This window comes from Gopherus evgoodei, chromosome 1 (genome assembly GCF_007399415.2).
Source record: "Gopherus evgoodei ecotype Sinaloan lineage chromosome 1, rGopEvg1_v1.p, whole genome shotgun sequence".
Lineage (NCBI taxonomy): Eukaryota > Metazoa > Chordata > Testudines > Testudinidae > Gopherus > Gopherus evgoodei.
This window is the reverse complement of record NC_044322.1, coordinates 335,851,558-335,995,736: the sequence shown is the minus strand read 5'-3', so window position 1 is coordinate 335,995,736 and position 144,179 is coordinate 335,851,558. Positions and strand designations below refer to the sequence as shown.

At 42.3% G+C, this 144,179-nt stretch overlaps 1 protein-coding gene across 1 annotated transcript; it reads right to left on the bottom strand.

The window, feature by feature from the left end:
• Positions 1-67,877: 67,877 nt before the first annotated feature.
• On the bottom strand, positions 67,878-143,820 carry CERK (ceramide kinase). The gene is given in 15 exon segments (XM_030549256.1): positions 67,878-71,252; positions 73,975-74,183; positions 76,527-76,738; positions 81,266-81,336; positions 83,056-83,161; positions 88,463-88,615; positions 89,602-89,676; positions 102,033-102,178; positions 116,895-116,910; positions 116,913-116,957; positions 117,746-117,790; positions 117,793-117,870; positions 121,823-121,945; positions 123,167-123,280; positions 143,586-143,820. Coding segments are annotated over 15 exon segments (1,629 nt in total). The 5' UTR covers positions 143,722-143,820; the 3' UTR covers positions 67,878-71,152.
• Between the last annotated feature and the right edge of the window lie 359 nt (positions 143,821-144,179).

Sequence of the window (144,179 nt, the reverse complement as noted above, 5' to 3'; positions counted from 1 at the left end):
TTTTTTCACCAGACAAAAAACTATTTATATATATGTATATATGCACACACACAATTTAATACTGTACACAGCAATGATGATTGTGAAGCTTGGTTGAGGTGGTGGAGTCAGAGGGTGGGATATTTCCCAGGGAATGCCTTACAGATAAATGGTGAACTAGCATTTGGCTGAGCCCTCAAGGGTTAACACATTATTATTAATATAGCCTCACACTCCACAAGGCAGCACAAATGGAGGGAGGGGAGATAGCATGGCAGACAGAGACAGAGACATACACCCTGTGTGTGGGGGAGAGAGAGAGAGAGATGTGCATTGCCCCTTTAAGTACGCTGACATCACTCTAAGTACATTGCCTTTAAAAAAATCTGGAAGTTGAGACAGCAGCTGTGGCCAGCAAGCTCTCTCCATCCTGAGCCCTGTCTTGTCCCCACCCTGCTCTATATGGAGAAGGTGTAAGTGGGGGGCAGGAGTAGAGGGGAAGGGGATGCCCTGACATTAGTGCCTGTCTTTGCCCCTCCCCTGCACAGCAAGCAGGAGGCTCCCAAGGCAGAGGGCAGGAGCAGCACATGGCAGTGGGGGGGAGGCACAGCTGAACTGCTGGCAATTGGTAGCCTGCTGGGTGCATGCAGCACAGGGAACTTAGGGGAGCAGGGAGCTGATAGGGGGGCTGCCGGTCCACCCTGGTTCCAAGCTCCCACCAGCTAGCTGCTTTTCCTGCAAGCAGTGGACAAAGCCGGTGGCTGCCAAGCAACATTAGAAGGGAGCATTGCACAACTTTAAATGAGCATGTTCCCTAACTGATCAGCAACAAAACAACGTTAACCGGGATGACTTTAAGTGAGGAGTTACTGTAATACAACCTGACAAGATTATAAAAATACATATTTAACAGACAATGGATATTGAAGGAAAAATAATATTTGATAATGGGAAGATACAGAATTGCAGGACTCAAGAGGTCATCTAGTTCAGTTCCCTGCACTCAAGGCAGGACTAAGTATTATCTAGACCGTCACCGATGGGTTATTGTCTAACCTGCACTTAAAAACCTTCAATGTTGGAGATTTCACAACCGCCCTCGGCAATTTATTCCAGTGTTTAATCACCCCAACAGGAAGTTATTCTACTTAGTATGAGTCCCAGTAGTGTCATTAAGATATCACATGATGATATAAAAAGATAGGTCATTTAAGGTAAAATTTCGGATACTTACCTGAATGTCTTTGATCTTGTTTTCTTCTGATGTTTCATGTTTCAGAAATAATTCCATAGTAGCCTTTTTTAATCTCTGCATTTTGATACTTGTGCCTCTAGACATGGCCATAGGGTGACCAGACAGCAAATGTGAAAAATTGGGACAGCGGGTGGGGGGCAATAGGTGCCTATATAAGAAAAAGATCAAAAAATTGGGACATCTGGTCACCCTACATGGCCAGGAAATACACAGACTTTTGAAATGCAAGTAGTGAATCCTCTGAAAGCTTGTGCATTTTTGTATCTCCTGGGTCACTTAGCTTTGACCATATCTATAATTGTTCTTAGCAGCTCTTCCCTGACATTGTTTGAGGAGGGAGATGGCAGTCTACTCTATGCCCAACATCTCGTTTCCAAGCATAGCATATTTGGCCAGGTGTCCTCAGAGGTTAAAGTACTTTCTCTGCTTGGGCCAACCAACAACTGTTTTCTGTTAACAGTTCAAATACCAAGTTCAAGTTGCCTTAATATAAATACATTTTCTTTAGCATTTTAGAGAAATAGAGAGAAAATAATAAAATATTTGTAGATTCCAAGGCTTGAAGGTACCATTGTGATCATCTGGTCTGAGCTCCTGTATAACACAGGCCCTGGAACTTCCCCAGAATAATTCCTAGATCATATCTTTTTTAGGAAAAAAATCCAATCCTGATTTTAAAATTGTCGGCGATGGAGAATCCACCAGGACCCTTGGGAACTTGTTCTAATGGTTAATTACCCTCACCGTTAAAGGCATACTTTTTTTTTCTTTAGTTTCACTCTGAATTTGTCTAGCTTCAACTTCCAGACATTGGATCATGTTATTACTTTCTCTATTGAAGAGCCCATTATCAAATATTTGTTCCCCACGTAGAAACCTATATACTGTAATAAAGTCACCCCTTAACCTTTTCTTTGTTAAACTAAACAGATTGATCCCCTTGAATTTGTCAATATAAAGCATATTTTCTAATCCTTTAACCATTATTTTGGCTCATCTCAGAACCATCTCTAATGTATCAACATCCTTCTTGAATTGTGGGCACCAGAACTGGACGCTGTATTCCAGCAGCAGTTGCACCAATGCCATCCCAGCATCACATTAGTTCTTTTGTCCAGAGAGCCACATTGGGCATTCATGTTCAGCTTATTATCCACCACAAGCCCCAAATCTTTTTCAGTCATTGCTTCCCAGACTAGAGTCCCACATCCTGTAAGTATAACCTACATTTTTTGTTCTTAGATGTATACATTTACATTTAGCTATATTAAAATGGATATTGTATACTTGCACCAGTTTACCAAGTGATTCCCATTGCTCTGAATCAGTGACCTCCTCTTCATTATTTGCCACTCCCTCAATATTTGTATTGTCTGGAAACTATCAGTAGTGATTTGATGTTTTCTTCCATGTTATTAATAAAAATGTTAAATAGTGTAGGGCCAAGAACCAGTCCCTGCGGGACCCTCTCAATGACAATTGCCCATTTACTATTGCATTTTTAAACCTATTGGTTGGCCAGTTTTTAATCCATTTATTGTGGCCATGTTAATTTTTTTAATCAAAATGCTGTGCAGTACTAAGTCAAACACCTTACAGAACTGTTCATATATTACATTAACATTATTAGCTTTATGAACCAAACTTGGAATCTCATGGGAAAAAAAAAAGAGATCAGGTTAGTTAGGTTTATAGAAAACAGATCTTGCCAATGTTGATTTGCATACATTTCATTACTTTCCTTTAATTCTTTATTCATCAAGCCCCATATCAGTTGTCCATTATCTCACCAAGGATTATCGGGTTATCCCATTTAAAAAATTGGCACAACATTGGCTTTCTTTCAGCCTTCTGGAACTTCTGCCGTGCTGCAAGACTTATTGAATTTCAACCTTAACAGTCCAGCGAGCTCCTCAGCCAGCTCTTTTAAAGCTCTTTGATGCAAGTTATCTGGACCGGCTGATTTAAAAATGTCTGACTTTTGTAGCTTCTCTTTAACGTCCTCCAGAGATACTAGTGGAATGAAAAGAGTGAGGATAGTTGTGCACACAAAAAATTGGAATGACTGCCCAGGATGGAGTACTGCAGAAAAGGATCTGGGGGTTATAGTGGATCACAAGCTAAATATGAGTGAACAGTGTAACACTATTGCAAAAAAGCAAACATCATTCTAGGATGTTTTACCAGGAGTGTTGTAAGCCAGACATGAGAAATAATTCTTCTGCTCTACTCTTCTCTGATTAGGCCTTAAGTAGAATGTTGTGTCCAGTTCTGAGCACTACATTTCAGGAAAGATATGGACAAATTAGAGAAAATCCAGAGAAGGGAAACAAATATGATTAAAGGCTTAGAAAACATGACCTATGAGGGAAGACTGAAAAATTGCATTTGTTTAGTTTGGAGATGAGCAGCTCAACGTCTGTGCTATGAAACTGACCTAAGGACTTTGTTCATATCTGTGTGTATAATGACCTTTTAACCATAAGAACTCTTTCTTTTCTTTTTAATAAAACTGAAATTAGTTAATAAGAATTGGCTGTAAGCGTGTATTTGAGTAAAACCTGAAACCCAGAGGGTAATGTGTCCAATCTCTTGGGGCTGGTAAAACTTTATATATGATGAATAAGATTTTCAGTAATCCTCATCATATTTGACTTGGCTGTCTGGGTGGGAGCCCAGGGCTGAGTTGTTTTAAGGGAACTGAATTTTTTGGTTTCTGGGTAATCAGAAAAGTGTTGCAGAAGCTGTTTTGTTGCTGGCTTGGTGAATCTAATTATTAGAATAAACTACCAATTTTGAGGATTGTCTGCCCCATTCTTTGTAGTTTGCTCTTACTGAGCGCTCTCAGTGAGGCCCCTCCAGCAACCACAATCATAGCAGCCTTCTCATATTAGGGTGATTTTATGTGATTCAGAAACTGATAAATTATCTTCAACCTTTGCAGAACCAGTCTCCTTTTACTGCAGAGTGAATATGGAAATGTCCGAACTTAAGTTAAAAGGGAGCGAAAATAGGGCTTTAAAATGAAAGCTGGTGGCAACTTTAATTTTTGGAAACCTACTACCTCTCCATAATACTGGAACTATCAAAAGCTGGCAGAGGACAAACTAGATGATCGTGTTGGTCTCTGCTTCCAATTACTAAAATTCTATATCAGGGGTTGGCAACCTTTCAGAAGTGGTGTGCAAAGTCTTCATTTATTCACTCCAATTTAAGGTTTCATGTGCCAGTAATACATTTTAAAGCTTTTAGAAGGTCTCTTTCTATAAGTCTATAATATATAACCAAACTACTGTTGTATGTAAAATAAATAAGGTTTTAAAAATGTTTTAGAAGCTTCATTTAAAATTAAATTAAAATGCAGAGCCCCCTGGACCAGTGACTAGGGCCCAGGCAGTGTGAGTGCCACTGAAAATCAGCTTGCGTGCCGCCTTTTGCATGCATGCCATAGGTTGCCTATCCTGTTCTATATATTCCCTAGTTTAGATATACAATGAATTCTTTTCTCCTTTAATTTGCAGTGTTCATGGCTCTGGCCAAGATTTTGCTGTGAGTAGTAACTAACCATCCATAATTAATTAAATGTAATTAGGTGACTACTTGCAGTTTTGGGGGGACAATGTAGTGGTTTCTGGATGCAAATCTCTGGTTTTAGCCAAAAAGATTAAAACACAAGAGCTGAAATACTGTTAGAGATGTGTATGACCTATAAGACTAATGCTGCATAATGACATTGTTCCTTTGTTTACTTTGATCTTTTGCAGTTCTTTCAAATTAAGACTGTTCTACTAAGTCTTAAAAGTATTTAAACTCTAATAGAAAAGAACCCCTGTGGAGAAATTATCACTCTCAAGGTATCTTTTAACTCACTATTATCTCTTCCCTGGAGAATGACTTAATTACAGCTACATTGTATGCATTCTATGTTGTCTAAGACTGTTGAAAGTGAAACCGCTAGTGTTGAGGAACAGGCATCATTTGAAACTGATAATGAGTTAGGCATGTAAAGTCTCACCTAAACTGACACTAGAAATCAGCTTGAATGGTGATGATTAACTGATGTTTATTGCACATCTATAAATAATGCTCCCCCCTGCATAATTGCTATCATTTTGCAGAATGTCTTTTCACCTTGCCTTTTGAAGTTGGAATAATCAGTGTCTTTTTTTTTTTTAAACAGGAAAGCAATTTGCAAAGTTGTTAGATCAGAAGCAGTACACGATACCTTGGTGGGCAATTTAAGCACAGATGTTTTTGGAAGATAAATTTGCCACACAATTCTCAAACTTACCCCAACAATGGTTTGTAGACTATCAAAATTGAAGTTTGCATATTTTGGTGGGTAAAGAATCTGAAGTTCCTTTGCAAAAAGAATATTTTACTGCATGCCACAAGGATTAACACTCAAGACAACAAAGATATGAGATGGAGGCACTTGCTGCCTGTTGAACTTTAGGAAATGAAAGATCTGAGTGAGGGCCCTAGGCATGGGAGACCTGGTATGTTAATCCAGTTGACATTTGATATTAGAAAACAAAAGTCATCGCTTGTCATGACTCTTCCTCTTTATTTTTGAGTAGGTTTTATTTAGAACTTCTTTCACCAGCACTGCAGATGCTTTTATTCCTGTATCTTGCAAAGTCAAAACATTTTTATTTTCTCTTATTCTGATGAAAAACAAAAGCACTCAAATCGCAGTTCCTCATGGACAGACACGCACGCTGTATGCAAGCCCCCAAGTCTCTAATAAAATAAGGAGATGAATACTTAGCCAGTCTAATTCATAATGTCAGTGAGGCAGATTCGCAGCTGGGCGATCTATCGCAACATGCTTTACAAAGGTGGGTATAGCAGAAAGTGACCATAGATCTGTATTGTATGATATTCCCAGGAGCGTCTTTTAGGGCACCTGAGATGATTTATTATTTTATTTATTAAATTAATCAGAATCTTTAGGGTTTTTTAATAATTACAGAATATTCATGGTGAGCACAGAACAAATTCTACCCAGCATAATAAAATAGCTTGAACAAAACAATCAGGTGAAATGAATGTTCACTTTGATGAATGGGGTGGGTGTGAAAAGTTGAATGAGTGTAACAACAGCTGAGGTGTTCTTTTGCTCAGTATGAGTTTTAAACAATGCTTGTTCAGGGTTTCATGACAAGTTATTCAAAACACAAAGTTACTGGAACAAATCCTCCATTATGAGAAATAGCCATGTGCACTACTGAGTCAGACTTTGGCACTCATGACATCTTGCACACCTTTTAAGAAGCATTGTGCTTTTTATATGGCTTTTTCATCATCCTAAGAATTGCCTCCACAAAAATGTCCCAATTCTTGATGTTGAAAATATGGTCATCTTAAGTCAGCATTATGATTCTATTTTAGAGGCAGACAGAAATTGAGGCACAGATGTGTTAAGTGGTTTGGCTAAAGTCAGACGTAGAGGTTTGCAGAGGCAGGAGCAGAACTTGGGTGTCCTATCACACAGGGTAGCTCTATGCTGCAATTGAATATCCGTGACTCGCCCATGTCAGCTGACTTGGGCTTGCTTTTCAGGGCTGTAAAATTGCAGTGTAGACATTTGGGCCCAGGGTGGAGCTGGGGTTCTTGGACCCTCTCCCCACGCAGGATCCCACCGCTTAGGTTCCACATTGCAATTTTACAGCCCTGTAGCCTGAGCCACACAAACCTGAATCAGCTGACTTGGGCCAGTCACAGGCGTTTAATTGCAGTGTCAACATACACACAGTTTGATCGCCTATCCAGAAGACCATACCACTTGTGTCTTCTTTTAACACGAAAAGTATCAATCCTTCTCTCTGCTCCTGAACTCACAGCTAGTGCCAATGTCCAGAACTAACCTTAGATTTTCATCTGGTAAAAATACCATAATCACGGGTGCTATAAACATCCAAGATAGTTAGAAGTAGGACTGTGAATTAATCACAGTTAACTCAAGCGATTAACTCAAAACAAATTAACTAGATTCAAAAAGTCACAATTAATCGCAGTTTTAAATCCCACTACTAAGCAACAATAGAATACCAATTTAAATTTATTATACATTTTTGCAAGCTTTTCTACATTTTCAAATATATTGATTTCAATTACAACACAGAATACAAAGTGTACAGTACACTCTTGATATTATTCTTTTGTTTAAAAATATTTGCACTGTAAAAAAAGAAAAAGAAAAGAAATAGTATTTTTCAATTCACCTCATAAAAGTTCATTCAGTCCTACTTCTTGTTCAGCTAATCGCTAAGACAAACAAGTTTGTTTACATTTATGGGAGATAATACTACCTGCTTCTTATTTACAATGTCACCTAAAAGTGAGAACAGGTGTTCGCACAGCACTGTTGTATCCAGTGTTGCAAGGTATTTATGTGCCTGATATGCTATACATTCATATACCCCTTCATGCATCAACTTGTAGGCTCTAAAGTTTTACTAGTTTTGTTTTTGAGTGCAGTTATGTAAAAAAAAAAAATTCTACAGCTGTAGGTTGCACTTTCATGATAAAGAGATTTCACTACCATACTTGTATGAGGTGAATTGAAACGTACCATTCCTTTGTTTGTCTTTTTACAGTGCAAATACTTTTAAGAAAAAATAATGTTTACCCACCTTTTGAGTAGGGCAGACTGCTGAGAACATATACATGGGTACTCTTTATCATTGAATGGCTGCCTATACACTTCTCAAGGTGCTGGTTAAGGTCCCAGTTACCTCAAAGACTGCCTCTTTGCCTATGCCCGGCCATGTCATGTGTTTATGACAGGAATGCTTTGGGTGTCTGTCCTGAGGTAAAAGTTAAGTCCCAGTAACAGGCTGTGACCTCTCATTAATTCCTGTCAGACATATATCAGAGCCTGAGCACTCTTAGTCCCCAATCCTGCAAGCTTCTCTGTGCAGGGGTCCCCTTCAGTCACACTAGTCAGGATAGCTCTCTGTGGGCAGATGAGTCAGTTCAGATGATTCATACTTTAGGGTCATGGCCTTAGAATGCACTCTAAGATGCCTCTCTTTTTCTAGGCCTTAGAACAGCGGTGGGCAACCTGTGGGCCACGTGCAGTCCATCAGGATAATTCACTGGTGGGCTGTGAGACAGTTTGTTTACATTGACCATTCACTGGCACAGCCTCCCGCAGCTCCCAGTGGCCGCGGTTCACTGTTCCTGGCCAATGGGAGCTGCGGGAAGCGGCACGGGTTTCCCACCACTGCCTTAGAACCTCCTGGAACTGAATCTACTGGCGACTCTTTCTCAAGTTTCTGTTAAGGTGACCTAATTTGGTGCTGTGTTTAGAGCCGAAATTATAGATCTGCATTCCATAAAACAACAACAGCCATGATTCTGCTCAGATCCCAAAGCAGTAAAAAATGAAGGCACAAACAAGCACTGTCTGACCACAACCAGGTCCACTCCAGCTGTGTCGTGCACCCAGCCGTCCTCTATTCTTGACATTGACAGTTGCTCTCCTTGGTCACCTTCCAGCGGATAGGAACAAGTTACAGTATTTAAAGAAAAATAAAATAATCAAAAGATATGTTTGTTTTATGAGGAACTATAATGCTAATATGGATGTAATTAAAGGAATAAAACTAAGAAAATGCCATAAGGAAAGAGAAAAATATTTAAAGGTAGAGGCTTTTTTTCCTAATTAAGAAAATTAGCATTCAGGTGGTGAGTTCTTGGCTGCTACCTCAGTGAGTTGTGCCAGGAGTGAACATTTGAGAATTTCTAATAAAATTATTCATTTGGGGTCGTTAACTGCTCATATTTTAAACTCTATTGTGAAGGTTACTTTTTATCATAAATGGCTAGGTACTGTGTAGAATCATTATTAAAAAACGCAGAACGCAAAGCAGCGTAGAACATATTCTGCTCTTTATAGAGTCTCTCCTTACCTATAACACCAAATGAAACAGACCAAAAAAAAAAGGGGGGGAGGAGAGACACCAACCAACCATCTCAAAAAAATTGTATCCAAAGTCAAGATAATAATAAACCCAAAACCCGCCTAACTAAAACAGCCTTGCAGTATGATCTTGACAAACTCAAGCTACTTATAAATCCTTATAAACAAAAGTTTATTTTGAAGACAGTGGTCTTGGTTTATACTAGCATAGGTGAGAACAGAATCAAGTGCAAGTCCAATGACGTCAATAAGAGTTACATTGGTGTAAACTAGAGGTAGGCAGCCTATGACACACCTGCCAAAGGCAGAACACAAGCTGATTTTCAGTGGCACTCACACTGCTCAGGTCCTGGCCACGGGTCTGGAGGGCTTTGCATTTTAATTTAATTTTAAATGAAGCTTCTTAAACATTCTGAAACCTCATTTACCTTACAAACAACAATAGTTTAGTTATATATTATAGACTTATAGAAAGAGACCTTCTAAAAACTTTAAAATGTGTTACTGGCACTCGTAATGTATCCCTTAAATTAGAGTGAATTAATGAAGACTTGGCACACCACTTCTGAAAGGTTGCTGATCCCTGGTGTAAATCATTATGGAAGCAGCTCCTGTAATTTAATTATTGCTTGTGCTGGTACCCCATAAAAAGTAATGCCACTGATTTCAGTGGCAGCAAAAGGGATAGAGAAAGGCAACAGCACCATCGAAAGGTAGACGGCTGCTTTCCATAAAAAAGATGAGACTATTGTTTTTGATGTGTCAATGCACAAGACAACATTTTGGGGGAGACAAAAATCTAGTTGGCTTAGCAACATTCTTACAAGGCTCCTTCAGGGTAGTATCTCAATTTCTGTTTTCTGGAAAAGTAAGAGAACCAGATGAACATTATGCATATAGGTGAAGTTACATAGTGTTAATATAGGTCCCAGTCATGAAATTGTTACTCAGGCAAGACTCCCGCCTGTATGCAAACAGATGCAGTTGCCACTCACATAAGTTATGTGCTCAGGTATCGGGAACTCTTCATTTAAATATTTAGGGCTAAATGATGGCTGCTTAGAGCACTGAAAGAGGGGTGTGCCTGCACTCCAGAGCAGAGCAGAAGGAAGCATTAAGGTTTCTGCTATCATAGGGACCGATTTATAAAGGTATTTAGGTACTTAAAGATGCACATAAACACCTAGTGGGATTTTTCAGAAGTGCCCAAGTTCCGAACCCCCACCGGTTTCAATAGGAGTTAGGTACCAACGTGTTTTTTAAAATTGATCCAGGTGCTTAGCTGTATTTTTAGGCACCTAAATAACTTTTCAAATCTGGCTCAGAGTGCCTCCAGGGTGGCTGGTGTGTGCAGAGTACAGTGCTTTCTGCTATATCAGTCAGAAAGGGTGCATAACCTATGCTCAATCTCATGCTACAGTGCAGCTGTCTGCAGATGTGCTATTAAAGGGGGGGGAATTGTCTCCCTCACATGGCTTCTGCCCTATATGCATATGTGCAGAGGACTGGGCAGGGACTTTCAGCACCCTCTCCACTTCCTAGCACATCCATGCAGGGTTGAGGCATAACTTGGCCTTTAAACTCCCCAAAACCCCAATCAACATATGTTCCTATTGTCTTTACCCCCTTACTTTGGTATTTCCTAGTGAATGATGCACATTTAAGTGCATACAATTAATTGAGGCCCATATGCCATATATTGTTTTATCTATTTGTCCACAGTATATTAAAACAACCACATTTATTTGTATGTGCATGTCCTAACCATTTTAACAAACTGACAACCAATAAATAACAATACAGAAGCCTTACCATTTTCCTCCCCTCTTTCCTCCCCCCCCAAAAGAGCTACATCCAAATTAGCATTTTAACAAAAGAATAGCACGGTAAGCTCTTCAGGGCAGAGACTGTCTCCTCTTCTGTGTTTGCATAGCCCCTAGCACATTGGTACTCTGTTCTCTATGTACGGAAACGTTCTACAAAGCCTTCTAGAACAGCTTACTGCTGCTGATGCCAGTTAGACGAGCCTTTGGGAAATTTTAACATGTGAGTATGCAGCAGACTTTTTGCTTAGTTTTTCATTAAGAAATAAATAAACACCATTTGCACATTTGAATGAAGTTCATGTTTTGCTATCAGTTACCGGCATCTCCTTTTCATGTTATGTTCGCTACAGGTCTGGAAAGTTATCATGAAAAGAAAGAAGAGGAATATGAAATATTAAAAGCAGCTATTATACAAGTACCTGCTTTCTATCTCTCGCTTTCTCTCTGAGTAAACTCCATGAGCAAAGCATGAATAAAGATAGAAAATTTAAAAATGAGTTGATCTTAAAAGGACTATCTAACAGATTTTAATAATAATTATTTGGAGATCAGCTGGTACGTCCCGCACCACTTCCATCAGCTCCTGGAGCAGCGAACCGTAGCCACTGGGAGCCACGATCGGCCGAACCTGCAGATGCAGCAGGTAAACAAATGGGCCCGCCTCACCAGTGGCTTTCCTTGCACAAGTGGCAGAACAAGTTTGGGAACCACTGTGATAGAGGTATATAAAATCATGAGTGGTGTGGAGAAAGTGAATAAGGAAAAGTTATTTACCTGTTCCCATAATATAAGAACTAGGGGTCATCAAATAAAATTAATGGCAGCAGGTTTAAAATAAATAAAAGGAAGTTCTTCTTCACACAGCGCACAGTCAACCTGTAGAACTCCTTGCCTGAGGAGGTTGTGGTGGCTAGGACTATAACAGGGTTTAAAAGAGAACTGGATAAATTCATGGAGGTTAAGTCCATTAATGGCTATTAGCCAGGATGGGTAAGGAATGGTGTCCCTAGCCTCTATTTGTCAGAGGGTAGAGATGATCACTTGATCGTTACCTGTTAGGTTCACTCCCTCTGTTGCACCTGGCATTGGCCACTGTTGGCAGACAGGATACTGGGCTGAATAGACCTTTGGTCTGACCCAGTATGGTCATTCTTATGTTCTTATGACCCAAAAGGGAGTTGAGGGTGGGGGGAGGATTTGCAGTATTGTCACTCTTACATCTAGCTACCACCAGAGTTGGGTGGCCAGAGAGCAGCAGCTATTGACTGGGTACCCAGCTATGAAGTGAGTGCCCCACCAGCAGCAGCGCAGAAGTAAGTGTGGCAATATCATCCATGCCATCCTTACTTCTGTGCTGCTGGCGACAGTTCTGCCTTCAGAGCTGGGCTCCTGACCAACAGCCACAGCTCTCCAGCTGCCCATCTCTGAAGGTATTGCAGCTGCCAACCGCAGCACAGAAGTAAGGGTAGCAGCATTGCAAGCCCCCCTACAATAACCTTGCCACCTCCCCACAACTCATTATGGTCAGGTCACCTACAATTATAACACTGTGAAATTTCAGATTTAAATTGCTGAAATCATGACATTTACTGTTTTAAAAATCCCATGACAATGAAATTGACCAAAATGGACCATGAATTTGATAGGACCCTAATCGTTGTTCAACCCATTGTCAGCAACAGTTAATTTTCCTAACATAGACCAGTCATTCAAGAGATAACTAGAATGCTTAATCAGAAGGTTATACTAACTCATTCATTTTTCTGTTGTCCTTCACCTTTCTTTGTGTCTGTCTAGTGAAAGAATCAGTGTATTAATTTGTGCTCCTCTGTGTTCGTACAGTGACATCTCTTGATCACTCATCCAGCCTTGCCTCTGATCATCTCCATCTACCTGAGTCTTGTTTCAGCATCAGTGTGTATAGAGGTTTGCTTGGGCTCTAGGCAAATTAAAGTTGCTGGAGAACTGCTTTACAACTTACATCGGCCTCTTGTCTAGCCAGGCTATTCATTTGGTTTTCAGCTGGACAGTGTTGTTTCTAAGGTTTGTCCCCCAATCAGCGCTGAGACAAAACTAGACGTGATATTGGACGGGAGATGCCATTTTGAAGAGTGCACTGCTTCCCCGCCACTAGTGTGACACAGTGCATTAGAGGTCACACTGGTGGGGGCAGGGTGGCACGTTCTTCAAAAAGTTGTCCCCTGTGTGGAATCACTTCACATGCACTATGTATGCAAGGTCACACTGCTGGGGGTGGGGCCACACCATTTCTAGGAGTAGCAGACAGTCCAGTATTCTGGGGATGCATGAGTGGCTACCCTGTGTCTATTCAAGTTTTCATGCCATGCCTACCACCCTGGTATCTGAGCACCTTCCGGTAGCACAGTAAGCAATGAAACTAGCATCAGTCACATGCGTTTTTCCTTCTCAGACGGGTGCTGTCTCTCTCTCACACATACTTTTTACTTGTTCCAAGGTAGTTTATTGGGACTGCATGTGATTTCAGTGTTTTCCAGATGATCTCCTTCTCATTTATACAATTACCACGCCTCCTCCAGAACCCAAGATCTGCATCACTTTCTGTGATAGGATGATATATCTACATTTTGCCATAAGTTAGAGTCTGACATAATTCCCCCTGAACAGTTTTGGAGTGTAATTCTAAATTAGCCATCTTGACAGTTTATTTCTTTACATTACAGGTTGGATCAGGGCCAAATCAAGCCTATTTTTCTTGAGAAGCATCTTACACAAATCACTTTTAGCAGATTATGCAGTGAGGAGGACAGGAAAACTTGGTGGACTGGAAACTGAACAGACCATAGAGGTTTCTTTTGAGAACCCACATAAGTGAAAACCCTTATGGTGTTTGCTAACTGTATGGTGTTTAAATCTGCAACAGCAGGAGCTATACAAATTCTAAATGGAAGTTAACTGGGGTAATGTACTAATTCTGTGATTGCGTCCAGCCATTTCTCTCTAAAAATAGAATAAAACACTTCTTAGTGTACATGGCTGCTTTGAATCATTACAGTGATAGTGACATCAGAGGAATAGGGCAGATCTAAGACCTTACTACAAATGTAGGAGGCATAATTATTCATGCGACATGTAACACTCCCTTTACTTCCAACCATCCATTTGTACACCATAGCCTGAAATACACCACTGGGCAGAAGGACAAAGTCTATGCATCTGGAACTGAAGTGTGCAGTGACTCTGTCCTGGACACACCACACAGATGAATTTCACCCACAGCACATACATTCACAATACCCCACTTGTAAGGTAATGACATTTGGAATGTATTTTCAATCAAAATAAGTTTAGGAAAAAGACTCTAAAATATGGAAGAACAATTGATTAAACTTTTATCAGCTTGACATAGCTGACTGGCTAGTCAAAGTTCAGGGTCCTGGGCATGCTCCTGTTGGGGGTAGAAATTCATGATGGAGTATGGTATTTGATCTGACCATTCTTGTTTATTTACAAGGGATGAACAAAGTCAGCTTCTGCGAACACAGGAGGAACAAAAGCAAAGGGGCAATTTCTTAGCTTGCAGGCCCCTTTCAGCCAGTACCCCTGACCTTTCTCTAAGCTTCTCCCAGGTCATACCATGCTTACAGGCTGCTGCTTGGTTTTCTTTCTCTGCTCTTAGTCTCCCTCTTTCATGTCTCTGCCATGAAAATGCCCAGTTGAACACCCTGCCCACATGGTGTTTGTTTCTGGGCATAGTTGAATGGTACGTCTAGACTGCAAAAAAAGCCTCTGTTGTGCCAAGTCTCAGAGCCTGGGCCAGCTGACTCAGACTCATGGTGGAAGTACCTGCAGGGTTAGAACCTGGAACCCTGGGGGTTATGGGCTGCTGATATCATCACAGGAGGCTTAAATTAGGCTCCTGTGGGAAGTATCACCCAGCATGACCCGAGTGGCAACTCCTCACAGCCCACTGATATGTAAGCCAGGAAGCCATGACAGGGAGCAACAATAGACACTGCCCACCTGTCTTGCTTCAGACCCTGTGCATGAGAGATCCAAGACTCTGGCTTCTGACCCTGCCTAACTCCTGATGCCTTATCATTTATCCTCTGGCCTATCTTGGACTAGGACCTCCCAGTAACCGGACCCTGCCTGCCTCCTGACGCCTGGCTCCTGGTTTGCCTTCTGGCCTGCCCTGTACTCTGACTCTCTGGTACCTGAGTTGGCCCAACTTCCACTCTGATCACTAGGTCTGAGCACCCACAACTCAGTTGTGACACATGGGCTTAGGCTGGAGCCGGGGCTCTGAAATCCAGCAAGGGGAGAGGGGTCTCAAAACTCGGGCTGCAGTCTGAGTGGGAACATCTACACTGGTGTGTTTAACCCCATCACTCAAGCCTCAGGAGTCTGTTAGCTGACCCAGGCTCTGAGACTCAGTTCCAGGGGTTTTTCCTCGCAGTGTAGATATACCCTTCATGCCTTGTTTGAGGTGTGGCCCCTTAACTTCTCTTGCAGCAATCTGAAGTGAATGATGCATTCACATATCAATTTCATTGTGATTTAACTCACCTCATAAGAAAGTTTAACCCAGCTCATAATTATAGTTTAAACATAGTAAATAATAATGTAGACAGGTGGGACTTCCTCAAAGTAAGCAAGCTCATTCAAGCTGTCCTAAATGGGATCCAAGCCAAACTGTTAGGCCCCATATTCAACAAAACACTTACGGATGTGCTTAACTATAAGCATGTCTTAAAGTCCAGTTTATTCAACAAAGTACACTTCAAGGGTACGTTTAAGCCCCAATGACTTCAGTATGACTTAGGCACATGCTTAAGTGCTTTGTTGAATCAGGGCTGTAATATCCATATCCCTCTATGAACTTTTATAAACAAACAAACAAACAAAAAATCAGATCTTATAGCCTTTTTTTATAAAGATGATAACTTTATGGAGTTCTGTCTTTTTTTGGGTAAGAATTGGGTTTTTTTTTAATTGTCTGTGAAATGAAAATACAAACAATATAGGATGCATAACTTTTCTTTTTGCATGGGAGATCAGCTCTTCCTGAATATCAGGCTCTTTTAAAGTGTCTCAGATTGAACAGGGAAAAACTGACACTCTCTCAAAATTGCAAATCACTTTGGAAAAGTGTAGCTCTATTACAGTATCACTGGTGAACTTTGCTCTACCTGCATAGGCCTCCTTAAAAATAAATGGCCTAATTAAAGTGAGAGAAAACTTTATAATTTCTCTGCAGTTTAAGCCATTAGTAGCTACCCTGGATATCCCCCAAAACCAATCCTTCTGTGTACCAGTGGAGTTTCAAGCGAAGATGATTTTGAATAAGAATATTGTCTTATTGTCTATCTTGATACATTGGGCTCTAACCTTAGTGGGAGACCAAACTAGTAATTGCAGTTATTCCAAATAGCATGGGAGAATTTTTTCTGCTCCAACTCCTACTGCCACAATAATAGCCCAGAGATGATAATGTCAGAGAATTTTAGCTTTTGCTCAAATGTTATTAGACTGGTCTTGGGCCTCAGAAAATTGCACTTTTTATGTAATAGATGATGAAAATATCCAAAAAGCATGTGTTCTAAATAAAGTCTGTTGTTAACTGGCTGCCTGCAATTGCCTTTAAGTCTGAGGTAATTCTAGTTAAGTAACATCATGGCACATATAACAGAGATGTCATAGCAAAAAAGTACTGTGTGTCCTTGTCTAATCTTTTTCCAGTGCTTCTCATTTACTTGGATAAGAGATAAGTTGCTTGATTTTCATTTGTGGGTTATTTAGTTTGGCAATAATATACTTTAATTCTGAAAATGACTCTTAAGTTAAATTAGCAGGTAGTCCTGTACTATGCTATTATATCTACAAAGGCTGGGAGTTCTGTACTTTTTCTTTGTGAAAACAGAAATTTTTAGCTGAGCACTGATAGCTAAGTAAAGGTCATCTCTTCCCTTTTTGCTGTGTAATTGACTTAGCTATTTATGCTCTTTGGCAAACAGTACATTAATTAAATTCACAGATTATACTAAACTGTCAGGTGTTGCAAAACCTAGTGTAGATGGCAAAATAATGAAAAGGGACCTAAAAAGGTTAGAGAGGTGGGCAGGTAAGAGAACAAGGTTCATCCTGGAAAAAATGTAAACTAGGAAAAAGCAACCCAAAATGCAGCTATTCATTAGGAACAAGGTACATGGCAATCAGTAACGCTGATAAAAACCTAAGGAACACAGTATATTAGATATGAATTCATAAATTGTGGCAGCTACCCCAAAAAGTCCTCAGTATGATTCTGGGCCGTAGAAGCAGATAAATCATAGAGACCATGTCTACATAGCACAGCTCTGGGTTCAGTACAAATACATTCATAATTAGCTATTCCTTGGAACTTAACATCACATGTGAATGGCTATTGTTGTTATTTATAATATTATCATGCATTATTACAGTGCTTCACACAAAACAAAAATGCATGTTTGCCGCCCAGAAGAGATAGCTTTCAATCTAAATAAGAAAGACACAAGAAATGATGATAAGGAAGTGTAAAGGCCCCCAAAATAACAAACATGAGAGGTGAATAAGTGGGAATACATCGCAATGGAGCCAATATCAACAGGAGAAAGCTAGCTGGAGTTGTTGGCTTTAAAAAGCAGTCTGAAGAGGATGGGGAAGAGGATCCTTTTGTGAGTGTTTGGGAGTGAAATCTTCTCATGTGCCCTTATGTAATTATGAGTTTAAATTGGACTTAAGTGGTGGCATAGGCCCTGTGCTGGGTCTCTGCACAAGGTGAATTTCTCCCTGTAAAAGGCATAGAGGTTCCAGCCAGGGTTCAGCATGAGAAGAAGCCTGAAGGGGGAAGGAGACAAACAGCATCAAGGATAGAGAGTGGGCAACACATATGGGATGTGGAGGGGAGTTAGTAGAAACAAGGACTGAGATGCAGCTGGGGCAAAGTTGTGCAACATCCTGAAAGTGTGGATGAGACGTCTACATTTGATGTGGAAAGTGATGAGGAGCTAGCAAGGGTATTTGAGAATACATACATGGCAAAAGCAACACAAATAACAGCTGGCAAATCTAGAAACATAGCATTTGTTCATCTGGGAGATCAAAACGTGGTGGTCATTAAATCACTTAGGACTGTTCTGCTGGTACAATTTTAGTATCCAATCATAGCCATGCATGCAAAAGTAACTAACGGTGTCCCTTATTGATCTATGTCATGTTAAAATTTGCCATGAAAGATAATAGATTTTTTTACTCGTATTTGAATTTATATCTTTGAATCACCCCAAAGCATCAGAAATAGAATGATCTTCTCATCTAGTAGATAATAAACACAAGCCAATAGAGAAAAATTACTGTATCCATCCCAAACAAATCGACTAAGCAAATTGCAAGGATTACTGAGGATCTTATTCAACACGTGTGGGAAAGCACAGTCTACATAGATTATTGTCTTCTGGCAGCTTGTTGTTTCTTGTACATAGATAAATATCACCCCTGTAACTGTCTGAAAGGAATTTACTTTAAACCTGTACATATTCAATTTTTACTAAGGAGTTCAGTATTCTGATCAATTCATCTTTTGGGAAAAACTCATTTTCATTCGCTACATTCTCCAACATAACATATTAGTGGGTAAACTTCCTCTTCTGTTGCATAATCCATAGATCAGATTTATAGGTTCACAATATTTCCAATGGCCCCACTGTCTCTAGCGTGAATTCATTGTGTTTGGGACAGCAGGACCCAAGTGTGGCTGGCAAACCTTCTCGCTACCATGTTTGACTTGTTAATGTCAGTAGAGGATGCATTCTCTTATGTTGTTTTTCATCAGCTTTCTTCCACTTGGCCATGCCGGTCCGGTTCTGTTCAATATCTTCATCAGTGATTTAGGTGATGGCATATAGCACACATATAACATTTACGGATGATACCAGGCTGGGGGGGATTGCAAGTGCTCTGAAGGAGAGAATTAAAATTAAAAATGATCTGGACAAACTGGAGAAATGGTCTGAAGTAAATAGGATGAAATTCAATAAGGATAAATGTAAAGTACTCCATTTAGGAAGGAACAATCAGGTGCACGCATACAAAATGGGAAATTACTTCCTAGGAAAGAGTACTATGGAAAGGGATTGGGGGATCAACAGTCTAACGCTGTTGCAAAAAGCAAACATCATTCTGGGATGTATTATCAGGAGTGTTGTAAGCAAGACAGAAGAAGTAATGTTTCTGCTCTACTCTGTGCTGATTAGGCCTCAACTGGAGTAATGTGTCCAGTTCCGGGCATCACATTTCAGGAAGGATATGGACAAATTGGAGAAAGTCCAGAGAAGAGCAACAAAAATGATTAAAGGTCTAGAAAACATGACATATGGGGGAAGATTGAAAAAATTAGCTTTGTTTAGTCTGGAGAAGAGAAGACTGAGAGGGGACATGATAACAGTTTTCAAATATGTAAAAGGTGTCACAAGGAGCAGAGAGAAAAATTGGTTTCCTTAACCTCTTAGGATAGGGCGAGAAGCATTGAGCATAAATTGCAGCAAGGGAGGTTTAGGTTGAACATTAGGAAAAACTTTCTGACAGAGTGATTAAGGCACTGGAATAAATTGCCTAGGGAGGTTGTGGAATCTTCATCGTTAGGGATTTTAAGAGCAGGTTGGACAAAAACCTGTCAGGAATGATCTAGAGCAGTGGGGGCTGTGGGAAGGGCGGCCAGCACATCCCTCGGTCCGTGCCGCTTCCTGCAGCCCCCATTGGCCTGGAGCGGCAAACCGCAGCCAGTGGGAGCCGCGATCGGCCAGACCTGCAGATGCGGCAGGTAAACAAACTGGCCTAACCCACCAGAGGCTTTCCCTGAACAAGCGATGGACCAGCTTTGAGAACCACTGGTCTAGATAATACTTAGTCCTGCCATGAGAGCAGGGGACTGGACTAGATGACCTCTTGAGGTCCCTTCCAGTCCTATGATTCTATGCCTGCTTTTGGCCTACCTGTGCCCCAACTGTTACTTCTACTTATGAACTTGGACAGTACCCATAAAGTTTCTGAGCAGAAGCCACTACAGACACATCCTGATATATGTAGCCTCCTTGTCGTCTCTGCAGTCTTTCTTTGCTGCTCTGTTATGCGTTTGTTTGCTCTGTGCCACAGCAGCACCCAGGGAACACAAGAACCTCATTAATGCCAATTTTTACTTAAATTTTCTTACTTTTTTTTCTTATTTACTCCCTAATGATTTTAAAAACCTGGCAGGAGTGAGCAGAGCTGTTGAGTTTTACAGCATTAAGCAAACTGAAGGACAGATGGATTTACCGTTTAGTGTTTCCAAATCAGAATGGATTTCCCTCTTAGAAACTGTTTTAAGGTGTCAAAAGCTGAAGTAGTGTTGTAGATCCAATTTAGAAAATATAATTGTGCAATGACCAGTCCCTTTGCACTACCTGGTTTGTGTCATTAATTTATTTATTAATAATATATATATACATATACATAGAGAGAGAGACCTTATTCCCAAAGGTCCCTGCGTTCCTTGACAAAGGATAATAAAAATATGGATCAGAAACCAACAAGAATGTGATTAAGTAAATATATAACAAAATATCCATGCAGGTGCAGGAACCAAACTCCATCCTTCCTGACAACAGAGTCTCCTGATACGGGCAGGTTCAGACCCGATTTCATTTTGGTCAAAAATTTTCAGTTTTCAGTGGAACATTAATGTTTTCAGTTTTGAAATTAAAGAAGGCTTTGTTTCATTTTGACATGAAACAAAATGTTTTCTTTTTTCATTTAGTGAAACCAAATAATTTATTACAAATTTTTAAAGAAAGGAAAACTCTGTTATAAGGGAAATACTGGGGCAGAGCTGGGGTAGGATGGTGGGGGCTATTCTGCAGGGATGCTGGGCAGCTTTGCAGCCCAGAGGACTGCCCAAGAGAAGGTGTCGTAACATAAGGCAGTTTACCTCACTGTAATTATGTCACTATGCACACTACAGCCTTGCATCCACCGATGTAAGTGCCCTACTACACTGACATCATAAGGCCACTCTCCGGGAAGCATAGGGCTTATGTCAGTGTAGTTAGGGCAATGCAGTGTCTGTGTGGACACTGTGGGTTACTTACCTCAGCTGTGAGCTCTCATTCTTGTCAGTTTCATGGCTCCATTTCAGGCCTGCTGATGGGTGGGGAGGGGGCAATTGCACAGGGGCCTGGGCATAGGTGGAGGGTGAACCCCTCCACCCAGATCATCCCTTCTGCCCGAGGACCCACCTCTCACACCAGAGTTCCCCCTCCCAGCGCGGCAGCCAGCCACCGGCTTCCAGACCGCTCAGGTGCCGCCAGCCCCAGAGCGCTGGATGGGTGAGTGGGCTGGGCAGTGCGGTACAGCCTCCCTCCCCCAGCCCTGGAGTGCAGGCCGGCTCCCATTAGCTCCCCAGCCCCAGCCATGGGGGAAAAGCCCCCAGTAGCACAGCGTGGGAAGCAGGAAGGGGTGTGGGTGTGAAGCGTGGGCGAGGCCACGCAAGGCTGTTCGGGGAGGCACAGCCTCCCCCTGCCTTTGATACCCCTGGCCCCAGGCCTTTTTAAATTGCCCGGGCAGGCTGCAGGCCTCCTAGGCGTGCATGGGGTGGTACCGGCGTCGACAAAGGCAAATAGGCGGGCACGAGGAAATCCTGGCCGTACTGGAATCGTGCACCCACCAGCGCAGCCGGCAGCTCACTGGACACCAGCAGCACAGCCGGCAGCAGCTCGCTGGGCACCAGCCAGTGCAGACCCAGCACCACCCCAAAACCTCAGATATCTCTTTTTGGGGGCCCATTGACTGGTCTGCCCTGGGACCCGGATTGCTGTCGGTGGGCCTGCCCATGCTGGAGCCTAAAATTGACCAGAAAGATGAGTGGTAGGGTGCTCTAGCTAAGCCCAGCTCCCACTCCCAGCTGGGCTGCGCCTGCCCCACTCCCAGCCCCCAGGTCCCGGCTCCACACTCCCAGCCCAGTTACTGCCTGAGCGCCCCCTGGGCTGAGCTTACCTGACTTCCCACTCCCAGCCGCACTGATATCTGGGCTCCTGGCTCCCCTCGGGGAGCTTGGCTTCATAGAGGCTCCCCATGGGGAGCCTAGCTGCTGCACAGTGGCTCTGAGTTCCCCACAGGGAGTCTGGCTGCTGGGAGCATGGAGTCAGAGCCCAGGGCTGGCGGGGCTCTCAGCAGCAGAGAGCTGACAGCTTGGGGGACAGGGGGCAGCCAAGCTCTTGGCAGTAGGGAGCCGAGAGCCTGGGATTGGGGTGGGGAGGAGCTGGGCTTCCAGTGGCGGGGAGCTGAGAACTCAGAGGGGCAGCAGCCAGGCTTCCAGTGAGGAGTCGTGTGCCGAGCTGAGCGCCCGGTCTCTCAGCCCTCCACATCGTCCCTCTTAGATTGGTGGAAGCACTCCTGGTGGGTAGTGTGGACATGAAGACTTAAGTTTCTAGTGTACACATGCCCTTAGACAGCCCCTTCCCCTCAGTTATCTATACTTCACTGAGATCTGCTCTAGTCCCAAGGGCAGCCTAAGAGGGGAAGAACGCAAAGATAGCTTCTAGGCATCCTCGGCTATAGTTCACTGGGTTGTGCATTCTGGCTGTGCTTTGCAATACAGACTCTCATCCTTTGTGTCTTTGAAAATTTTGGTGGAAAATAGTTTTGTTTTTTAACCAGCCCTCATTCTGCTTAATAAAAAAGATGAATTTTAAATGTGCATTCCTAATATTGATAAATATTTTCATTCAAATATACTGAAAACCACTCTGACAAAAGGCTGTGTATTTTAAAACTGGTGACTAGGTGACGTTTGCAGAGTATAGAGTCTCATGTTTGCCATAGTAACTGGATTTAATAGGTGTGTATAAAAAGCATTATGTAGCAAAAACCAGGTGATCTACCAAAAGACATGTTTCACCTAAGGCCTGGTCTACACTGGGAGGGGGGGACAATCTAAGTTATGCAACTTCAGCTATGTGAATACATAGCTGAAGTCTACATACTTAGATCTACTTACCGCGATGTCTTCACTGTGGTAAGTCAACTGCTGATGCTCCCCTGTAGACTCTGCCTGCGCCTCTCACTCCGGTGAAGTACCAGAGTCAATGGGGGAGTGCTCTGCGGTTGATTTATCGCATCTTCACTAGACGCGATAAAACGCCCCCCGCAGGATCGATCGCATCCGGAGGTAAGAGTAGACATGCCCTCAAGAAGTTAAAATCATAACAGTTGCAAAACTGCACACCTCAAATTTGACTATGGAAGGCTGCCCTTTTAGGTTTGCCAGATTTAAGTCATCTAGGAAACCTGCTAGGCTTTGTTCATTTCCAGCCTCTATAAGCAAAATCCCATTGCAATCCAAGCTATGTAGGTTTTATATGTCTGACTTACCTATGCAGGCAAAATCGACACACAACATTTCCTTAAAAGCAGCAAAAAGTCCTGTGGCACCATATAGACTAACAGAAGTTTTGGAGCATGACTTTTCGTGGGTGAATACTCACTTCGTCGGATGCATGCTCCAAAGCTCATAGTCCAAAACTTCTGTTAGTCTATAAGGTGCCACAGGACTCATTGCTGCTTTTACAGATCCAGACTAACATGGCTACCCCTCTGATACTTGAAAATTTCCTTAAGTGCTCATGGAAATTATGTATGTACATCATCCATTTGTCAGTGGGAGAAAAGACACTACAATCTTAGTTGCTGCAGTTTGATTGTCAATGCCTCCGATGGCTGATTGTTCATTACAACTATCCTCTTATTAAAGCTTCCGTAACATGTGTGCGAAGTGGAAATGGGCTCCACCCTTCAAACAAGCCCAGGAGATCCAATACCTCCTGTGTACTCCAGGTAAGAGCACAGCTGCAGAATGTAGCTGGCATGGTCATCTAGGTAGTTACACTCAACAATGCAGAGCTCCTAGGTTTGCTCACCAAGCCAGACAATCAGGACAAGGAATTTCAATTTCAATCCATTATGCTACTAATTTTTCACCAATTTGAGCAGATATTTTTGTTGTTCTGAGCAGGATTCTACACTGGGAGATGGGGAGAGAAGAGAGGACCAGTGTGTCACGATCTGGGGTGCAGTCCAGAGCAGTGATAGCTTGTGTCACCACTTGGATTATAACTAAGTGCTCCATAAATACTTCTGCTACTTGTGGCTCCTTGCCTGAGGGATACACACACACAGCCAGCAGTCAACATACACTTTGTGTTGTGTATGCTGTACATCTCTGATCCAACCACTTCAATCCAATAGCAATTATCACAGATGCACTCTTGTCTTACCAGACTTGGTTAATATTGCAGGTGATTCCCAACACTCTCGTCCCCAGTCCTAAACCTTCCCAACCCCATGTGCGCTGCAATGTCCAGCCCTCTCCTGCAGCATTCAGAGAAATAATACAGTCCATTTGCTCCTTCAAAGTGACAAAACCCAACAGCTTGCCACATTAACTGGTAACATTCATTTTAATTCAAACACAGCACTCTGGGTTTAGATGAGTGAAAAAACAAGTTTATTAATACAAGAAGATAGGTTTTTAAGTTCAAGTATAAGAGATAAAGATAGAAATGGTTACAAGCAAATAAACATGAAAACACAGCTCTAAAAATCTAAAACTTAATCTAACCAGGTGCGGACTTTGCTCAAGATGGCTTTTCTCACCCACAATATTCCAGCAAGATAGTAGCTGACCTCTCCCCCTTGTCAGGATCTCAGCCCAAAGAGATAATTCCTTTGTTTTTTTAGGTGAAAGAGAGAATTTGGAGTTTTCTTTCTCTTTCTTTTATAGTCCTTTGCAGTGGATTCTTCTGATGTACCCCTCAAGTAAAGTTTATGCAAGCTGGGAGGAAGGTGACATGGAATCTTGTGGGGAAGGAAGCTCCATGCTCTTTCTCCCACCCAGGGCCGGCTTTAGGCCAATTCCACCAATTCCCCCGAATCAGGCCCTGTGCCTAAGAAGGCCCCGCGCCCAGTGAGAATCTCTTCCCTAGCTAGAGGCGCCTTTTTAATTTTACTCACCTGGCAGTGCTGCGGGTCCTCAGCAGCACTTTGGCGGCAGGTCCTTCAGTGCTGCTGAAGACCTGGAGCGAGTGAAGGACCTGCCGCCGAAGTGCCACTGAAGACTCGGAGCACCGCCCAGTGAGTACAAGCCCCATGTGTTTTTTTTATATTTTGTTTTTAATATAGTCATCCCTGCCGGGGCCCCTGTTGAAACTGTTCGAATTGGGCCCCGCACTTCCTAAAGCCAGCCCTGCTCCACCTCTGGTGTTTGCTGAAATGAAAATTGTTTTGTTTCCTGCAGTCTCCCTGTTGTTAGTTTACTGCTTATATGTAAATTGAGGTAAACCCACATTCCTTTGTTCAGGTTAGACCTGCTTAACAACCTCCCGACGTGCTTGGTTAAACATACTTTAGACATAATTCCAGCATATATCCAGAACTCTTAATACACACCACGTACATACATCCTGGGAGAGTATTAATGAGCAATGAGTTTTCAAAGGATACCTCCAAGGCATATTCTGTACAAAGATTATTACAATGGTGTGTTGGGTGTGAATACAGGGTGCCTAGGGGCACACAGTGAACAAGTGACCTATAGCGCAGTCATTTTGGAATGTGCCTGCTGACACTTCAGCATAGTTTTGAGGAAGAGCAGCCTTAGTTTAAAGAATCAGCAAGTTAAACTCCCCCTCAAGGCATGACTGGATGTGTTCATCTTTTAAACGGCAGAGCTTCTTTGACAAGCAAGTGTAATCTATGTACAAGATCAACTAATCAGATTTACAATGTTTCTACTGAGAAGTTTCAGGTTGAATTTAAAGCTATATTACAAGTGCACTGTCCTTGTACACGTAAAGACATATGATATATTGATATATGATATAATAGCATGAGACAGCATCATTTATGTCAATAATGAAAGCCAGTGTAGGAATCATTGTTTTGTAAGGCATATTAACTATGCTCCGGGGGAATGTGTGGCAGAAGTCCTGTTAATTCACAAAGGATTAATATTTAGGAGAGATAGCCTGGGCGCAAAAGCTGTGTAAAAGGGGAAATAAGCGCATATGTGATTAGGTTGGTTATATTTGTAGGAACGTAAGCAGCGTTACTCTTATGCAATGCACTGTCAACAGGTACAGCATAATTAGATCTTTACGTAAGCTCCTGAATTTTATGGAGGTGATCCCGTTGCCTTTGAAATTAATGGAAAAACTCCCAATGACTTCATAGGCCTTGGCTCAGCAAAGTTTAAGCATATGAGTAACTCAATTGTAGGATACCTGTGTGCTTGAAGTCAAGTTTGTTCTTAAGTGCTTTGCTGACAAGGGCCATATGGAGCAGGAGTTTGCCCATAGAGTTGTAGGGTTTTTGTTAGCTCTTAGCTTTACAACTCTGCTGACTTTAATGGGTGTCACAGAGGGTCAGCCTTGTTCAACACTGTGGTCAATTAATCTGTAGCCAGTTTTAAGGGTGACATTATGAGTTGTTTGTGCAGCCTTTTCTACAGTTTTATGATAGAGCTTTCATCTACAGCAGCTTCTTTTCTGGAGTAGAGAGGTTACATTTAGAAGATGGGAAGTTATTCATAAAGCATAGCCTGCAAATTCAGGCTTTATTTCAGGCGGACTTGATTTCCAGGAGGTTACTGGCTTCAGTGTCTTGCTATTTCAGTTCAGTGCATCCCTCCTTATTAGAGATGACCACATTATCTGTCAAGTACTTTTGTGCCCCTAATTGCTGTACTGAGAAGCTTGTGTTCTTCAATAAATGGTTTCTAAGGCTGATGGTCATTTTCCCTCTATAGGTAAATCTACTTCCAAAAGGACCAGTTGTTAAATTTGTCATAGATATTTAAAGTATGCAATGGCTGCTTAGAGGCTCAATCCAGTAGCAGGCTAGCTGTAGTCTGTCTACTCATTTCCCTTGAATCTATTGAAGAAATAAGTGAGTAATTGAAGTTTAAATAATTGGCATCTGCCCATATATGTTACCATTTGCCAAAAAATTTAGTGTGCTGTGTATTGTCTGTCTGATTTAAGGCTAGGTCTTTCATCCATTAATATTGTTAAACTCCCAATAACTACAATGTGTAAGCATGGTTGTTACTAGCATAGTTTGCTGTGTCAACAAGGCACAATGGAACTTTCTACATCAAGGGTAAAGTAAAGTGTCTTGTCTAAATAAAGTGAGAGCAACACATGTGTAAATAGAGATATTTTAAAAAACCCAAACAAAACACTCTCACTACACACACTTCTCCCTCTGTAGAGAGGAAAAGAGGAACAAACAGAGTTAGTCCCATAGCTTAATGCGCTACTGGAAGATATGCAGATATTACGGTGATGAGTAAGTACAAGAACCTGTACAGAATAGGATAGACATTGAAATGTGCTATCTGTAACATTCACGTCAGTCAGGGTTTGCTATGACACCCCTGCCCCCATTGCCATAAGGGGATGGGGCAGTAAAATTTTCCTTGGCCTACCTAGGGCTAAAGATTTGTTGGTGCTTTGTTGCCAGGCTACTGTTCCTTAAGCAGAGAGGAGGCTGGAGGGATGGAACTAGAGCAGCAGCCCCAGATGCCTCAAAAGAAGGACTCTCTGGTTGGTTCGGTATCCCAGAGACCAGATGCCCAAGCAGGAGGAGATAGCTCCTCCCTCTGGGGTGATAGTTGAAAGGGAAAAGAGTGGGAGGGCAGCAAACAGATCCAGAGAGGGGGGAGCTCCAGCTTCCCTCACAGAGTGCTTGTTTTACAATTTTCTCAAGTGCTGTCACGTTGGTTCCCACAGAGCCTACTACACCACTGTGAAGGCGGTGACTGTCCGATTGACAGTTCAGCTGACTCCTTCAGCTGCCTCAGCCTGCAGCCTGATCATTCAGTGACCTCAGCCAGGAGCAAAGGCAAAATCTTATATCTAAGCTTGTTACCCTACTGTGGGCAGCATTCAGAGCATCCTTGGAGCTGAAATCTGTCTAAAACCTTGACTGCTCTGGTGAATCATTCAACCCCTCAGACAGACTGACACTGTAACACAATGCCTGCAACATCTAAGTGCACCACCAACAGGGGCTGGACTTGGGACTAACATGTTAGAGGGTTGACTTAGGAAACTAAAGTCAGGGAGACTTTGACTGGGTGTGTTGTGACCAAAAGAAGAAGAAAGAAAGAAGAAAGAAAGAAGAAAGAAAGAAAGAAAGAAAGAAATATATGGTATCTGCTATAGTTGGCTAAATATATATATATTAAAAATCTAGAAATAGTGACATATTTTTATTTAGTATAACTTCTCTTTTTCATTTTTTGTTTTTATAATTTCTATTGTTTATATAAAGTTGATTAGGGTCATTCAGTAATTTGAGAATTGGTGTCCTTATTTCTGAAGGGACTACAGTAACTCCTCACTTTAAGTTGTCCCAGTTAACGTTGCTTCGCTGTTACGTTGCTGATCAATTAGGGAACATGCTCATTTAAAGTTGTGCAGTGCTCCAGTCTTATGTCGTTTGGCTGCCTGCTTTCTCCACAGCTGGCAGCCTCCTTACTCCCGCCCCTCCCCCAGCACCTCCTGCCCGGCTGCAGAGCCTGTGGATCAGTGCCGTCTCCTCCTCCCTCCCCATGGCAATCAGCTGGCTTGCAGCATTTTGGGGGCAGGAGGAAGGGGGAGGAGGGGCAGAGGAGTGAGGACTCGGCGCGCAGGATCCCCCTCCCTCCCCTGTTCTCCCCCAATGCCGCAAGCCAGCTGATTACCCTGCGCAGGGGGGGTGAGGGATGGGAAACTTGTGCGCTGAGTCCTCGCTCCTCCTCCTTCCCCCTAAACACCACAAGCCAGTGGATGCCCCATGCAGGAGGGAGGGGGGAGGAGTGAGGAATCGGCAGGCTCCCCCTCCCTCCCCTGCCTCCTGCCAGCAGCGATCAGCTGGCTTGCAGCATTTAGAAGGGAGGTGAGGGAGGGAGGAAGCGTGAAGATGCAGCATGGGAAGTAAAGGGGGAGGAGGGGAGGGGAGTAGAGACAGGTCAAGGATGGGGGTTTGGGGAGAGTGGGTGGGCTGAGGGTTGAGCCCCCACCCTCCTCACCCCGGTGCTTGCAGAGTAGGGGAAGCTGCTGCTGCTGCGCAGTGTGCTTCTCCTGGCCTACAGCACCTTCAACCTCCTTGCCTGCCTCATCTCCAGTGCCAGTGGGCTGTGCCTGTGTAGGGTAAGGCAGGGGCACTCCCAACTCTAGTAATGTACTGTATGTATAGTATGTTTGTAAACACACAGCACTTGCACACTACTCCCCCCCACCACAGTGTAGTATTAAATTGCTGTTTAAAATTGTTTAAAATGTATACAATGCCTTTATCTGGCAAAAAAAATTTCCCTGGAACCTACCCCCATATATTTTACATTATCTTATGGTGAAATTGGATTCACATTAACATCGTTTCACTTAAAGTACATTTTTCAGGAACATAACTACAATATAAGTGAGGAGTACTGTACAGTACACTGTAAGGTGAATAACCCATTATTTCCCTGGAGCACTTCCATCAGTTGTAGCAGTTGTCAAATAATTTAGTCAGCAGAGTCATGAGTTCATCCAGGGAGACCCAACCTGTGCGAATGACAAGACCTCAGGGGGTAAAGCATATCCTGCACGTCCTGAGTTTGTATCCTGAGGAGGCATCAGTGGGGAAAAGAGAGCTCTGAAAGGTTTGTGGAAAGCAAGCAAAGAGGGGCTGGAGTTTTGCAAAAGGAAATTCCTTCAAAAATCACAAAAAGTATTATGGGAAATGTTTTGCTGTGTATCCCATCTGTAGTCACTACTGGATCTTCTAGTTGCAAGTCATTGGTCTCAAACTGTAATGATCTCAAGGCTCCTGCATTAATCCTAGCTATGTGGACCTTTAGGAGGGAGAGGCCTATTGCTTCACATTATAGTCATCTAATTTTCTGTTGCTTCCATCATTACAGCAGGGAACACTTGTAATCTTTCCAGATAAGAAAATTTCAGTCAAGAACATTGCTGTCCAGTGAACTTCTTTAGGTTACCCAAAAATCAAAAGAAAGGCTAAAAGAGACATGTACCCCAGAAAATTCCATTCAAAAGAGACAATGATCTAGAATAATTCAGGAGGTTATTCTTTTCAGTTCTAACCATTAGGGTGACCATATTTCCTAAAGTAAAAACAGGACAGCCTAGGGCTGACCCTCCCGCCCCGAACTCCACAGCCTGACACCCCATATTGAGCTCCACAGCCACATGGGGCTAGGGCTAACCACCTCCCCAAGCTCCACACCCTGATTCACACACCCCTTGAGCTCCACAGCCACCTGGGGCTGGGACTGACTCTCCTACCCTGAGCTTTGTGCCCCATGCTGCCTGTGGCTGGGGCTGAGCCCCTGTGCCCAGTGCTGCCCAGGACTGGGGCTTATTTCCCCCACCGAGCCCTGCACCACCCTGGGCCGGGGCTGACCTGCCAACCAGCCCCACGCTGTCCAGGGATGGGGCTGACCCCCTCCCTTCAAGCCCCACTCTGCCTGGAGCTGGGACTAGGGTTGAGTTTCCAAGCTCCATGTCTCCTGTGGCTGTGGCTGAACCCTGGGCTCCACTCTCCCTGGGGCTGGGGCTGACTCCCTCAAACCCTGCTTCCCCACCCCGATGTTCCAACTCCCTCAAGCTCCGTTGCCTGGCACCTCGCATCACACTTTCCCCCCCCCCCCCCGACATTCCAACTCTTTGGTAAACTGGGCATTTGTCATTTGTTCTTTCCATCTCTGCAGCTGGGAAGAGCAAAATGGGACAAATGGCAGTTTTCGTCAAAAAAGTCGGAACAGGGACAACAGAGCTTAAAATGGGGAATGTCTCAACTGAAATGGGATGTATGGTTATCTATTAACCATTTGTATTCAGTGGTGCTAGCCTGTCAGAGATGAGATGGCTAATCTGGCCTTCCTGTTAACACAGAACGTGAAGCCTTGGACTTGATGAATCTCATCCTATGTTTACAAGATAGCTGATGAGTGATGTCAATATCCTGCTGTGACTGAATGCACCTCTGAATTCACAACCAATATACTTTAATAGGCAGTAGGTTTAAAAAAACAAAAGGAAGCATTTTTTTCACACAATGCAGTCAACCTGTTGAACTCCTTGAGTTGTGAACTCCAAGACTATAACAAGGTTCCAAAAAGAACTAGACAAATTCATGGAGGATAAGTCCCTCAATGGTTGTAGCCAGGATGGCAGGGATGGTGTTCCTAGCCTCTGTTTGCCAGAAGCTAAGAATGGGTGACAAGCGATGGATCCCTTGATGATTGCCTGTTCTGTTCATTTTCCTCTGGGCTACCTGGCATTGGCCACTGTTGGAAGACAGGATACTGGGCTAGATGGACCTTTGGTCTGATCCATATGGCCATTCTTATGTTCTTATTGTAATAATCTTTATACAAAATATCATTCGTGAGGTATCATTTGAAAAGTAAAAACTCACTGGTCAATAATATCATGATGAAATGTGCGTAGCAAGTTATGAATTTACTCTAAATGATGTTGGTAGCCCATGTTCAAGTCCACATAGCCCCGATTAGGCAGGACTGGTCAAGCAGGCCTTAAACAAAGGAATGTGTGTTTAATCTCAGTTTACATATATGTTGTGAATAGGATCCTCAGACATCAGGAAAAGGAAGACAGGAGACAGGGGAAATCTGCATTTCAGCAAACAGAGGTGAGAAGAAACAGTTGTGCACTTCTTCCACTACCAGACCCGCTGCTTCCATCCTCACAGCTGGAAGGAACTTTATCTAGGGGTAACTCTGAGGAAGATGCATTTCAAGGGGTAACCAAACAATAAAAGTGAGAGGCAAAAACACCCCACGTGTTCTCTCCCTATCCATCTCTCTCTGTTCACCTAAGAGACAAAAGAAACTTTCACTGGACTTTGGGAACAGATCCTGGCCTGAGTGTTTGGTCAGCAGTGCTACTGATAACATGTGGTAAAGGATTTCACCTTGAACCAAATCTAGTTTGTGAAGTTCAGAAAGCATTTTATCTTTATTACTCTTATAACTATTTCTGATGCTAATGCCTTGTACTTGTACACACTTAAAAATTCTTGTTGTTAAATAAACTTGTTTTTTTTAATTAAAACTAATCCAGTGTTGTGAATTGTCTGGATAACTACATTTAAGGCAGCAGACTGTTGAATGCTGATCCTCTTAGAGGGGCAACGGACCTACTCTATCTGGACCGTTCAGAAGAGGATCGGACAGTGCAGAACACATGTTTTGTGGGGGAAATTAGGGAATAGGAGTGCATTGGGGTCATCCTGCAGGTAGTAACCAAGGCTGCTAGAAGCCAGAGTGTGGCTGATGTTTGTTAACAGGCTGCTGAGGTCAGAGTTGCTGGACAAGGGAAGTAGCTATACACAGACACTGAGGGTGTACCTTGTTGGGAACTACAGTAGCAGAGCATTGAGAGGTAGTCCAGGTTGCAGAGCAGGGGTGACACTGCCCCTCATTGGTCTGGCTTGCATCCCAGAATGTCTTACCTGCCAAAAGAATAAGAAGGGAAAAGCTCCCATTTCAAAAACAAGCTTTTACTTTAAAAGTAATTCTCATCTCCCATCCTCAGGTACCCTGATGCCCAGATGCCTTCCTTGGCAGCACAGTGCACCATGTTCTAAGAGACGTCAGCAGAATGAAGACAAAAGGCTTGTCTGTGCTTTAATAGGATTGTCTCCTGAAATCACAGTCTTTATTCATCTTCTTATAGGAGCAGCTTTTACCTTCTACCCTTGACTAGACTGGTGATAAATCACAATGTGGACTGTAGTCAGCTCCCATTGTGTGACACATGGTTAATTCAAGAAGCAGCTGAAGAAATCTTCACTCTTGAGTCTGGCTGGTGCTGCTCTGTGACCTGCCTTATTTGGAAGAAAAAGGGCTTGGGTCAAAGGGGGAAGGTGCACTAAATTAAGACAGATCAGTAACTCTGAGTGGGCTGGAATTTTCAGAGAGGATTTTAGATTCTGGATGTCAATCATTAGCAGCACCTCAAGAAGACAGAATCCAGACAGCAGAAAATGAATATTGAGGAGACTGAAATTATGTTGGAAAGGTCAGCGGTTCAAACATTCAAGCTAAAGTACAGTAGAAAGAGGCAATAAAGAGATGTCTTTCAAAAGTTTGATTCTAGCACATTATTCATAAAAGATCTCATCTGGGGTTTTCATTTTTTTTCCTCACATGCTTGTTCATCTTTTTTTAACTCAAAGTACTGAATGGGGGGAGCAGATGGATATGATGTCTGCTGTGCTTAAAACAGTTCAAAAATACTGCTTGTTCAAAGAAAAAAATAGCTATGCTAGTTCTTGATAGAAATTTAATATGAGAATCACATCAGTAACAATGATCCTGTGAGATGTGTGTGACAATAATATGTGTTGGTACTGACCCATAGAGTGAGATGTTAGTATTATTTATTTATATTAGCATTATATTTATAGTAGTAGTAATGATTATTAATAAGGATGAAAGAGGAGCTCAATCTGCAAACTCTGCAACCGGAGCCTGATTTGGAACATTTGAGTTCAGGAATGTTTGGTCCTAGAGAGAGAATCCATTTGTAAAATTTGAATCTGGATCTACATGCGGATTTGGAACACATCTCCCATATTTCAAGGGTGTTTGCATTAAGAATTCTGGCCAAGGCCCATCTCAAATCTATATTAATAAGTGGTATCCATGCAGATATGTATATTTTCATAGAAACAGCACCATTTACAGTTTCTGCATCAGACAGACACTGCTACCAAAATGTCATAACCAATGACATCTATAAACCCCTCATGCAGTCCTGTTACAAGGAAATGCCTCCTATCATGCAGTGACACCTAATGTCATGGATATTAGCAGATAGCATTCTATTTATGACATCTGACTGACATGTTGTCACAAGGAATCTCTGATTGGCAATATGAATTTGTGGACGAGGTTTATTTTAGGAAGTGGGAAGACAATTTTATATTTCTGTCTGGTACTATAAAATGAACAGCACTATGCTCTTATTTTTTGTTTTAAATATCCATCTAAAATTTCTTTAGTTGTTTTAAGCAAAAGAAAAATATTGCCCGCGATATGCTGTAGACACCAGGAAAATCTTTTAACCTTGCAAATCTTACAGTGCTGTACATTAAAGTATCAGAAACTAAACTAATTAAACTGGAAAGCTGCTTACTTCTCTCTCTCTCTCTCTCTCTCCACACACGCATATATTATACAAGCAGGAAAAAGATTAATTACTAGGAGGGGGGAAATGGCACTGAACATAATTGAAATTTGTGCAACCTAGGAGCATTACAAACATGAAATCTTCGTTGTACAAATTACAGACTACATATAGTTCTGAACATCTACTTTTTAGAACAATGAAGACAAATTACAGGGAATTCAGAGAACAATGAAAAATAATTGAGGGATTGAAGAGATTAAAAAAGCTAAATATTTAAACTGCCCCAGACAGTGCTAAGGAATTATAACTGTCCACAAGTATTTGAAAGATGCAAATAGCAAGAAGGCAAAGGGGTTGTTTAGAGTGGTTCTGAGGGGTATAATTAAGAATAATAGGATGAAATTGAGCAGGGGAATAGAAAAAATGCCCAGTATGTCTTTTCTATCTCCAGTTTATATGATCACCCATTTTTTTTGATAGTGTGGAACACCTCCCCTTCCATCTGTGATTATGTGGATCATGTAATCTCCCATTGGCGATTGAATAACATCCCCGTGCAACTAACATGGACAGTTAGAATAAGGAAAGTATTTCATGCATTGTTAGCATGTGGAAACAAGGAGGAGGAGCCAGGAGTATGTGACAAACCAGCTACCACAGTTCAGAACTACTACTGAAGCTTATATTTAGTTTCTCCTTCTGAATCTTGCAACTGTGAAATGACTGCAAAAATTCAGAAGAAAAAAATTCTGAAGAAGAAAAAATAAAACTACCAACCCATCAATGTTCATTTGAAATGTCTAATGAATGCACTGTGTTTGCTCCCTTTTTGTGTTCTGCTTCTGCACACATTCTGATACATGGATTCACTGGCATGCGTGCTTGCCAAAGCAGCAAATTTTTAGTACATGTTGCAGAAAGCAAATTTGTAGCTTTCATTATTCCCAAGTCCTGGCACTTTCCACTGATATCAGTATGATGTCTTGCAGCAGTAAAGACTGCACATGGAGTCCTTCAGGAAGGAAGGTGCTCCAAACATTAAGGTGGTAGTAGTTATTAGCAGTAGTATGTATTGAAAGCAGTGGGAAATGATAATTTTGTGGCTAAGATACAAAACCAGGAGTCAGGAGACTAGCCTCCATTCCTGGCTTAGCCAGACTTTCCATTGTGGCCTTAAAGAAGTTGATAAATCTCTCGCTGGGCCTGAGTGCTTTCATCTGTAAAATGGGGATAATCATGTTTATTTACCACAGAGGCTCATTTCATTAGTGCTTATCCTGAATTTAGATCCAAGTAGTTAGTGTTTGATAGGATAACTGTTGTTACATTGCAAAGGTCTTTAAGAGCCTCAGGTGAGAAATGCTATGGAAGCGGAAAGGATTATTTAATGTCTCTTTTACTACCTGTTAGGCCAGCTGCTATGTGGAGAGATTCCTTTTGGTTTCTGTCAAGCCATGAATCACCTTTCTTGTTATTAGGAGTGCAATGTTAGACCTGACAAATCATGCTGGGAAGCAAATCTTGGTCCTTGGCAGCAGCAGGATGCTCTAGGCAAGTGATGTCCAGGACCATAGCAACAAGAGCTGGCTGAGAGTTAGATGGTGTACATCTGAAAGCAAAAAGAAAAAAAAGAAAACATGATTAGCCTTACGGCCTTAAACAATCTTTGCAAAAGAATAACAGTTCTCTCCCCTGACACTAACTGCTTGGATCTCAATACAGGAAAAGCAGGCTGTCCCGATTTAAAAAAATAAATCAGTCAAGTAAACTAAGGGCAGCCATTCTGAAAAGTCGGCAATATCATTACAAAACTGCAACGCCAGAGAATGATGAACTGTGTTGAAAAACAGAACAAAGCATCAGGCTTCAATACGCCAATAAACCTTCTGCAAGCCAAAAATGAGAATGACTGCTCAGGCAATACTTGGACTCTGTTTAATAAATATTCTATAACATTGGAAATACATGTCTAAGATGTAATGTGCTGGCAGCCACTTGAAAAATTAGCAATGGGAAATGTAGAGCAAATTAGGGAGGTTCTTGCAATTATATGAGTTAATTTTTTTTAAAGTAATGGCAGGAAAGGCTGACTGTGAATTATATGTGGGAAGAAAGTCAGACGAGACAAGATGCCCAAGAAAGGTTCTGATGATGGATTAATGTTATTCTGCTACCTTCATTCCATCATCACCACCATCAGGATGTAGTGGCAGATGATGGCTGCTGAAGTGCAAGTGTCTTAGAGAGCCTCTTTCTTCTCTAATATTTCCAACAGGCAGACTGCATTGCTTAGTGAACCACAAGGTGTGTTTCTGGTTGAGTTAGCATGTAAGCATCGTCTGCCACTGCCACTAGGCACTAGCCAGTACCTTGGAGGCTGTGCTGAGGAGAACACATGCTACATGTATTCAAAAGGTTAATAAGGGTATGGCTACACTTGCAGCTGTACAGGGCTGGGAGTTACAGCTGTCTTTGTACAGTGTGTAGAGAAAGCACTGCAGTGTGGCCACATTTGCAGCATTTGCAGCGCTGTTGGGAGTGGTGCATTATGGGCAGCTATCCCACAGAGCACCTAGTCCCATTTTGTCACTGTGGGTTGTGGGAAGGGGATGGAAGGGTGCGGGTCATTCCGCTTCCTGTCCCAATGCCCCGTGATGCATCGCTTCATCCCAGCAGTCACTTTTCTTCTGTCCAAGTTTGGCGTCATTGTGACTCTCTCAACGGTTTCTGTGCAGCACGTTTTCTGTGGGAAATGGAGCCCGAGCTGCTGAGGAGTATGCTGATGAGTCTCGCCAGCACATCACGTTTGGCAGTTGAGCTATTCCTTCAGCTCCAAAGTGACAGTGAGGAGTCCGATGATGACATCGAGTCGCCTGATGCGTATGACACTAAATTGTTTGTGGCATTCAAGGAAATGCTCAGCACCGTGGAACTCCGCTTTTGGGCTCGGGAAACAAGCACTGAGTGGTGGGATCACATCATCATGGAAGTCTGAGATGACGAGCAGTGGTTGCAGAACTTTCAGATGAGAAAAGCCACTTTCAGGGGACTGTGTGCTGAGCTCGTCCCTACCCTGCAGCACAAGGACACGAGATTGAGAGCTGCCCTGCCGGTGGAGAAGCAGGTGGCTATTGCAATCTGGAAGCTGGCAACTCCAGACACCTACCGATGGGTCGCGAACCAGTTTGGAGTGGGAAAGTCAACCGTTGGAATCGTGTTGATGCAAGTTTGAAGGGCCATTAATCTCACCCTGCTAAGAAGAACCGTGACTCTGGGGAATGTGCAGGACATTCTGGATGGCTTTGCACAAATGGGTTTCCCTAACTGTGAAGGGGCGATAGATGGGATGCATATTCCTATTCTAGCACCACACCACCTAGCATCCGAGTACGTTAATCGGAAGGGGTATTTCTCTATGGTTCTCCAGGTGCTTGTGGATCACCGTGGGTGTTTCATTGACATTAACACAGGCTGCCCTGGAAAGGTGCATGATGCACGCATCTTTCCGAACAGTGGCCTATTCAGGAAGATGCAGGCCGGGACTTTTTTCCCAGACTGCAAGATCACAGTAGGGGATGTCGAAATGCCCACTGTGATCCTTGGAGACCCTGCTTACCCCTTAATGCCTTGGCTCATGAAACCGTATACAGGGAAGCTTGACAGGAGCCAAGACCAGTTCAACTACAGGCTGAGCCGGTGCCGAATGACTGTGGAGTGTGCTTTTGGCCGTTTAAAAGGGTGCTGGCGATCTCTGTATGGGAAGCTAGACTTGGGGGAAAGCAGCACCCCTGCGGTTATATCCGCGTGCTGTATCCTCCATAATATTTGTGAAGGGAAGGGTGAAACATTCAGTCAGGAATGGACCTCCGAGGTTCAACACCTGGAGGCTGAATTTGCACAGCCAGAGAGCAGGGCTACAAGAGAGGCCCAGCACAGGGCTACAAGGATTAGGGATGCCTTGAGGGAGGAATTTGAGGCTGAAAACCAACACTAATATTTGATGCCTTGCATGGGAGTGAAGTGCAGTGGTTACAATGTTAGTAGGAATCTGTTTTTCCTAAAATGATTTGCAGCACCTGTTTCTTTCCTGGGCTATGGTATCTTTCACTGTCTGCAATAATAAAGACTGTTTTCAAAGCCAAGAATTCATTTATTGAAAAGAAAACAACTTTCTTGACAGACACACAACATTTTGGGAACCTAAAAGGGCTGGGGGGTGGGGTGGTGAACAGTACAGTCACAGGTTTGCATATGACCTGTCTGGAGTGCTGTGCAATGACTGTTGCACTTCAGGATGAAAAAATTGCATGGTGATGGGGGTTGAGTGCAGATGGTAAGGGTCGTAGTTCTCAGGGCTGGTTGGGAACGTACAGGTGTTGGGGGCAGCTGGTAGTGGTAAGAACCTGGATGCTGGGGAAGGGGGTTTGGAGCTGACATTGGGGCACAAGGGAAAGAGCTTTGGGACGGGGGTGGAGGCTGGCACGGTAGTGCTCTGCCTGCATGGCTACGAGTGACTGGATAGAGTCCGCTTGGCGCGCCAGGATGCTTATCAGCTGCTTTGTGCTTTTGTTCCTAGCTGCTGCATTTCTCTGGCAGATCCTGCTTTCCCTTTCCCTCCAGTCCTGCAGTTTTTTACTCTCTCTGGCAGAGTGATCCATAACTGCTTCCAGCATGTCTTCTTTGCTTTTTCGTGGCTTCTTCCTGAGGTTTTGTAGCCTCTTAGCAGTCGATAATACGGGCAGTCGAGTAGTCAAGGACACTTTTCGAAAGGCAAAAATGGCAACAATTAACAGAGGCAGCACCCAAACAGTTATTCCCACGCAGTGAAGGAGTTTACAGTTTTCACTTTAGCATACTTTTCCCATACTGAACAGAGCGCACATAACCCACAGGAGCCACGAAATGGTAAGGGGGACTGATTGCTTCAGGGATGTGCAGGGGTTTCTGTGCATTGGGGAAAGCAAACTGCTGTAGTGGGCATCTACACTGAACAGTCTCCCAACATTTTCCACAGGAGTTAATCCTGGAAGATATCTCGCTGCTGCGGGTCACCTGGGAAGAGCGGGAGGATCTTCTACAGCAATGCGGATTCCGCTCTGACCCCTATGCAGCTTGCCTGTGTGCAGCAATGGTTCCCCACCCCTCGTGGCAGAGTGGCGGGGACGCTTTAGCCTGACTGCGACAAGGACCACAGTGGCTTTCCCTATAAACTTGCGCAAGCACATTGCCCACGCTCTGGCTGAAACTTTTGAAGAGATTAGCGAGGCCAGTTACTGCAATGTGATAGACCACATCAATGGGCTATTCCACATCTAGGCAAGCATGCAGCCATAACCCCCCGTCCTCTCCCAAAACATTTCCATCCTGAAAATAAAAGCCACTTACCGATAACCCGCTCCTCTGCTTGTCCTTCACCAAGTACCAGCTGCTGCAACTGGCTACCTTCCTCCTGGCTTGAGAAGAGCTCCTGGCTGCATGCCTCCTGGGACTGTGGGGTGTCTCCCCCCACCCCAGTGCCCTCAGTCTCATTTTCCTCCCCTCCTCCCCCTCCCTCTCTCCCGCCCTCCCTCTCCTCCTCCACTCCCCTCCCCTTCTTCCCCCCCCCGCTCTGAAGTGTCCATCATGGTCGTCGGATTGGCAGTGGGGTAACCCCCAAGTATCGTGTCCAGCTCCTTGTACAAACGGCAGGTTGTGGGGGCAGCACCTGAGCAGCGGTTTCCCTTGCGGGCTTTGCAATAGGCACTCCGCAGCTCCTTCACTTTAACCCTGCACTGCACCGCGTCCCGGTCATGGCCCCTTTCCAGCATGGCCCTTGAGATCTGCCCATAGGTATCGTAATTCCTAAGGCTGGTGTGCAGCTGTGACTGCACAGCTTCCTCCCCCCAAACACTGATGAGGTCCAGCAACTCGCCATTGCTCCATGCTGGGGCTCGTTTGGCACTTGGAGGCATGGTCACCTGGAAAGAGTCATTGATTGATTGCACTCCACACCTGGCTGAGCAAACAGGAAGGGGAATTTTAAAATTCCCTGGGCATTTAAAGGGCAGGTCACCTGAGGCCAGGGCAATAGAGTGCGAACTGATGAGCAGAGTGGCTGAACAGGCATTCTGGGATACCTCCGAATACTTCTGGAGGCCAATTACAGCACTTTTGGTGGCCACACTGGCGGAGCAGTGCTGCATCACCAGTGCTGCAATCATTATACTCCAGGCAGAGCAGAAGTACAGTCAGCTCTGCAGCCAGGGAGATGCAGCACTGTATGTGCCTTGCAAGTGTGGACGGTGAGTAAGTTGCAGAGGTGTAAACCCACCACCAGCCCTGCAGCTCTCCAGTGTAGCCAAGCCCTGAGAGACCTTCTAAATCAAATACCCTCACATACCAGCCTGGTTCAAGCTCTAGGAAACACAGAGGCCGGTTTTCTGTTCTTTTAAACTCACTTTGCAGCCCTGAGATGCAGGGCGATTGCTGGGGCAGAGAGAAGGAACACAGTGGTTGGGGACTGTAGACAGCTGGCATAAGCTAGAGTAGTATCCAAGCTGTTTTAAACTGGGTCAGGGCCATGGCTGGGGAAAAGGCCCAGGAACCTGTGACTAGATCTCTGGGATTCCCCTTGCTGCTATCACCCTACTAGACTGCATTGTGCTGATATTGCTTCGAAGAACTGCTCTGTGTATTAGGGGTTACCTAGATGAACAGCTTAGTTTGCAGTAATGTGGGATGGAACTCTACTGTTCCTGTTTCAAAGAGGAATAAAGTTAAAATGCATTACAGAACTTGTAGTGTGTGGTACAGGGTCCATGTGGACATTTAGGGCTAGTCTACACTAAGGGGGAAAATCGATCTCAGATGCGCAACTTCCGCTACGTGAATAACATAGCTGAAGTCGAAGTATCTAAGATCGAATTACTCACCATCCTCACGGCACAGGATTGATGTCCGCGGCTCCCCATGTTGACTCCGCAACTCCGTTCGGGTTGGTGGAGTTCCAGAATCGATATAAGCGTGTTCGAGGATGGATATATCGTGTCTCGATGAGACACGATATATCAATTCCAGAGCAATCGATTGCTACCCACCGATACGGCGGGTAGTGAAGACGTAGCCTTAGTGCTCAGCAGGCTAGTGCATGGTAGATTTACCCTCCAGCTTGCCGTGTTTGTCTAGACCAAGCCTTAGCCTTCAATGTGTCTTATGGTGTAATGAACACCCTGGTATTAAGAAAATCTCTCCATCTCAGGCCTTCTGTATCCCCCTACTTCTGTGGTGGGCAGGGCCATTCTGACACCCCACTGGAGACTATACTGCAAGGGGAGTACATTTAAAAGGCAAAGGTGATTTACCAAGCCCTTGTCTAAGAGAACTCGCTCATCGGCCTCAGAATGCTCCACCTGAAGAGCCAAAAGCAAGAGCAGCCCTGATACTGTGGTGATGTGTGACACATCAGTATGTAGACTGAGGACTTGGCAGCCCTTCTGCCCTGCTAAAGGTCAGTCCTTTCTTGCCTCAGGGATCCAGGTGCTTCTGAGGCAATCATGTTTAGGTAATAGTCTGTCCTGGCATTTTCCTGAGGTCACCGCAGACAGACCCACTCAGAAAGGAGCTTGTAGAGTGTTTTTGTAAGGACTCATGGTGAGACCTCAATTTCCCTCCAGGTCTCCTGTCTTTGGCTACCTAACGCAGGGCTGCCGCTCCTTGACTTAACTCCAGGACTCTTTACTCTTTTCCCTCAGGGAAGAGTCCTTGGTTTTTTGATTAGTTCAAAAAGTGACCATTCCAATTCTTCAAAGCAAAGCTGGTGCTAAGTATAAGAAAGAGATATTGGGGAGATATTGTTTCAAGCTTCAGAATATTGTGTCTTCATAACTTTCTAGTTCTTTTCAGTAGAAACTCCATAGCAATATTTAGCTATGTCTTATCCTCAAGACACTATTTTCTGCACCAGGAAGGCACTTCCAGTAACAGCACAAAACTTTCTTTCCATGGTACTGAATGTGAAGTAGCCAAGAGAATACCTTTACCTTCCTTGGACATGACTGAGAGGAAAATATTAGCTCAGTTCCTTCGATACATTGAAGGTAAATTATTGCAAACTTTTAAAAAAACTTAAATCAAACAAACATAAAAATGTATACTTGCATTTTGACAGATTGTTATGTTGTGATTTATTGAAAACAGAAGACGTTGACCCAGTGTACCTTGAAGGATCATATCACAGCAGTCATCAGATCATTTTGTCTGCTTCAGCTACTTAATCAAGCATGAGTCCATGAAACCACCCGGATGGTTAAGAACCGTAAGTGACTATGTGAAGATTAAAGGAGCAAATCAACACTAAAATAGTTGGACAGTGATGCATCCTGATACTTTTTTGAATGTGACCCTCAACGACCACAGCTGCAGAACCTGTCATGTTGCCTTAGTGACAAGTATCTACCTAATGTAATTTTTCACTTTTGAAGATAAGGTGCAGTGACAGGCAGAGGCTGTTTATTGTGGCACTTCTGCTGCACATCGTTATACTTTACATGTCTTGCTGCATATTTGTGATGTCCCAACTGACAGATGCATGTCTTAATAAGTTCTACCAGGGGCAGGAATTAACAGACAAGAGAGCCAGAAGCAGTGGAAGCATCTGGTAGAAAGAAAAACTGTCTTGTATTCCATATTCTGTCAAGAGTAATTAGAGTTGCCAGTTGTCATTGCTGCCAGCACTTAGCTAAATAAGTTACTCGGATGTTCTCTAACTGACAAAAGTCAAAGCCAGTCTATAAACTCAAAAGGTAAGATAATCACAAAAATGTTAACTGTTAGTCTCATTATTTACTGCCTCACAAGCTAATGGGTGAATAGCTAAGAAGCTTAGTGAGTTGCAAAACAGTTTTAACAAGTGTGCTTTTAAAGACGTTACTGTCGGCCATAGATATGTTAGTGGCAAGAGGATGTGTTCTCTGGGCCAAATAAGAAGTATGTAATATATATTTCATTTCATTTCATTTCTCTTAGAATGTAATGCATGTGATATAGAGGAAAGTGTGTATCTCACAGCCCCAGAATTTAGTGCAGATCCCCCTTTACCACAGAACTGTGCTTCAGGCACTAAAGCTTTCATTTCAAACCATGTTATAGTTGGTTATGAAGAAAGCCCTCCATATGTTAACTAAGCACAAAGCCAATGCAGTTCTATGCAATGCAGTCTTTCAGACTCTGCAGGCAGTCTGATACAATAGCTCTGACAGGGGAAAGCTGCCTGTGCATCTTCATGGGACACTGAATATAAGAGTCAATACTGTTACTGCTGATCAGCTTGACATTCACGCCAAGTTTTCTGACACCTGAGGTGTGACGGAATGCAGCATGCTGGGGCACTCTCATGGTGGGGAGCTGGCTGGAATAACTTCATGTCACCCAAAAGGAATATATGTTGGAACAGTGATGTTTGCTAGACACACCTTACTTGACAAAGCTGGTTAGAGTCAGTAATTTCAATCAGTATAATGTATCAGAGGGGTAACTGTGTTAGTCTGGATCTGTAATAGCAGCAAAGAATCCTATGGCATCTTATAGACTAACATACGTTTTGGAGCATGAGCTTTCATGGGATGCATCCGACGAAGTGGGTATTCACCCACGAAAGCTCATGCTCCAAAACATCTGTTAGTCTATAAGGTGCCACAGGATACTCAGTGTAATGGAATCACCAGAAGTAACACACCCTAGATCAGGGTGGGCAAACTTTTTGGCCTGAGGGCTACATCAGGTTTTGGAAATTGTTTGGAGGTCCCGTTAGGGAAGCTGTGCCTCCCCAAACAGCCAGGCGTGACCCAGCCCTTCCCCTGTCCGATCCCCCCTGCTTCTTGGCCCTTGATGACCCCCCTGGGCTCCTGCTCCATTCAACCCCCCTGTTCCCTGATGGCCCCCCTGGGACCTCTGCGCATCCACCCCCTGGTCCCTGTCCCCTGACAGCCCCCAGAACCCCCACCCCTGACTGCCCCCCCCACTTCCCATCCAACCCCTCCTCACATTCCTGACTGCACCCTGGGACCCATGCCCCCATTCAACCCCCATCCCCCTGACCTCCCTGACCCCTATCCACACCCCCACCCCCTGACTACCCCCCCAAATTCCCCTGCCCTCTATTTAACCCCAGCCAAGCCACCGCACAGCACAGAGCACCAGGTCAGGCTGGGCTCTGCAGCTGCGCTGCCCCAGGAGCTCGCAGCCTCGCTGCCCAGAGCATTGTGCCAGTGGTGCAGTGAGCTGAGACTGCAGGGAAGGGGGAACAACGGGTGAGGGGCTGGGCAGGAGGGTCCTGTGGGCTGGATGTGACCTGCAGGCCATAGTTTGCCCACATCTGTCCTAGATGGTGCAAAAAAGGCTCACTCTGTAATATGGTGACATAGAGCTAATAGAATGATTATGATACTGCACAATGTTTCTCTCAATAAAAAGATTATAAACTGTTGTAATAAGTATTGTTTTTTTATGATATTTACATGGCAATGATCTGTAAGCTTGATAAAACTTTCTAAACAAATAAATAGTGAGAAAGAAAGAAAGAATAGTTAGTGGTGTGTACGCTAAGCCTCTGTTCTGAACACAAGGGCTTTCAGCACATACTGTTGCAGTAAAAAGGAATTTGTTTTTTGTTTTTTTCACCTTTAACACAATCATCACTTTGTCTTATGACCTGCTCTTTCGAAACATGGATGAGTTTTTTAGAATAATTCATGAGCAGAGATTTCACAAAAAAAGTTGAGCCAGGTGCAAGCAGGCACAGTTCCTCTTGAGGTCAATGGGCATTGCACCTGATTCTGCTAGGGTTGAATTAGGCCTCCATCCATCCTGTTGCACTGGGCTTGTTCTTGTCAGTAGTTTTTCCATCATTCCTAATTGGCTGTTAATGAGCTGTCAGTAATGGCTGCTCATTAGGTGGCAGCACATATTGCAAGGTTGTTGTGGCTAGTCTTGAAGTTTATCTGAAATATTACAGAATAAACATCAAGCTGATAACTGTCATTACCCTTTTGTCCTGATGTACAGTACACACATAATGTGATCTACCCCACAGATGAGGTGACTTTAAGTGGTTTTAAAAATATTTAATGAGGTGAACAGAGGATTTATAATTCATATAAATGCTGAGCTAAAGTTCTGTTTTGATATTACATTACAGTCCAGTTTAGTATAATCCTGCATTGACGATATAAAATATCTCTTGTGACCACTTGTTATTTAATAACAAGAAATTGACCAAATGATAGTGGGTTGGCTGCGAGGCAACAAAATGTGCATTTCTTAAAAAGGATTAGAGAGCGGGAGAGAGAGAGAGAGAGAATTCATATTTGGATACTCCACCTTTCATCCATTCCTTGTCTTCTTAGACTGTGAGTTCTTCAGAGTAGGGGCCAAGTATCCCTAAGATTTTGTACAGTGAGAGCCTGCTCCTGGTCGGTGCCTTTGAGGCTACTGCAATATATTAATGAACAATTAATAATTACCAAGCACCATAACTGTCAAAGGGAAGATGTGGAATCAGGATTAAAAGCTGGGAAGGGGATGGGCCCCAAGAGACTCTCAAGAAACTGCTCACACTATGAGCAAGTCTGATGTCAAACATGCAATAAGGCAAGACAGCAAACATTTACAATGGCCCATTTCCGCATGACACGGGAATAATGTGACAGTTTTCAGATGACATGAAAAAATCCTATTGGATGAGACCCAAAAGTGAGGTGCTGAACCTCTAGTGGTCATTAAAGGTTCCATGTCACTTTTGTTGTGGACATGCAGGAAGAAAGACAAGATATGAGGAACGGGGTTTAAGTAGACCTCATCTTTAACTTAATTCAGCTGGGAGGGCTCCATCTGGAGGGACAAGGTTTATATACTCTTCCTCAGAGGCACAAGGCCATTAGCTTACCTGAGCACCTTCAGCCAGCCCACTAGCTCAGATGATGCCTCCCCCCTTCATCCAACCACCCTCTCTCTGCCCACCCAAGGGCAGTAGGGAACTCTTAAAGGAGCTACAACTCACCTCACCCTGCTGATCGGAAAAAAAAACAACCCCTCCTCCACCAGCACACACACACATACTTTTGAGGTTGCAGGGAATCCATTTTTAAGAATAATGCTGTTGGGTCGGGTGGCAAGATTTCAGGTCAGATAACAATGTTCTGAGCTGCCTACATTTTCCCTGTGCATTCAGTTGGCTATTAGCATTCACTTTCTATCTTAGCCTGATGTTTAGTGTTGCTGGAGAGGCAGAGGAAAGGGTTTGTGGCAAAACTGATGCATGCTCAAAGGTTGTATGAGATGGAAATAAATAAAGTAAGGATAAAAGAGGCTTATGGGGATAAGTAAGGAGATTCATGGTATAATGTTTGAGGAACATAATTAGCACAAAGATCAAGGAAGGAACATAATGAAAAAGAACACAGAAAAAATATTAAAGAAGCATAAAAATGAATAAAGAAAGGTAAAATAGCAAATACAATGCAACTAGCAAAAAGAGAGGAAAGAGAAACAGTAGCTTCTTTAAATACACTTTAGCTGGCCCAGTGCCTGCACACAGGAGTTTTGGGCTCTGAAACAACTTCAGCTTTTTTGCTAGGGCTTGGAAAGTCTTTAGAGAGAGAGCAAGAGGAAAGACACAGTAATTAGCACTTTTCAGAAACTGCCAGCTACTGGATACCAGTGCCAGGTGGTGGACATTTCTTGCCTTCCCAGTTACAGAGTAAAAGTGAAGCCATCACAACTTAACATGGTAGATACTATTTAAAGATATGATTTAAAAATAATTATATGGGGGAAATTTTTAGCATAGCTAAAAAGCTGGGCTGACAGGCTTTGGTTTTATAATGCAACCAGCAAAAATGTAGCAGTGTCTAGCCACTCCTCTGGGAAAATGGTGTTTCCCTCTGCAGTTATCCCTTGCTGTGGTCAGTAGGAGTGGGATTTGCAGTACACTCAGATGTGAGCCTCGGGAACAGTTTAAAATAGTTATTTTAGCACATGCTTAAAGGCAGTAGGGCAAGAACTGAAAGTGAATGAGAGCTGAATGATATTGCTGCAGGTTGAAGAGGGGACAGGGGGTCAGTGAGTAGAATACAGGTTTGGGAACTGGGAGATCTGAGTTGTAAGTGGCTGTGGGGTTTGTTACAATACTTAAAGGCTTTATTATCATTTCACAAGATTCCACCCAAGAGATCATAGACTGTAGTAGAGAGAGAAAAAATTCAATATGTTTCCATATGAATATGTTTAAAACCCTGCCAGAGACATGCAAGGTACCTGATGTTTGTAAGAAAACATGCCCCTCTTAAGGAACTTCTGTGGTCCTACTGTTTGAGTTGAAACTGTCGGGGGTTAAACATTTGGAATAGGATATTATTCTTATTTATAAAGGGTATTTTTTAAATGTTGCACCCACACATTTTGAATACACAAACATAGCTTTAGTTAGACATGTAACTACCTTTGTGCTTTAACTTTAGGCTATTATGTACATTCATCTTTAACAAACGCTGCATGAAATTTAATAACTTACACTGGTTCACCACCCCAAGTGATCTGTTTGGTCTAGTTTTCTTTTTTATGAGGATGAAGCAATAAATCTGGCAAAATATCCATTTCCAGAACAAAAGCACAATGTGTGTAAAAAATCTCCCAAATGAATAAGCTTGGACTTAACATTTCTTGCAAAGAAAACCAATCTTTTTCTAAAAAAGTGTTGCTGAAAAGTAATTGAAGCGCTTAAAAAAAAAGAAGACAGCAAGCACTTGTGCAGTTGTGAAGATGAAGAAAGGCAGCTTGGGAAGAGTAGCCACTCAATCCCTCTGGATTTTTTTCTCCTGCAAGCGTACATGGTAACAAGCTAATGTAGGATTTTGACTGACCGCACTAAAGCTCTTGGCATTCAGTGACAAGATGGAATGAACTGATTAAACTGTCTAAAAGGTGGAGCAGCTGTGTGAAAACTTATTCAGAGAGACTAGAGCACCAAGGCTAATTGGCAGTTAAATTTATGTTGCTGTGTTGAATGAAAGTTTAAGAACTGAAATTTCCCAGCAGGTATTTCCCCCGATGGCCTTTTAATTAAAACTCTGGTCTGCACTGACTTGGATATAGAAAATAAAGGTAAGACCGATTATTGAAGGGTGCTATGGAGGACATGGGTTATTTTTGTTTCACAACAGCCAGGCTTTCACTTACATTGTGTAGCCATGGGAGATAATTTCTGGGAGAAATGAGGCAAGAACAGGGCTAGAAGACAGGAAACCTGGGCCTCATTCCTGGCCTTGGCAAAGAATTCTTTTGCGTCCTTGACCAAGTGACATAGGCCATTTTTTTTTCAGACTTAAGTAGCTAATGTTAGGTATCTAAATCCACATTAGACAATTACATTGAGTGGCCTAGTTTTCCAGCTCTGGACTTCACAGCTGCCACTGAAATCGAGTTTGAAAGAGTTGGCCTTAACTTCACAAAGAAATGTGGGCTTTACTAAAGAAGTCCCATGCACTCTAAGCACAGCGTAAGCCCCAAACGTGGGGTTTTGAATTCTGATCTCCATTTTCTTTTCATCAGTAAATGTAGATAACGATGCTTTACTAACATTTGTAAAAGATTCCTTGATGGAAGGTGGTGCAAAAAACCATAATCTGTCTGTGAGGGTCAATGCAAATCTGCAGGTAAAAGGAATGCCGGGGACAAACAGAAAATTCACTTTCTTGTAACGATAAACAAGAAACTCTACTAGTGACCATTATCCCTAAAATGCTTATGTCTCACCCTCCACCTCATAGTCAGGCTCTTGCTTAGAACTTTTCAAAGCCTTCCTCCTGCCTGGCTTCCGTCTGCTGATTTCAAGAAAGCATAGTCATATCCTCACACAGGTCGTACTAATTAACTACTGTTGCAGAAGCCTGGTCATGAAGTGTTGGGATTTAAACAACCACAACAAAGCACAGTAATTTAGGCCTAAATTCTCAAATGCTGTCCTCCAATGTTTCCACCCACCATGAATTGTATATAGTTTTGCAAAATTAGGCTCTGTCTACACTAGAGTTAAGTCAACGCAAGTTACGCCAACGATCATAAACTGCTATAATTACATCACTTGTGCATGTTCACACAATGCTCCTTGTGTTAGCGGAGTGCATCCACAGTTGGTGCTCTAGCATTGACAGTGAGGGCAGTGCACTGTGAGTAACTATCCCTCTGTGCAGCTCAGCACCTTCTGCAGCTAGGAGTTGTGGGAAGACGGCACAGTGCATGATGGGTGCAGGCTCAATGTTCTATGATGCAGTTTTTTCTGTCACACCATTCCATGGGCTTGTGACTACATTTTGTACCATTTTTCAATGGCTCCTGTTTACTGTGTGTCCACCATCTCTGCCTGAAAGGATTGATCCTGCACTGGCCTCTACTGTTGGGGTCAGTGTTATGATCATGCAGTATATCATGAGCTCCAACTCTGAACGGGAATCCATGGTGCCTGCCCTGCTGTGTGTCATGGAAAGAAACACCAGATTACTTTTGACAGCAGAACATGGTGGACCGTCACTCTTGGGCTCAGGAAAGAAGCACTGAGTGGTGGGATTGCATTATTATGCAGGTGTGGGATGACGAAGAGTGGCTACAGAACTTCCAGATGTGCAAAACCACCATCGTGTGCAGAGCATGCACCAACACAAGGACACTGGTGGAGAAGCACATGGCAATCACTGTGTGGCAACTCCAGACCGCTATTGGTCAGTCTCAAATCAGTTTGGAGTCAGAAACTCCACCGTTGGGGTTGCATTCATGCAAGTGTGCAGGGCCATTAATTGCACCCTGCTATGAAGGACTGTGATTCTGGGAAATGTGTGTGAAATAGTCGATGGCTTTGCAGCCATGGGATTCCCTAACTGTGGAGGGGGATAAATGGCACACGTATCCCAATTTTGGCCCCGGACCGTCTTGTGATGATTACATCAATAGAAAGTGGTACTTCTCTATATTACTGCAGGTGCTTGTGGATCACCGAGGTCGTCTCACTGATATCAACTCACACACACATCTTCAGCAACACTGGCCTGTACAGAAAGCTGCAAGCAGAGACTTTCTTTCCCAATGGAGACTTTCAGAGCTGTGTGTAAGTCCAGCTATCATTTTGGAAGCTTTTCAATGGGATGGAGTGAATGGGATACCAAGATGGGCCAGGAAGATGCAAAGAATGTATGGGAGGAGTTTGGGGGAAGGCATGGCAAGCTGTTCTGTATTGGCTGCCATGGAGAATGGGGTGTTGGGGGGGTAGGTGAGCAGGCATGTGTTCTGCCTTCAGAGTGATTGGGGACTTCAGCATTTCCATTTGCTCCTCCATCACTTTAATCATCCACTCCTGGGCCACTAAAATTTGCTCCTGGCTCTCCTTCCTATCTTGACTGTCTATTTTAAATTTTTCATTAACTGTCTCTCTCCATGCCCTGTGTGCTTGTTCTGCGGTGACAGAGTATTGGAGCACCTTCTGAAACAGGTCGTCCTTGCTCCTTCTTAGTCGCTTCCTTATCTGGTAGAGGCACTCTGCCAATGTGTAGGGGGTTTCCCTGAAAGCCACATCTGCAGAAGCACAAGAAACAATAAACAGAAGCATGATTGTTGGTGCACTCACAGCACAGAATCATACTAGTAAAGTACACCTCTTTCTCATTGTTCCTTGGCAAGCACACAACTCAGCAAGTGCCCTTAACATGGTGAATTGAGCTTAGGGGAGGAGGGGCATTCAACAGGGGGCAAGGGGTCTAGATGTTTTGTAAGGGGATCACTGCAAGCAACTAGGGACAATATTGTAAGTTCTGCCACCATTTTCCACAGGCAGGGGGGTCATTGAAGCCAATATCTCACTTCTGAGGGTAAGCAAGGACACAAGGGTGCATCTCCTGCATGTGTGTCACTTCAGACTGGGTACCTATGCTTCACTCATGTGCTGCTTTGGTCCTGGCACAAGTGCATGCTGATTGGTGCAGGAAAGTTTCCTGCAACAGGGGAAGGAACAAATCAGCTCTGCCGTGGAACCAATTGGTGCAGGAAAGTTTCCTAGCAATCTCGCTAGATGATTTCCAAGAAATCCTGGTGTGTATTAACACTGTATGTGTGTACAGTGAGACCCCGATCTCTCTTGGGGCCCCTAGGCACTACTAGAATACAAACAATAATAATATGTTCAAAAATCACAATTCAGGACCCAAAAATCATGAGATTAAAACTTATGAGATTTTAAAATAACAATAATAAATTTGGGCTGCTTTCTAGTTGATGTCTGGTTTTGAGACCTTTGAGGGTCACTCAGGTCACATTTTCAAGCTTTGCTCCACAACCATGAGGGCTAAAAATAACTTACACTTGTCTAAAGTGAAAGCTGAGATTCTAACCTAATCACATAAATAAAATAGCACATATGGTGAGAGTTGGCAACTGTACTGCAGCAAATTCCCCCTCCCAGCTCTTCACCTGATTGAGACTTCATGGCTTCTAATGATGTATCCATGTTACACAGGAGTGGTGCTCAAGGCTAGGAAGGCAAAGGGCAGTCTCTACCATGGGCCACTGCCTCTGAAGTCAGACCGGGAATTAAGACAGTGCACTGACTGTTGGAGTTTTGTGTGTGTGTGTGCACGCATGTGACTAAGCAGCTACACAGGCTTAAGAATGACCCTGACATTTTTTTCCTTTGCAATTTTCCCCCAGGTCTACCTTTATTTAATTGAGGGTTTGGGGCGTTGTGAATAATGTGGTATTGATGCATTTAATTCCATTTTTCTCTTGTAATACACATCACATACATTATTTGCCCCTTATCTATCACAAATTATTCAGTAAAGCAATCATTTGGATGTCAAAAAGTTCCCCTAAGTATGAACCATATAGATATATTTCAGAGTAGCAGCAGGGTTAGTCTGTATCCGCAAAAAGAACAGGAGTACTTGTGGCACCTTAGAGACTAACAAATTTATTTGAGCATAAGTTTTTGTGGGCTAAAACCTACTTCATCTGATACATAGAATGGAACATAGAAGGTATTTATACATACAGAGAACATGAAAAGGTGGGAGTAGCCATAGCAACTGTAAGAGGCCAATCAATTGAGATGAGCTATCATCAGCAGGAGAGAGAAAAAAACCTTTGAAGTGATAATCAAGATGACCCATAGAAGGTGTGCGGATACTTAAACATGGGGAAATAGATTCAATTAGTGTAATGACCCAGCTACTCCCAGTCTCTGTTCAAACCTAAATTAAGTGTATCTAATTTGCATATTAATTCAAGTTCAGGAGTCTCTCTTTGGAGTCTGTTTTTGAAGTTTTTTTTGTTGCAAAATTGCCACCTTCAAGTCTGTCACTGAGTGGTTAGAGAGGTTGAAGTGTTCTCCCACTGGTTTTGATTCCTGTTGTCAAATTTGTGTCCATTTATTCTTTTGCGTAGAGACTGTCCAGTTTGGCCAATGTACATGGCAGAGGGGCATTGCTGGCATATGATGGCATATATCACATTGGTAGGTGTGCAGGTGAACGAGCCCCTGATGGCGTGGCTGATGTGATTAGGTCCTATGATGGTGTCACTTGATATGTGGACAGAGTTGGCATTGGGCTTTGTTGCAAGGATAGATCATCAGCAACCACACATCATACAACATAAACACTACCCCAGGGACATGGAGAGCGGGTGTGGGGTAATTGGCGCCTATATAAGAAAAAGCCTCAAATATTGGGACTGTCCCTATAAAATCGGAACTTCCGGTCACCTTACCAGAATGACAAGTGGTACAAATGCTGCTGGCTAATCTACATATACAGAACCAGTGGTGTATGTGTGTGGTGGTGGGGGGGAGTTAGGGGACATATTCCCCATCTCCAACTTTTTTACTATTTCATTGATGGGGCTGTACTCAATGGGGCTGTACTTCCAAAAATATCAGGCCACTTAAATTTGAGTGCTGACTAGGGACTTAAGTGCATAACTTTAGGCACCCAAGTTTGAAAACATTGATTTCCCCTCTCAGTGCAGTTGCTGGTCTCCTGCTTTTTATCTCCCCTTCCTCCAAAATTAATAATGATATGGGGGTGCTTGCTCTCTCTATTTATAATTATCAGGAAAATGAATTTATATATATACCTGAACAGGATCTACATTTGAGTGTATGGCTTTCCCTACCATCCCATACTACCCCTTTGTATGTCACTTGTCTTCTTAGAGGCAAATGTCTTCAAAGCATGGACTGTATCTTGTTAAGTGTTTATACAAATCCTAGTACAATGGATCCCTGATTCTGATTAGGGTTGTGCCTCTGGCATTACAGTAGTGTCAGTATTACATAAGAACACTAGCACCACATCAGTTGCACCCTGCAACAGAACATTGCAAACGCAATAAGTATTGTAACAGACCAAGCCTACAAGGAGGGAGACCAGGATTTTGAAAATATAGCTCACAATAGCTATAAAAATTGCCATGCTGGTGAAGGGCCATCCTTATGCATGAGCACATTCAACGAGGCAAAAACAGGGCCAAATTCATCTCCCATACTAATTCTGAGCTCAGGTTGTTAGTACGCACATAAACTTGTTAGGGGTCTGTACAGTTAATTTATTTCTCATAAACAGTGAATGGGTAGTGGAACACTGGACACGTGCTGGATCATGAAATTCTTTAACTCTGAAATTGTGCCAGTCGGCTGGGGAAGTGCGGAAGAGCTAGGGAAGGAGTCCCTAGTAGAAAAACCGTTCTTGGACTCATGAAGCCATGGAGAATTTTAAACACCAGATGCTTGTTACACCTGTAAGTAATTGCTGTGCTGCTGAAAAACAAGATTGTTCTCTAGGGATGCAAGTGTTCTTTACTCTGAACCCTGGGAAAATAAATGGCTTTCTCTAAAAAAACAAAAATGTCATTTAGAGTCAGCAATCAGTCTCAAAAGGTGGTACTTGTCTGACACAGCTATAGAGGTGGCGTTCTCCTCAGGAAGGAGTTTGCATTATTATCATAATTCCTGCAGGTCCAGCTGGCTGGTTGGCAGAATGCAGAGCAGCTTTGATCACAGTTTTAAACAAAAGTGGCAGAAATTTATGATAGGAACAACAGTGGTGTCAGCTGTGTTGGATGCTGTTACAAACTAACAATCAGCTGTCAGAGATGCAGACAAAATAAAAAGAAGCCGGCTGCTCTTAAAATGGTGAGGTAATGTTATAAAAATATAAAGAACACAATTAAATTTAATCAAACGTTTGCACTTATAAACGGCTGCCATTGAGGCCTCCTGGGGCTTTGATAAACACATGAATATTGTCAAGTGTGTCTGCAGGAAGATTAGATGGAGAGGTATTGTAAAGATAAGGGAACTGAGAGAAAGGTACCTTCTCCTGCAGGTATACTCTCCAATTCTACAATATATAAATTATGTCCCTTGGCTGCTTGCTGCTACCTCTCTCCCTTGAACTTGTGCTGATGATAATCACGGCTGCTCATTACTGCAGAGAGGAGAAAACCAGACAGAAGCAGTGAGAAGTCCTCTAACATTTTGCTCTTATGAGTCAGGTCCTAAAAATAACAGACCTCTGTGTAATTATGCAACAATATCTGGTATTGAACAGCCTTCTTCAGTGTCACAAGCTGGTGGCAATGCGCTATTGCACCTTGTCCGCATTTTCTTATTGCTCCTGCTCTCACTCCATTGTCCTGATTCTGCTGGACTGGGACCAGCAGTAGCAGTTTCTTGTCAATCATTGACAGGAACAGCTGTCTCCTGAAGGGCAAGTTTCACACTGCAGAGTAGTTCAAGAGGTAACAGAGAAACTGATTGCAATTCCAATATAATATTTCTTCTTAAGTAAATAAGAATATGTATCACTAGCAGGTTGGACTTGAAGTTTCTTTTCCTAAGTAAATAAGCAGATTGGCTTATACTAGATTAGCAATAACCATGTAATGTAAAAACGCAGAAACTTTTGGAGGCCAGAAAACTAAAGGCAAATGCAGAAAGAATTTTTGATGCGCTGAAAGCATGCTACTGGTGGAATGGAATTTAATACCTTGGTGTTTGTTACAGTCATTTGAAGGACTCCTTGAATCATCCACACATGTTGTATTTTCAAAGTTTATGAATTGTCACAAACCCTTTTCCCCTCATGTTTTTCTTTTCACCTTGGTGTCCACATCTACTTCATGCTGATTAGGTCTCAAGTGGAGCATGTGTCCCGTTCTGGGCACAACATTGCAGGAAAGATGTGGACAAATTGGAGAAAGTCTAGAGAACAACAAAAATGATTAAAGATCTAGAAAACATGACCTATGAGGGAAGATTGAAAAAGTGGGTTTGTGTAGTCTGGAAAAGAGAAGACTGAGAGGGGACATGATAACAGTTTTCAAGTACATAAAAGGTTGTTACAAAGATGAGAGAGAAAAAATGTTCTGCTTAACCTCTGAGGATAGGACAAGAAACTATGGGTTTAATTTGCAGTTAAGGCAGTTTAGGTTGATGCCATAACTATAAAGTGAAGGTTAACAACTCTCCTGTGTACAATTCTATAAAATCCCTCCTGGCCAGAGGCACCAAAATCCTTTTACCTATAAAGGGTTAAGAAGCTCAGGTAACCTGGCTGACACCTGCCCCGAAGGACCAATAAGGGGACAAGATACTTTCAAATCTTGCGAGGTGGCGGGGGGAAGGTTTTTGTTTGTGCTCTTTGTTTTGGTAGTGTTTGCTCTTGGAACTAAGAGGGACAGGACATCAATCCGTGTTCTCCAAATATTTCTGCACAAGTCTCTCATATTTCAAACTTGTAAGTAACAGCCAGGCAAGGCGTGTTAGTTTTATCTTTGTTTTCTCAACTTGTAAATGTTCCTGTGTTTGCTATAACTTTAAACCTAAGGCTAGAGGGAGTTCCTCTAGGCTCTTTAAATCTGATTACCCTGTAAAGTTATTTTCCATCCTGATTTTACAAAGATGAACTTTACCTTTTCTTTTAATAAAATTTTTCTTTTAGGAACCTGATTGATTAATTTTTCATTGTTTTAAGATCCAAGGTTTTGGATCTGTGTTCACCAGGACTAACTGGTGAGGGTATACTCTCAAGCCTACCCAGGAAAAAGGGGTAAGGACTTGGTGGAGGGGAAAGGAATTAGTCTTAAATCTGCCCAGGAAAGGTGGGATTAGGGACTTGGGAAATATTTGGGGGAAGGCAGAGTTCCAAGTGGCTCTCCCTTAAGATTTGAAACACGCTTGGTGGTGGCAGCTTACTGTTAACCTAAGATGGTAAATAAGCTTAGGTGGTCTTTCATGCGGGTCCCCACATCTGTACCCTAAAGTTTAGAATGGGAAAGGAACCTTGACAGTTGGACATTAGAAAAAACTTCCTGTCAGGGTGGGTTAGCACTAGTATAAATTGCCCAGGGAGGTCGTGAAATCTCCATCATCGGAGATTTTTAAGAAGAGGTTAGACAAACACTTGTCAGGGATGGTCTAGATAATACTTAGTCCTGCTATGAGTGCAGGGGACTAGATGACCTCTTGAGGTCCCTTCCGGTTCTACAATCCAATACCCTCAGATCTCCCCTGACAAAGTGGCCCATAGTCTCACTTCCCAACCTAAGACCAATAAACAGGCTATTACTTCATTGCAGATGTACTCCTTTATTAGCAAATCTTGCTATGTGCCAAGGCCAGGTATAGAGGCTTGAGGCAAGGGAACAATCCTGGAGCTGGAGAGAAGGAATCCTCTCCCCCAGGCTCCACAGAGCAGGAAGAGAACTGTCTACTACTGAACTCTTAGGGCTTCACTGACTTCTACACTGCTTGCTCCATCCAACCAAGGTGGGAAATGGCGGGTGGATCTGCACTGTCATGAGTCCAGTGGTCCTACCCATACTTCTTCACCTCAATCCCATTCCCAGTTCAGCACTGCAGGAGAAGTCACAAGTTGAGTTCAATAGGCAGACTCCCAGAATCCTCTTACCCCTTTCCTGAATCCTCCCTCACTCTCTCACCCTCCTGCAGCAGCACCACAGGGTATGTCTACACTGCAGCTGGGAGTGAGCACAGGGCCTTCATAGACACACTCGCACTAGCGGGGCTCAAGCTAGCATGCTAAAAATAGCAGCTTTGGCAGAGACTCAGACTAGCCCCCTGATCTCAAACCCAGGTAGGCTTAAGCGCCTGATCTGCTGCCTCAACTGCAACAGCCACACTGCTATTTTTAGCACACTAGCTCAAGCCCTGCTAGTGCAGAGCTCTCTACCTGGGCTGGGAAACTTGCTCCCAGCTGCAGTGTAGACATTCCCCCAACAGCAGTGGGGTGGGCCTGGATGTGGAGCAGAGATTTCCTTTGTTCTCTGTTTGTACAACGTATAGCACTATGGGGACATAATAATAATATCCAGACTATAATAACAGTGAGAACAAGTTGTAGGGAGATAATCGGATCAATTTAAAAAATGACCACACTTTTCACTGTTTCTGTATATTTTTTAAAATAGTAAAGTTCATACACAGAAAGCAGACAGTGAAGTAGGCTGGCTCTCTGCTTCCACACGTGTTATTCTGGAGAGTGCAATATGTGGAAGCTGGCAAATATTGTCATTTCAATGAGAAAGAATCAATGCATCCAGAATAAAACTCCTTAGAAAATCATTTGTACCTCACTGCTGATGAAACAACTAAAGTTGTCTTAGTTCATGTCCCTCTGAGCTAGCAGCTCTGTATTTTTTCTGCCTCAGGGCTGTTAACTCCTTGTAGTGGCCAGTAGTCGTCCCTCCCTGTCAAGCTTGGAGGCAGGCCACTCTGCCTCACTACAGCACATAGTATAGAGTCAATTACTAGGCTAGGGCTCTGGCCCTCTGGGTGGGGCTGAGTCTATAGCCTGAGCCTTCTGGTGAGTCAGGGTGCTCCAGAGCTCAGTAGCGGGGCTGGAATCTTGCAGCTGGCTACAGACGCCTGCTTCCTTCACCGGTTCACTCCCAACTGAGCTGAAGGGCCCATGTCTTATACTCAGGGCCAGATTAACCTTTTGTGGGCCCCGGCACCAAACATATTTGTGGGCCCCTATGTAGTCACTGTGGGCTCCAAGTGTGGGCCTGGTGTGGTAGTGCCATTGATGCCATATGGTGCTGAATCTCAGAGACATTTTTCATTTTGATCACGCACCTCTGCATGACTATATGCATTGCTATACACAGCTCCCTCAGCCCCCCCGTTTTTCTCACTGAGCTATACCATGTGGGTTTAACAGTGTCCACAGTGAACAGAACTTTCATAGTGAACAAGGAAACTCCCCCACAGATTTACCTCCTTCCTCATTCAGACCTGCTTTAGCCATGTCTCCAGTAGCACCCTGTGTCACCAGTTAGTGCATGTGATCCTAGTCTCAGCTCAAAGCCAGTAGATACCTGCTCAGTTCTGACAAATCCCTCCCTCAGCACCCCTTCTGCCATTTGAGCAAGCCACCTGCAAACACTATTTCCCCAAAGTGAGGACTTAGCCCTTGGGAATCTGAAGACACCACCTCTGCTCCCATCTACATGCTAGTCTACTACCTGATCACCACCACCTAGCCCCATGCTTGTTTCCTTTCTACTTTGGACATGCTCCCCAACCAGCTAGAGCTATTCTCCCTTTGCAAGCTTGACCTGCTTCCTCTTTCCCTGCTTCCCTTGACATGTCTTTCCTGTGGGTGACCTCGGTTCCTTGAGGTTAACTCCAGTTTCTTCATCTGCTCTAGCTTAATGGCCCCCAGTAGTCACAGAGCCACTTGTAGCTTCTCTGGCTACAGCCATGGGGCCAATTGCAGGAGGCCAGCCTTAGATAGCTGCAGCTGCTAGCAATGGAGGGGTGGCAATTCCAAGGCTGAACATGCTTGAACCTTGCAATGGCAGCACTAGGGACTCTAAATTCTCAACGTTGGCCCTAGGCAGCTGCAGACTCTGGAGTTAGGCACGTTCCTCCTCTAGGCCATGGCTTTAAGTACTTGAGATTCCCATCACCTACAGCAGAGGCCATCAATTCCCATGCACCACATCATGCAGAACGTGCAGCCTGAATGATTTTGGAGGCTGGGGTGCCAGGAGGTTCCCAGCCCTGAGCAGCAGCTCAGCAACAAGCTCACATGCCCCCCTCCTCCGCTGTGAGACCAGGACCCTGTGAAGACAGTGGAATTACCCTGTGTATAACCAGTTCTGTCCAAAGCCTGTTGAAGTGAGTGGGAGTCTTTTCATTATCTTGAATGGGCTGTGAATAGAAGCAAAGGACCCCATTCTAAACTCTAGGAGCAAAGTGCATTCTATGCTGCACTGGTTTACAATTGTAACAGGAAGGTCTCATATTACCTAGTGAATAAGCAATACCACCTACAGCACTTAACTTTTTCTGAGAGGCTTCCCACCCAATTACTGAATGTAAACCTGCTTCTCTTACAGGGGCTGAAAATATCAGGGAGTATGGTCACAAAAGCAAGGCACTTCTGAATTCAGCAGGAATTTTGGACGTGCACAGAACACAGACAGGCCTGGTTCCTGCATGGTTACAGAACTGCAGTGAAGTGGAACAATTTTCAACTTTTGTGATCGGAAGATATCTGGATCCATATTATAAGACTGTCCTACATAAATGAGGAAAAGTTGAGGTGTCTTTATTATTCTTTTGTTGCACTCTTTGTTCTATGGGGAATTTGCCATGCATTATCACTGTCTTCCTTTTAAACAAATAAAACAAAACAAAAAAAACCAAAAACAAAACAAAAAGGTAATGGCTGTTGAAAAAAAGCAATTCCAGTCCTAGTTAGCACTGGGAAGACTCCAATTGCTCAATTTATTCTACTTTTTCTACAGCAAGTTACAGTGGATCAGCATATTTGATTTGGAAGAAATAATGTAACAGCTGCCCAAATTGAGCTTGAGCACTCCTGAATTCTGAGGGTGTTCAAATGTGGAAGGCAGGTGCTAGATTCCCTTTCTGAGTATTAGATAAATCTGGAAAGGAAAAAGTCAATTTCTATTTTCATGGCTCAGAAGAGGAAATCCTCCTGTACTGTATCTGAAGCTGCCCAGGTTCTCTAGTAGAGCCTCCCCTCCCTTACTTTAAACTTCTAGTGGGATCCACATACCTCCCTTGATAGGCTTCAGCTAGAGGGCTGCACTGTCCATTTAGTCCACCCACTTCCTTCTTTGGGGGCTGCCAGGTGAGGTCACACCAGCATCCCTAATCCAGTCTGGGGAAGTCTTCTGAGGGTGCTATCTGGGCCAAAGCCTTCTATTCCTTGGGCATACTTGTTCCCCATTCACAGTGCCACCCCCTTCTAGCAGCCAGCTCTCCATTAACAGCAACCTGCAGTGCACGGAGTCTCTCAGCTTCCCCCTCCCTTTCCTGTTGATAGCAGCCACAGGAATGCTTGGAAATGTAGTTCCTTCCCTGCTCCAGGGCAGGCTCTCTAGGCAGGGAGCTGGCCAAGCAACTACATCTCCCAGGGCCCTGTGGAGTCTCAGCTCCCATGCAGGATCTGGGCTGCTCTGAGGCTCCATTTCTGCAGAGGAGAGGAAGCAAGTGTTACCGGCCCCCTTCTGAGCTTGGGCCTGGCACTATGGTGCCACTGGCGCCATGGTAAATCCAGTACTGCTTATACTTCCTGTCCCACTCCTCTTCTTCCAGTGTGTGTGTGGTGGTGGGTGGTGGCTTGGCTCCATCCACTACGGGGAGTGTCGTGGTCCCTCCCATCAAGGTTCAGAGGCTAATCGCCTCACTACGCTCCTCAACTGAACCCTAGCATTGGGAGTTCAGAAATACATGCCCCTCAGCTTTTGATCTTGGTTAAGCCAATAATTCCATGATTTTGTAGCTTTTTCACACTTTCATGCATCTTTTTCCCCTCAGCATTTAAAGACTTCATCGTTTATTTCTTCCTATTGGTGATACTGGTAAGTACGCTCACTTAACTGAGTTACAAGCAAATACACAGAATAATGACAAGGAGTTTATCTTTCACACTGTCTTCTGAGCAAATGGGATCCTTGAAATTGATATGCTGTTTTAATATAATGTCAATACATTCTCTTCTCCTTTCCTCTGTTGAGATGAGTTTGTGTATTACCTAGAAAATGGAGATTTGCCTAGCCCAAGACAGTGCCTGGAGATTAAAGTAACACTTCCATCACACTAACAACAGGGGTTCACAGAGATCAAGAGAGAATTGCAAAGTTAGTTCTCAGGTAAAATTAGCAGAAACTATTCTGTGTGTAATATAATAGATACAAATGACTGTTATGCAAAACAAATCTGGTGAAAAGTAGTTTGTAAAACCACTTGGTAGGATGTATATTGGCCAAAAACAGATTGGGCCAAATTCTTAGCTGGTGTAAACTAATGTAGCTCCATTAAAATCAGCGGAGCTATGCTGATGTACATCTGCTGAGTATGTGGCCCTTAAAACTCAATTGTTTTTGTCCAGGGTATCTGTAAAGGAGAGAAAATCAAAATTGTGTTCAGTACCACAAACATTTAAGTGGACTGAAGAGGTTGTGTTAAGATTTGCTTGGATTTCAAACTTTTATGTAAGATTGTTAAAGTAGAGTGGTCATGTGCCAAAGGCTTCAAAGTACAGTCAGTTTGGATTTTATAATCAGCATGTTACTGGCCAAGCCTTCAATGCAAATCTGGGTAAACTCAGAGAAGCCTTGCCTTGGACCGGCAGCTTTTTTCTGTTGCATATCTTTATTCTACTGCTCCCTCCAGGGCAGATGGAAAAGTACTCGTCCTTACCTTTTTGATGGCCACTCTCATCATTTCCACTACAGAGCCAATATAATAATGTTCATGCTCAGCAAAATGTCTATGCTCACAAAGTCCTCCCGGCAGTATAAATGGCCATTTTCCTATTTACAGCTTATGGTCTCTGACAAAATCCAGTTACAAACATTAGGCTGCTCTTCAGTCAAGTATTGTGTAGATTAGGGATCCCATTGTAAGCAAGCCACCTCATGGCCATAAATGTTAGGAACATTTGCATTGTAATCACTCTAGCCTACTTTCTGCAAAAATTGCTTTTACGTATGATCATTGCTTTGCTATACAGGAAACAAGACCTAGAGCATAAATATTGATATTCATATTACCCATACACTTAGACATCATAAAGAAACTGGTTTTTAAAGGCCTTCAATAAAGACTGGCTGTGGAAAGGTTAAGTAGAGCGGGAACAAGCATCTTAGCAGTACCCTATGGTACTTCTGTTTCCTTGGAGACTCTCTTAGATCTGGAAACAAGAAAGAAAATATTACTGTTCACAGTATAAGAACCAGAAGTTTCTTTCAACCCTCTCTTAGTGCACATTAGGTAGATGCAATGCAAGGGTGAATATGCCAATGCTTTACTAAAATGGCTATTGCCCTGTGCTTCTGTACCAGCTATGGACTGGCTACAGAGCTGGGTTCTGTAAAGACACATAGTAAGAGCTCCTGTTCTAAAGAACTTACAGTCTAAAGAGACAAGATGTGCTCATTAGAAAGTCCTTTAATGCTCTGCCAGGTCTGGCTCCAATTACTTTAAGTAAGGTATTTTACACACTGTGCCACCTTGTGGTTGAACAGCATAATACAGTATATCATTCCGCTACAGCTACGGTAATGTTTTGTAATCTTAGGACACTGCTAGGGGCAGTTCAATATTCAAGTATTTAAATATTCTCAAAGATAGCATCAACCACATTGTCTACTGAAATCCTTACACCCAATACTATTTTCATATTACCATGTTAACTCAGATGCTGTGCCCTCAATATTTCTATCTGATAAAGGGTTTTTAACAGGTAAACTGTACTGATCTTTATACCTCGCTATACATGTCTTGGTTACAGATAAAAGCTTGGTCTCTGTGACTTTTGTGTTACGGTGTCAATTTTAATTATTGGTTGGATCAGACAACGTACCATTACAAAAGAGATACTTCCAGAGGCCAAACAATTATAATACCCCTTCACTGGATTATAAGAGTATACCCCTTGTACCAAATTCAGGTCCATCAGCACTTGGAATATCTTTATCATCAGAAAGTTGAGAGGAAACTATAGAGAACAGAGGGAGCATAGAGAAGGACTAGAAAGACTGTCTGCTAGAGTGGCAGAGAACTGTGCCACAGGAATATCAAAGAAGGGCCAAAAGAGCATAAAGGAGTAGAGAGTAAGCGTGGTGAGGACAGTACTATAGGGCTCAGGGACCACTGGAAGAGGGCCAGGGACGGAATAAAATTTAAGGCAGGCATGAAGAGAAACCTGCACGGAAAAACCAGACAGAAAAGAAGGGGCCAGATGTAGGCTGGATAAGCTCTAGGAAAGGCTGGGCAGAACAGTAGAGCTCAGCAATGATTTGCAGCATGAACGAGCACATGAGGGCGGGGCATAGCCAGGAATTTACATAGAGAAGAAAGCAAGAGTTGGATTTTCTGGAATTCTTGCACTTAAAGTGGCAGATTTCACACAAATTTGCCAAAGTGACTTCAAATGATACAAAAGCGAGGGAGTGATTTTTACAGTGGGTTTCCTGAAAGGTGCTGGAGTGAGGGAACTAGAAACTTACTGCCAGTATTCACCCACATTCTGCCAATGTGCCTCAGGAGGAACCACCATCAGGGATGAAACGGTAGCCCAGCTTCAGAATCTGTTTATTTCTTGCCCCCTCTATTGAGACTGCCAACAAAAGTGCTAATTAGAATGAGTGATGGGTGTGCTAGTAGGTGGACACTTGGCAAATATGAATTAGACGGAGCTCTCAGGCTCATTTCACATAGGTCATCATATAGCAGTCTGACGAAAATGGCCTTCATTAACAAATGGCCAGTACTACGTATGACCTGGTGAGAGACAAAACATTACATCCCATTACCAATCACCAAGCCAGACTAAATCTACAGGAGCCATATAAAGAGCCCAAGGATCCCAGACACAAAAGAGCTACAAAATTGTTTTCATCTAGTGGCAAAAATCTATTTTTTTCTGGTGTCTGCATGACATTTTTAAACATCTCTAATGAAGCCAGAAATCAGATACGTTGTCCAACTCGTTCATCTAAAAAAAGTAAGTAATTGGAAAGAAAACAACTACAGATCAACATAGTTTTATATGAATTATCCAGAATTATTTGCACTCAATCATCACTGAAAGAAAAATTAAAAACCAGAAAGTATCAGTTTGTAATAGAAGTCAATTCATATGCTTCAAGAAAAAATGCACATCTCTTTTCTTGGCCATTTCTGAACAATTGGCTTGGATTTGCCAGCCCACCTTCAGAAACAAAACTTCTCATTGAAATATACAGTATTTTAAGAGAATTTATTTTCAGTAGAGGGATCTATAGGACCTCAAAATCTGCTAGTGTTCCAGGGCACAGATTTTGTAGGTGCAATTTCCTATAGATGCCTACGTTTCAAATGCAGTCTACATTTCTGATTCTTTTGGTCATATTCTCCCGCTGTTGCTACTAGCACAGCTCCACCACTGCTAGCAATATGCCAACTAGCCAGCTAGCATAGTTAACTGCCAACATTTCACCATTTTGCAGCCAGCCCCATCATTAGGCAGCCTTCTCTGCCAAAGTGCTTTAGGAAATATAAAAAAAAGCTAAGGCGGTGGCACGTGCTTGTTCAGAGGAAGAGGAGGCTGAAGCAAAATACCCAGTTTCCCACAGATATCAGAACACATTCAAGCGCATATTCAGTCTAGTTACCTGCTTGGAGATTTATCTGTTTGGCCTCTTCTCTTATGCAGCTGCATAAAGAGACTTTAAAGGCTTATCTCAAATAAGCTTTGTGTCAAATTACAGGGTTTCCCTATTGTCAAATTAGTGAACACAATAATGAAGGAACGGGCTATTCCACTCATCTCTCCCTTCTGGGGTCCTCAAAAAAAACGGGGGGGGGAGAGGAATATGAAGAGGTGGGGCTGTCTGAAAGAGAGTGAAGGGGAAGGAGCAACCTTTCCCATCATGGCTGCCACCCGCACTATCTCTTGTGACCTCAGACCTTCTTCATCCTAATCCTGAAGATGTCATGACCAGACTCAGGGAGCCAGATGACACTGCCACTCCACCAGCTACAGCTAAATCCCGACCACCTGGGATACAATAATATTTTCTCACTCAAATACCTTCTTTCTTCTTTTCCGTTCTCTCTAATAAGAATCTGTCTTAGACAGCCAAGACTGTACATTTTGCAACACTGCGGTCAGCCCGTGAACAGAAAGCTAAATGCAAAGCCCTAAACAGCCTCAACACTGGTACAAATTGGCCAGGTCTTGAAGTGGCTGATAAGTCCGTGTACCATGCCTGTGGTTTTTCCAGCAGGGAGGCTGCAAGAGAGAGTCAACACTAGAGACAGAAGCTGGGGTTCTTTCTGTTTTTATCGTTCTTTTCCTTTCCCCTTTTGTGTATGTTTGTCTTGTTTTGTCTTCTAGGAAACGGGACTGGACTTTAGCAACGGCACCAACAACAGCTCCAGCCCATCCCAAATAACGAAAATCCAGTCGATGCCATCTTTAATTCCAACTAAGTGATGTCCAGCCAGGGAGGTTTATTTCTAAAAATGCTCTCTGGCTACTGGGAAAGGGAACAAGGGACACTGTTAACATTAAAGTCTTAATAGTTTACATTGTAATTGCTTTAACTGCTTTTCCTTCTTTTCTCTATCTTTGATAAAGCATTAAAAGATTTTTAGGGTATATTTGGCACAGTACTATGTATGCTGAGGTCTCTGTACACCAAGCCCCAAACCTTGTTTAAAAACTCTTCAGTACTGAACAATTTCATGCATAGGGCATAGGGCAGGGAAAGTGATTGCATCTCACACCTGAGGTTCTGACCCCAAGTTTTGAAAATATGGCACAGAGTATGATCTATTTGAAGACCCTATGCAAATATGCACTGCCATTTCTGCAACAGCCAGGTAAATACCAGTGAATCGTCCTACAGATCACTTCTTTGCTTAGCTTCAAGCAGTTTTCACTTAATACTGATTATGCTCTAGCACTTTTTTTTTTGGTCTGAGGAGGTTGACCTTTGTTTATATAACTACATGGATAAAAACCATATAGATATTGCACCAATAGGCACCTTGGAAATACAACAGATAGTAGACAGAAATTCGGACATACACAGAGAACAGGCGGTGTCTCTCCCAAATAGAATTCTGAGACACGTATTCTCATTCTGGGCTTTCTGGGATATACAGAAAACATGTTTCATTTCCTAGTATTAAACAGTGATGGAGTTACTTACTATATTGACATTTTAAAAATCCATGTTTTTGTTTAAGGCAGATGTCTAGAAGATATTATCTGTTCACTAGTTTTGTGGTTCACTTTGGTTTTATAGAGTACAATATAGTTAGTGCACCCAAATACTTAATTGCACTGCATCTAAAGCTTTGTTTGCTATTTTACAGTATGCATCTTATAAATCAGTTATTTAAACAGACATCTAATTATTTTCAGTCACAGACTAAGTTCTGGAAAGATAATTGCTAAAAATTGCTATTGGTGTTGTGGCAACAGTGTACAAACTCAAAGATTTGGTAGATATCTGAACATTGTCTTAGTAATGGAATTTATACCAGATTGTGCAAGTTTTTCTTATATTTGGGTTTTGGAAAGAGTTATTGTTATTCACATGTATAGTCTTCATATTAGAGAGACTAGGTGAGTGCGGTAACATCTTTTATTGGACCACATTCATATTGTCATTTGTAATCTATGCATACTGTAAACTCAAACTTTATGGATTTGTTATACTCATTTCTTTCTCCAATGTGAATCAATATCACTACTAGTCACTAAATAAGTCCTGATGTCAGTTTTTCATTAGATGCAACACTGACCAATAAATGATCTGAGAACTGTATTATCTAAAATTCAACTATGTTTCTTTCAGTTTTTAATCCAGGGTGAATCATCAGTACAACGACTCAGTTTAAACGTAGGACATCTTTTTATTTCCTACACAAATGGACTTCAGCTCCAGACTTGGAGATCTTGATGGCTATGGCAAAGGACAGATGTCAGGATTTTACAGAATGAGCTGTGATCAAATTACTTTTTCAGCAGTGTCACAAAGATTGCAAAATATGCTGTGACCTTCATAGTCATCACCTGTAAAAACAAAATCCACTGACTAATTTGCCAGTTCCTTGTTTCTTTACTTCTGCAAACAATTGTATCTCTATCAGCAGGCTCATATGCATAAAGGATGATGCATACTCTTCTGTCTTTGTTGCTCTGCATCAAACTGGCTGTATAGTAACATAGTTCTATTCAATATTTTGAATCTAGATCTCCCAGATGGAAGCCTGTTAATTAATTCTGTGTTTGGCTAAATCTGCTTATGTTGGTGCCAACTAGCTCTTGCCATCACAAACCAACAGGACAGAGATCTGGTGATGAGTACATTTTGGTAGATGAGAGAATCCGGGTGGGTGAACAGGTCAGCACTAAGGTATTACAACTTGTTCTGAATTTTGAAGCTCTGCTGTGCAGATCAGAGCAGCTAAAGAGTACGGGAATTAGCATTGCAAAATAGGTCAGATTCAAATCTGTGCAAAAAGAACAGAATTGTTGGAGCAGAAACTTATGACAAAAGAAAATCAGCCATATTGTGTACAACATCATTTTATTTTTCAGAAGAGTTCACTTCAATGTGTCAGAACAAAATGCACTTTTATAATCTTGAAGCCAGCAAGATTTAAAAAGTTAAACTTTTAGTTTTTCCATCTGTAATTTCAGTATTGAGATGGTTTTTAGAAAAGAACAATCCTATTCTAGTATTAACTAAGACATAAGCAGACACTACTTACACAGTTCTCTATGCTTAAAAATAAACTGGAACACATCACACAACCACATATGCTTTGGTAGTACAGGTCTGTCGCATCTTAGGTGGGGGTTCCGTTCCGTCCGCGTAAAGCGAATACCGCATATGGTCAAAACCCCTAGCCCTTTAAATCCCACCCGCAGCTCCGGCGGCGGGGCTGGGGGGAGGAGGGCATTTAAAGGGCCAGTGGAGCCCTTTAAATGCTGCCCCCCGGTCCCGCCACCAGAGCTGCAGGTGGGATTTAAAGGGTTCCCCCCCCTGCCCGGCCGCCAGAGCTGCGAGCGGGATTTAAAGGGCTCCGCCAGGCTTCCCGCTGCGGTGGGGAGCCCAGTGGAGCCCTTTAAATCCCGCCCGCAGCTTTGGCAGCTGGGCTGGGGCTGGCATTTAATGGGCCTGAAGCTCCACGGTGGCTGGAGCCTTGGGCCCTTTAGTTCACCCCAGGGGCTACCTGCCACCTCTGCAGCTGGGAGCCCCCTGAGTGATTTAAAGGCCCTGGGACTCCCAGCCACAGCTGGTGCCCTAGGACTTTTAAATCTTGAGGCCCCATCTCTTCTACTTGAGGCTACACCCCCTCCCAGACTCCAGGCCTTTCAGCGTAAAGCTGAAATCGCGCATGTTAAATGCGCATAAGTTGCCAGAGATCTGTACAAAAAACTACAAAGAAAGTTATTCAGATGAAACAATGTAGTTTGAAAATTAGCTACATTTTTGCTACGTTGCAACAGCCCAGTTAATTTTTAATTTACCTTTCATCTCTCCAACACACTACACAGCTCCCTATCAGCTTTCTCCTTGTGGCTTGTTCTTCACAATAGGCCCTTGAGAATAGGATTCTTTCGGGAACATTATACACATAGCCTTTGGCAGTAGGAGTTCTCAAAGGACATTCATGAGAGGACGAGGGTTTTTTACCCACATAACCCTTTTTTCTCAGCCTTACACCTCTGATCTGGGGCAGCTGGATAATGATCACTTCTGAACGCATAAATTATACTTCTGCCCAGCTGGAACTGATACTTTAGAGCATGATGAGTGTCCCCATCTGCCCGTGAGCAAAAAGTGCCACATCCACAGTGCTGTGAGCCACTGCCTACCCAAAGATCAAAAGAATTGAAATGTGGGTTTCCCTCTAGATGCCTATCACTAGGCCACTTAAGTGGACAGCAAACTTTTACACTAACTTGATACTTTTACAAAACATGGATTTGTAAAACTGGATTACTGTATTTCCAGAGGAGGTTTTACTTCAAAATACAGTTAGTAAATGTGGCTTTAAAAATATAGTGTAAATCACGTTTTTATGTTAAGTATGTTTGAAGAACATTGGTTCAGTCAATTTTCCAACCCATCCCATTACAGAACAGCGTAAAATAGTACTGCTTTTGGAAAAGTATTCAAATATTTCACTGAAATAGTACATAATGAAAAATAGAGTCTAAGCGTTCTATTGCTGTATTTTAAAGGAAAATCATTTGCATATGTTTTATCAGAACACTGCAGTACGAATAGCATTACAGTAATGATATAGCACCCCATTTAGTAATTACACTTAAACGTAATTGCCTCCATTGGAAAAAAAAATCAGCCATCTATGATAACTGTACTTCAAGTGCTTCAGCAGTACAATGAAAAATTATCAAAGTTTACACAATACAAACAGGTGTGAAAAGCAAAACTAATGCAGCTACACAACAGAAGTTTCAATAAGTTATGTAAATATGGTACTGTTAGTTGTTCAGACACAAAACAAACACAAACAGAACATTTTATAGCAAAGCATACGCTCATCAAAAGGCAACACAGAGAGAGGGTGCTAAATTCTGATCTTAATTATGTAGGTGTGAGACTGGAATGATAAATGAGAATTCAGCCCAAAATCTATATTGACTTTAGCACAAAGTGTTAATACTCAAATTAATAGACACATATAAATAATCACTCCATATCTGTACAGGATAATCAATTTTCCCTGCTAAAACAGCAAGCAATTGACACAGTGAATTTGTAATCTATCAAAGGTCAGTTTTTCCCATGACTTCACACAGCAAATTTTCCACATTTCACTAATTAAAAGTACCTAAAACCTTTCAGTCAATTAAATCACACTTAAGATGAACATTTGGCCACCTGTTCACCTTGTATAATGGACTCTCCAAAGGACTGTGCCATTGTCATTGCTAGGAGGGAACCTTTTGTGTATTAATTTAAAATACTTTAAAAATGTAGAATTTGCTGGTGCTTTATAATATATTTATAATTTTTCTCTTGCCTGTGCCTTTCTGGTATTACAAATGCCCCTATGAGCTGCTTGTCAGATACTTCAACTGCCGTTTGGTATCATCCAAACAGTTCACAAAAGCCTTTTATAATCCCACAAAGTTCCATGCATTGGAGTTTATAAATACGGTATGTAAAATCAGATATGCTTTATATACAGATGTGCCTTTTATTTACTAAAATACTTCTAAACTCTTAAAATTATTACTTAAGCCAGGAATGTATTTTTGAATTGCATTGATAAGTTGCAAGATACAGTCAGAATCGAGTAATGAAAGATTAACCAAAAATAGAGATGAAGTAAATTAAGATATATCTCTACTTTCCAGTATTTCATCACATGCAGATATAGAATAATTCTAGCAAAGCAGATCTTTTCAAACTGACATTGCAAATATCTCATTTTGATCTCCTCTAAAGGTGTGATTTCAGTGGAAAGTACTCACACTACTTTAACACATCTATAATTATTATTGCAACACAGCCAGTCAGTTAGTTCTTTAAAAATGGAATGAACATCAGTCATTATGAAAATGTAAGCCAATTAATCCTCCTCCTGCCACACACATAATTTAGGTTGTTTCTCTGAAATATCTCCTGACGACTCAGAGAAGGTTTAAAATCCTTAAAAATGTACACAGATGAAATTAAAATAAAATTTTATAAATATTTTACCATCAAAATGCTTTCCAATTTTAAAATATTTATTAACTTGAATGAAATTCATATTTACTCAAGTAATTTTCTTTAGCTTTTTTTAACCTGTGTGGATGGATATCTATAGTAATTGCTCAACTGTACTCTGGTTGTAAATAGCTTCATCATTAGAGTTCTCCTCTATTCCTCTTGCAAAGAGTTTCATTAATTGACAGTGAACCCTGCAAAATAAGAATTATGTACTTAAGTTTTTTTTACTAAGAAGTAATCACATTTGCTATGGAATCTCTGTGCATTCCACATGGCTGGGGCTAAACTTTCTATTCTGCAGCACAAAACTATTGCCCCCTTGTAGGGGACCCCGGAAGATATTGTTACGGTTTAGCTAGGGGCCTGCGCTTTCTCAAGGAGAGGTTATTAGCGGACAGAAGTTGCTAGCAGCTGCTGCTTCTAACCGGTTAGAATTGCCCTGTGTGGGAAGCCCCTGTGTTTTGGGGAACTGCAGAAAGTCCCTGGCCCAAGGCCAGGGGAGGCAGCCATTGCTGTTGGAAAGTCCCCTATTGCATATGTAGAGGCTGCTTTGCATGATATTAGCATGATGCTATAATTGCTATGGGCTGGAGCTTGCGCGTTGGACTTTGCACCTGACCGAGCTGTTCGGACGTTGGACTCCCCAAGCCAGTGGCAGCAACGCATGGAGTCCCCGTTGCGGGTGTGTCACTTAACGTTCATTAAAGCCAATTAATTCACCTGTGTGTGTGGGCCTCATCCTTGCAGAGCATCCAGGCACGTAACACCCTTACTGCTGGGAAACTCCCCTTCTGCAGAGGACATTGGACGGTGGGGTGCATATTCACAAGTTCACCAGCCCTGCAACCACTACTCCCCACAGAGGGTGCACAATGGGAGTTTTGCATGATTTGTAGATTCCAAGGCCGAAAGAGATCATTGTGATTATCTAATCATTTGATTACTGTTTAATGGAACTCTGTTCTATGGACAGACTTTTGTACTGTATTTCTGGTTCCTTTTACCAATTAAAAAAACAAACTTCGACCTTCCACACTCCCTCTCCCTTGAACATTTACCTAGTTGAAATATACTTCTCTAGTTGCCAAGGCCTGAAAGTCATATGCAACATCTGACAAAGAACCAAAATCAACCAAAAGTATCTTCATGCAGGTTAAGTACAATGATATGGGATTCACTCCTTTAGAGAATGCAGTTTCTATCATCTTAGTTTTATGATCCTTTATTTCTGATGCAAGTCAGTTTTAACAATAAAAGTAAAGAGATAGTGAATTTGTGTGGAATGCTGGTAACTTTGAGATGTATATGAATGACAGCCCTCAAAATGAAGGATAACTGAAAGGTACAAGTACAAAACCAAAAGTGTATTTTAAGATAATTTCTATGCCTGAAAATGTGGTATAAAATAATAAAAACTATAAAACACCTATGTGGATATTCTCAAGCCTTATGTAACCTAACCAGAAGTTTGGCACACTTGTGATGTTGCATGGAACTAATTCCTCACTAGCCCAAATGAGCACTGGAACTGCTCTCTGTATCTTCATTGTGGAATCCTGGGAATTGTGGAAGCAACTAATAGCTATATAAGCTCTTAGATGAAGTAGGAAGAAAGGGATTGAACCATCTTCCTTTCCAACCATTGCTATGCAGGATATTTACAGTTAGTTTTAGTTAGCAAACAAGAAGGCACATGAAGAAAACATAAGAACATAAACATAAGAATGGCCATACTGGGTCAGACCAAGGGTCCATCCAGCCCAGCATCCTGTCTGCTGAAAGTAGCCAATGCCAGGTGCCCCAGAGGGAGTGAACCTAACAGGCAATGATCAAGTGATCTCTCTCCTGCCATCCATTTCCACCCTCTGACAAACAAAGGCTAGGGACTCCATTCCTTACCCATCCTGGCTAATAGCCATTAATGGACTTAACCTCCTTAATCTAGTTCTCTTTTAAACCCTGTTATAGTCCTAGCCTTCACAACCTCCTCAGGCAAGGAGTTCCACAGGTTGACTGTGCGCTACGTGAAGAAGAACTTTCTTGTATTTGTTTTAAACCTGGTGCCCATTAATTTCATTTGGTGGCCCCTAGTTCTTATATTATGGGAACAAGTCAATAACTTTTCCTTATTCACTTTCTCCAAACCACTCATGATTTTATATACATCTTTCATATCCCCCCTTAGTCTCCTCTTTTCCAAGCTGAAAAGTTCTAGTCTCTTTAATCTCTCCTCATATGGGACCCGTTCCAAACCTTTAATCATTTTAGTTGCTCTTCTCTGAACCTTTTCTAATGCCAGTATATCTTTTTTGAGATGAGGAGACCACATCTGTACGCAGTATTCAAGATGTGGGTGTACCATGGATTTATATAAGGGCAATAAGTTATTCTCTGTCTTATTCTCTATCCCTTTACGAATGATTCCTAACATCCTGTTTGCTTTCTTGACTGCCTCTGCACACTGCATGGACATCTTCAGAGAACTATCCACAGTGACTCCAAGATCTCTTTCCTAATTAGTTGTAGCTAAATTAGCCCCCACCACATTGTATGTATAGTTGGGGTTACCCCAACTAAATAGCCCCAAATCAAAAGCAAATGATCCCTGACAAACCCAACCACTCATTGAAATTCTTGTCAGGATGTGATTTGAATCTGCTGTCAGCTACATTTTAGTGTATTCTAATGAAAGCGAAAGGATGCATTTAATATTTTCCTGGAAAGTATTTGGTAAAAAGCAAAGGCTAGCGTTCAAAGGAATTCTTCACAAAGATTCTAAAAATCATCATGGAATTCTTTAGGAATATAATGTTATCTATTGCCTATTAACATCTTAAAACTGACTACCTTAAAAGCAGATACCTTAAAAGGATCACCTTGCTACAAATAATATACACTTTGACAGTTACTCACCTAACTTCAATTGTGGAGCTATCCAAAGTTTCTCCATCACAGTTCCAGACGCTGTTACTAAGATTGCAGCAACAAACTGGATGGTCTCTGCAGAACTGGCCAAAATGTTTCTTTCCTACGTCCCTGACATCATTGTCACTGTCTTCTAAATGCTTTGATGTAAATTGAAACTTCTTTACCCGATAAACCTCTACAAATGTGAAGTCAAACTATAAAGAAAAGTTAAAACAGGCATTCTACAAATGATTTTATTTAAATCAATCAGTAAAGCTCAATACAGAAAGCAGCATTTCATTTTCACTAGGGTCTCCAATTTTCCAGAGGGGCTAATTGTGGCACGAACTACAAGTGATATTTTCCTAATGTTACACTACAAGTCAATGGTTCTTTTCACATAAAACACATGGTCCTACTGGCTTTCAGGCCTTTGCTTTCATCACCAGCACATGGGCTCTCAAAGGACTTTTTCCCAAAACCCTGCCCTTCTTTATGGCTAAATGAGGTAGGATCCTGAAACTATGCGTAGGAGGGGGTCCCAAAATTATTTTATGTCATGTCATAGGGTCACACTATGAAAAAGATTGAGGCCCACTGCCATACCAGTCTATGATTCTCAACTTCCGACCCTATACAACTGCCACATCTAGAGAAGTCCATGGCAGTATAGGCACTGTGAGGGAGTTGGGAATGTCCAGGCTGGAGGGGAGGGAACACTAATATTTATTCTGCAATGAAGTAAAATCTTCTTAACTAGCTAACCTCACTGAAAACAAATGTGGTAATTAAGAGACTATTTTAATTATCAGAGGCTTACAGGATTACATTGTGATAATATACAACCACTTTATTTCAAAGTTGTTTAAAATAAGCTTTGTATAAAACATTAAGGGACAAATCAAGTTGCTGCGTGTCTTCCGCTCCTAGGAGCCAACTTTCAGGATCTGGTCTGAAATGTTTAAAAGTCAGGATAATGTAAGGTACTAAGTTTAGCAACTGCAATACTGGTGGGAAACAACAAAAGTGAGCAAAGGGACACCCGATAAAATGCACGGTAGCAAATATCAACTCATATCTGTTAACTAGTCTATATTAATGCACAGACAACTCAATGTATATAGGTTTTAGTACCATCTAAGCACCTAAATAAGAGTTTCTCAACAGGGGAATGCTAGACTAATCCAGGGACAACCCAGGACAGAGGAGATGAGCAGACAGTGGTATGGGGCATATCACTCTAGGTAGGCAGAGGAAAGAACAGAGCGGGTGAGAGGGGAAAGCTGCATGACCCTGGATCCATTCTGACTTCCCAATGCAAACATGTTCCTGTGGGGAAAGCTGTGGGAAGCTTCTCAAAGCCTATTTTCCCTCCCTGCTGATGCTGTGCTCCTTAATATGGCAAGCCACAGCAGCAGCCCATGAGTACAGGGCTATAGGCTCACTGAGCAGCTTGCTAGTAACTTGTATTCATGATCACGGAGAGCCACCAATGGATGCCAACTCACCCGGAGCAGCACGAAGCCTTGTGATAAATGATGGAACAGGTAGGGGGAGCAACCAGGGACAGGGCGCAAGGAATATGCAAAAATGATTGAGAATAGAAAGGAAAAATAAAGAAAAAGCAAGATGGGGGTGTGGACAAATGGAGGTGGGAAAGGAAGAGAGGGAGAACGGTATGAGGGAATACAGGGCAATAAGATATAGCCACTTACGTTGGGGAGAGGAGTGGGAATAGAAATAAAACGGTGGGCCTAAATAAGCATTTTACAATGAGGTGCACCATTAATAAATTGTTTAGTCAATCATCCACACATGGGATTGAAGTCATTTGTCTGGCAATCATTCCAGGTAAGTCAGCATGCTAGCAGCCATAGCTATAATCTCAGCACCCTGAGCTAAGATTTCACCTCATACTACATTCTAAACAAAACAGGCACACTTCCCTTGGAATTAATCCTGTAAAAATGTAACAGCATAGTACCAGGAGAAATTTTGAGGTAGGACAGGTAAAGGTCATATTCTAATCGCTTATGGTCAGTGAAGGTCTTTTGGAAGCCTGTGTCATGCCCAAATTACAGTTTTGCTAACTACATTCTGATAAACTAAATACATTATGCAGTTTCCAATGAGTAAATAATTCTTCTTCATTTCATGTTCTGAACAGTTGTGTGATATTGCTGCGGGGCAGAAGTTCGTGCATTTCAGTGTTTGGTGAAACAAACAAACGTTATGGGCATGCAAACATTTTGGGATGAAAGGATTTTAAATACTATCTGTATCCAACAGAAATTACAAGGGAAATGTTACAAAGGCCTAATGTAATTACCAAAATTGGAATTTGGCTAAGGACACCATGGGAGAAGTCCTTGCTCTTACGTAAAATGACATGAGATCTTCGATGGTCACATGTGGACAGAATATCTCATCCAAAATGCATATATGCTCTTGTTTATCAGTTCCACCATTAATGATTTTTGTGCCAGACAGTTCTTCCAGCATTTAGACCCCCTTCAGACCCTGAACAGTACATAGTCTTAGAAAGAGAGAATACATACCTGATCATCTTGGTTTGTATGCCTGACGAGATACCTTAGAAAATTGAATCTGGAGCATTTGCGAACTAGAATGAGGTCTATAGAGCCATCTGCCAAGTGAGCTGCTGGTGAAAGGCCTTTAGGACTCCGTGGACAGGCACAGCTCATATTGACTGCATTGATGGCCAGAAACTTTCCTTTAATAACCTTCCAATCTTCTCCTCCTTCATCCTCTGAAACACACAGTCAAACATGTCGTTAAGACTATTACCAATATACTTACAGGAGAAGTGAGATACAGCCATGCTTAGCAAGTTTCAGCTATTTAATACAAATTTTAATGCATTATGGATATGTATCTAACTTAAGTAATACAATGTATATTGTATATTTTATCATGAATTCACACACAAAGTTGATATTGTAATATTTCATACTTCTTCCTACTAAGCATTCTTTTCTGAGTCTGTAGCACCAGAATGGTACACGATCTTCTCCCTTATATCATAAATGTTTGACACTTCTGCCACATGAATATCAAATTTAGATTCCATATACTCAACATTCATGGTCATGGGATTAACCCACATCAAAGTAAAGAAAAAAAAAGTGGTGCTGAATGAAAAAAAGGGAGCAAGAGGAGAGAGAGCAATTTTCTGGAGTTTTACTTTTAATTAATTAATGTATTCATTTATTAAGATGCTGATCCAGGAAAATTAAGTGAGAGAGATAGAGAGAGAGAGAGAGTGTGTGTGTGGTGGTTTGCGTGTTCCATTCTGTTTTGATTTTTTCCATGCCACAAAATGTATTCAAATAAATTTTAAAAATATGGGAGGGAGGATAAATGATTCAGAGATCAGTGATGGCTGAAGTTTCAGGAGGCAACGACGGAAATCTGAACATTTTTCTGGCATTGGCAGTTGCACGGGATTAACTGAGGGCAGAATTGCTACTTGTGAGATATTATAAGCCTGCCCAGGTAACTGAAAGACAAAAATAGTAGAGAAGCTTCAAGACCAAGCTATGGGTATTAAAAGATTATAACCAGACTCAGTTTAAATGTCTCGATGCAGCAATTTTATTACCAGGCAGCAGTATTTTTCCTCGGTACACAGTGGACTGTTACACTGGAAACACTGCATAAAAATGGCATTTTTAAAAAAAAATGTAAGGAAAGAGTTAGATATCAGAAAAATAAGTTAAATTGCATGTTTTGGTTTTAAGATTACATCTTTTCTGCCTTAACCCCTCAATGAATTAAAAAAGCCATAAAGGTATTTTTAAACATCCTTTCCAAATATAAGTGGATTCAAATATTTAAGACAGACTCCTCTGTATGACCATCTACCCAGGCAAAAGATGCTTGGAGACTATGATAATGAGCACTGTTTTGAAGAACCTACCTAGACAGAAAAGCAGCACTATAGATGATTAGGGCAGAGTATGTTAAAGGAAATATTAAGGAACCAATAAAGAAGATAAACTTGGATGATCAAGCTCAATAATATACTGTATCAATGAAAAGGGTGGAGATGGAAGCCACATGACATATCTGCTTGTAGGGATTCTGCAATACAACATTCTTCTCCTCTAGCCATTTTGGTAAATCAATAACTAATGGTTTTCTCTCTGAGTTGGTTTTCTGTGCCTTAAATGTAGTATTTTAGGAACTCATCTGTCCTGTAATTCTGATATTCTTTGAACAACTTGATTAAATGGTGTCATGCTTGATTTAGAGAAGAATTAGCCTGATCGTGCAGCTTGCATAGCTTGTATTCAAAAGCAGTATCTGTTGCCAGTGTTGGATTAATGTTGAACTGATTTTCCTCCAGTCTAAACAGCAACAGAGAGAAAGCAAGAGCCCGAGGGAGTTATTTCTTGAAAGCAAATGAATTTTTCTAACTTCACTTGAATTTTCCACTTTTTGAATCTTCCACTCACCAGATTCTTTGGCAACTGAATGAAAGGAAACATAGCTACAGAATGATACAATAAGAGTATTAAACACGGAAATGTTTCAGAGTATTTAATTGCAATATTCATTTGGGCCTTGACTCTGCAGGCTGTTGGAAGCTGCTGAAATTACTTGTGCAGACACAAAGAAGTGCCAGTACTCAAGATTTGCACAGCACCTGCAGAGAGACTTCTACATAGTACTGAGAAATGCATTCAGTGCTCAGCAATGTGAGCAAATTTCTAAACCTGTGCTGAACTGAGCAGAAGGGTTGCAGGCATGATGGAGGGTAGTGAGAGCAATCCAGCAAATACAAATTATGTGTGCAGTGGCCTTTTTAATCATTTTAGTTATTTTTACTCCACACCAAGAGTAGCAGATTATTCCACTTTGCTTATCTGCTTCGCTTACAGAAGAGCTGGGACAGCCATGAGGACCAGCTGCTGACAGTATCTGTGTTCTAAAAAAATAGTATTCTGCACAACCAGAGGCTTAATGCCTCATGACACATGCTGGCCACAGTATTCCTGGCTCACTAGCTTGCAGGTCCCACTCTCCTGAGCCAATGGTTATTGGATCATAACTAAGGTAACACCATGCTTAGCTGCCTTCATGATGGCCCTGAACTCCTCTTTCACAACAGTTTTCTAAACCTTTGTAGGTCGAGTCTTTGATCAACACATCAGATAATTTTCTTCTACTGTGACATGACAAATTACCATCATCTTGCCACTTCTTTCTGCACATAAAGATGCTGAGTTAATGTAGATTTAGAAGGAAAAACAGAAATCTGAAACAACCATGGAACTCTAATAAAATATAAGCTTCTAAAACTGATTAAAACATTTCCTCAATATCATGACAAATGTTTTCAATTCCATCTTACCACAGACTATGCAATGTTAAAATAAGTTACATAACCATAAAGAGCAACAAGAAAACCTGTTTCAGCTTGGTTTCAGCTGTATGTGAGGTGCATGTCCATAGGAAGAGCAGTGGTACGAGATACTGAATGAAAAACATTGCTAAAAATACTCCTTCGCTCCTGATCTTGGGGATTCTGGGCCTCATTCAGTGCCCAGACAAGACTCCTATTGCCTTCAACAAGCACTGGCTCAGGTACTCTGTGAGCAGGGTTGGTTCCTAGGCATAAATCAAAGCAACCTGAGAGTTCTTCTAATGTACTCCAGCTGCTAACTATCTTAAGGGGTTGAAATAGCAGCTGGGGATCAGTGCAGCCTGAAAACATCCCAACTCTTACACTGGCAGCAGGAGGTGGGCCTGTCATATAAGTCGACACCCTTGGTACTAGATATGCTAGTTTTATGACCAGACTCAACCAGTGATGTTGCACAAAATGACTGCAATATACTGGAGAATCTGGTCCATTATGTTTAATATTTAAGGCCTTGATCCACTGAAGTTAGGTTTTGCATGCCCTAAGAAAACAAAGAAGAACAGAAGTAGAGGTCAGCACTGGAAGTCTATCCAAAAGACAAGAATGCTCAAGAAGGATTTACATGAGGAGATTGAGGCCAGGGGCTAGTTTCCAGTCAAACCGAATGCACCCATTTACATTAGTCTGAATTTGGCTCTACTAGATGTTCAATGTTTGCCAAGAAGTTAGAGCACAAGTGAGGGAGTAATGGGCTACAGGAGAAGTGATGCAGCCAGGAGCAGAGCTGCACATTGCCTTGAAGAGGTGGAGTAGTAGTCTGAAGGTACTGAGGAAGGAAACTGAAAATCAATGCAGGAATTCAAGGAACTGTGTATGTTAGTAGAGGGGGTTGACATGACTGGAGCACCAGATGAGGAATGTGGAAGTAGAGAAAGAACTGGCAGGGATTTGTAGGGGATCTTAATGCATGACAGTCTCTGCTAGCAAGAGTCAGGCTAGCTGTAACCCTAATAACGCGAGATTTGTAGAAGCGAGGATTGTGTGAGGCAAATGGGAAAGAACTGTGTGAAAAGTTGTTGCGACCTTCAGTCGATAAGGTGGAATGCAGACTAGTGTCTAAACAGAGGTGAGAAAAATAAGATATCAAGATGAACTATGTATAAACAAAATGCAGCTGTTGCTTATTATTGTATGTAACAAAAGGTATAAATGCTTGCTGTAACTGTTTACCTGGAGAGAGACCTGCCTAGGAGGGGGAGACCCTGTGTCCTAGTGCACACCCTCCCTCTATGCAATTGCTTGAGAAAATAAAGTATCTGACTTTGCTGCACCCAACCAAAAAGTGAGAACTGAGTTTTTCTCCGACAGGAACAACACATGTAGTCTGTACAGAGAACTGGTAGGGTGTCACTGGGAAAGATGTTAAGTAGGTTGTTAATTGTCCATGTTCACAGCATGATACTTACAATTTTTAAAATGTATAACTGTTTATTTACAATGAACTTTACTGCTGACAAAGCACAAAACCTTAACTGCTATCTGCCCAGACATCTATTTAGTAGGCAATTTAGCTTCCACACTAGCTCAGGGCTTGCCAATTAAGCGTTATTTTGTGATAAGAGTTCAGATGATTTAGGATTTAGTTGAGACCACAAAATAAACTCTTCTTCTCAGGCAGGAGAAGCCTGATCCACTGAACTGTGCAAGGAATCCGTATATTTATTAGAAGGATTGTTGGACAGCGATAATTTCTTATGTTTTTTCTTTAAATCCTTCTTTTCAGCTTGAATCCTGAATTCTCAGCTAGTTTATAATAATTAAAACACACTGACACTGATCTAGATGTTTAAGAAATTTTTTGTAATGAAATACCACACAGTCTTTACATTTATCACTTCAATATGTTACCATTATGTTCTAATCCATATTTTTTCTGTGGTTCCTCTGGTTGTTGCTTACTTTGCCTGCAAATTAAGCACCTGAAAAACAAGAATATTGTTCAGTTTAATTTTAGTATGTTTTTCCCAACTATTTAAATAAGTTACTTAAATTATTTCACATTTGGAAAATGTTACTTTTACCACAGCCTACATTCATTGTTCTTTAGCATATAAAGATTCCAAGTGCTTCAAACAGAGTTCAATGCCTGGATTTACACTGAAGAAATCTGTGTAAGAAATACCCAGTCCCTAAAAGGGATACATACACAATAATGGATTATTGTAGTACTTAAACTATGCAAAAGTCACACTAAAACTTTAATTTTTTGCTATGGATCAGAATCAAACTGAGCTGCCATTCCAAGAGATCTGTAATGCACACCCAAGTCTACAGCAGAATACAGATAACAGAATAGGATTGTGAGCATAAGTGCAGTATGACTCTTCTCCCCACATCCACACCATGGTCCCATTCCTCCAACTGGATCCACACAGATGGATCCTTATGCCCATGCAGAGCCTCACTGATTTCAATGATCTGTCCTCTTGGATTGGACTGCAAGACTAGGGCTGACATTAAGTCTGTTGGGAGCAGAACATTAACAGCAGTAATGAAGGGCTGAGGAAAGCCCGATCCCCATTTCAGATGACTTTTTTTTTAATCTATATTTGCTTGGAAACTCTTGCTTAGCTTTTACAAGGTTTTTTAATTTCATAATTATTTTTAGGTTCAACATTTTTAAATGGAAAAAAAGTGAAACACCTTAAAAATGGAGGTAGAAAGAAAAACGTCTGTACAAAATTATGGAATTTCATAAGGTCCCAATATGACATTAGTAGAGTAGGACGGGATTCTCCCTGTGTAGCTCTTCGGCAGCAGGATGGAACCAGGATGCCTGGATCTAAAGCCATGAGCCTCTACTAACTGAACTCAAAGACCCACGTCCATTATCTCAAAGCCAGGAACAGATTCTTTAACTTCAGTGAGTATTGACAAAGACAGTTCTAACTTAGAGCAAAATTATTAATAGAATTGGAAAAAAGGAAACCAGTGATTAATTAAAATATATTTGGCTGTATTAGGGGATCCTGCCTCCAGTTAATGTGGGTTTGAGTTTTGCAATTTACTTCAATGGGAACAGAACAAGGTCCTAACCCTGAAATGACTGAACCATGTATGTAGTCACATTAATCTCAAGAGTCCTATTGTGATAATTGAAAAGATTTTACCTTAGTGGGACTACTCACATGCTTAAGTCTTTCCAGGATCTGAAGCCTCATAGTGTAATTACTTCCTTGTTTGTAGGAAGCTAGAAGGCTTTTGGATTTGTCCTTTGCTACTGTTTACATGACATGTGCCCTTGAGTGTTTTTATTTTGCTTCCTTTAGTAATGCAGGATGAAATACGTCAGCTGGTCAATAGACACATTTTTGTAATACAAGCCAGTTCTAGGGTTTCTTTTTGTTTTGAAGAGTTTACTTTGTCTGCTGATCTAGAAAAATTAAGTGGTCTATTTGATAATCAAGGAACTGCACTTCTTTATAAAACTCAGACCTTCCATAGCATGTTTCTGGATATGGAGAAAACAAAATTGCCCTTATCTGTACCCAAAATACATAAATAAATGTTCTGTATTACTTTTCTTTGTTATATCATGTGCAAAATGAAAGTGAATCGTTTACCAAAATGTAAACTCTCAGTTCTGATCCTTTTTTAAACAGTTTGTGTGGAGTAACAACAGAGAAATATTAACCTACCCTGTTCTGCATCTTTTCTTATCTCTTGGAGATCCCAGTGTATGTTTTGCTGGTAGAAAAGAAACTGTTCCCTCATAGTAATGATGAGAGAGAAACGTCTTGAAACCTTTTAAAAAAACCGTATTACATAGCTTTTAGTTGTAGTTCCATTTCCTCCACCAGGAATTGCAAGAGAAGAGGTTCTCTCCTCAATTCCACATCTCTTTGCTCTTCTGGAACTTTTAGACTAGGTGGAAGGTGAACAATACCTCTCCATCATTTTCCTTAATTATTACTTGAATAACAAAAATCGTGGCCCAGACTTTCAAAGTCAGCTATGATGCTTAGCTATACAATTCCCATGAATTTCAATGGCCTACATAGGGCAAAAACATTAGTTTTTGATTTTAAAGGAGAGGGGACATAAACAATACTTCCCAGGAGCACAACCACTAGATTTATAGGGTTAAAGAATGGAGAGTACACCCAAAATTAAAATTCGGATATTAATTTCCAAAAGTCTCTGTGAAAGTGAGAAATACTACAATATGAAGATCAAATACAAAATTGAATGAGTATATTCCTGGATTTACACACACTTTGGAAAACAAAGGGGGATAAAGAAGAAATACAGGAGTAGAAATATTTGAAGATCACTAGTTCCTGTCCCCTAAAAAAAAAAAAAATCCAACCCAAACTTATTTTTTCTGGCCAACATGATTTACAGAATTTAGGAAAATAAGGTTCTGTAGGTATGGATGCTTCCTCCACATTACTGTAGTTCCACTGCTCTTTCAAGCCCAACCGCCTCATTCTCTACAGCTAATCCAATACCTTGCTCCATTTTTTTTCTCCTTGAAACTCTAATATATTTTCTATGAGAAGAGGAACATTTTTGTTCATTGGTTCGTTTTCTATCCTCACATGTTGCTTACTGCCCTTACTTGTTGCATCACTAACATTATTTGTTATCAGACAAAAAACATTCCTAAGCTCCCCTACTAAAATTGGCTACTGAATGTTAAGGTTGATATTTGATATCACTCTTACGAAGAGCTCATTAACAAGAACAGTGCTATTAGTAAAACTTGGACAATAACTAGCATGGAAACTATCAGATGTTGACACTTAACAAATTTTGCTTAACCTGTCAGTTTCCATAATGTGAATGGAAACTGCTGATGAACAATACTAGGAACTTTCTTCACTTTACTCACCAAGTTAGCCTATCAATGAAATTTTAGTTGTAGATGAGAAGGTTACATACCCGTAACTGGAGGTTTTTCAAGATGTGTAGTCCGTAGCTGTATTTCACTGTGGGTTATACATGTGCACCATGGGCCCACAATTAGAAAATTTGAAAGCAGGGTCAGCTGTTCTGCACATGTGCCCCGGCTCACGTCATGCCTCCGACCGAGGTGGTAAAGAGTGATAAAGGGTGGTGGACTGACTGCATCTCCAGTTCCTTCTCCACCACGAATCTTACAGATCTGAAGCGGAGGGGAAGGAGGGCAGGAAGTGGAATACAGATAGGTACCACACATTTCAAAGAACCTCAAATTACAGGTAAATAACCTCCTCTTCTCTTCTTCTTTGAGTGATGGTTCCTATTGTATTCCACTGTGGATGACTGACAAGCACTACCTACGTGGGAGGAAGGTGCGAGGATGAGGACAGAAGTGTTGTGTGGAGGACCACCATTCCAAAGGAGGCATCTGTCACCGTGACTGGCAGCAAGGCATAGTGTGTTGCGAACATGTGGACGGAATTCCATATGGCTGCTCTACTTATGTCTATCAAAGGCATGTCTTAAAGGGATGCCACGGTCATTGCTTGAGCTGTAGGAAAGTGAGCCCATACCCTAGTGGGGGAAGGTAGATTCAACAGCGGGGAGCAGAGTTTAATGCAGCCAGAAATCCATTGGAGAGTCTCTGGGTGGAGAGGCCCTGTCCCTTGATTCTCTCTGTTACCACAACAAACAGTCTAGGGGACATCCTAACTGTTTTTGTTCTCTGCAGGTAAAAGGCCAAAGCTTGTTGGACATCAAGGGAATGGAATCTACATTCTTCTGCAGATGTGTGGTTATGGAAAGAAAAACAGCTAAGTGAATGAACTGGTTAATATGAAACTGGGAGACCACTTTTGGTAAAAATTTCAGGTGTAGGTGTAAGGAGACTGTATCCTTGTGGAATACTGTGAGTGGCTTTGTGACACTATGCTCCATATTCTTCATAGAGATATTATGCTATGATATGATTATGGCATAACTATGATGTATTTTATGCAAGTTGGATCATGTAAGATATTGTTGAAAAGGTTATGATTCACTGAATATGATTATCCTATTTGTATGCATGTATCATTTTGGTGTCTGAAATTAGGAATATTGTCTATGCATCTATTACAAATGAGTTTACACCAGGAGAATGCCCACTAGGCAGAATGCAGTCAGTCTAGATGGCAAACTGGGAAGGGCCATTAGGGAGAACAATAGGTTTTATAAAATGCTAATCTCCCACTGGGAAGCCTTCCTGAGGATGCTACAAACAGCCTCCGAGTTATGGCTGCTGTGACCCTACAAGGACATGTGACCAAATCACCTGATACTGGACTCCATCTTGAAATACCAGTGTTTTTCCAATGAAAGAAGTGGGAACTAAGCCTGGAGACAAAATGTTCCCGCCATTTGCAAAATTTATGGCAGGGATGTGACATCATCATGGTTCTTCACTGACTTCCCACCCAAGAAGACACCTGAAAACACCTGAGAAACAAGGACTGAATTGGGAAGAAGGGCTGAACCCAGGCTAGAGGGATTTCTTGCCTGTGAAAAGAATACCTGGGGTTTTCACCTGCAAGCAAGTGAAGACTGCCCTCAAGAATCTCTGCAAAATGCCTAAATCAACAGTTAGGGTGAGAATGTGCTACTCATATCCAATCTCTGTAGTATATTAACCTCAGATTGTGTTTTTGTATATTGGCAAGGTAATCTGCTTTGATCTGTTTGCTATCTCTTATCATCACTTAAAATCTATCTTTTGTAGTTAAAACTTGCTTTTGTTTGGTCTAAAATCAATGTGTGGAAATTATAACTCAGGGAAGAAAGTTGCTGCATATCTCTCTCCACATTGAGGTAGAGAGCGAATTTCATGAGCTTACACTGTACATTTCTCTGTGCAGTGCAAGAAGGTACAATTTGGGGTTTATCCTCTGGGGGAGGGTGCGCCTGAGAAGCTGGTAAGTGCCCAACCTGTATAGCCTTCCCATGTAGGGACTGGTCAGAAAGGGACAGCTGGCTGTGTCCCTACCTGTATGCTGGTGAAAGTCGGAGTGTCTCTTCAGTTTATCACAGAATTACTGGGTGGGAGCCCAGGCGGATGGGTCAGGGTGCTAAGTGGTACCCCAGTTCCAGGCGGCATCCTGAGGGGAACCTGTCACAGGCACGTCTGCCAGCATTGCTCCAAGTTCACTGATGAGTCTCCTGAAGTGACAGTATTGAATAGAGACCTTCATGGAGAGTAGGGATATGGAGCAAAACACCACTGGTTCAAAGGCGGGTGGGGGGGGTGGGATTTCATAATACTGAAAGTACCAGATTCAAGTCCCATTGAGGAGTGATCATTTGGAGAGGGGGGAAGGTTCTTAGGAGGCCTTTTCAAAATCAAGCATTAGCATAAAAACGAGTAAACCTCCGTAGAAGGATGGAACGTGCTAACTGCCACAAGGTGGACTCATAAGGAGTTGAGGGAGAGACCCAATGTCTTTAAAGATAGGATGTGATCCAGGATTAGGGAAACTTTGCAGCTTCTGATATAACACTTTTATATTGTTCCCAAGACGAAAAGCATTTCCATTTAAGTCCAGTAACATTGTCTAGTGGAGTCTTTTCCACCTTTAAAGACAATGTCCTCTACTGCTGAGGAACATATGTGTTCTAAGGTCGATGCCCATCCAGTACCATGCTCTGAGGTGGAGTGGTCGTGGATTGGGATGCTTGATCCTGCTGGTGTACTGGGTGAGAAGATTGGGGAAGTTAAGGATGGTAATTGGTGGACAGGATGACGTGCAGGAGACTGGGGAACCAGAATTATCTGGGCCAGAAGGGGGCAATCAGAGTGACCATCTCCTTGTCTCACTGGATTTTGTGTAGCATCCTCCCAGAGTAGGAGCAGTAGTGGACGCAAGGCATAGTTTAGTTGGTCTGACCAGGAGAGAAGGAGAGCGTTGCCTTGGGAACAGTAACTGAGGGCACCCTTGAGCAATATATTGCTGTTTGTCTGAGAATTGAATAGATTTCTGGTTGGGGTCCCCCACTGTGTGAAGATGTCATATAGCACTTCTTCGTGACGTTCCCACTCATGGTCGATTGAAAAATATCTGCTAGGTGAATCTGCGAGCACATTCTCCATCCCCAGAAGACAGCTGTGGATAGAGTGATCTGATTGCTGATGCGCCAGATCCAGAGATTGACTGCGTCTGCGCACAGAGCGGTGGATTTTGCTCCCCCCATATGTTGATATAGAAAACAGTGGTGATGCTGTCTGAAATGATCAAGATGAGAGCAAATGAGTGGAAGAAAGAATTCGCATGCCTTCCTTACTGTTTGAAGTTCCAGGATATTGATGGGCATCCTGGATTCTCAAGATGTTCATGTCCCTTGCGTTGTGCTATTGTCCATATGGACTTCTCAGCCTAGCAGACGGGAGGAGGCTGGAGAAGAAGCTGGAAGTGGTGATGGAGATGATTACTGGGGAGGGGAGGGGGCTGTGCCCCTGCTTGTCCCCCCTTGTACATGCCCCCTTGCACAGACCAATGGACACTATTTTCAATTTCTCTGACTCCAGACACATGGCACACATGTGTAACCCACAGTGGAATACAATAGGGACCACCACTTGAAGAACTATATCTATATGCAACTTCAAGTGTTAAAACAAAGCCACTTGTTAATCACAATAATCTGAAAAACAGATTAGATACCAGTTGTAACATTTCAAAAACCAAGTCATTTTAAACTCTTTCCAGCTCCCAAAATATTGAAAATATTGATTTATAACTTTCCAGGAAATTTAAATTGGTATAATCAGAGTAAGTTGTCCACAGTTTTGGTTATCTGAAACACATTTTTTATCATAGGTAAAATATTAAGAAATAAAGAGACTGAAGACCAGAGTTAAACCAAAAACTCAGCGCAACCTTCATTTTGGAGATATTTAGGATGCCTCCATGTTATGATGTGCTAAGCACCAATAGGCTAGACTATTAATGAGATCCATGGGCTTGGTGCTGCCCTAGGGAATTCTGTCTGATTCAGTCTAGCTCTTATTTTTGAAAAGCTTCACAGAAAGTTTACTTAGAGAGATGTTATCCAGCACTCCATTATTTTTAGATTTTCTATGTAAGGATGTAGTAATTACACAAAAGTTACCTGAAAAGTCATATCTGATCGTACCCATCCACCGCTTCTTTTCACTGTCTTTTAGTATATCGCCATAAAAACCATAACCCAATAGTGACACAGAGTACTTAAGAAATGTGTTGTTGTGATGTATGGAGGAGACATCCAGAGGCTGAGAATCACCTGTTAACAGAAATTCCAGGCTTTATCTCAGTTAAAAGTTTATTTGTTTCAAATCTGCTACTAATTTTTAACATTAAACTTTTTTTTTCTATTGAGAGCAACCTTATAAAACATGCAACAGAGAAAAAGAGAAACATTCTGCAAGGCTAACAATGCCATATATTGTTAAATGAGGAAAAATAATGAAGACACAAGGAGGCCAGTGTACCAATCGGAGACACTGGAGTGGGGTGGAAGAGACAACAGCAGTATCTTGCTGAATCCTACCATTTTTGAAGGTGCTTAATGTAATGTATTTGGGCTAATTCTATATTTTAGCATAAACAAAAAAAAACAATACCTAAAAAATACAAATGTACACCTACATTTAATATTCTGGGCCAAACTATGTCCAGAGCACATGAGGGCCCTAATTCTGCAAAGATGTCCACAGGTGCTTAGCTTTATACTCACTTCAGTGGGACTACACATGGTGCATGAGGTTAAGTATTTGCATAAATCTTTGCAAGATCGGGTATTAGGATTACAACAGTTAAACTTTTGAAGCCAGGAAATGTTGAAATTAAGTTGCATGCAAAATCTTAATGCTGCCTCTTTATACTTCTGCATTACAATAGTTTTAAGTACATAATATTTATTTCTTGTTTACATATACCATAACATTTCCTATAACTTTAAATCATAGTCTATTACTGCATATTGCTCTGTGCATGCCAGACAAAATCCGCAAAAACATATATACCAGAAGTTAAAGTTTCAGAAAGTTATGATCACCTGAAACAGTGGGTAAAAACAAAAATGTTCATCCAGTCTTAATTCAGCTCTCTTTAGCATCATATATATCACTAGCAAACATCTCATACTTTAATTAATTAATTAATTAATTAATTACAATCAAGCTATATTTTTACACAACAGAAATTATGATCATTCTGGATATGTTAAGGTCTTGAAAGAAGGTAATGACCAGTAAACTGAATACCTACCTACAATAATATGTAGTGCTGATGTTACTGGATCAGTGACACCAACTGTTGCATAGCATATGCAGTCTGTTGAACCTGTAAAAAAGGAATGCTTTTAATTTTTCATATTTTAATAATAGAGAGAATATTGCTCTATACATGTGGCCATTCAGATAAAAATATTATATCCTCTCATTGCTTTTTATTCTCTTTTCTTAAATGCAGAAACAGAATAAAACCAAGCAATAATATGGATATGAAAATTATAATAAATAATGTGATATAAATTAAAACATTGGCTTCCTCTCTAAGTGAAATTTACTCCTTCTGAAAATAGTCCACATACTTCCATTTTATGCACTGAAGAATGCTGGATTGAGGAGAAAGAATCAGCTTCTACCTCAGTGAAAGGACAATGGCACAGCTTTATCTCAGCCTACGGACAGGAGTGCAGCTGCTGCCACTTTGCACCCCAAGTTCAGAAATTCCTGCTCATGGGACCTCATTAAAAAAAAAGGATAAAGCAACCCACTCCATACCAGTCAATTCACAGCCTTAGGGCACAATTCCTTAGGACATAGGGATGCACCTTTAGGTATTGCTTTTTCATCACTAAGGCTGATCTATAATACAGAGTTAGATCGATGTAAGGCAGCTTAACTTGACCTAATTATGTCAGTGTCTACACTACAGCCTTGTCCTGTCGATGTAAGTGCCCTACTACACTGACATAATAATTCCATTTCCACGAGAGGCACTGGGTGTATGTCAGTGTAGTTAGGGTGACACAGTGTCTGTGTGAACATTGTGTTACTTACATCGCTGTTAGCGCTCTTGTCCAGCAGAGCTGTGAAATTGACAAGAAGGCTGGGCAGCTATAGCCCAGCTGCCCCCTCACTTCACTGGAGAGCTGGGTGACTGGACCTTGCTTCCAGCTGGGAGCTGGGGCAAAAATGCATCCTGCTCCTGGCTGGAAGCTGTGAGCAGCTAGACCCCACTCCTGGCTGGGAGATAGGGGAAAGAAGCCCAGGCAGCTGGACCATGCTCCTGGCTGGGAACTGAGGCAAGGAGCAGATTGGCTGGACCCCACTCCCAGCTGGAAACTGGGTGAGAATGGACCCTGCTCCTGGCTGGGAGCCGGGGAGAGAAGCCCAGGGGCCCAGACCCTGCTCTCCAGGGGGCAAGAAGCCCTGGGTGACTTCCCCTGCTCCAAGCAGAGAACAGAGAGGCAGAAGCCCCAGGTGGCTTCCCTCACTCCCAGTGGAGAATGGGAAGACGAAAAGCCCTAGGCAGCTTCCCCCACTCACGGTTGGGAAACGAGAAGTCCTGGGCAGCTTCTCCCCACTCCCGGGGGGAAAGGGGAGAAGAGGGGGCAGCTCGCCGAAAGCCCAGGAGCCTGTGGGACAGCCAGGCTACCAGGAGGGAGCTGGCTCTCAGCTCCTCACTCTGCCCCTCTTAGGTCAGTGGAAGCACTCCTGCTGATGGAGCACACCACCGACCCAAGGAGCATAGTGTGGACATGCACTACTGCAGTAATTGCTGTGGGGGCTGTAAGTCAACCTAATATAGGTCAACTTAAGTTTTTAGTGTAGACATACCCTAACACATGAACTACTATTGCATGCATCATCCCCCTATTCCCTCAACCCTCAATTTTGTTTGAAAGGGCAGGTTGGATGTGGGGCAAATAGACCGTGTAAAGACCTTGAATATATACTAAATACATTTAGGTTACTTATATTTGCACCCATGAATTTGATCAGGTCCTTACAGAAAATACTTGCAATCTTATTTTTTTCTATACAAAAATCCCTTCTTTCGTACTTAAAAAAATTGTTACTACAGTACAAAATTACCAGTTTCTAGACTCCGTATAATTAGTCAGTAACTTATCTAAGCATCTGGATTGCACAAATGTTTGTCTGAGTAAAGATACAACAAAAACTCTAAAAACTACTAGATATACCTGTGCCTTTGTACTAAAGTAGCATATTTATATTAATACATATTTTTGTTTGGAAGAGGAACAGCTTGTGATAAACCCAACATATTTGAAAAAGTTATGACACAGAGGTCATGGGTAAAAGCTTCTCCCTGTTCTTTTGCAAACAACTCTCACCTCAGGACCTGACAAATCACTACACCAAACACATCTTACAGGATATTTACCTGTGTAAGGTATCCATAGAAAACTCACAACTTGTCAAGATTCATAATCGTGAGGTTTATGTACAAGTAATATTTAAGGACTAATGTACTTGTTAAAAACATGCTTTATGACTTGGAGTAAAAAGTAGTCACCAGGGATAATGTGTGTTGTTGATTGCCCATTCAAACAGGAGGCAGTTGCCACCCTGCCTATTTTGCTGGTGATACAATACAAGGCTCAATTGTTTGGCCCTGTTAACCCCAAGAGTTACAATGGAAAACAATCAGAGGCAATGGCAAACAATCAAAACCTCTTGAAGGTTAAAAAAGGAACATTATAGCAAGACAGGGGTTCACCCTGTCTATGAATAGAAATAAAACAAACACAGAGGAAGGGAAGGTACCTGAATCCTTTTGCTGTGGAGACACCTAGAGAAGGTATTCTCATGAAAAAACTGGATCTTGGTTCATGTGAAGCCAGCCACAGACTGAACTTGGGGATGGAGAGGGGAAACGGGACAGACATCTACTTTTTAGATAATGAAGGTAACTATTAAGTGTAGGCTCAGGTTCACGTTTTATTATTTTGTTTTGTAATAATCTGTCTGCATCACTCTCTCTTGCGTCTAGCAGAATCTTATTCTTAAATAACCTTACAATGCTTTGTGTTAATCAGGGGCAGTGGATTAGATAAAACTGGTAAACTGCTCCTTGCAGGGCAGAGGATCTGGAATTTCTGTAGTAGCCATGTCAGGGGCTGGATTCACAGGGACAACATTCAAAAGACAAGGGGTGCACCTATTGTCAGTCTGTAAAGTGAAGTCACCAGCTGGCATAGCCTGAAGGAAAGTGCTTGAGTGGCTGAAAAGCTGGTGGCATTAGGGAACTGACACCCAGCCAACGAGAGGCAAGACACTCTCATACTCAAGGCAGTGGGTAACACAGTGACTCTCAGTTCTGGATACCCTGAGAACCATTACAGTTGTTAAACTAAATTTGCTCTTTATAGCAGAGCAAATAATTTTTATTCGACTTTTGTCTCTACAGAGGCTGGCGGGAGGGAGGGGGAGAGGAACGAAGGGAGGAGGAAGGAATAATTTGTGTAAATGGGTTTTTGCTATTTTGAAGGGCTATAGTGAATTTTGCTAAATATTTAGGTTTTGTAAAAAACAAATGTTACAAAATCTAAGCCCAAGAGATTTGTCTTCATGCATTTTTAAGATGCAATAGGGACCAGTTTTTTTAAAAAGTAAGCCTGGGTAGTGTTTAAAACTCAAACACTTCAGCATTGTACAAACACATGTAAGCCTGCGAGTGAAGTTGACTAGGAAAACAAAGTGTAAAGAAATGAAATTGACCTCAAGTTTATTTTCAGTCTTCTCTTTAATGCAAAGAAACCCAGCAACACACGTGAGGAGTATGTTTGATTTTCATCTTAATAACTAGTGTTCGCTGCAGCACAGAATGGAAGTTTATTCAGAATGACTTTTATGTGACAGCATCCCTTTAATTTTTAGCCTTTCTTATGTTCATGCATAGATATTTAAACATATCAAACACATTTAACATTAGAAGATAAAAGCATAAAAGATCTATTCAATCAGGAAAATCTATTTTATGCTGTTTGAAGTATTTCACAGGATTAATTTTAAAACCCATAATATAAAGGACGTAAACATACATCCGATTTTAGATTATAAAATACTGTGATTATTTGCCTTCAGGTGAAGAAACCAGCTTTTAATGCAGACTGAGCAGGAGGAAACTTGCCTATGGGAGCCCAAACAAGGTTTAGGAATGTGTGTGGAGGAAGGTCAAGGAAGGTTAACTTAGTCAAGTCAAAGAAAAGATCATGCCAGGAGCCAATAGCTAGGTGAGATTTGCTACGGGTTTTGTGGGCCCTTCTCCTCGCCTTGAAAAACTCTTTGTCCACCTGCCTGTTTTCAGATACACCAAAGACATATTGGACAGAGACCAAGTCAGACTACTTCATTTTTACAAGGCCAATTCAGACTCTGATAAACATGCCAAGGACGAATGATTCACTGATTTCAAATCTACTGTCCATTCTTTTTCTCACTTCACAGGAAATCAGGGCATATATGTGGTAGATGGGGGCAGGAAAATCCTTCCCTCTGTCTCACGTCCAGGAGACTGTCATCACACTTCCACTTAAAGACACAAGAGAGGAGGTGCTCCACCTCAATGAACATTTTGGCAGATGCTGACCACAGTGATCAAGCGGTGTAACTGAATATTTGTGTATGATGGAAAGTAGGTAGTAACTTCAAACCAAGGGTCCTTGGCTTAACACTGGAGACTCAAACTGTCAGCATTATCTATGCTGCGCCAGAAACCCTCACTGAGCTGCTTCCAAGTACAAATACTGGACCATAGGAATGATCCTGCTCTCTGACTCATTTCTGGACTGCCTGAACTCTGGCCGAGCAGTGGGGGGAGGTCTAAGCGTACAGAGAGAGATCCTCAGACTTCATTTTGGGAAGCCCTGAGGACCTTATATAAAAACTCTACATCTATGCTCTCATTTGAACTTCAAGCTCTAATTCACCTGTAATGTATATTATTTGCTTTAATTTCTTAACTCTCTTCTTTTTTAAATTAATAAATCTTTGGTTAGTTTACTAAGGATTGGCTAACATCTTTTTTGGGTAAAATAAAAGTATCCGATCACCTGGGGTAACTGACTGGTCCTTTGGAACTGGAAGAACATAATATGAGGTGTTTTTATTTTAATAATCTTACATCATAAAGTCCAGTTTGCCTGGGTGATAAACAAGGGCCTGTATTTCATGGTTGAAACTAGTGCAGTGGTTCAGGAATACTCTTATTACTGGCTTGGTGAATTTGGAGATATTTGCCCTATGTTCCGACAATCTGTCCTGTGGCAAGTAGCTGCAGAGGGTAGATCTAGCCAGTGCTCATAATATATGTAAACTGTCTTGAGAGGGAATGACTGTTCAACCACATGTGCCTAGCCCCAAACAGTTACTGGTGGTTATGGTTGGATCAGGGTGCTACAATTGGCCACCTGTATGAAAAGGTGCTCCACAGCAATTTTATAGGCATAGGACTTCAGTGATCCAAGGCTACATGGCACAGTATACCACTGCTTATCCAAATAGCACATGCAACATAGATTTTATTTGTGTAATTAGGAGTTCAGATAATTGCAGGGGCAGGATCCATTCAGCAGCAGAATAGCCTCCCATGGGACCAGGGGCTTGTTCTGTCTCACCCTCTTACTCTGGCAGCCTCAGATGCAGGTCTCTACTCTTCCCCATTCACTCACTCCTATGACAGCAGGGCTACAGGCAGCTTGCTGCACAGCTCCACGGAGGGGCAAGGTATGGGGCAGAAAGAGGCACCTTCCCCCCAGGACCCTGCTCTGTCCCTTGAACCTTCCATCTGCAGGGATTGCAGACAGCAGCCCCTCGGCAGCACAGCGACTCTCTATAGCTCTACTGTTTGACACTGCTCAATAACTCCCATGACAGGAGGGTTGCAGAGGGATCCCTGTGCTTGGTGTACAAGCCCCACAACAGGAGGAGGAAAGGCCCCATCCTTCACGTTGCAGTCCTGGCTAGGGGAAGCTCTAGTCTATTAGCTAAACTGCCTCATTATCTGAGTCCCTTCCTCTCGTCCCACATCATGAAAGCACAGCAGGACCAGGAAGAGACTGCAATAATGTAAGGCTCTGATAACAGGCTATACTGTATATGGTTAAAGACCAAGTCTGAAGTCACTGTGTGCTCTGACTCTAAACAGTCACTGGGAGAGTTTTGGCTGTGGAAAGATTGCAGGACGAGGGAATGATTTGGCATGACTAGTTTGCATTAATATTAATTATGCTAATTCTTGAATGGAAGTTGCTAACTCATTTACCCAAAACAGCTGCCCAAGTCCTTGATTCTATATAATTGTTTTCCTGAATTTTTCCAATCAAGTGTACAATAATTCAAAGGGGAAATTATCTTGACTGTAAAGTATCTATATGAAAGAAGTGGTCATGACATATAATTCATATATTTGGAACATGGATAGATTTCATACTGCACATCCAAAGGGAAAATTGATGAGAAAAAGATTTACCAGTCTGAGGTGAAGAGACACTACAGGTTATCACTGCATTGAACAGAATATGATGCAACTAAAGAAAGAAGCTAAACATTTTCCCTTTCATGCACCCACACACGTGTTTTAAGACAGATAGTGGACACCACAGCCCTTTCTAAATTACCTCTTCAATCTGAAGAGTTGATAAGCGAGATTGGATGCATTCTTTGGGAAACCATTTCCTGGTGGCATAGAAGACTCATACTACTTCTCTCGGAACATAGTGACACACCAAAGTAGTGCTATGCTTGCTTTCTTCCAGTCCATTTGATGACACTCGCAGAAGGCAAACCCGTGTTTCAAGAGAAGTTTTACAGACGGTTGATCCATTGTTGCGGCAATGGCAATATAAAAAGTCTTTTGACAAGTTGTTACTAGTGCTGGAACACTCCTAAGACAGTGAAATAGACTCCAGCATTATGAGACAAAAATCAACTGATTCATGTGAGCCGAGCAGTAGCACAATATGTAAATTCAGCAACCTAGCAGCAATCTGGATAGTTTCACGGACTGCAGTAACAGCACAAGTCTTTAAGTTCATTAATTGTATACTGAAGTAAATAAATACAAAGAACTGGTGATGTCTTAGCCAACAGGGGACATGCTAAAGAAATATACTAATGACCACCTTGATCAGTTTGTTGTATGGTTAAATTGCCAATAGATTCACCTTTCACCGTATACAAAACATCACCGTTCACAATACAGTATTGCATAACATTCTGAAAGTAGGTTTAGTTTCTGTTAGTGGACATGCTAAAAATTCTTCGAGAGGCCCAAGTGGGTGAGTTTATGTGATGCTATTATCTTGCCTACATCCATGCAATAAGTTGACAGTTAATGAAATAGCAAATGACTTTGGAATTTGCAGGCATGAATTAAGCCTGGTGAAGCGCATGCCATTCTGAATGCTGAGCTATCATTTTATCTGGATTATGTGATCAGTCTTTGCATACACAACATAGATACATTTCCTAATTTAACAGGGCATACATAGAATACGGTTAATTTCTACTGCTATCTAAACAATATTTGGGGTATGCCTGTAACAGAAGGAGGAAGGTATTCTGAACCATAAGAGTTCCCTGGATTTGTAAGAGCCAGTTGAATGGAAAAGAAAATGGAAGAAAGTGCACTGAGAGACAAGGATACCCCAAAAGAAGAAAGTCAGTAAGGAAAAAATAACAGGAAGCAGGGTGAAGTGTACAAGAAAGCTGGGGATAGCACAAGAGAGAAGAGCAGTCCAAGAAGCCTGTCTGAAAAAAAAGTGGTTACCTTGATAGTAGGTACTAAAGGTCAAAGGTACAGTACCACTGTCAAATAGGGCTCTCCCTATTTTACTTCTAATGAATCTGAACTGGTCTCAAACTATCTTTACACAGAACTATTATTTGGTTTAAAACATGGAATATGGCCCACATAAGAAGCATAATTCTACTTTAGTGACCTTCATACTAGCAGAGTCATTGTTTTTTTTTTCCCCCTCAGACAGGCTTCTTGAATAGCATTTTCCTTCCTTGCTTCACTGGTTCTCTCTATTACACTATCCCTAGTTTTCTTGAACATTTTACCCTCCTTCCTATTACATTTTCCTTACTGACGTCCTCCTTAAGGGTATCCTGCTATCATCACAGCACTTTCTGCTGTTTTCTGTGCGCATACACAGGAGCATGTCCTGTATAGGTGAAGAAGAAGAGAAAAAAAAAATAATGTGGTCACAAGGGAGAAGAGAGTGATGGGCAAAGATATAGGTAAAAAGTTCTGTTTTTTGAGGAGTTTTGATGGCAAGAAGCTTGAATTTCATGTGAAAGAAAAAAAACTTTTTCAAACTCAACATGCGTTTAAGTTGGAATAGGACATTTTAAATGAAAGCTGTAAGAGGAAGGAAGGGAAAATAAAAGGTTTGTAAGTAGTGAGAACACTTACTTTAACTCTGTTGAAACTAAGAACAAAAGAATAACGTTCCTGCTACAAATGCATCATCTTACTTTTATCTGCTCTTAAATGGTTGTTTCAACTCAGGGGTACATTCTGAATTTCTAACAAACTTTAATTGCACACTCTCTCTTACTATTGGGCTGTCAAAGCGATTAAAAAATAGTATACAATTTATTTAAATATTTTTGGCTGTTTTCTACATTTTCAAAACATATTGATTTCAGTTACAGAACACAATACAAAGTGTACAGTGCTCAGTTATATTACATAGAAGTAGGACTGAGTGGACTTGTAAGCTCTAAAGTTTTACATTGTTTTGTTTTTTAAACGCGGTTGTCTAACAAAATCTACATTTGTAAATTGCACCTTTCACAATAAAGAGACTGCATTACAGTACTTATGAGGTGAATTGAAAAATACCATTTCTTTTTTCATTTTTACATTACAAATATTGTAATCAAAATAATATACAGTTAGCACTGTACACTTTGTATTCTGTGTTGTAAGTGAAATCAATATATTTGAAAATGTAGAAAAAAATCCAAAAATGTAACAAATTTTAATTGCTATTCTATTGTTTAACAGTGCAATTAAAACTGCGATTAATTGCTACTAATTTTTAATTGCAATTAATTTGAGTAATTACGTGAGTTAACTGCGATTAAATCGACAACCCTACTTACTATTAATTGGAAAGTTAGCGTAGCATGACAGGACTATATTATAAAATTTCCCTTTGTCCCACAATACAAGGGAAACAACACAAAATATACTATACACAAGTTAATACACTAAACACAGCAGTTTCCCAATGGTTTTCATGCTGCAGTCCCCTTTGGGCTCACCTCTAAACACAACCTGCCTGTACTAAGTATTCAGGTTGGCTTTTCACACATGAATGCTCCATCTTAGCAGTCTACTTTGAAAACTATGGGTGGGTGAAGAGGCCCAGATTAATGATGTGCACTCAGAGCACCTGCAGTGTCCTCCATCTCAAGGCCCGCCCCACCTCCCCCCATCAACCACCGGATCCAAATAAAGAATGGCTAACTGTGGTCTGAGGGCCATATCCATCACACCAGAATATTTCATTTGACCTGCTGCCCCATGTACTTGAAGGGGTGGGGAGTGGATAAATTCCTCTGTCTCCTGATCGACCACATTGCTCCTGCATCTTCTGCGTGGCACTTGTGACATGTTGCGGCTACAGAGACAAAGCTCTGTTCCTCCAGAAGTAGATGGTACTGCTTAGTTGCCCAAAAGCTGTTTGCTTAGAACTTGTTGCATTTCTCCCACCCCATCCATAGTCTCATGGCCCCTCAAAAAGTAGCAGATGCTAGATAGTTTGCCTTTGCCTGCCACTTTCAACATTTTAATTCTCCCCTCACTTGCCCCCAAAACACCTTTTGACAGATAATGCTTTTGAGTAATTAAACTGAGAACTGTTGAGCATAAAAATTCAATACTTTTGTCTCTAATACGTAAAAGTAAAATGAATAGCTACATGCACTCTGTAAATTACAGAACAGATTTCCCTTTCCAATATGATAATGTATAATATTTTTGTCCCACCAGTGGAAGACAGCACTACAGATACTCTAACTTAACAGACACTGCACTCAGGTGAGCACTAGCACTACCGCTGTGAGTGGGTTCGCCAGGGGTTAGGGGAGAATTCTTGCAACTTCTCCTCAAATATGTCAGTGACTGTTTCACACGTGGTCATGTGGTCCCTATGATTTAAGAGGACCTGAAATTGAACCTTAAGATTTGTACAGTGCACAGATTGATATAAATTACTGAAAATATGAATGTACACACTATACATATGTACTCCTTTACCAATTCCTATCTTTATTTAGTAATAAAACATTAACCAAAAAAGACTCCTTGCCTTTCCCCTTAACATTAAAAACCAAAACAAAAAACCACGCATACTTTATTTTATTTATAGATTTATTTAAGGATTTATATTTTAAGTTTGTTCTCCAGAAGAGCGTGCACATAATTTAGAGGTTAACTTGCTTAATCATGTTCATTAAATATATTTTTTAAATCACTATCAGAACCAAAAGTAAAATTATGACTCTATTAACAGAACGTGTTTAATATAAAACCTTGCAAAATACACGACAAGAATACAATGTAAATTCACATACAGCAAATGGCTGTACAGTGGACAAAATGAATGCAAAAAGCAAGAACTCATTTATAACAGACTATAAAGAATTGTACAAGAAATTAAAAAGTTAATGCTGTTTTAACATCAGTGAAGATCGTTTTTCCTGTCTGTTTAAAAACAATAACCCCAAATATGTACAGTTAACAAATGGCAGATGGTGACAAACTGATACACTACAAAAGCAAAAACATTTCAATTCCCTTTTAACCTATTCCTCTTCCCAAATCTAACTGTGCCATAACCTAAACATTAGAGCTAGGCTTTTTTCCTGCACCTTCTTTAGGTCACTAACACCATAAATAGATGAACGATTTCAGATGAGCATATGTCAAACAGAACACTTTACTCAAACAAAAAACCTTTACTGAAGTCAATGGAAATTTGCCCAGCAGAAAAAGAGTTAAGTGAGAAAGCAATCCCGATTTTGTTCCTATAGGTTTAATTGAGTTGCAAATAGATTCAAGTGTGTTTCTTCATTAATATTAATAGAAGCACATGCAAATCTCTCAGAAGAGTGGTTTATATAAAAACACATCTGATATACAGTACCTTTGTTTACTGACTAGACTATATGACTAAATGAACAGTAGTGAGAGTTGGGTACATTTAACAATTAAAATAGTAAATGGGGAAATTTAATATATGTGCACTAAAAATACTAAATTCAGAATTTTTCATTATTTATCATCAACACACTCAGTGTTTTGTCTCTTATCACTACTAATTTCAAATTTTAATCATTTAGGGCTGGTCTACACTAGGGGAGGGGATTGATCAAAGATATGCAACTTCAGCTACGTGAATAACATAGCTGAAGTCGAAGTATCTTAGATCGAGTTACCTACTGTCCTCACGGCGCGGATCAATGTCCGTAGCTCCCCCTGTCGACTCCGCTACCGCCGTTCGCGTTGGTGGAGTTCCGGAGTCGAAAGGAGTGCGTTCAGGGATCGATATATCACGTCTAGATGAGACGCAATATATCGATCCCCGAGAAAATCGATTGCTACCCGCCGATACGGCCTGAAGTGAAGACATACCCCTACTCAAAGGCAGTCATGTGACTGTCAACACACAGAATAATTCTGTGCCTTACCTGAACAATTGTGTGCCCACACTCATCTGTGGTTCTGGAGATACCTCAGAGTATTACTACTATTAACTCCATTATTGGAAGGGGGAGCCCTCCCTCTAGCCCAGACCACATTTTGAATGGAGCCTTAGGGATCTCCTTTTTTGGCTACATGGGTCATGAATTTTCAAGTGCCAAAGACACTCTTTAGATTAGTTTTTGCAGTTAAATCTACTTTGTCAAGAACTTCACTTAGGGAAGAGTTTTGAGCAATGCTTCTCACTAGCAGTGGTCAGAATTAGCCCAAAAAGGGTGGCTATCATAGTGAATTGGAATGGACCAGCACCTCACTGAGATACAGAAGGAAGCTAGCAGCAGGGCTTCTGCAGGCCTTATGACTACAGAGCATCAAGAGGAACATAATATGGACCTGTCTCTGGAATCTGTGGACCAGCTCCCCAGTGGTTCTATGCTTCTTGTGACAGAAGCACTGAGGGAGAAGGAGAGGCTGTGTTTCCATCCTACAAAAGGGATTTCAACACTTGCACAGTTGGCCAATAATGAAAACAGATAAAGAATATTGGGATCCCTTCACTGTATAGAATAAAGTGTATAGCCTCCACTCAATGGGTTTCAACTGATAATGATTTCAGTTAGTGTTTGTAGTGCAAATTTATAATTTCCCCTCACCATTCCTTTTTAATAAACATTTGTATTAGCATACGTAAGCCCCAGAACACTAAACAAAAAAGCAGTTTAATAATAATTTTATCATATACTTAATTTTTGCTTCCTCCCCTTGATCTAAATTCCCCCTCCCACAAACAAGGACTATCACTTGTAGCCATCACTATTATGCTGGTCCACCAATAATTTTAGGGACCATTACAGTTTATGTTTTATTCTACAGGCAGGCCTAACTACAAAAAGTTACCACATTAATAAATAAAGTAACTGAAAGTTAACCCTTTTTGTTCTTACCAGCAGGGATTATGCCAATCCTTATATTGCACTGGGCTAACGGTGCTTTGGGATTATTTTGATCTATGCCAGAATCCTTCTGTATTCTTCCAATTAGACCATGCATCACTTCACTGAACATTCCGTCCCCACCAACACAAACAATACTGCCAGAAAACACAAGTTAGAATGCATGCTAACAGTCAATAAACACATTAAATGTTCCAATTAGTGCAGCCACCCACTTACAGTCATCACTTTGTTCTCCCTATTCACCTTTATGATTTATAATAAGGGACACAGTCAACTTAAAACATTATATTTAAAACAAAAAACAAGATACACCTCTACCTCGATATAACACTGTCCTCAGGAACCAAAAAAAATCTTACTACATTATAGGTGAAACCGCATTATATTGAACTTGCTTTGATCCACCAGAATGCGCAGCCCCACCCCCTCGGTACACTGTTTTTCCGCATTATATCCAAATTTGTGTTATATCAGGTCACGTTATATCAGGGTAGAGGTGTAGCTGCAGTAACTACAGGAGTCCCCCTGCCTCATTTTGTAATTTTACAACAATTTTCTCCTGTTTTTCAAATATGCTTTTTCTTTCCCCTGTTGCTTTGTGAACACAGACAAAAACATTAGTGGAAACTAACTATACAAGTAAAACACTGAAACAGACTGTACACAGAGCCCTCAAATACAAAATTAAACAAAGTAAAAATTCCTCCCCTCTTTTTTAGTTGCTGTGTTTATAAACTATTTGTAAGTTAACATATGCAGTTTCAGATAGAAGTATGATATTTGTATTCCTTTAATATGCAATATAATTCCATTTAATGTTTTTTTAATTTTATCAACTTTACTTAATATGCTACATCACATACAATTACTATCAAAAGACATACTCTGAATCCTGAACTGAACATTTATACATTTTAAAACCTTACAGTATGTTTATAAAATGGTGGACAATTGGAGGCTCAAGGCTCAAAAGTACAAAGGCTTACATACTAACTAAAGTGACTTATCCTTCCTAAAGTGGCTGAATCCTGAAATCTTAAATTGTCTTGTTACACGAAAGCATAAAAGAATTGGATATATATGAAGATTACAATCCTACAATCTGACAACAAGTAGTTTTACATGTCTTCAGAAGAGTTTGTTTTGCAAATTAATCCAGTTAACTATAGTTGCTACTCCAGCTAAAGCTAAAGCTCAGGACAGATAGACTCAAAGTCTGTAACCAAGGGTAGCACCAGAAACAAAGCATTACATGATGGTAAATAATATCTTGTCTGTGCATAAATATTAACAAAACACACTCCCTTAAAAGTCTTAAAAGGGCACAGAAAGTTAATTAAAAAAATCTTCTAATGGGATGCACTATGAGAATGAGCCTAGTCAAACCTTCAGAAAATTGTGTATTAAGTCCCCAACATACACATACAAGCATTAGAAAGTAATATATGAAAACAAGTGGATTAGTACAATTACTCTCTAGTTTGTTCAGTATGTACTCTGAGGTGAAGCACTCATTTCTATTTTTGCACCCATTTCTCATGCAGAATATTCCTATTGCACATTCTGCACCATCTGTATGAAACAGACCAGTATCGGGAATAGGCACTCACAGTACAGATCAGAATAGAATTTGTCCTCATTATTCAACGCATATAGGCTATTATACCAATATACTTTTTCATGTTATTTGTTAATCACTTAAATATTTCAATTCTGTTATCACTGAACTGCTGCACTATCAAACTGATCAAACTCTTGGAACAGAGTAGAAAAATAAGCAGTTAAGAGAAACTTCTATGTAGAAAATCCACAAGTGACATTTATCCCTTGAGAGAACCCTATTTTCGCTCCAGTACTGGAGTCACAGTTGTATAAATATATGTTAGCTTCTGCTCAATACTTGCTCTCTATGCCAAAACATCTTGTTTTAAAAGTAAAAGAAAGATACAGTTTCTCAGTTGTATATTATTGAGCAACATTATACCTCAACAGAGAAGGCAGTTGCCAGTTTCTCACCTCCTTAAGTATCTTCTATACCCAATCAGACCCTTGACAGATTCCTGCCCCAAACTCTAGATTGGATCTACAGTGCTGTAGAATTGGTTTAGAATTAATGTAGGACTGATATAAAGATAGTATTATCTTGCTCTCAACTAACAGTAAGTACAAATTCAATATTGTCCGGATGAAACAGATGCCTATCCCTTCTGAGGATAATCCCCATGGCCAATATAACAGAGACCAAGAAATTCCTGGTATATTACTTTGACTCAAACTGGAAGTGAATATCAGAATATCAACGTACAAAAAAATGTGCTTTAGTGAAGAGTTTCCATCTAGAGCTATTGCTGGTTTTAAATAATTTCTTATGAATTGGCATCCTGGGGCCTGGCTATTATGGAGAGAAGTAGTAGCAGTGATAATTTTTATGCTGAAGTATCTAATGAGTAGATATCTTAGACACGGATAGAAAAAAATCCTTTCAAACCTTACTAAATAGCTAAACAAATATTTGTGGCAGTCATGTATGCAGTGGGAACCAAAAGGGTCAGAAGTGCAGTCAGCTTGATAGCTGTCGCACTTCCTTCTAAAGATCAGACCTTCACTGTATCTGAAGTATCTACTGAATTACTGTAAGACGACTATTTCTGCCTTTTTTTTAAATCTTGTTTCTTTTAGTCAGACAGTTCAGATTTTTCTCTCAGCCAAATCAAGGAAGTTCCATTTAAAAATCTAATGTTCTATCAAGTTAGAGAGATCAAATGAGATATTCAGGAATAATAAAGACTACCCACAGGGATAGCTGGCTCTTTCTTAAGGAAGCCTTTGAACAAAATATTGGGAGTGATTTTCTATAAGGATAGGTCTTATGCGCATTAGGAGCTACTATATTTGGTCACTGCTACTCCCTCATGTTTTCAGGGAGGGTGTGAACTCACTATGAGGATTGCTGGGTGTTATTTACAACATATACTAGACTACATTTTGAGAGGGTCAGTTTCCCTTTATACAGGTGAATAGATGTTTCCCCCCGCAACTGGCTTATAAACATGAAAACAGCACTTCAGCCCACCTGTAAATTCACCTCTTTATTTTGGAGCTATTTGAAACCTATTTTCAAACATCCACTCCATAACGTCTCCAAAAAACACAATTCCTCTAAACTTAACAGGCCTCATTTTATCCTAGAGTAGAATTTTTCTGGGAAGTCAAAAATGAGTTTAAAAGTATGTGGTGTTGAAAAAATTTTTCTGTTGCCATCATAAAAATTATTCGATATTTTAGTTCATCTCTCCAAAATGGCTTTGCCTACAAAGTCCAGGTTTTATTTTTCTGGGCTTCCTCAAAAGAAATATATTAGTATCCTGAAGGAGTGATGACTGGTATTAGTAATAGAGTTTAAAAATATATCATGCTTGTGATAGGATGCATATAGTTCACACTAACATGTGGAAGTGGAAGAGAGGGACAGGAAAAGCAGAGTCTTTTATCCATGTTAAACTTTACAGAGGAAATTTTCAAAAGTGCCTAAGAGATTGTATTTTAAACTATCCTCCTTAATGCTTTCCTTTTCTAAATATAGAACTTAAAAGGCTAAAAGTTTGCGATATAACAACTTTTGGCTAAAAGACTATGTTCTTTAATACTGGAAATCAAAATCCAGTCCAATGATTGGCATGCCAATATGGCAGTGATGGAAAGGATCTCCAACCATAATAAAAATGATAAATTCATTGACACACAGGTAGATTTTATAGATATAGTGGAATATCTTAGTGAGTCATGTTATGACTCCTCCTTCCCTCTTCCCTTTCTTCTCTATATTCTTTCCCTCAATCTTCTCTATTTTATTACCTTTTCTATCATTCTATTTAATTTTGTGTGTAAAGTTAACGATGGTAGTCTGATCCTCTGTATGGTAACTTTCACTGTAGTGTTTGAGTCATTTTAAATTATAACGCTTTTATATTCAATAAAAATGGGGGAGGAGAGAGAGACTAGAAATGGTTACTTACTGTAAGTGTGGTTCTTCAAGATGTGATGCAGACATGTATTCCACTTAGGTGTCTGCACACCCAGTGTGTCAGAGCCAAAGACTTTTGCCTAGCAGTACCTGTAAAGGGGTAGTTAGTGCATGTGCCTCTCCCCCCCTCCCTGGGTATATGAAGCAGCATCACCCCAATTCCCTCCCCCGAATTCCTTCACACTGAAAACCCATGAGATGAGACTCCAAGGAAGAGGGGATGGAGGGTGAGTCAGGAAATGCATGTCTGCATCACATCTCAAAGAACCACAGTTATGGTAAGTAACCGTTTCTTCTTCAAGTAGATGCAGATGAGTATTCCACTTAGGTGACTCGAACAATACACCAAACCGGAGGCAGGGCTCGAAGTCTACTGCAATAGGGATCACAGGACTGCCCTTTCAAGACCTGCATCCAGTCTGGAAAATGCAGTAATAGCATAATGAGCCATAAATGTATGTATGGACAAGCATGTGGCTTCCCTGCAAACGTCCAGTATGGAAATGTCACAATCAACATCACTTGTGCACTCGTGGAGTGAGCCCGTATCTGCGAAAGATGTGCAGTGAAAGGTATCTCATATGCAGCCTTGATACAGGATGTTATCCATCTAGAGATGTCCTGTGCAGAGATCGCTTGCCCCTTCATGTAGTACGCATATAAAAATGAGATAAAACATGCAACAGATAAAACATGCAACAGTTAGTCCTGTCTAGATAAAAGGCTAGACATTGCCTGATATCGAATATGGAGGTACTGATCTTCTGGAGAAGACTGCAGCTTAGGGAAAAACACAGGTAAATTCAGATGAAACAGAGACCACTTTGGATAAAAACTTTGGGTGTGGTTGCAGCGTTACCTTCTCCTAGAAGAATTGTGTGAAAAGCAACTTGGCCATGAGGGCCTGCAACTCGCGCGCACTTGTTGCCAAAGAGATGGCTATCAGAAATGTGGTTTTCTAGGACAGGAGAGGATGCAAGGGGCTTGAAAAGAGGGCCCATCAGAGCCACCAGAATTGTGTTTAGGTCCCACAACGGACAGACCAGAGGATAAGTGGATAAGCTCCTTTAGAAATCACCATAGTATTAGAAAAAAAATCCTGACTTTCCTTGAATTGGGGGATAGAATACTGATATTGCTGCCAAATGCTCTCTCAGTGAACTGAGCACAAGGCCAGATTTCTGAAGATATAACAGGTATTCCAAATTGTACTGGATTGAGGCCTCTGTCAGGTGGGTCCCACGGACCAATGGCCACACTGAGAACCTGTTCCATTTCACTAAGTAGGCCGTTCTAGTGGAAGACTTCCCACTGTTGAGTAGGACTTGTTGGACAGTTTCCAAGCACTGTTCTTCCTTTTCATTTACTCCATACAAAAGCCACGCCATGAGGTACAGCAGCTGACTGCAGGATGGAGGGTTTGGCTCTGGTTCTAAGTGAGCAAGTCAGGATGGAGAAGAAACAACATGGAAGGTTGAACTGACAGAGCAAAAACATCTGAGAACCAGCACTCTCTGGCCATGTTGGCATGAGGATGAGTTTGGTCTGATCCACTATGAGCTTCGAAATGACCAGAAAAGGTGGAAAGGTGTACAGAAGAGTTGACTGCCAGCTGCAGCAGGTGGTGTCAGAGAGGGAGCCCTAACTAAGGCCAACTTGAGAGCAAAATAGTCAAACACTTCTGCTTTCTCTCATCGCAAACAGCTTGATTGAAGGAATGCCTTATGTTGCAAAGATGACCTGTAGAACACTCTCCTTCAGGGACCACTTGTGGCTCAGGGAAAAAACTTTGCTGAGATGGTTCTCGAGATGAGTTTGCATCTCCAACAAATGGACTGCTACCCAAATGATGTCTTCTTCAATGCAAAATTGCCACAGGTTGATCACCTCCAGGTAGAATAACCTGGAATGTGCCCCTTCACTCTGTCTGCTTGTTCACTAACAATACCACCTCAATGTACTATGTGAGTACATGAACCATGATGTGGTTTCAGAAGGCAGGACACAAATTGTGGAAGGCCTGAAGCTCCAACATGTTGATATGGAGTGAGGCTACTTGTTCCAACCACAGGCCTTGCACCCTCAACAAGTCCAGATGTACCCCCCCAAACCAGAAGGGAACCGTCAGTAATCACTGACTTGGTTGGAGAGGGCCAAGCTAAGGCGACTCCTTGGCACACATTGTATGAGGATTCCCACCAGAGCAAAGAATATACGACTAGTGGAGGAAGGTGAACCAGCCTGTCCAGAGAATAGGGAGCAAGGCAATAAACCATCCTAAGCCACATCTGAAGAGGGTGAAGGTGGAACCTGATGCATTGGACCACCTGAGTGCAAGCAGACTTGTGGCCCTACAGGCTCAGATGCACACATCAATCTTGTCTGAGAACAAGACTCGGCCATCAAACGGCAAGTCCTTCATGGCTTGCTGGACATCCAGAGTGATCCCAGAGTTTTTGCAACCAGGAAGCCTGCATAATAGTTACCACTGAGGCCATTGCCCAGGCTGAGGTATTGGCAATAGAGTGGATGGTGGGAATGTTTTAGCCATCAAGCAACTTTCCACAACAAATGGCTTGTTCTCCTCACATGAGGCCTTGGGCAACTGATCCTCGAATTTAGTCATGGCTGACCAATGAGGAAAACATACTTGGCCAACAAAGCTTGTTGATTTTCTATCCTGGCCTGTAAGGTTAATGAGGTATAGATCATCCTGCCCAGAAGGTCCAACAGCTTGAAATCTCCGTCCCTGGGGGTAGACTTGAACCTATCTTGCCGGGCGCTGTTTATGGCCATTATGATCAAGGTATTTGGGGCCAGGTGGGAATAGAGCCTCTCAAATTTCTGCATGGGAACCAAGTAGTATTTTTCCACGTGTTTGACTACCAGCAGTACCGAGACCAGTGTATTCCACAGGGATCTTGCTGACTCAAGGAGTGCATGATTGATTGGAAGGGTCATTCTCCTTGGGATGGTGGGCTGCAAAATGTCCACAAATTTGTGCCTGTTTTCTTGGAAGAATTATACATGGATGCCCAAGGATGCGGCTACATAGTCTAAATGCATCTGAGGAAGTGGGTATTCACCCACAAAAGCTCATGCTCCAAAACGTCTGTTAGTCTATAAGGTGCCACAGGATTCTTTGCTGCTTTTACAGATCCAGACTAACACGGCTACCCTCTGATAATAGTCTAAAAGGGTCCTTGTACACCTTAAGATTCTCTGGAGAAGGAGAAGATGAACCAGGCAGCTCAGCATCATCCGGCAATGAGGATTAAGGGAGGGAGGACTCAATCACCATATGGAGTAAGACCGCTAATGCCCAGGCTTGTGGTTGATCCAAAGCCACCACTGTCAACCTGGTAGGTGATTTTGGCTTTGAATGGGATAAAGAACAGGCTCTCCATGAACAAGGAGCATCCCACTGAGTCTAAGGCAACTGAAATGGGTAAGGCATTGGTGGACAATAGGGGGCTAAGACAAGGAACTCCATCCTGGCCACAGGGCACACGCCAACACTGGGAGCCATACTGGTCCACTGGCAGCCCCTCGAATTAATCAGGTGACAGGGAGGGGGAGGATGATGACTCTGAAAGAACTCAAATGTGAAATTGCGGAACTGTTAACTAGGGTTTGTAACCTGTCCTTTAAATCGGCTTCTGTACCCAACGACTGGAAGATAGCTAATGCAACACCAGTATTTTAAAAGGGCTCTACAGGTGATCCCGGCAATTACAGACCGGTAAGTCTAACGTCGGTATCAGGCAAATTAGTTGAAACAATAGTAAAGAATGAAATTGTCAGAACATAAACAAAGAACATAAATTGTTGGGCAAAAGTCAACATGGTTTCTCTAAAGGGAAATCATGTCTTACCAATCTATCAGAGTTCTTTGAAGGGGTCAACAAACATGTGGACAAGGGGGATCCAGTGGACATAGTGTACTCAGATTTCCAGAAAGCCTTTGACAAGGTCCCTCATCAAAGGCTCTTACGTAAATTAAATTGTCATGGGATAAAGGAAAGTCCTTTCATGAATTGAGAACTGGATAAAGGACAGGGAACAAAGGGTAGGAATTAATGATAAATTCTCAGAATGGAGAGGGATGACTAGTGGTTTCCCCTCAGGGTCAGTCCTAGGGCCAATCCTATTCAACTTATTCATAAATGATCTGGAGAAAGGGGTAAAAAGTGAGATGGCAAAGTTTGCAGAGGATACTAAACTGCTCAAGATAGTTAAGACCAAAGCAGACTGTGAAGAACTTCAAAAAGATCTCACAAAACTAAATGATTGGGCAACAAAATGGCAAATGAAATTTAATGTGGATAAATGTAAAGTAATGCACATTGGAAAAAAATAACCCCAACTATACTTACAATGTGATGGGAGCTAATTTAACTACAACAAATCAGGAAAAAGATCTTGGAGTCATCGTGGATAGTTCTCTATAGATGTTCACACAGTGTGCAGAGGCGGTCAAAAAAGCAAACAGGATGTTAGGAATCATTAGAAAGGGGATAGAGAATAAGACTGAGAACAAATTATTGCCATTATATAAATCCATGGTACGTCCACATCTTGAATACTGCGTACAGATGTGGTTGCCTCATCTCAAAAAAATATACTGGCACTAGAAAAGGTTCAGAGAAGGGCAACTAAAATGATTAGGGGTTTGGAGAGGGTCCCATATGAGGAGAGATTAAAGAGACTAGGACTTTTCAGCTTGGGAAAGAGGAGACTAAGGGGGAATATGATAGAAGTATATAAAATTATGAGTGATGCGGAGAAAGTAGATAAGGAAAAGTTATTTACTTATTCCCATAATACAAGAACTAGGGGTCACCAAATGAAATAAATAGGCAGCAGGTTTAAAACAAATAAAAGGAAGTTCTTCTTCACACAGTGCACAGTCAACTTGTGGAACTCCTGACCTGAGGAACTTGTGAAGGCTAGGACTATAACAGCATTTAAAAGGGAACTAGATAAATTCATGGAGGTTAAGTAATGGCTAACCATTAGCCAGGATGGGTAAGGAATGGTGTCCCTAGCCTCTGTTTGTCAGAGGGTGGAGATGGATGGCAGGAGAGAGATCACTTGATCATTACCTTTTAGGTTCACTCCCTTTGGGGCCCCTGGCATTGGCCTCTGTTGGTAGACAGGATACTGGGCTAAACGGACCTTTGGTCTGACCTAGTACGGCAGTTCATATGTTCTTATGTCCTAATCAGAGCTCCAGGAACACGGTAACATTGGCGGAGCGACATCAAAGGGAGCGATCTAATTCATCCATCACCTAGAACGTGGCAGAAATTGGTACTCCTGACATGGCAGTACCGGGCATGCTGATGGCACAGGTAGTGTTGGTCCAAACATAGGTATTGATTCTATGGGTGCTCTCGGGCTCAAGTACCCACAGAAAAAAAAATAGTGGGTGCTCCGCACCCAGGAGCCAGAGTTTGAATGTGGAATGTGATGAGTTCTGTGCTGCTTCAACTTCTGCTCTTGGGGAAAGGAGTTTATAAACAGAGGCAGGGTGATTAAGATAACAAAAGACTTGTCATTATATTAAATTATGGATCTTTAGATGACCCTGAAAGCATTATCAGGCATTCCAGTTAAAAGATAGGAAACAAAGGGCAGGAATAAATGGCCCATTTTCAGAAGGAAAAAAGTACATAGTGGTGTCTTACAGGGGCTTATACTGGGCCCAGTGCTGTTCATCATATTCATAAATAATCTCCAAAAAGGGGTAAACAGTGAGGTGGTAAAGTTTGTGGATGATTTACTTAAGATCATTAAGTCCAAAGCAGACTGCAAAGAGTTACAACGGGGTCATGTAAAACTGGGTGACTTGGTAACAAAATGGCAGATGAAATTCCATTTTAAAGGAAAAGTAATGGACATGGCAAAACAATCCCAATATACATACAAAATGATGGTGCCTAAATTAGCTGTTACTCATCAAGAGAGATCTTGGAGTCATTTGCAGTAACTCTAGAAGCATTATGTTTCCAGAGTACTGCAAATTTATAAGAATCCTTGTCACCGGGCCTGTATCATCCTGAACTCATTCTCCAGCTTCAGAAGATTTAAAAATTATCTCCAGTCATCAATGGGACAGCCGCAACTGAATAATGTAGCTGTCCTTAATGCGCATCAAGACAAGACCAGGGAACTAGATGTAAATAAGACTGCTGACAGTTTCATACAGAAAGCTACAGCGAGACATACCGTCTTACATTAGTTGGACATTAGGAAAAAGTTCCTAACTGTCAGGGTAGTTAAACACTGGAATAGATTGCCTAGGGAAGTTGTGGAATCTCCATCTCTGGAGATATTTAAGAGTAGGTTAGATAAATGTCTATTAGGGATGGTCTAGACAGTATTTGGTCCTGCCATGAGGGCAGGGGACTGGACTCAATGACCTCTCGAGGTCCCTTCCAGTCCTAGAGTCTATGAGTCTTTAAACTGGGACATTAGTAAGACAGCTTGTAGGTGACTGCAATGATTTTAACAGTGTAATTCATGATAATGTATTTATGTAGTTCATAAGAATATAATTATTAAAATAGTAAAGATATCAATGATAGACACATTCAATAACTAGAATATGAAAGAAGTGTATAAATATGCTGAAAATAACCTCTCCCCAAAACTGGCAGAGTACCTCCTTCCACTCCCCAAACACACACACCTCTTCAAAAGCATCCACCACCAAAAACAAAAGTCAGTGCCTGTAGGTCCAAGTGCAAACAGCGGTACCAGAGTGAATCGACATCAAGGCTGATGAAAGCCGCCAGTGGAGAATCTGTGGTGTTGAATGCAGCGGGGCTGAAGACAATCCTGTTGCAGAGTTCCCCTGTACCGATTCCAGTACCAGCTCCATCCTCACCATTGGGAGGGGAGCATCTGGATGGCTGCCAACAGACACGAGTATTCAGCAGTTGGCTCCACTGGAGGGGCTATACTTGGTGCAGCCCTGGGAAAGTCCTGGATCAACAGGGAGGTCTGGACCAAAAGGAAGAGGAGTCTGCGGCTGCCTTATATGCTGACGACATGGACATAGTTGGTACCAGCATCTCCCTCGTCAGTACGGGACTCAATCGATACCTGGAGTTTGAACCAGAGTCGATGGTACAGGGTTTCTGCTCTTCCCACTTAATACCAGGGAAGGGTCAGAAGTACCCATGCCATTCTGTGCACCGGAACCAGTGCCAGTCCGGTCTATGCTTTTCCTGGGGGAGGCAGAGGAGCTGCCCCATGATCTGGGACAGTTATGATCGGTCTTATGAGACCTCGTCCTCAGTGGTGACAAAAGAACAGCTCCTCTGACTCTTTGGAGAGGTGCTTGTCCCAGAATGAGAAGTGGCAACGCTCTCCAAGCCCAAGAGTGATCTTCGGCCTGAGGAGGGCCTCAGTACCGGATCAGGCTGCCTGGCCTGTACTAGTAGGTGCTGCATGTGGTGAAGATCCTGTGCCACCTGAGTCCACTTCTTGAATGATCTACAGACTGAACAACACTCTTCAAGTTGGGCCTACGTGTGGAAGTAACTATTGGGGGATCACCCCTCCACACAGATGACAAATGTTTAAACCCTAGTGAGGGAACCGCTGGGAACACTATCTGCTGACTGACTACTACTAACTAAATACATACAGTAAAACTAGGCTAACACTAAATGTGAGACTATAACCACACAGAGCTCCGACTACAGCCACAGGCCACGAGAAGGAACTGCGGGGGGTCATATAGCCAGGGAAGTGGCCACAACCACAAGGCATTAATGCCTCCTCTCTACAGATACTGCTAAGCAAAAGTGTCTGGCTTCAGCGTGCACACATCTAAGTGCAATACACATCTGCATCGATTTGAAGAGGAACTTTTAGTACCCATTTAAAAAGCCAAACTGGGCAATTCAAAACACAACATCGTTTTTTAAAGAGCAACATAAGGACATGTTTCAGTGGAGTACTGCTAATATTCAACATTAATGTTCTTTACAATGTGCTTGCATGGTCTGAATATATTTCCATTAAACTATACCAAACAGATCAATCATTCCAACTATATTTAAAAATATATTTTAATTTCCCCAACACATCACACTATAAGAAAACAGTGTTCCCTCTAATTTTTCCACCCACATGCAGAATGAATTTTGTTATGTGCACCAATATGGAGGTGATATGTGACACATCACTTCATATTGGTGCACATAAAATTTATGTGGTGGGTGGGGCTGAGGACTCTGGCTGGGGGTGCAGGCTCTGGTGTGGGACAGAGGATGCGGGGGGCAGGGCGTTGAGGGCTCCGACTGGGAGTGAGGGCTCCGAGGTGGGGTCAGGGATGAGGGGCTCTGGGCTTGGGCAGAGGGTTGGGATGCAGGGGGTGGGGAAATGGGGGTTTCAGGTGCAGTGGAGCTCTGTCAGGATACGGTGGGAAGAGAGGACTCCCCCAAGCTCTCTCTCCCATCCCAGAGCACCACCTGGGCTGATGGGGAGAAGTGCCTCTTCCCCAGCCGTGGCTGGTCCAGGCCAAGCAGGGTCTGGGGAGGAGCACCTGTCCGCTGTTCCCAGCAGGTCCGGGGCTTGGGGAGAAGCATCTCTCCCCACCGCAACCCTGAGTGCCTACACAGTGTTTAACAGACAGCTGCGTGGCCGCACAGCATAGAGAGAATTTAGGCCACCAGTATACGTCCAAAAGAATAATTCCCAACTACAGAACAAGTCGGGGGCAAAACTGAAATGGAGCTGTGGCTAAATCAAATGAGGTGTGCCTACTAGTAAAGGATTACATTGTAATGGGGAAAAAGTGACTGGATCCTGTAATTATTCACTGCCAGACTTTTTAAAGTTTTAGCTTTTAACACAAGTACAGAAATTTGAGTGAAGTATAATACTGAGTGGTGGTTCAACTCTGCTGAAACGTGCTGATGAATTTATCTGGTTTTAGGCCCTGATTCACAAAAAAAACTTAAGCATGTGCTAACTGAGTTGGGGCTTAAATTTAAGTGTTTTAGTATGTTTATTTGGTACATAAAACTATAGACTAACTTAGCTTATAAAGTTCATGCAAGTGTAAGAGGGGCTTACTTACCTGTAGCTGGAGGTTCTTCGAGATGTGTGGTTCCTATCTGTATTCCACTGCAGATTTAAGCATGTGCACTACGTGTCCGGAGCCAGAGAATTTGAAAGTAGGATCCATTGGTCTGCACATGCACCCTGGCTCACACCTCATGCCTCCAACTCAGCTGATAAAGAGCAAGGTGGACTGACCACCTCTCCAGTTCCTTTTTCACCATAAATAATAGAAGACCCGAAGCAAAGGGAAAGGAGGACTGGTAGTGGAATACAGCTAGGGACCATACATCTTGAAGAATCTTCAGTTACATGTAACTATCCACTTTTTCGAAGTGATGGCCCTTATTGTATTTCACTGTAGTTGGCTGACAAGCATTACCTAAGGAAGAGGAGGGTGTGGACAGCAGGGTTGAGCAGAGATCTGCCATCACAAAGGAAGCATCAGCAGCACAGTCTTGCATCAGGGCATAATGCCTTGCAAATATGTAAATGGAACTCAATCTGGCCGCTTTTCAGATGTCCAAGAAGGGTATGTCCAGAAGAGACACTCTAGTTGTTGCCTGCGCTCTAGCAGAATAAACTCTACCCCTTGGGAGGTGGGGTTCAGGAACTGATGCAGAATAGAATGTAGCCAGCTATCCATTTGGAGATTCTCTTGGTGGAGATGGCATGGCATGCTCTCTAACTCTCTCTGCTATGGCGACAATAGTACTGGGATTTCCTGATTGGTTTTGTTCTCTGAAGATAAAGGCAAGGCTTATCATAAAGTGAGGAAGTAGAGTCTTCATTCTTCTATAGAAGCTTGCAGTTTTAGGATAAACAGGTAAGTGAATGGACTGGTTAAAGTGAAATTCCCAGACTACTCATGGATGAATTTGGGGGTGTAGATGTAAAGGAACCTGATGTTATGGAACACAGTGCATGGAGGGTCTGCCATCATGCTCTCAATTCACCAACCCTTCTCAGTGATGTGACAGCTATGAGAAAGGCAACCTCATGGAAAGGAGTGTGATATGGAACACGTAGCTAAAGGCTCAAAGGGGGCCTTGTCAGTACTAAAGGAATGAGATTCAGGTCCCATTGGGGCAGAATCTTCTGAGTAGGCAGGAAGTCCTTATTAAGTCTTTTCAGAATCTATGATTAGAGGATGTGCAATAATCAAGTAGTCCAGAGGAGGTAGATGGTATGGACTGACCACTGCTAACTGAACTCATAAGGAACTGATGGATAGACCCGACGTCTTCAAAAGACAGGATATAGTCTAAGATGAGAAGTTGTGGACATGAAGGATTCTGACCTGGACCATACGACTGTGAGAAGGAAGTGGAGAAGAAGAGGTCAGCCCACCCCCGCCCTTTATCGCCTCGGTTGGCGGCATAAAGTGAGCCAGAACACATGGCATGGACCGATGGACACTAATTTCAAATATCTGGCTCTGAGCGCATGGTGCACATGCATAATCCCACCGTGGAATACAACTGGAACTACACTCACAGAAGATATTGATTCAGGGGGTTAACTGGACTCCTCTGAAATAGTCCATTTTTGCGTTTGGGAATAATCCCAAATTCACATGCAGCAGACCCAAAGAGCATGCTTGTTTTGAAATGCTGTGATTACAATGATATCATCAAAGTTATCACATTACCATAAACTATCTTGTTACAATAATCTCTTCTCCAGAAATTAAAGCTATATATTCCGTGAAAATAAACATGTAAATTAATATGAATGAAATCACTTACCCATCATACTTGTATTATTAACTTCAAATAAGTTATCCTTAGCATGGTTAGCATGTTCAGTTACTATGGAGAAAGACAAACACATAGCTTATAGGAAGGCTTGAGTGAATAAGTAAGTTTCATAAACTTATCAAGTAATGTTTCATAAGTTCCATAAATAAAACAAATGAATGTGGCTGTCAAGCAGAAAACAAGAGACAAGGTGGGTGAGGGATATATTTTATTGGACCAATTTCTGATGGTAAGAGGTCCAATAAAAGATATTCCCTCACCCACCCTGTCTCTCTAACATCCCGAGACCAACTACATTGCATACAAACAGAAACAAAACCATTACAATGTCTTGGCTTACCAAAATTTTTCATTTCAATGAATTTTACAACAAGGAAACAACTGAGAAATACATGTACTACACAGGAGGAAAATTCTTTGTGTACAAAACATTAAATGTAAATTTAAGTGTCACATACATGTATCTTTCATTGTGAGTCACTATCATTAGTAATTAATTCATCAGGGTAACACCTATGCAGTTTTAAAGGGCAAGTTTTATTTATTCAAGTGGAAAAAAGCAGGATTCTGTTTTATAAATTAAGAGCTTAAATAGCTTGGATGGATCACTACCTACAAAATGGTCACCAGTGTACTGAAATAAATGGTGCATTGCTACATCACCCTCATTTGTGAATTGCAGGGCTATAGCTACATTAGCTAGAAATCAGCTATTCCATTTCGTATACTTATTAATGCTGAAAGAGTTCTAAAAGACATTTTCTTAAGCTGTAAGGAAGAGTTGCTTTAAAGAATTTCATATTGTATTTAATGAGAGATTGAAGTAGATTATTACTCACTAATAACATCAGTGGAGATGGAAGCTAGACTAAACAATGGAGCACTTTTTGTTCATAGATCCTCTTCCCTTGCCGTTTTCCTCCATATGGATTAATATATATAAGGAGTTGCTTTGGTCTAGATTCTGGGGGTGGAGAAAACAAACACCCCACATTGTTAGGCACTTGAGTATCAAAACAAGCCAGTTATTACATTTAAGTACATACTCATAAAATATTCGTTAGTGAACAGAGACAATTTGAATAAAGATTTTATTAAAATTCCTTAGCGTGAGAATTAAGTGAGTTCCTATATATGGAAAGAGCAGCAGAAAGTTTCATATTACTTTCAGACAGTTCTGCAGTCACCTTGCCTTTCCACTAATGAAATGACAATGGCATCAGAGCTACCAATAAGATACAAGCTAAGGTGGCCACTGGAAAGAGGCATATTATCTTCTCCTTGGCAAACAATAAGCATGGCAACTGTATGCATCCTGTGGGTGAGATGAATGTAGAAATATCCCTGTATAGAAGGTATTTCATAAATACAATTCTAGAAAATAGCTTTTGTAACAGGCAATTGAATGATCCTCCACATGATAGAGAAGTGGTAAGTATATCTTGTAAAAGCGTATTCTGAACTGCAGGAAAAGACTCTGAAGATTTGAACTCAATATAATCTAAGAATACCTATCATAATTGTCTGAAGTCTGTTTGAATGGACTTCAAATTTGACCTCACAGAGACAGTGAAGTCAAGGAACCAAACACACCTATTACAACAGGGCTATTCAACTAGACACCTTAAATGAGAATGCTTTCCACTGCTAGAGGGCCTTATCTGTACTTTACTAACATTAATCAATTAAGATTCAAAGTATCCCTATGGAGGTATTGATTATTATCCCTATTTTAAAAAAAGTAGGATTAACTAAAATAGACATTAGTAAACTGGCCAAGCACTAAGTGGAAATCTGTGATTGAACTGGAAATAGAATCTAGATCTCATGACAGACCTTCAGCCACACTGACCCTTTCTAAAACAGTTGGCAACCTAAGGCCAGTTAGCCCAAATTTTGAGACTCAAGTTGGGATGCTTTTCACAGATTTGTATGTTTCAACAACAAAACAGGACTGACTGAAAGTGCCAAAATTTGAATCTTTGCCAAAAAAAAAAGAGTTTTTTCCACAGAAAATTCATATATTTTGTCCAGCTTCATCACAAACATCATCTGTAGTGGAACATGGTGAAAAGCATCAGGTTGGCTGAATTAAGACAACTTTTGACAGGAATGTAAGATGAATACTGAATATATTACTTAGGTCTTTGCAAAGAACCAAGGCTATCCATATTACAGTACATGATTTCATATATAGCCAACTCGGACATTGCATAAACAAGACTTTTTTCCCCAGCACTGACTGCATATTGCAACTCATTCACTAGTCCTTGGAATCAGTCCTGTAAACCTAACGTTCAATTCATTCTTTGGCATCATGGACTAGTCTTACAGGCTTACCAAAGAAATATTTATGCAAACACCTTTTTACACAAAGATACGTCCTGTATAATTATTCAGAGACAAAACTTAAAAAGAAAGACAACGACGAAACTGGATTCTACTCCTTTTTCTGCATCATCGTGGTCTACTAAATTTCAGACACCTCCACATGAACAAACCCATTGTAACTGGTGGAGTTACGCATACATAGCTGAGAGCACAATCTAAACAAAAAGCTGCATAAATAATTTTGAGCCCAATCTTCCCTGCAGAGCCTCTATTAATGGTGATATTGCATGGGGGGGGGAAACCCACTTGACATTCAGAGCACAGGCTCAGTGTGCAGGCTGATCATACATTTATTTGTAATTTTTAAACTGAGTACATTTAATACAGAAATTATTTAAAACAAATGAGGAAACCTATAGTGTCATTTTGACGAAGACATTCTGATAAAAATTATGATTTCAAATGTGCTTGTCCTCAATCCCAGAAAAGGCACACTAGCTTCTCTCTCAGACACCTATTCTAGAAGTGCAGATTTAGAACTCTATAAATCACTCTCTTGGTCCTACCACAAAAAGGGCAATCAGCAAGTTCACCTTTCTCAACATCTCTAGCATAGCACTGAATGTCATCTGATAAATTAGTATTTTATTAGAGCAGTGTCCATACACCCTGATCAAGATTGGGGCCCTGATTTCATGTCTTAGAAGCAAATTTCACTACCGTTGTAGATGTGACTAGGTAGAGGAAGATATGGTCCCTTTCCTGAAGAGCTTATCAGTATGTGTTATACCTGAGAGGAAAATTGCACCTCTTAACTCAGTAAGGAAATTTTCCAGGCAATATCAATCAATCATACACACTAATATGTGCACCCATAAGCCTTAAGTAAAACTATTGGGCTCAACACTGGGGTATGCAGGTGAAATTCTGTGTCCTGTGTTATACAGGAGGTCAAACTAGATGAGCCAATGGTCCCTTCTGACCTCAAAATGGATGAAACCAAAGAGTTTATGTATTCAAGCTTCTGGACAGTTCACTGTTAGTACCGGAATAACATTAAAACCATTCAACAATAATTCCCTCTATTTTTAAAGTAGTTTTAAGTAACATTAAGATTCTGAACAAATACCCAAGGCAAGCAAATTCCCAGTTAAGGCAAACACCTAGTCACAATAGGTGCAGAATGGGAAAAGTGAGTGAAGATTTTGTCTCTTTGGTCTCCTCCTTTCATAAGTAATGCATACAAAGTACTTTAAAAACAATGCAATACTGGTATTACAGGAACTATACAGCCAGCAACTACCAAGCACTCTGAAGTAGCTGACACTGGTGTGAGAACTGTAACTTGTTTTATTGGAAGAAACATTAACAAAGTTATCATCAGATGTTTGTTCCCAGTGTTTAAGACTCTGGGAAGTTTACTATTCCTAATTAGTTATACTGGGCTTGTAGTTCGAGACTCATCATTCTAGGTGCTTTACATAGATCTGTATAGATCTGCATAGATCTGGTCTACACTAGGAAATTAGGTTGGTATAGCTATGCTGGTCAGGGGTGTGAAAAATCCACACTCATGAACGATGGATCAAACTGATCTAACCCCTCCCCCTCCGCATACAGCACTAGGTTAATAGGAGAATTTTCCCATAAACCAAGCTACTGTCTCTTGGGCAAGTGGATTAGCTACACCAATGGAAAAAACCCTTCTGTCAGCATAGGTAGTGTCTTGAGTGAAGCTGCGCCACTGCAGCATTTTAAGTGTCGACAAGCCCACAGTCCATGCTCCAAAGGGTTTTCAATCAAATACAAGTGATCTGTGATGGTGGAGGTAGGGAAGAAGAGCTTAAGCAGCAACGTATTTTTGAATCTAATGAAGTTTCAGGAGGTGCTGGGGATACTACAGATGGAATGGCTATTCTGTAGTAGTATCAGCCCTGGCTAACATACAAATGTTTATGCAGTGGTCAGGGAATCCTTGTCAGCATGAATGTATGCAAAAACTCATACCACTCCAAACCTTCTGCCCCTCTTGAAGAAGCAGGCTAGGGCACAGGTGAGAGTCCCAGGAATGACTAATGGACTGTTCCCATTTCATGTGACCCATACTGCTGAAGAGACAGCCCCATTTTCCAGCTGTTTCAACACTCGATACAGATTTCCCTTTAGATCTCAGGACATCTGAGAAATATGAAAGCAACATCTTCTGTGCACTCAGCAGAAAACCCCTCTCATCCATTCAAGTACAATACTATGGAAAGTCTGCAGGCCCTACATTCTCCAGTGCTTTACACAGCCATTTACACTTGGACAAATAAATAAGAACCCTACTATTCTGATCTGTTAAGGTTTGACATTCACTTTCCATAGGTATTAAGGGCTACGCTGCCTTGCACTTTGCAACAGTGGGGAATCAGATACTTGCTAGTTCAAATGCAGCACACCTCCTACCCCTTGACTGCTCTCCCTTAAGAGGGCATAAGCTAGGCTTAAGGGCTTGAGTCAGCCACTTTAATAGAAACTTAACTAAACTGCTGTAGGCACCATGAAAATAATGTTGTATATTTCAGTAATTTAGTCAAACTTACTCTGTAACTCAAGTAATTCTTTAAGTGCCTGTATCCACTGGTTACACAGTTGCTCATCAACGCACCAAAATGTTACTTCGCTGCACCGCCAGCGGTGTTTTTGTGCTCTTTTCACGTAATATACTATATATATAAAACAAAACAAAACAACATTTATACATTCTATATTTATTGCAACAGGTCTGAAATGTACTTAATTGTGGGTTGAAGCCCTAGTTTTAAAGACCTGTGCAACATATTTAAAAGACAACATATTAATGGACCAAAAGACACTACTACCCCCTTCTAGAATGTTTCCATTTCTCATAATTCTAATAGGAAAACTTTATGTGTGTTTGTAAGAGGAAAACAAAGTATTTTTCATGATTTAAAAACAGTAATTCCCCCCCACCACCACATTTTAGCTTACAGTAACTGCTTAAATTTGAAAATGATTTTTTTTAAAGATACTTCTTAGCATGCCCAGAGGAAGGGACGCTGGGTTATTACATGGTTGCTTACACAAAACACAGAGTTGCAGCATTCATATGTGCCTGAATTTCTTTTGTTTCGAAAAATTATATACCATATAAAGTTTGCAAAGTTCATGTCAGAAAAAACACCCAGTCCTCAGTATCACCTTTTAAAATCACATTTGTTTGCAGGAAGCTGAAAGGAAGAGGGTGAATCTGAAAGCCATTTCCAGTCTCTTGAGAAGCATTTGTGTGGGTGGAAGAGAACCACCAAAACATTTCTATTTTTCCAGTTTGAACAATGACACACACATCCCTGCAGACTATTTTCTCACATTTAGTCCTTCTATAAAGCCTTGGACAAGTACATTGAAGTCCCCTTTCCAGGGTTAGCTGTACGGAGGGTTGCCATTATATCACTAAGCAGGTTAGAGTACCACTGTATCTCACTTGATTGTACAGCTGAAGTGCTTACATAAAAGAAAGCCCTGACACTTGGAAAAGTCTGTGAAAGATCTTTTTTCACACAGTCTGTTCATTAATAATGACTGGAGTTTTCATGAGGACTCATTTTCACAACATCTCTTATTTGATTCTCTAGTGGAGTCATACAGAATTTATGATGCCACAATATTTACTTTGCAACAGCGAGATGTAGTAAGCAAGGGTTATGATTTCATTGTGGGACCAAAGAGAAGGAGATTAGCCATGAAGGAAAGATTTTATTAAAACATCTTTAACAATGACAAAAAGCCAGGCTCCTGACCAATAGTTTTGCTTATAAAAAACTCTTTGTTCAGCTTCCAGATTCAAGTCCCCCTTAAAATAATCTACAGATTACTACAGTTAAGCAATTACTGCAGCATTCTGAAAATAGGAGTGATTTCCCTACCTGTGAAAGCATGCGGCTTTGCCATTTTTTGCCATTTTCCACTACTACGCTGCTTCTCGTCAATTTCAGTTTCTTCTACAGCAATAATCTCAGAGGCGGGCACAAAACAATTTCCTGTACAAAAACACAACATCAATACATTAAAACTGAATGTTAATACAAAAACATTAAAATAGTCTCAAAACATAAATGTAAAATGTGTATTTCATATAAAAAGTAAAGATTATATAGGTGAATATCAGAGAAGCAGCTTTGAACAAAGCCATGTACAACCAAGGACATAAATCAGAAATATAGGGTCAACACCACTCACTCAAAATTGGCCCAGCCATGTGCCCATCACACTCCCGGTCCCTCCCCCAGTCATGACAAAGGCAAATAAATCTTCAAATAAAGTGTTTTGTAATTCTAACCATGGCTGTTTCAATCCTATTCCTGGTACTGAAGAAAAGCTTACTGGTGTCTAATTTCTACATCACCCTCGCACCATGATGATCTAGTTATACCTCTACCCCGATATAACACAACCCGATATAACACGAATTCGGATATAATGCAGTAAAGCAGCTCTCCGGGGGGGCGGGGCTTCGCACTCTGGCGGATCAAAGCAAGTTCAATATAACACGGTTTCACCTATAACGTGGTAAGATTTTTTGGTTCCTGAGGACAGTGTTATATCGGGGTAGAGGTGTATTTCAGAAGCCTGGCTATATTAAAGTGGGAAGTATGGGGGGTGGGGGGGAGAGATTTCACTGTACAAATAATTGTTAAATTTATCTAGTCTAAAAAGAGTAGGAGGGTGTGGCAGGCCAACCATAGCTATTTCTGTTTCTAAACAGACTCTAGAGCATAAATATAACTTAATTTATTGAATAAATATTGCCAGCTGCAATTTAATCATGATTAAGAGTATAATAATGGTCAGCTCTTTTGATAATTAAATAATAGAACCATTTATGTAAGGGGATTTCAAAATTTAGTTGCCTTGACCTGGCTAAACACGAAGCAGTCAAGAGGAGGAAGGCAAGAAACAAAAGGGAGAAAGATATATTTACGTCTACTGTGCTTTTGTTTTTAATTCTACTGCTGAACTGTATAAGTTACTCAGATATTCTTCAATATTAAGGGCAATTCTGTGTTGCATTTACAATAAACAAACTTTTACTGATGGCTCCTTTATGCTATATCCTGGACATGTTAAAATTAAAATGAGATATTCCAATTAGATACAATGTAAACAAAGATTCTGAATAGGATACTCATTGGCATGTTTGCTAGAAGAAGTAACAGAAGACATATTGCTTTATTACACATTTTCTATACACTAAAAAGAAAAGAAAACTGTCTAACCTCGTAGGTAACAATAAATTCATACAAATTTTAAATACATATTATTGCAAGCATTTATATGGCACGAGGCTAGTATCTGGGCTCATTTTACATTAGATAAAAAGTAACCCTACATCACAACCACCACCATTTTAAAGACACATCAAGAAAATTTCACTAATCGAAAATGAGAGAGGAAACTAAGCCAGCAGCAGGCAGAGAGCTAGCTCAAGTTTCACGACTCCTTCTGAATGTGGCCAGACTTAAGCTCAGATGTATTCCTGGCAAGAGAAAATTCCAGAGATGTACCTGCTACTAAAAATACTTAGTCCAGCAATCCTCTTAGTTCTTAATCTTGGGAGTTTAGTTTAAGCATTCTAGAGGAAGGTAGGCAGGCAGCATAGCAGAGAGGTATCCAAGCCGTATGACTTGTATATAGATTTTACTGGAAACACTGATTCAGCCAGAAGTTGACTGGCAGCCAGTACCAGGTGTGGTACAAACACACAGTATGTTCGTCATAGCCTAGATCAGTACCACTCTCTGGACAAACATTCTGTTGTGATGAGCTCCAACTGCTGAATCCCACATGTAATTAAGCTCTTCGACTCTGGGTAGCAACTGATCACTGTTCCTAAATCTGGGTCTCAGGAAAGCTCTCCAGGGTGCAGACCCTGTGTTTCAGACACCCTTTTTGGGCAGTGAGATGCTCCCTAGATCCTAGAAGAGGATGCTTGGACTCTTTCTCCCTACAGTCCATCTGGCTAAGGGAGCTCTGGTTTCCTAGTTAACCCCTTAATTGCTGTCACAACTTTCCAGACAGTCTCTGTGCTACAAATCAGACTCCTGCTACACAATGAATGCTCAAAGCTACACTTAAGATTACATTCAAAACAGAAGTTCTAATACAACTGGCATTCTCAAAAGAAAAATAGAGTTCATAAGCTGAGACAAAAATTGCTGAAACTGTCACATAGTTCTCCCTAGTTAACCCTGCCCTGAAGGCAAGAGAGACATTCTGAATTAGGGAAAACTTCCAAGCAGCTTACACACACAAGTCTATATATTGTTAAATAACATTTAATGGGGCTAATAGAGTGCATGATGGGCACGAATCGGCCTAGTTTTCTATATAGTTCCCTTATCCTCTTTTAAATAGAAGTTAAGTGTCTTGATTCCACCACTTCTATAGAGTGTTTTCAACAGCTGAGGGTTAGATCTATCTCTGCTTACAGCTTTCCCCAGACAGCAGTAACCTTAATTCACAATAAAGTCATCGGTTTCATTTCTGACTTCGACTGGGCAGTACCAGTGACAGTGATAAAAAGCATCTTGCAAATTCTACAGAAAAGCTGCTTACTCATTACTGGTGAATACGAGTTCAAACCATGGTTTGAGAAATCTCAGTTCCATCTAGGATGACTACACTAATTTATAAGGCCCTACTGTACTAGTGCTAGGCACTGTACAGAAACCAGACAGGTCCACTGCTTTGACAGGACAAGACTGCCTCAACTTCCAGCAAGTTAAGAAAAATGTACTCCATGACAGGGGGTAAAATTTCCAGCTCTCTCTTTTCCAGTGCCAGTCAAAATACTAGCTCAAATGTGAGACCAATACCAAGAACATTCCCACATAGTTTTGAAAAGTTGTCATGTTACCTACAGATGGACAAATGTCATTGAGATGAATATAGGGTCTCACTTACTCTGCCAATAGAACGTTGTGGTGAAAATGTAAGGTCAAACTGTAGCCTAGGATCCTTGTCCACTGCACCCTATTCCCTTCCCTGATACAGTGGGTAGTTTCCACAAGTAGGTGCTCAACAAATTCATAGAGCAAGCTACAAAAGGGATCATACTAAAAATCATCCCGCCCTGCCCCCAAACAGAATTACTTTATCTGCCAACAGCCTGAAATATAACCACAAAAACCCACCCACAGAAGTAAATAGTAGGGCAACTCTGAGAATCTGTGGAGCAATTATTCCCCTTGAAAATAATCTACACACTCAATCTACTAACCCCATACATCCCCAGAATAGTTTTACACTAAACTGAAATGTCTTAGTGTAGTTCATTGCCATTTACACCGGTGTGAGATCAGTATCAGACCCTATATGTAAAGTGTAGGGTATTATGGGCCTGTCTACACTACAGTTTAAATCGATGTAACTTACGTCACTCAGGGGTATGAAAAAAACACCTCCATGACCAACCCAAGTTGCATCTACTTAAAGCAGTGTCCACACCATGCTATGTCAGAAGGAGACACTCACCCATCCGCAGAGCGTGTCTTCACCAAACATGGTGCAACTGCACCAATGTAGTGCAATAGTGTAGACTAACCCTAAGAGTAAGAGTTAGCCCTAAAAGACTAGCTCTGGCTGACAATACTGTAAACTCCCAACAAAATGAACAACTAGTTGAGTACACACACACACACACACTCTCCAGTCTGTATCAAGATTCAGTAGACACAGAATCTATTGCTGAAGCTTAATACATAAAATAAGCAAGGCTAAAGTACAATCCAGCAAAACTCCCTATCATTCCTTTGTGGAAACACAGAACTATACATACTATATGTACAAAGTTTCATGACTGATCTGTTCAAGTCTTTGTAAGCCACAACTGCTTGACTGAGTGGATTCATACCATAAAGACCTCTATCCTACTTTTAATTTTATGTATTCTACAACGCAAGTCTCAAGACAGAAGCAGCACTGCTTCAGAAAAGCTGATTTGCCATGTAAAAACTCACGGAACAGTATGTTAAACTCTGAGGCACAGTCAAGAGCATTTTCTGACACTTGGCTTTGTTAATATTCCTAAAGTAACAGTAAATAGTCAAAAGATAAAATATTTTTAGTAAATTGTGAATATTAAATCCTGAATTCAAAATCAGCATGTTACTTTAGATTATACTGTGCCAGGTATGGCAATTTCCTGCCATATCCTTGAATACCTTCATGTATTAAGTTTATGTATTAGTGGGGGGAGTTCAGGATTTTATGTAATCTCTCTCAGGGGAAGATGTGTCAGATGAGAGTCCTGGAAGTTCAAAGTCTATACTGAAAATGTATCAAAGAAATATGGACTTTTTGGATTTGGATTAAGTGGATTTCCCAGAGAATTCCTAGGCAGAGATTGATGCAATTTCCCAACCCTGGTTATGTAAAATCCCAGCCTTTCAAAGCTATGCCCTGCAGAGTGAGTCTTTACCTGCTGATTACATGTTAGCAGGAAAAGCTCAAAGGCCTAAACTGTATAAAGAAATAGTTGACCTGCAGTCTCTGTTCTCGATCTAAAAGCCACGGGGAAAACCTAGTTGTGGGTTTTTAAGGAATTAAACCTAGAAGAGCTGTAGATTGGCGTGGGGGGCGGGGGGCATCTGGTAAGCTTTGAAGCATGTGTGTAGGTTCCTTTAAATATGTTTTATCTTTAATTCTTTTACCTTAAGAATAAATGTGCTTGCTCAGAATGAACTCAGTGGTAACTTATAACTTGGGGCAATACATTTCCCTTGGAGGGAAAGCAATGAGCAAAGTGCAGGCACTGGCCTTTCAGGCAGTTTGGCTTGCTGGGGATATCACAATGTCAGGCAGGGAGCCACACTGCCTTAAAATCCCTGGTCAGGAGGGAGAGACACACCGAGGGTATGTCTACACTACGGGATTATTCTGATTTTACAGAAACCGTTTTTTTAAAACAGATTGTATAAAGTCGAGTGCACGTGGCCACACTAAGCACATTAATTAGACAGTGTGCGTCCATGTACCGAGGCGAGCATCAATTTCCGGAGCGTTGCACTGTGGGTAGCTATCCCATAGTTCCCACAGTCTCCTCTGCCCATTGGAATGCTGGGTTGAGATCCCAGTACCTGATGGGGAAAAAAACATTGCCGCTGGTGCTTCTGGGTACAGCCTCACCCCTCCCTCCATGAAAGCAGCAGCAGCCAACTGTTTTGCGCCTTTTTTCCTGAGTGAACTGTGCAAATGCCATAGAACAGCTAGCATGGACCCTGCTGAGCTCAAGACAGCAATCATGGACGTTTTAAAGACCTCGCGCATTCTCATGCAGTCAATGCTGAGCCGGGACCTGCAGAGCTATGCGAGGAGGTGGCGGCTATGGCAGCGTGGCGACGAGAGTGATGAGGACATGAACACAGAATTCTCTCAAATCGCGGACCCCTGTGCTTTCAAGATCCTGCTGGTAATGGGGCAGGTTCTAGCCATGGAACGCGGATTTTGGGGCTAGGAAAAAAGCACAGACTGGTGGGACCGCATAGTGTTGCAGGTGTGGGACAATCCCCAGTGGCTGCGAAACTTTCGAAAGCGTAAGGGCTCTTTCATGGAACTTTGTGACTTGCTTTCCCCTGCCCTGAAACGCCAGAATACCAAGATGAGAGCAGCCCTCACAGTTGAGAAGCGAGTGGCAATAGCCCTCTGGAAGCTTGCAATGCCAGACAGCTACTGGTCAGTCGGGAACCAATTTGGAGTGGGAAAATCTACTGTGAGGGCTGCTGTGATGCAAGTAGCCAAAGCAATCACTAACCTGCTGCAACGAAAGGTTGTGACTCTGGGAAATGTGCAGGTCATAGTGGATGGCTCTGCTGCAATGGGATTCCCTAACTGCGGTGGGGCGATAGATGGAACCCATATCCCTATCTTGGCACTGGAGCACCAGGACTCCCAGTACATAAACCGCAAGGGGTACTTTTCCATGGTGCTGCAAGCACTGGTGGATCACAAGGGACATTCCACCAACATCCACGTGGGATGGCTGGGAAGGGTTCATGAGGCTCGCGTCTTCAGGAACACTACTCTGTTTAAACAGCTGCAGCAGGGAAATTACTTCCCAGACTACAAAACAACAGTTGGGGATGGTGAAATGCCTGTTATTATCCTGGGGAACCCAGCCTACCCCCTGATGTCATGGCTCATGAAGCCATACACAGGCAGCCTGGACAGTAGTCAGGAGCTGTTCAACTACAGGCTGAGCAAGTGCAGAATGGTGGTACAATGTGCATTTGGCCGTTTAAAGGCGTGCTGGCGTACATTACTGACTCGCTCAGACCTCAGCCAAACCAACATCCCCATTGTTATTGCTGCTTGCTGCGTGCTCCACAATCTCTGTGAGAGTGAGGGGGAGACCTTTATGGCAGGGTGGGAGGCTGAGGTAAATCACCTGGCCGCTGATTACGCGCAGCCAGACACCAGGGTGATTAGAAGAGCACACCAGGAAGCGGTGCACATTAGAGAAGCTTTGAAAACCAGTTTCGTCACTGGACAGGGTACAGTGTTACCGTTGTGTTTGTTTCTCCTTGATGACCTGCCCCCCCCACTTGATTGACTCATTCCCTGTAAGCCACCCCCCCCTTTGATCACAGCTTGCTTTCTAAGGAAATAAAGTCACTCTCGTTTAAAAATCTTTATTACTTAATGATAAAAAGAGGGAGAGAACTGACAAGGGAGCCCAGGTGGGGTTTGGGAGGAGAATAGTAGGGAAGGAAAAGGCCACTAAAAAAATTTCATAATAATGAGAGCCTTTTGGTTGGGCTGTCCACTGGGGTGGAGTGGGCGGGTGCACGGAGTCTACTCCCCCGAGTTCTTACTCGTCTGGTGGGTGAGGAGGCTAAGGAACATGGTGAGGGGGGAGGGTGGTTATACAGAGGCTGCAGCGGCACTCTGTGATCCTGCTGCCGTTCCTGAAGCTCCATCATACGCCGGAGCATGTCAGTTCGAACACGCAGCAGCCCCAGAGTTGCATCCCGCCACCGCTGATCTTCCTGCCGCCACCTCTCATTGCGAGCATCTCTCCTCTCATCTCCTCACCTTGGTCCCTCCTGTCCTCACAGTCACTGGCATCTTTCCTGTACTTTGCTACCACGTCCTTCCACTCATTCAGATGAGCTCTTTCATTGCGGGTCACTTCCATGATTTCCGAAAACATTTCTTCTAGCATTTTTTTTTTCCCCGCCACCTTATCTGAGATAGCCTTCGGGATGGAGGAGGGAGACTTGAAAAATTTGCAGCTGCATGAAGAGGGAAAAAAGGGAGAGAAGATATATTTTAGAGAACAATGCTTATACTCTTTCACGATGAACAACACTATTCACCTTACATAGCACATGTGTTTTCACTACAAGGTCGCATTTTGCATCTTAATATTGAGTGCCTGCGGCTTTGGTGTTACAAATCACAGACGCAGGTCCGGGCAGCAGAATTCAGCTCGCATGCAGCTATGGTAAACCATTGTCTTTCGTCTTCTGCAGCCTTCATCTATTCAGGGCCTTCCTTTCCCAAATAGCAAGCAAAGCCCGTTGAGTGCTGCTTCTTTCCTGTTAACGTGCAGCAGCAGAAACCATCCCGTGGCTGGTATCATGGAAGATCACTGCTGAACACCTCCCTTTCCCCTCCCCCAAGCCACGTGGCTGTAGCAGGAAAGACTCCTGCTAGCCAAACACGGAAAAGCTCAGCGTCAATCGCACCTCCCTCTCACCCTGCTTGGCTACCTGCAGGGAAGGATTTCTTTTAAGCCACGGGCAAACAGCCCAGTAGGAATGGCCATCTCTGTCCCCTTACTGAAATCCTGAATTTCAACCAGGTTACCATGAACGATATCACTCTCCTGAGGATAACACAGTGAGATAAGAACGGATGTTGCTTGAATGCCAGCAATCACCAGGACCATACGCAGCTAGGCTTTGTCATGCAATGATACCAAATTACTTGCTACAGGCATGGCGTGGTCAAGTGTCCTACCATAGAGGATGGAATAAAGCACCACTGCCCAGAAACCTCCTGCAAAGGCCCTTGGAGTACCTCCAGGAGAGCTTCCTGGAGATGTCCCTGGAGGATTTCCGCTCCATCCCCAGATATGTTAACAGACTTTTCCAGTAACTGTACTGGCTGCGAATGCATCCCAAGTCCTCAGGGCAAATTAATTATTAAAAAACGCTTGCTTTTAAACCATGTCTTATATTTACAAGGTACACTCACCATGGCTTCATTGTCTGGGATAGTTGCTTGGGAGGGCTGAGAGGGTAATTCCGTCAGGGTGAGAAAAAGCTCCTGGCTGTTGGGGAGAACTGAGTGCTGTGTGCTCTCTACAAGCTCGTCGTCCTCTTCCTCCTCATCTTCCCCATCCACAGAATCCTCAGCCATGGGCTGCGATTACCACCTCCACCTCGGAATCCTCGGACAGGGGTGGGGTAGTGGGGTGGACCCCCCTAGAATTGCACGCAGCTCAGCATAGAGGTGGCATGTTTTTGGCTCTGGCCCGGAATTTCCATTTGCTGCTTTGGTTTTCTGGTAGGCTTCTCTGAGCTCCTTAACTTTGACACGGCACTGTACTGAGTCCCTGGTGTGGCCTCTCTGCATCATGGCCTTGGAAATTTTCTCAAATGTTTTTTCATTTCGTCTTTTGGAACGGAGTTCTGTTAGCATGGAATACTCTACGCATACAGCGATCAGATCCAGTACCTCCCGTGCGGTCCATGCTGGAGCTCTTTTTCAATTCTCAGGAGACTGCATTGTTACCTGTGCTGATGAGCTCTCCACGCTGGCCAAACAGGAAATGAAATTCTAAAGTTTGTGGGGCTTTTCCTGTCTACCTGGCCACTGCATCTGAGTTCAGATTGCTTTCCAGAGTGGTCACAATGGTGCACTGTGGGATACCACTCGGAGGCCAATACCATCGATTTGCGGCCACACTAACCCTAATCCGACATGGCAATACCAATTTCAGCGCTACTCCTCTAGTCAGGGAAGAGTACAGAAACCCATTTAAAGAGCCCTTTATATCAATATAAAAGGCCTCATTGTGTGGACGGGTGCAGGGTTAGATCAGTTTAACGCTGCTAAATTCGGTTTAAACGCGTAGCGTAGTCCAGGCCCAAGAGAGGTAATGTCTGTGAGCTGGAAACCTGAAGCGGGAGCCCTTCCTGGACCACAGAGGGGGAATATGAGCATAGCTAGCTTAAAACTGTAACATATATACATTTAAATATACAAGCACCAGAAAAACGCTAGAAACTCTGGCTACTATTGTGTTTCCAACCCCTTAGCTCCTCATCAACTCTTCAGAATGACGTTAGGATAATTACCTGATGTAACTGAAGTTCATCTTATTTCTTTTAGATATATCCATTTCAAGAACAAGATCTCAGCATACAGTATGCTACTTATTGCTTTGCTAATACACATTTTATGCCATATTGGCGAGTGACAATACTTAGGATTCTCTCTTTCCTATATACGTAAAGAAAAAAAATGCACATCACTGTTTCATTGTGACACACAAGAAAAGCAAGAACAGTGAAGGTCAGTGTGGAATTCTAATCACAAAAAGTGCAAGATTATGGAGTCACAAACATGTAGGGCTGGAAGGGACCTGAAGAAGTCATCAAGCCCTGTGCTAAAATAGGATCAAGTAAATCTAGACCATCCCTGGCAGGTGTTTGTCCAAACTGTTCTTAATAAACCTCAAATGATGGTGATTGAAAGCCTATACACTACCTTTAACTACCCTTAGAATTAGGAAATTAGAAAGATTTCCCTAATATCTAACCTAAAACTCCCTTGGCCATTTAGGATTAGTAGTAATGGGCTTAAAGGGACATAGCAAACAACAGATCACCATCCTTTTTATAAGATCTCTTAACATATTTGAAGACTTATCAGGTCTCCCCTCAGTTTTTTTTTTTCCTAAAGACTAAACATGCCCAGTTTTTTTAAACCTTTCCTACAGGGCTGTCGATTCATTACGATTAACTCACATGATTAACTCAAAAAAATTAACTGCAATTATTCGCAGTTTTAATCACACTGTTAAAAAACCGAATACCAAATGAAATTTAGTAAGTATTTTGGATGTTTTTCTACATTATCATATATTATATTCTGTGGTGTAACTGAAATCAGTATATATTAGTTTTTATTACAAATATTTGCACTGTAAAAAAGATAAAGAAATACACCTCTACCCCGATATTTCACATACAACGCAGTAAAGCTCTGACACGCTGCTCTGAGCAGCATGTTAAAGGTGCCGGGCCAGGCCAAGGCGTTCAATAAGGGGCAGAAGGTCTTGGGGACAGTCAGGGGCTCCCCCCCAGGGTCTGGGGGGCAGGAGCTATGGGAGGACACTTTTGGGGGCCCCGCAGTCCCAGGGTGGCCTGGGGGATTAGCAGGGGCCAGGAGCAGCCTGCTCTGCTTCCCTCACCCCGGCCCCAGCTGTGTCGCTCAGAGGAGTGAGCTTGGGGAAAAGGATCGCCCTGCACTCACCAGCAGTGGCAGAAGCGGAGCAGCCTGCCTCCAGCCCGCTCCACTCTGCCAACTCCCAGCTGCAGGTGAATACGGGGGGTGTCCTTTCACCAACCTCCCCGCACTCACTGGCAGCGGGAACCAGAGCAGCCCAGCCCTAGCCAGCTCCACTCCGCCAGCTCCCAGCCATTGCGCTCCATTTCCCGTCACAGGTGAGTGCAGAACCTTTCCCCAGCCACCCTCCCGCAACACGGCTGGGGCCAGGGCAAGGAAAGTGGAGCAGGCCAGGGCCATGTTGCTCCGCCTCCCGCTGCAGGTGAGGGGGGTGGGGCGTCCTTTCTCCAACCTCCCTGCACTCACCGACGACAGGAACTGGAGCGCCCCGGCTGGGAGCTGGTGGAGTGGAGCGGACTGGGGCCGGGCTGCTCTGCTTCCCGCCACTGCCCATGAGTGCCTATCGGGGCGGGGGGTGGGGTGCTTAGGAGTCAGGACAGTCAGGGGACAGGGAGGTTGGGTAGGGGTGGGATCCTGGGGGTGATCAGGGAACAAGGAACGGGGGGTGGGGCAAAGCAAGTTTGATATAACACAGTCTCACCTATACCGGTGAGATTTTTTGTCTCCTGAGGACTGTGTTATATGGCAGTTGAAGCAGGAAGGGACATATGAATCTTCAGTGCCTCTGGCACGCAAATATCTTGCCATGCCAGCTACAACAGTGCCATGAGAACTATTCTCACTTTCAGGTGACACTGTAAACAAGCAAGCAAGCAAGCAACATTATCTCCTGCAAATGTAAACAAATTTGTTTATCTGAGCGATTGGCTAAACAAGAAGAGGACTGAGTAGATTTGTAGGCTCTGAAGTTTTACATTGTTTTGTTTTTGAGTACAGGTTTTTTTTGTAAATAATTCTACCTTTGTTAAGTTTAACTTTCATGATAAAGAGATTACATACAGTACTTGTATTAGGTAAACTGAAAAATACTATTTCTTTTGGGGTTTTTGGAGGGGGGTGTTTTTGTTTTTGTTTGTTTTTTTACAGTGCAGATACTTGAAAACTCTTGCTGTCACACATTTACAGCCCGAGGTCTCTTCCAACCCTAATCTTCTATGAATATATGCGCATATTGCACTGCGCACTTAGTATGACAATTTCTCCCATTGACAAACATCAGCTTGTAGAACTTCTCATTACACACTTCCTACCAGTTTTATTTTAGATTATTCAGTTATATAGGAAGAAGTGATGGGCAACCTTCAATACAGGGACTGTGCCACATTTCCCCATAATTTTCACTTACTGCACAGGCATATTAGCAATTAGAGTTTTATTGGCTGACCTAATCTCTGGCTAAAGCCCTACTGTCCCATACACATTGAAAGTTTTACAATGGATGTGAAATCAGACCAGACCGCAAACTGAATATTTGTATTAATTTATACCTTAGAAGCTCTCACTAAATATGTTGCCACTTTGTACTAGGCACTATACAAAGTGAGATAGAGTTTATAATCTAAAATACAGTTAGAAACAAGGGGCAGGAAGGAAAGAAGGGAAAGAGGTGAAGAAATGTGCCCAAGGTTACATAGAAGTCATTGGCACGGCTAGAAATAGAACCCAGATCTTCTGACTCTTGGTCTGACACCTTGTTTGCTACACAATGCTCTCCATTATGAAAGTGCAGTCAAAAAGCCCTACACATTGGAGTTTGGTTTGCCAATATAAAAGTTTCACATTAGATATCAGCGAAATTACAGCTCCTCTCTGAAAGACTGTCAAAGCCACACCTAAATGCTGAATTGGCTTCAGGCACTTAAGCCAGGAAGAGATCAAAAAGTTAGAATTTTTTTTCAAAACAGAATGACTGAAGACCTGGAGGAACCAATAACAGAAAATATTAAATGTGAAGCTTGGCTATTCAATAACTAAATGTAATTAATGACTAAGGACTATGTACGTTTTTTTGAGGTGTGGCTGTGGGGAAAGAAACCTTATAAGTATTTGAAGAGCATTAACGTACCAAGAAGTAGTAATATAACTGAAAGTAACAGAGGAGCAAAGAGATAATTTAAATTAAACTCAAGGAAATTTTTTTTCCTAAACACTGAAATCTATTAGTTCATAGTAGTCTCCCAAAGAAAGAGGAATCCTAATTGTGTTGCTTATTTAAACTAGACTGATGAAAACATATTGTAGTTAATAACCTTGCACTAGCAGGGGGAGGAGAAACGAATAGGCTTTTTCATTTGTAATGCCTATGATTTAAATCCTACATACAACAGTAGGAATATAGATAAGCTTTATATTTAACTGTTCATTAGAGGTCTTTATAAAAGTACCACATATAACTGAAGGTGAAAACACTTTTCCTGACAAAATCAGAGGGGTAGCCGTGTTAGTCTGGATCTGTAAAAGCAGCAAAGAATCCTGTGGCACCTTATAGACTAACAGACGTTTTGGAGCATGAGCTTTCGTGGGTGAATACCCACTTCATCAGATGCATGTAGTGGAAATTTCCAGGGGCAGGTATATATATGCAGGCAAGCCAGAGATAATGAGGTAGTTCAATCAGGGAGGATGAGGCCCTGTTCTAGCAGTTGAGGTGTGAAAACCAAGGGAGGAGAAACTGGTTCTGTAATTGGCAAGCCATTCACAGTCTTTGTTTAATCCTGAGCTGATGGTGTCAAATTTGCAGATGAACTGAAGCTCAGCAGTGTCTCTTTGAAGTCTGGTCCTGAAGTTTTTTTGCTGCAGGATGGCCACCTTAAGGTCTGCTATAGTGTGGCCAGGCAGGTTGAAGTATTCTCCTACAGGTTTTTGTATATTGCCATTCCTAATATCTGACTTGTGTCCATTCATCCTTTTCCGTAGCAACTGTCCAGTTTGGCCGATGTACATAGCAGAGGGGCATTGCTGGCATACAAAATCTCCACCAAGCACTCTCAAAACTACAATACCCACATGAGGAAATAAGGAAACAGATCAACAGAGCCAGACGTGTACCCAGAAGCCTCCTACTGCAAGACAAACCCAAGAAAGAAAACAACAGGACTCCACTGGCCATCACCTACAGTCCCCAGCTAAAACCTCTCCAACGCATCATCAGGGACCTACAACCCATCCTGGACAATGATCCCACACTTTCACAGGCCTTGGGTGGCAGGCCAGTCCTCGCCCACAGACAACCTGACAACCTGAAACATATTCTCACCAGTAACTGCACACCGCTCCATAGGAACTCTAGCTCAGAAACCAATCCATGCAACAAACCTCGATGCCAACTCTGCCCACATATCTACACCAGCGACACCATCACAGGACCTAACCAGATTAGCCACACCATCACTGGTTCGTTCACCTGCGTGTCCACCAATGTAATATACGTCATCATATGCCAGCAATGCCCCTCTGCTATGTACATCGGCCAAACTGGACAGTCGCTATGGAAAAGGATAAACGGACACAAATCATATATTAGGAATGGCAATCTACAAAAACCTGTAGGAGAACACTTCAACCTGCCTGGCCACACTACAGCAGACCTTAAGGTGGCCATCCTGCAGCAAAAAAACTTCAGGACCAGACTTCAAAGAGACACTGCTGAGTTTCAGTTCATCTGCAAATTTGACACCATCAGCTCAGGATTAAACAAAGACTGTGAATGGCTTGCCAATTACAGAACCAGTTTCTCCTCCCTTGGTTTTCACACCTCAACTGCTAGAACAGGGCCTCATCCTCCCTGATTGAACTACCTCATTATCTCTAGCTTGCCTGCCTATATATACCTGCCTCTGGAAATTTCCACTACATGCATCTGATGAAGCGGGTATTCACCCACGAAAGCTCATGCTTCAAAACGTCTGTTTGTCTATAAGGTGTCACAGGACTCTTTGCTGCTTTTCCTGACAAAAGAAATTTTTCATAGAGTGGCATACAAACCTCAAGACTTTCAACAGATCCTCCTAATTTGAAAACTTGTAAATTGTTAGTTTTTCAGATTAAGCTTTATTTTTGATCTCTCCATGCAGGAGGAATTCCCCTCTTCTCCCCTGCAAACTGTTCCCTTTTGGGAAGTTTGAGCAAGTTCTCTTTAGCAGTTTCTGTATTTGGGCAGGAAGGAGAAGAGTTGGCATTTGAACACTCTTTATGAGCAATCCCTTCCTGTCCACCAATGTTTTCCTGTTTTATAGAAGTACCAAATAACTTTCATAGATATGGCCAAGTCCAAAAGGTCAGACAATAACTGGAAGCTAAACAACCATTAAGAAAGTGCTCTCTTTGCTAAGGTTGAGACAATGATTGTTTTAATGTAATGATCATGTGATAACTACAAGCCACTCAGAAATATGCATAATTTTATACAGCTGTACATAGGTAAATTTATATTTAGATATACTGCACAGCAATGCCCTGATTGTGAAGGATCAACTTTTAAAAGGCAGTCAATCTTTACCAATTTACTGCTTCTTCACCCAGGTACTTTTGGGTAGCTGCCAATCCTCCCCATAAATGTTCATTTATATGTTACCAGCACACATTTCTTTCACATTCCCAAGTCCTTGTATAGACTGTACTGAGGCCTCCAGAGCACAGAGGACCTAAAAGGCAACAGGAGACACCTGGGGAGCTCTAGTAAATATTGCTGCAGTAGCTAACTGCACACTCCACAAATCACACATCAAGCCGTTAAAAGGAGCATGCACTTCAGATACTGAAGTATTTTCTTCATAAAATATACCTGTGCCTCCAGAAGTGCACACTTGCAATTTTCCTTGTTTTTACTCTTTATTTACCAAAGAGTCTTAAACAGACTTTTGCAGGACTTCAGTCAAATTTGATAAGAGGGCCTGCCCTGATTCTCCAACCTACCTAGTGCTTAGGAAGACAAACCAAGAAGAGTCAAATTCATTGTGCTTTTTCACATCTCTCAGCCAACCTCAATTTTTTGCATGTGGAATGACCAGACAACATTCTATTTGCAAATGATTAGGGTATACCATCTGCATTGCAGCAGCTATCTTGCCCAATCCATGTCCCATCCCAGCAGAAAATAGTCAAGAGCAAGTAACAGCATAAGAGCAACCATTGGTCCCAAAGCTAGAGTGCTGGGATCACATCCAGTAAGCTCTGTGGCTCTTTCATGGTCTGGAGTAGGGGTTCTCAACCTTTTTCCTTTCTGAGTCCTCCTCAACATTCAACAACAACTCCATGGTCCAAGCTGTGCCACAACTGTTTTTCTGCATATAAAAACCAGGGTGGCATTAGGGGGTAGCAAGCAGGGGCAGCAAGTTATATACTTTTGTGGTGCTCAGGCACCAGGAATATTCAGGGCTGGGGGCCCTGCTCCACCAATATTTGGAGCTGCGTCTCTCCCTCGGCCCTGCCTGGATCGGGCCCCGGAACCCGCTCCCCTATGCATCTCCCCCCACATCCCTGCCTCAAAGAAAGCAGTGCGTGCCTCTCCCATGCCTGCTTGTGCTGCTGGTATAGCACATTCCTACACGGAGCCACGCTCCCGGCAGAACTGCTGTCTGCTGCCCCAGGGTCCTAGCACCCCCCATTCACTAATGGCAGGGCAGGCTGCCCTTGCGCCCTAGTCCTGAGCCTCTTCAATGCCCCAAACCCCTCAGCCCCAGCCAGAAGCCCTCATCCTCCTGCACCCTAATCCTCTGCCCCAGCCCTGAGCCCCCTCATGCATCATGAACCCTCATCCTCCGCCCCACAGCTCTCACCCCTGCACTCTCTCCTATCCCCAAACTCTCCCCTAAACCATGCACTCCCTCCCCCTTCCCACACACACCCTCCTGCCCCCAAACTCCCTCCCAGAGCTTACACCCCCACCCCCGAGCCTGCACACAAACTCTGTCCCAAAGCCTGCACCCCTCACCCTCTCCTGCACACCCACCTCCTGCCCCAGCGCGGAGCCTGCACCCAGCACTCCAACTCCATTCCAAAGCCTGAACCCTGCACTTCACCCTAATCCCCAGCCCAGGACCTGCACCCCAGACCTCCTGCCCCCCACCCAAACCCTCTCCCAGAGCCTTAGGCAGGTGGGGGCAGAGTTTTGGGGGACAGGTTCTGGGCACCAGCAAAATTTCTACAAACTTGCCACCCAGGAGCAGGGCAATTATTTGGGGCCCCACACCACAGAGGGCACTGTGATGCTTCAGCTTTCTGCCGTTGGCCCCAGTGAATGCTCATGCTGGCCATGGATCCCCTAAAACTTGCTTGTGCCCCTTCCCCCCGCAGGGGGACTCAGAGATGGTCTGGAGGAAGTATATCATCTGCACAAGAGGCGCCAGTTCAAAAGCAGCCCCACTCTAGCCTATGCACCAACTAACTACTACGGGTATATCTACACAGCAATGTGAGCCCGGGCTCAAGCCTAACCCCCCTTTTATCCACACACCAATTGTGCTAATCTAGGTCCCAAGATCCTGCAGGACTGGAGAGCCCAAGCCTGTGTTAAGCTAGGACCTAGGGTCCAAGCCCTATTGCTTTCCTGTGTGCATGCAGCACTGGCAGTCTTCCACATGTATCCCAGAGTTCTTGGTGGAAGAGAAAAAGTGCTACTGGCAGCAAGCGCAGTGGCCAGAAATACCATTATTGCTTGGCTGAGCGTGCTCCCTCTTCCTACTGCTGCACCTACTCACTGCTCCATGGAGTTTGCCTGGAGCAGGGAGCAAAGTTGACAGGAAGGAGGCAGCTGCTGGGATGTTGGGGGGGTGTCATCCCTCCCCCGACAGAGCTGAGCCTGGAGCTCTGCCACTGCCCCTCCCTGCAGGGCAGACATCTAGTCCCTGCTCACACTCTGTCCCTTGGTCCCAGGCCCCCACTATGCACACCTCACCAGGGCTGCATGTGCAGATGCACCCAGGCAACGTGCACTGTCAGGGCAATGAATGGGAGCCAGCCCTAAAGCTTTCCCACTGCCTCCCGAGGATCTCTTATTTCTGCCTCCAGGGGTGCAGCAAGGGTAGGGATAAGAGATCCCGCGGGTGCTGAAGCACTCTACACCACAAGCCCAGAGGATGCACTTCACTGGCTCTGTGGCTGGCAGCAGCCAGACTGGGGTGCGTGTGTTTTTACTCTGAAACCTACATTTTATGTTAAACTTCAAACAAAAAAAACAAGGACAATAATAAAATAAAGTGGCCTCATTACCGCTACAAGAGTGATTTTTCCTCCCTTGGTACTCTACTGTTGAGAATAGCCCACATCCACTTTAAATGAATTGTCTCGTTAGCACTGATGCCCCCAAACACTTGGTAAGGCAACTCCCATCTTTTCTTGTGCTATATATATACACACATATATATATATGGCTGTCCTCAGGGACCTCCCAAGCAGCTGCCAGTGCAGCTGTCCCCGGGAACCACCTGAGCAGCAGCACCCCCAGAGCGCCCTCCCCTCACACACACATGCAGCAGCACCCCCAGGGGGCCCCTGTAAAGGTCACGGACCATGAGTTTGTTTATTGTCCATGACCTCTCCATGACTTTTTCTAAAAATACCCATGACTAAATTATAGCCTTACCTATGCACACTATTTAAAATTTAATAGGAAATTTGATATTATTCATACACAGGAAGTTTCCAGAAGGTAACTAATATCAAATTTCTTCAAACTTGTCAGATAGTTCTCTTCCAATGAGTTGAATGCATATCTAAAGTTTGAAGTTAAGCTTTTTTACATACAAATGGATACACAATATCAACTTCCTTACTATGTGAAGAACTTCCCTTATCTCACTGTGATATCTCATATGACCTAGGAAACTTCACAAGACTTGGCAAAAGAAGTTTCACTTTTCAGCTGAGGGATCATGCCAACAACTCAAAGGATAAATTCACCTGAAAAGTAGTAAGTGCCCGAAGCTATAATGGCTTAGCATTAAAGTGCTTCCTTGGCCATAACTAAGCCAGCTAACTTAAATAAAAAGGAAAGGAATGTTTTCATCACTGTTTTAAACCAACAGTTATTCTACTATATCCAGCTGCAATTAATTTGAATATGAAACAGAAAAACAGCTATGCACCAGAACACTATTTAACATTTTGAGGTTTTCAGAAAATAGTGTAAACATATTAGCAAGTGTTTTTGTACTCCAGAGTATACATTGGCTAAGCAGTTGGCATGTTGTGACTGCTGATAATACTAAACATGATAAGACAAGATAACAAGTGGTACTTTCTCATTTTCTCCTTCTCCCACTTACCCATTACCATGAAGCCAAGGAAGACTTGTACGGGCACAGTGGTATCTGCAATGATATACTAGCAAGATTTAGCCCCAAGACTCGTAAGGTCTTCGTGGCAGAGACTGTCTTATTAGGTGAGTGTAGCACCTAGCACAATGGGGCCTTGACCCTCACTTATGCTGTGGTAGTAATTTAGAGACCTCAGAACACCAGGCAACCACCACCTTTGTTCTTAAGAGGAATGCATGCCTGAGAAATTCTTGAATTATTAAGCAGTCAGTTCTATAAACACACTATAAGTTTCCATTTCAACTGCAAACACTATTTCACAGATGCAGTTTTTCTGACGTCTTAAAGGGCACATCCATTAAGTGATAAAAGTAGTAAATTATGTTGTGGCTTGAATATTTTAATAAGTATTCTGATTTTAGATCTGCTAGTTGCTGTAACATATTCCAGCTAAAACCCCTACTGCCAACGACTCTCAAAAGTGACTAAAAGCCACCTGCAAGATCCTCAAAATAAGCATTTTTTTCAGCTATTACTAATCTATGTATAATGTGTAGAAACAGGACTATGCACACTTCGCTTTATATCTGCTGACAAGCTCTTGTGGTTGAAGGTGAAAAAATTCCTTATTAGTGCCTTGTCAAATCATTATGAGCTTGTTAATGGGGTCCAAAGTCTATGCATGCAGACTCTCCCATAATTATGAAGAAACTTGGTGAATGAATCCAGGAGCAGAAGTCTAGAAAGCTGTTTTACTATTGATTCTCACCAGCTGTTTAATCTATTTTAAACACTGGACTCCACATCCCTGCCTTAAATATATGGCTTTCCAACTTAGTGCTCAGCATGTCATCTACTTCTTAAACTGCTAGTTAAGAAAAAGTTGCTGATGCCATGCAAACTAATCTGTATTAAAAAATCTATTTTTCAGCAACACTCGAGAAGCCTTTAGTAAATACTGCACCAAATACACTACAAATATAGAGTAGGCTAAACACCACCATCATGTTTAAAAAGAATCAGAACCCTCTGGGCAAGAACAACATTTCCCAACTCCATTCTGGACCCAAAAATGAGAGAGGAAAGAGCAGGAAGCTTTGGAACTTTACACCCTTTAACAGAAGGCAGACATGTTCGCAATCGCTTACACTATTAGCTGGTCTGTCCCTTTTCACAAGAGCTAGTTGGACATAGGAAGAAGGTGCCTTATCTTCATAGTATGTGAGTTACCTCCCCCATGCATCTCAGTGATACACGGGACAGCACCAAGGGCACAAGCAGACAAGAACAGGAACAGGTGCACTCTGTGAGAGCCTCCAGAGCCACTCCAACCTCCCCCACACACTATACAACCCTTCACATTTCAGAGCCCCTCCAAACCTCTATTACTATCAGAGTCACTCCAGTGTCCCCCCACTATGCCCCCACCAAAGAACCCCCAAACCCCACATTATCCAACCCCCACCTGCCAGAGCCCCTCCACTGTCCCCCACTATACTCTCACCCCAGAGCCCCTCAACCCCCACGCTATCCAACCCCCACCTGCCAGAGCCCCTGCAATGTGCCCCTCACTATGCCCCAGCCCCTCCTCCGGCCAGGCCCCATCACTCACCGCCGCCCCGGCGAGGCTGCGGATCCCGCCAGGACAGCAGCCCCCGCTCCCACTCTAAGGTGACCTCCCAGGCGCGCTGCCCGAGCGCCAGCGAGGAGACGAGCCGGGGCCGCCGCTCCGGTGCGGGCTGCTCCATGGGCGCTCAGTGCCGGCGCACGGCTGCCCCGCCACGCATGGCCCGGGCCTTAGAGGCTGCCCCGCTCCTGGGCACCGGGATGGCAGCAGCCGGCGGCTAACGGGGCCCGACCTCTCCGCTATCCGGCTATTGCTCACGGGGCGGGGCGGAATCGTCAGCACGTATGCAAATCTCCGCCGGGAGGGGCGCGTATGCAAATCACAACGGGGGCGGAGCCTCGTCATCTGCAGTTCTGGGCAGGGTCCTCAGCGGCTCTGGGGCCAAGGGAGGCGCTTCCTGGTCCCAGCTGTGGCGAAGCGTCAGGCCGTGCCCGTCGTGTGCCCTCTGCCGCCCAGCACCGCCCGGGACCCTCACCGCCCAGGCCGTGCCCGAGTGCCCCCTGCCGCCCAGCACCGCCCGGGACCCTCACCGCCCAGGCCGTGCCCGTCGTGTGCCCTCTGCCGCCCAGCACCGCCCGG